Raw genomic sequence first — 132,968 nt, forward strand, 5'->3', positions numbered from 1 at the left:
AGACTTGGGATAATAAATGCCGTCCTCATCTAGAGAAAGAAATATAGAGACTGAATGCAGTTCAAAGCATATTATTTTTACGTTTTTTGTTTTTTTTCATAGTTTTTCCCTTTTGTTCTGATTTTTCTTTCACTACATGACTAATATGGAAATTTATTTAAAATGATTGAATATAAATAATGTACATCAGATTGCTTGTTGTCTTAGGGAGGGGGAAGGTAAGGAGAGAGAAGATTTGAAACTCAAAACCTTACAAAAATGATTGTTGAAAACTATTTTTACATGTAGTTGGAAAAATAAAATACTACTGAAATTAAAAAGCCTACAAAAATAAAGCTTTTCACAATTCTCCCCCCCCCCAATGAACAATTCCTAGAAACACATTCATAGGTATGTGAATAATTACAATGAAGAAAAAGCATTTCAAAATAGATGGGAGGTCCTCAGAACAAATAAATTATCTCTGAAAACATACAATTATAAGATAAAGGAACAGTGAACTGAATTGACAAATTAAATGACAAAATCAACAAAAGAACAAACTCGAAATCAATACAAGAGGAAATTGTGAAAACAAAAGTACTATAGAATTGACATACAAAATAAAAAAATATTTTAAAAGATGATCAAAATTGAAAAACTTAGCTAATCTGATCAGAAAGAAGAAAATAAAATTACCAGAATAAAAAAATTATCAAGGTAATATCCCAATAAAGAGATAAAGACTTTTCATAACCTAAAGTATGCACAATTAACTGCTAGCATAACTGAGAATTTAAAAGAAATGGAGGTTTACCTATCAAAATATAAAATAACAAAATGGATAGGATATAAAATCAAGATCTTACATAATCTAATGTCAAAAAATGAAATTGAATGAAGTTTAAAGGAATTATGAAAGAAAGAAGTATCTGATCAAAAAGAATTCGTGAGTGATTATTATCAAACTTTCACAGAACAATTAATTATATGATAGAAAATGTTCCATAAATATATGATGGCAAAGAATCTTATTGCAGTACAGGAAAAGAATAAATTAAAGAAGGAGAAATATAAACTATATTACTTTTGAATATTTGTTCCAAATTAATTTAAAATCATAGCAAACAATGTAGCAATGCATATAATAAATTATTCAATATGACCAAGTCATATTTTTCTTCAGTATATAATGATGATTTCAACATTAGAAAAAAATTTTTTAGCATAATTCAGCATTCATTTAAAAAAAAAACTGTCACCAAGCCTCATTATTATATGACAAAAGTACAAAAAACTTGTGAAAAAATATTACACATTCCAGTTGAAAATTCTGCAAAGAGTAGGAAGAGAAAGACCATTTTAATCAGATAGAATATATATTTCCAACCAAAAAGTAGCATCAAATTCAATGATGAAACAGAAGAATTCTTAATAAACTCACAAATAAAGCAAGGATAGTTCCCCCTTTCTCACAGTAATTTGAGGCAATATTTCTAGAAATGCTAGCATTAGCAACTAAGAAAACAAAAAATGAAATAAAGACATGTTACAATAAAAGGACATTTTAATGTCCATATCTTAACATGGACAGATGCTTAAGAAAAACAAATGAGAAAGAAAATATAAAAATAAAATATTGATATTAGAGTTGAGGGACATCTGTAATCTGAAAGGAAATATTGGACATTATATTGTCCAATTGTTGGACAAGAAGTTATAAGAAAACGTTCTGTCATGTCCAACTCTTCATGATCTCATTTGGGGTTTTCTTGGCAGAGGTACTGCAGTGGTTTTCCATTTGTTTTTCCAACTCATTTTACAGATAAGGAAACAGCGGCAAACAGAACTAGAGTGACTTGCCCAGGTCACACAGCTAGTAGATGTCTAATGTGGATTTGAACTCAAGTCTTATTGACTCCAGGCCTCACACTCTGTCTACTGAATTACTTATCTGCCCCATTAGGGAATGTTTTTTAAAAAGCAGAAATAATAAACAATACAATAAAGATGAAAATACAACAAAAATAGTCATTGATATGGGAGAGGAAAGTAAAAGTCCTGACTCAATGAAGAATTAATAATGAAATCATGCATAATGAATGGGTTAAAAAATTTACTAGAGTAAATGGAAGTGAAAAAGAATAATAATAGTTTGTAGACAATCAAAACTTCTGGGATACAACTAAAATAGTTGTCAGAGGAAAAATCATATCGCTGAAAATATAAATTAATAAAATTAAAAAGAGAGAATTAATGAATTGAACAGGCAATGTTTAAACAAAGTCAAAAAGGGAAGAAATTCAAAATAAGCATGAGAAGAGATCTTGCACATTAGAAGAGAATAGATAAAATACAAAAAAAAAAAAAAAAAGAGGAGAGAATTCATAAACACTACTAAGATTTCTTGGACAAGATGGTGTCACTAAAAAAAAAAAAACTTCTAGGTAATCTGATTTTTAAAAAAGAAGGTAAGGAAATCAAATTGTAAAAATTAAAAATAACAAGATAAAAATTTTAGCAGATGAGATATTATATTATCATAGCTTAGTATACACAATCATATGTAGCACAACTGAGAATTTAAAGTAAATGGAGGCATATCTACTAAAATATAAACTATTTCTACTAAATAGCAAAATGAATGGAACATGAAATCAAGATTTTACCCAATCTAATGTCAGGAAATGAAATTTAAAGAAATACAACTTTTCTCCTGATGAATTTGTGGGTGAGCCCTTTCAAATTCATTTACTAACACTACAGAAATGATTAATAAATGAGACAGTCTTCATAAGTCTTTTTATGTGATAAAGATTACTAATAAAAGAAACCAGGGACAAATAAAGGACAACCATAGACCAAATGACTAATGCCTATTGAGTAAAAAAAATGTAAGAGCCCAGCAGAAAGTCTACAATAATGATTTCAAACTCTAATAAAAGAAAGAGTCCACCAAAAGATACACAGTGATCTCTGAAAGCCCCATGTTGACTTAGAAAACCATATTGTCTAGGATATATTGCATTTTTATTTATTTTGGTAAATATTTCCCATTTACTTTTTCATCTGTTCAGATTTCATGGTCTTGCAGGACACAACCATATTTGACATCTCTATTCTACAGTAATATATTCAAGACATTATTCACTATGCCAAAGTTGAATTTATATGAACAATACAAGGTTGATTTAACATTAAAAAAGCATTTAGCATAATTTATCTTTTAAAAAACCCTGTAAAACACATAATTATATGGCACTATCATAAAATGATATAGAACTAAGTAATGAATTATTAATGTTATCCTGAATAAGTGAGCTAAAGAGCAAATCATAGAAAAATAATTACATGAATGAGAACAATAATGGCAAGATAACAATCAAAAATTTATGTGATGTAGCTAAATCCATCCTTGGAGAGGAAAAAAACTCTATCTCTTCAAACATAATAAAGTAAAAAATAGGAATAATAAACTGAACTGCTTAGAAAATTTAAAAATTAATATGAAAAAGAAGGAATATTGTATATATGAAAAAATAGATAAAATGTAAAAGAAAAAGTTTGTGAAGTGACCAAATGACGAACAGAGCTGAGCTGGAGTGTATAATTGAAGTCCCTTAAAATTATTCCTAAAATACAAAATCAAATGGCTAACATGAAAAATGAGTGAGGCAAAATCACAACAGAGAAATAAAACATTATAACCAAGTATACATAATTACATGCCAGCACAACAGAGAATTTAAAATAAAAAGACGCTTTGCTACAAAAAAGTAGTATTAATATAAGAAGAAAACTAGATCTTAGATTGATGTCAGAAAGTGAAAATGAAAGAGCTTCCAAAAAAACTAAAAAAAAATCCTGGCACAAATGGATTTATGGGTAAATACCATCAAATTTTGAAAGACCAAGTAAACATATTACAAAATTGTTCTAAAGAGATGAGAAAGGTAGCAGTTTACAAAATCCTTTTATTACATTCTCCCCTCCACCCTGGAATTGGCAAGAGTAAAGCAAAAAAAAAAAAAAAATTACTGTATTTCTAAATAATATTGATATAAACATTTAAATGATATCATAGCAAAAACAGCATAATATATCCAATAAATTATTCATCATAACAAAATTGCATTTATATGTGGGAATATAAGAATGACTGAACATTCGGAAAAACATTTAACATATGTATATTAAAAGAGAATAATACCAGCTCCAAATTACATGATTATTTGATGAAAAAGCCTTTGAAAAAATAGTCATCTTTTGTGCTGAAAATACTATAAAACATAGGAAGAAAAAGGACTCTTAAAAAATTTTATAGAGGATGTGTATAAATACAAACATATATGATGAATATGTGTAAATATATAATATATATATGTATAGATATATTAAATTTATTTTGACATTTTAAAACAAAAGTTAGCATTATTTCAACTGGTAAAATCTTAGAAATATTCTGAATATATAGAGGTAAAAAGTAAAGGACATATTCCCCCTTTGCACCTGGAAATTCCCACTTTTTTTTTTACCTAATTTGGGAAATCCTATTATTAACAATAATACAAAAGAAAGAAATTATATACATACACACATACAAAGAGGAAATAAAATCATACTGTTCAGTGATAACATGGTCATTAACTTAGAATGCCAAATTCTAAATAGAGTAGAAAAAGTTAAATAATGAAGAGAAAAAGTGATGGAAAAACTTCTTAGAAAGGAAAACAGTAAAACAAAAAAAATGACTATGTGGGAGTTGGAGGGGCAGAGAGGAGGTATTCAGGATAAAACCTTTGAGGTAGACCAGAATCTGAGCTTTAGGAGCAAAACTATTTGCAAGTACAAAGTACTGACTTAATAGAGAAAACAGATAAAACTCAAAAAAAACTAAATAGAAGAAAATGAAAGTTTAAAGACCAGAAATTAAATATGAGTGGATGTAATAATGCAACAAATGAAAGGGAGAGTAAATGGAAAAAAATACATCCCAACTATACTGTATTTTTTTTTTAAATCTAAAATACTTATACAGAATGAAAATGAAAGGCTAGGTCAAAATTGCCTACAAAATAAGTTAGGAAGAAAAGAAAAAAGCAAATTATGCAACCATGTTATCATAAGAAAAAGTTTCATTACATCAAGAGATAGAAAAGCAGAAACTACTTTCCACTTAAAGGAATCAAAGTGAATGTACAAATATGAAAAACTAATCATTTATGGACAACAAAGCATTATGTCTGAATTCAAAAGGAAAATTTAACTGAATTACAAAAATGCAAATATAGCAACACAGTAATTGCAAAACACTTTAATATTCAGCTCTCAAATGAAATGGACAAATGTAAAAGAAAGATAAACAGAAAAGAAAAAATAGAATTGAACAAAAATCCCACTGATTTTAGAACTGAAAGGTTTCTGGAATCTTACAAATGGGAACATTAAATATTATATATGGTTTTTAGTACCAGATGATAGATTTATAAAAAAAGATCTTCCAGGGCATAATTATAAATGAATGTTACAAAGTAGAAATAATTACACATATTTTAATAAAATTTTTAAATAGTCATTAATATAGGAGTTATAAGTAAAAAATATAGGCCCAACATGAGGAGTAATAATGACATCCTGAAAAAAAATTGGTCTAAGAACAAATCAAGAGAAACAAACTGATATTTATAAGGAAAGTTTATTAATTAATGATGAAACATCATCCCAATTTTAGAAATGGAGCTAAAGCAGTCCTTAGAAAAAAGTTTTGTCTCCGAAATTATATATTAATAAAATAATAAGAGGAATAATGTACTGAACCAACAAATTAAATAACAAAAATAACAACAAAGAAAGAATCAAGGGGATGTTGTGAAAATCAGTAGGCAAATATCTAAAATATAAGACAAAAAGACTATAGGCATTCAAAATTAAAAGTTCTTTAACATGATAGTTAAGACTGTATAACTTTTAGCTAATCTGATCAGAAAGAGGGAAGGAAGTCAAATTACCAGGAACAAAAATAATTAAGGCAAAATCTCAACAAAAAAAGAAATAAAGAATTTTTATAACCTAGTGTACATACAAGAACTTGCTAGCACAACTGAGAACTTAAAAGTAATGAAAACTTGTCTCCCAAAATATAAAATGGCAAAATGAATAGAACATAAAATCAAAATTTTATGCAATATGTCAGAAAATGAAACTGAATGATCTTTAAAGAATTTGAGAAACTGTGGTATAGATAGATTTTATAAGTGAATGTTATCATTACATTTTAAAATAATAATGAATAATTTTACACAAATAATTTAAAAAATTGAGAAACCAAAGTCTACCAAAAATTCTTTTAAAATTATAACAGGATAAACGATATTATAAAGCAGCAGTCATAAAAACCATTTGGTACTGACTAAGAAATAGAGTAGTGGATCCGTGAAATAGATTAGATACACACAACACAATAATCAAGACCTATAGTAATCTAGTATTTGATAAATCCCCAAACTCTAGCTTCTGGAATAAGAACACAATATTTGACAAAATTGCTGGGAAAACTGGAAAATAATATGTCAGAAACTCGGCAGAAATCGACATCTCACATCCCATATCAAAATAACATCAATATGAGTACATGATTTGGGTATAAAGGATGATACCACAGACAAATTAGGAGAGCAAGAGGTAATTTACTTAGCAAATCTTGGAAAAGGGAGAAATTTCTGACCAAAGTAGAACTAGAGAACATTATAAAAGGCAAAATGGACAACTTTGAGTACATTAAATTAAAAAGATTCTGCACAAACAAAACCAACAGAAACAAAATTAAAAGGGAAGTACAAAGATGAAAAAAAAAATCTTTATATCCAGTGTTTCTGATAAAAGGCTCATTTCTAAAATATAAAGAGCTGTGTCAAATTTATAAGAATACAAGTCATTTTCCCCAATTTTCAGATGAAAAAATTAAAGCCATTTGTAGTCATGAAAAATGCTCTAAATCATTATTGATTAAAGAAATGCAAATTAAAACAACTCTGAGGTACTACTGGTTAAGATGACAAGAAAAGATAATGATAAATGTTGGAAGGGATGTAGTAAAACTGAAACACTAATATATGTTGGTGGAGTTGTGAAATGATCCAACCATTCTGAAGAGCAATTTGAAACTATGCCCAAAGAGTTACCAAACTATGCAAACCCTTTGATCCAGCAGTGTCTTTACTGGGCCTGTATCCCAAAGAGATCTTAGTTTTTGTTTCTGTTATTTTTTTTGATAACTTTTTATTGACAGTACATATACATGGGTAATTTTTTTTTACAACATTATCCCTTGTACTCACTTCTTTGATGACTTTTAATTTAATTTAAGATTTTAGCATCAATATTCATTAGGAAGATAGGGTCTATAATTTTCCCAAGGAGATCTTAAAGAAGGGAAAAAGACACACATGTGCAAAAAATATTTGTAGCAACTTTCTTGTGGTAACAAAGAATTGAAAAATGAATAGATGCCCATCAATTGGGGAATGATCTTGTAAGTTGTGGTATATTAAAGTATTGGAATATTATTGTTCTATACAAAATTATGAACAAGCTTATTTTAGAAAGGCCTGGAAATATTTATACCAATTGATGCTCAGTGAAATAAACAGAACCAGTAATACATTGTACACAATAACAGCAAGAATGTGCAATGATCAATCATGAAAGATTGATTCTTCTCAGTGCTTCAGTGATCCAAAGCAATCCCAATAAACTTTGGACAGAAAATGCCACTTGCATCCAGAAAAAGAACAATGGAGATTAAATGTAAATCAACACAAGCTAGGTTCACTTTTTTTTTTGTTTTTTTTTTTCCCTTTCCCATAGTTTTTCCCTTTTGTTCTGATTTTTCTTTCCCAACATGATTCATAAAGCAATATGTGTTAAAATAAATAGATTTAAACTTGAAAAAGTATATTAAAAGGGCTTTGAATGTCAAAAAATACAATAGGATTCCAGATTAAAAACAAATATATTTGGGAAGACTAAAGCAAAAGTATGGACTACTTTGATAATATATATTGAGTCAAAATAATTAAATAAGAACTTCACAAGACTGTAGTAATATATACAATAAGTTATTCTTCATTACTAAGATGATTTTATATGAGTGAAACAGGAATAAGTGAAGATTAAGAAAAACAAGAACATAATCATATTAGAAAATAAAAAAACAGTACCCTCAATTTAGTGATTGTGACAAGTTAAATAAAAAAGACTTTGACAAAGTATAACAATCATTTGTGCTGAAAATCCTGCAATATGTAGGAAAGAGGACAATTTTTAATTTGAAAAAAGTATATATTGGGGTAGCTAGATGGCGCAGTGGATAGAGCAACAGCCCTGAAGTCAGGAGGACCTGATTTCAAATGTGATCTCAGACATTTAACACTTCCTGGCTGTGTGATCCTGGGCAAGTCACTTAACCCCAATTGCCTCAGCAAAAAGAAAAACAAAAGAAAAAAAAGTATATATCTTTGAATAAAAGGTAGCATAATTTACAATGGTAAAACAATGGAAGGATTCCTAATAAATACAAGAACAAAGCAAAGATGCTCTCCTTTCTCATTATTATTTGGCATAATTGTTCTAGAAATGCTAGTGCTAGAAATATAGCAAAATTTAAAAACTAAAGGCATAAACATAGATAAAGAGGGGGAAAATTAAATCTTACTGTTTGCAAAATCCTTGTTTACTTAGAGCTCACAACTCAAATTAGACTAGAAATAAAGATAAATAATGAGGGACAGAGTCAAGAAAAATCTTTTGGAAAGAAGAGCAGTGAAAAAATGATAAAAAATGAGGGATTGGAGTAGAGGGAGACAGAAAAGATTTATATTTAATGGATTAGGAATAAAAATGGAAAGAAATAGAGGCTGAATACATAATAATAATAACTGTCATTTATATAGTGTTTACTATGTGCCAGGCATTGTGCTAAACATTTCATACATACTATGATTTGATTCTTGCAACATTCATTTGATCCTTGCGGCAACCATCTCCATTTGGCAGATGAAGATACCGAGACAAAAAAAATACAAATACATGTCTAAAGCCAGATTTACCCCAGTTCTTCTTGATTCCAGGCCCAGCATGTTATTTATTGTGCCACCTAGCTGTCCTACAGAAAGATAATGCCAATTCAAAGAATTTGAGATAGGGTGGATAGATGGAAGCAGTTAATCAGAAGAGGGCCTATGGGTTAAATAGTATTAAGATATTAACAAAACTATTCAAAGATATAAAATGCTGAGTTAATAAAAGGGAAGAATTTTTAAAAATGAAGCAAACACAAATATGAAAAGAAATTCAAACAGGTGTGGAATAACACATTAAAATGAAAGCACAAGAATGCATAAGAAACTCAAACCTAACAATCTGCTATGTACAAGAAACCCTTCTAAAATATTCATACAGAATGAAAATGAGAGGCTCGATCAAAACTTAATATACAACATATTATACAAATAAAGAACAAATTATAGCCATTGTATCAAAAATTATGACTACAATATCAAGAGAGAGAAACACAAAAGAGAGAATCTACTTTATATGCTTTATGGAAACATGTTCAATGAACCAGTATCAATAATCATATTTAAATTCAAAAAGTATTAGAAAAAGATAGCAATACAATAAGTTTGGGATGCTTTAGTACATATCTCTCAAAGATGTACAATGATGAATAAAAGATAACTGAGAAGGAAACTATAGAATGGAACAATACATTGATGCTAGAGTTTAAAAACTTCTGCTATCTTCTGAATAGGAACATTAAAGATTATATATTTTTGGTACTATAAAAATAGAAGACATTAGGGAATGCTTTAAAGTAAAAGTTATAAATAAACCCACCACAGGTGAAAATAATAACAAAAATAGTCATTAATATAGGAGAGGCAAGAAAAAAATGAACACTCAAATGAGAATTCGTCATGACATCATGTATAATGAGTGGGTTAAAAAACTTGCTAAAGAGAGAAAATTGATATGAAAAAAGGATGATAATAATGAGCAAATGACCCTAAATTTCTGAGATGCAGCAAAAGGAATCCCCAGAGAAAAATGCCTATCTCTGAAAATGTACATTAATAAGATTTAAAAGAGAGGATTACTATACTGAATCAGCAATTAAAAAAAAGAAAACCAAGAAGCAAACCTAATATAAACATGAGAGGAAATATTAAAAAGTAGAAGTGAAATAAAATATAAAACAAATGAAAGAATTACAAACACAATCAACAATTCTTTGGGGAAATGGGCATAATTTTCTCTAATCAGATTTTTTAAAAAGGAGATAGGGGAATCAAGTTGCTAAAATAGGAAATAACAAGATAAAATCATAGCAGGAAGATAAAAAGAAGTACCATAGCTTAGTATATACAATTTTATGCTAGCATAAAAGAGAATTGAAAGGAAATGGAAGCTTATCTATAAAAATATAAAATAGAAAAATTAAAAGGACATGAAACAAAGATTTTACACAGTTTTAACATTAGAAAATGAAATTAGATGACATTAAAGGAACAACCAAAGAAAGAAAAGTCTGCTCCTGGTGGATTTATGGATGGATCCCATGAGGCTTTAAAAGAATCATTTGCTATACTATGGAAATTATTTTTAAAATTGAGATAGAAGTGCTACCAAAATCTTTTTACGTGATAGTTTACTGATCAAAAATCAAACTAAAACAAGGAAGAATAAAGGAAAGGACTCTAGACTAGATAATAAATATTAAGTTAAAAAATTAAATAAGAGCCCAACAAAAACTCTAAAATACTGTTTTAAAACTTAAATCAAAACAAGGAGACTAAACCATAAATCAGGATTTCAGCAGACCACATGTTGACTTAGAAAATTACATTGTCTATGTTCTATTGTATTTATATTTATTTTAAAAAATTTCCCTATTACATTTTAATCTGGTTCAGGTAGTACCGTGCTGTAGGCCATAACCACGTATTTGATATTTCTGGTTTACCAATATATATTCAAGAAATTACAGAGTTGGATTTACATGAGCTATTCAAGGAAGATTTAACATTAGAAAAAAAATCTAGCATAATTAATCATATGAAAAAAACACTTGTAAAACTCATGATTATATGTGACAAGCTATATAAAAAAGATACAGGTCTAATTGATGAATTATTAATGTAATCTGGAATTAAAAGTGGGTTAAAGAACAATCATAGAAAATAACCATATGAAAGAGGAAAATAATGATGGAAAAAAACCTCAATTTCTGGGATGTAGTTAAAAGTCCTCAGAGAAAAGAAAAATAATGTCTGAAAAAATATATTTAAAAATTTAAAAAGGAATAATAAACTGAAACAGCCATTCAGTAACAAGAAAATTTACTAACTGAAATAAAAAAACAAAAGAAGGAATCTTGAATATCAGAGGAGAAGTAGGTAAAATATAATAAATAAAAAAGACAGAAAGGACAAAATTATAAAGGGACTTTGAAAAGATTTGCATAATTGAAACCTATTAACCTAATCTAATCTAAAAGACAAAGGACTGAAACAAGATGGTGAAAATGAATCATGAACAAGGCAAAATCACAAGAGACTTAGAGAGCACCTCTGGAACTGAGTATACATAATTACCTGGCAGCGCAACTGAGAATTCAAAAGAAATGGAGACTTGGTTACAAAAATATAATGTAGCAGCAATATTAAGACATAAAAATAAGATCTTAAACCTTCTAATATTAGAAAATGACATTGAATAAGATTTAAAAAAAACTTTTTAAAAAGTCTTGTATGGATGGATTTATGGCAAATACCATTGAAATTTTAAGAGATAACTAAACAGTAGAAAATTTAAAATGATGACTGAGCATTATGGAAAACATTTTAAATATTTATATGATTAATCATATTATTAATATATTCAACACATTTATAGTAAAAGAAACCCCCAAAAAACAAGATACTATTTCCAAATCACGATTATTTGACAAGAAACAGAAAAAGCCTTTGAAAAAGTTCAGTGCTCATTTGTGACAAAAACTTTACAAAACCTAGGAAGGATAATTTTTTTTTAATCCAATGAAGAACATCTATATGTATATTTATATTAAAATGTATATTATTTACATAAAGGATATATGAATATGTACACATATAAATCATATTTTTCCAGTCCATTTTGAATTTTGCATTCTAATTTCATTTTCATATTGTCCCTAAATAGGTATACTCTTACTTTTTCCTTGCATATGTTTAAGCCTTCTATTTCTTTCTCTTGTCTATTTGCAGCACTAGAATTTCTCAAACTATGTCAAAAAAAAATATGAAACTGGGAGGGGAAAGAAAGAATGCATCCTTGTTTATTATTATTATATATTACAAAATAGTATTATTATTACATATTAATATTAATACTATATTACAAAATATTATATATTACACAATTCTTATATTACAAAAACTTCTTGTGTTTTACTCATTGAAATAATGGTACCTTTTAATATATGTATATATACATCTGCATCCATATATTCTTTTCAGATATATGATTTATATAAAACAAATATATATAAACATATATAGCTATACATAAAACTGTGTATATACACACATAACACACTTGTATGTATACAACAGAGACAGCAACAAAATGATTGTAGAACATGTTAATGTTCATCTCTTGAAGATGGATAAATAAAAGAAAGACAAATTGAAAAAGACATATAGTATTGAAAGTATGTCATCTTACAAATAGGAGCATTAAAATTTTTATGTATTTTAGCCCCAGATCATATATTTATAAAAACAGAAAATAATTAAAGGAACAGAGAAGTTTTAAAGGACTTACAAAATAGAAAAAGCAAATACATATTTTGTACTTTGATAATATTTTTTAAAAGCCATGAATATAAAAGTTTCAGGTAAAAGATACAGGCCCAAGTGAAGACTCAATAATGACATCCTGAGAAATCAGTTGACTAAAGAACTAATCATAAAAATAAATGAATAGTTATGTGAAAAAAGTATAATAATGATGAAAAACATCCCCAAATTCCTGGAATGTAGTTAAAACAGTTATCAAAAGAAAAATCTTATCTCTGAAAAAACGTCTAGAGGAACAATGACTTAAACTGACAAATAAAAAACAAAAAAAAAAATTAACAATAAAACAAATCCAAATTAACAACAGAAGAGGAAAATTCAAATCATAAGCCAAAATTTTAAATCAAAGCTAAAATATAAAGCAAAAAGTGTAGCTTTGGCATGTAAAATAAAAATTCTTTTAAAAATGGTCAAAACTGAAAAACTTTGAGCTGTTTTGATCAGAAAGGAGGAAAGGAATCCAAGTCCCAAAATAAAAAGTGATCAAGGAAAAATTTAGTGTACAGACAATTGCCTAGTAGCACAACTGAGAATTCAAAAGAAATGGAAGCTTATCTACTAAAATATAAAACAACAAAATAAATAAGTTTATAAAATCTAGATCTCATTTGATCTAATGTTACCAAATGAAATTGAGTAAGATTTAAAAGAACTACAAATGAAAGGCTAAGGCCCTGGTGAAGATGAATTTGTAGATCAACACTATGAAATTGAAAATTAAAAATAATTTACCATATTATAGAAATTATTTTTAAAAGTGAGATAGAAGATATTCTACCAAAATTCTTTTATGTGATAAAGATTACTTATTAAAAAACAAATAAGGCAAATAAGAATTGTAAACTATTTGACTAATGCATATTAAGAAAAAATCTTTAAGTATTAAATTTAAATTTAAGTACTGAGTAAATTAAGTATAAGATTAAGTATTAAATATTAAGTAAACATTAAGTAAAAATTTTAAATAAAAGCCCTCCAAAAAGTCTTTGCCAGTGGTGACAAACAGGGCCACTGAATTGTATATAACTATTCTGGAAGACCACAGGTTGACTTAGAAAACCATAAAACCATATTATTGATCTTCTGCTGCATTTTAAAATTTTTGTTAAATATTTACCAATTGCATTTTAATTTGGTTAAACCTATAGCATTGTAGGCCACAACCATGTTTTTTACAATTCTGGTGTACAGCAATATGTTCTAGTATTTTTATTTAAATTGTTAAATATTTTCCAATTACATCTAAAAAAATAAACGTTAGTTTTTTAAAATTGAGTTCCACATTTTCTCCATCTCACTCCTCTTTCCTACCCATTGAGAAGGCAAGCAATAAGATATTGATTATACAAGCAAATAACTAAATTATATATTCAAGAAATTATTCACTATGACAAAGTTGAATCTATGTGAGTGATAAAAGGATGATTTAACATAAAAAACCATTTAGCATTAATCATCATAAAAAATCCCTCTACATCTAAAACATATGATTATGTGTGACAAGCTACATAAAAATGATGCAGGCCAAAATAATGAATTATTAATGTGATCCTGAATAACAAGTGGTTTAAAGAATAATCATAGAAAAATAATTATATGGAGAACAATAATGAGTAAATAACTTACAATTCCAGAGATGTAGATACAAGTCCTAAAAGAAAGAAAAAAAAATCTTATCTCTGAAAATATCTATTCGTAAAATAAAAAATAAATATTTATCTAAACAAGCATTTATTAACAAGAAAATTTACAAGAAATTTTTTGAAAATCTTATGTCAAAATATGTATCACTAAAAAGGGGGTAATGTTGATCTGAACAAGCATTTATTAATAAAAATATTAGAAGTAGAAATAGTTAAAATAGTAGAAAATAGTTAAAGTAGAAATAGTTAAAAAATAAAACAAAAAGATGATATAATTTTCAGACAAAGGCTATTTGGAAAGATGTGCATCATTGAAAACCTTTGCCTGATCTAATCTTAAAGGCAAATGAAGGAAAACAAATGATCAAATTGAAATGAACAAGGCAAAATCACACCATAGAGAGCATTGTTTTAATTAAGTATACATAATTCTATGCCAATGCAACTGCAAACTCAAAAGAAATGGAAATTTTGCTGTTGTATAGTCACGTATGACTTTTTATGACCTCATTTGGGATTTTATTGGCAGAGATACTAGAATGGTTTGCCATTTTCTTCTCTAGCTCATTTTCCAAAAGAGTAAACTGAGGCAAACTGAGGGGTTAAGAGACTTCCCTAGGCTCACAAAGTTAGTAAATGTTTGAGGCCAGATTTGAACTCATCTTCCTGAGTCTTGGTATGGCACTTTATCCACTGAGCTACCTAATTGCCCTAATGGAAGCTTAGCTACATAGTATATGTGTGTGTGTGTGTGTGTGTGTGTGTGTGTATGCATATGGATATGGATGTATACATATATATGTATATACATGTATGTATGTATACACACACATACACACACACACACACATATATATATATATATATATATATATATATATATATATATGAAAAATAGCAGCATTCATTGTATCTAAAAATAATATCTTAGACCATCTAATGTCAGAAAACAAAATGAACAAGCTTCAAAAGAACAGTGAAAAAGAATTCTGGTACAGATGGATTTATGGGAAAATAACATTAAACTCTGAAAGAATAAGTAATCATATTGCAAAAAATTATTCTAAAAAAAGGAGACTGTTTACAAAATCATTTCAGAAGATATAGTCCCTAAAACATAAATTAGAGAAGATGAAAAAAATAAAAGCTTCGGGGCAGAAATAGTGAACTGAGATAAGGAGCTGAGAAATGTATCCCTGTGTTGGCAATATTTCTGGTGGAAGATATTTGGTAGCTTTTGTTTTTGTCCAGTTTTTGTTGTTTTTCACATTATCTTCTTGGAATAGAAAAGTCTATGAAAAGATCTGACTTCAATGTAGTTCTAATAATCTAAGGTCCATAGAAAATTCTTTCCTCTTTGAGTGTGTATGAGAATTTATTATGCCCCCTTCCCAGTAAGAAACCATAATGGGGAGAGACAGTAGATGGGCATTGGGAAGAGGCTATATTTTCTTCCTAGGGTTTTAACAGAGCTTGTTGAGAGTTCATGTTTTGAACTATGATGAGTACAGGGTAAACCTCTGAAAAGGTATAACAACAAGGGAGGACTTTTCATTGGGGAATAGAGGGAAGGGAGATAGTGTGTGCAGCCAGAGCTGTTTACTTTTTTTCCTCTTTTTAAAATTATACTTTTTATTTTGAAAATATATACATGGATGATTGTTAACATCCACCCCTACAAAATCCTATGCTCTAATTTTTCCTCCCCTTCCCTGCCTTCCCCAGTCAGCAAGTGATCCAATATATGTTAAACATGTGCAATTCCCCTATATATATGTCCACAAATATCATGCTGCAAAGAAAAATCAGATCCAAAAGAAAAAAAAATGAGAAAGAAAACAAATGCAAGCAAAGAACAACAAGAAGAATGAAAATGCTATGTTGTGAACCACCCTCAGTTCCCACGGTCCTCTGTCTGGATGCAGATGGCTTTCTTCATCACAAGACCATTGGAACTGGTCTGAATCACCTTGTAGTTGATGAGACCCACGTCCATCAGAATTGATCATCATATAATTTTGCTGTTGCTGTGTATAAAGACCTCCTGGTTCTGCTCATTTCACTTGGTATCAGTTTATGTCTCTCCAGGTCTCTCTGAAATCATCCTGCTGAATATTTTTTATTAAACAATAATATTCCCTAACATAGCATACCGTAACTTATTCAGCCATTCCCCAGCTGATGGGCATCCACTCAGTTTCCAGTTTTTAGCCACTACAAAAAGGACTGCTACAAACATTTTTGCACCTGTGGGTTTCTTTCCCTCCTTTATGATCTCTTAGGGATATAAACCCAGTAGAAACACTATTGGATCAAAGGATACACACAGTTTGATAGCCCTTTGGTCATAGTTCTAAATTGTTCTCCAGAATGGTTGAATTAGTTCAAAACGCTACCAACAATGTCTTAGTGACCCAGTTTTCCCACATCTCCTCCATTATTTGTCATCTTTTCCTGTCATTTTAGTCAATCTGACAGGTGTATAGTGATTTCTCAGAGTTGTCTTAATTTGCATTTCTTTGATCAATAATGATTCAGAATGCCTTTTCATAGCAATAGAAATCATTTTAATTTTTCATCTGAAAATTGCCTGTTCATATCCTGTAACCATTTATCAATTGGAGAATGGCTTGAATTCTTATACATTTGAGTTAGTTCTCTATATATTTTAGAAATGAGGCTTTTATTAGAACCCTTAAATGTAAAAATGATTTCCCAGTTTATTGCTTTCCTTCTAAATTTGTCTGTATTTATATTGAAATTTGTATTGAAAAGTATTCATTTTGCATTCAGTAATGTACGCAAGTTCTTCTTTGGCCACAAATTCCTTCTCCACAGATCTGAGAGGTAGATTATCCTTTGTTCTTCTAATTTGCTTATAATATCGCTCTGTCTAAATCATGAACCCATTTTGATCTTATCTTGGTATAGGGTGTTAGCTGTGGGCCAATACCTAGTTTCTGTCATATTCATTTCCAATTTTCTTTGTCAAATAGTGAGTTCTTATCCCAAAAGCTGAGGTCTTTGGGTTTGACAGATGTTTACAAAAAGAGAAAGATAGAACATCAAAATAACCTTTAAAAAACACACAAAAGAAAATTTTAGGAGGGGACAGTAATTAGATTATTAGCTTGCCAGGCAATATGCTATATTACAATAGATTATATGTAAATGATAGACTATATTACTAAAGAATGTTGATAGAAAACTTTTAAATAATACCATAAAAGGTTACAGAAGTTTATCAAACAAATAATTGCCCACACCCAATTTGGATTTATATGAAGAATCCTAGGATGACGGAACATCAGGAAAACCACTTTACATTTGATTAAAAACAAAAAAAAATTAGATGCAAATGAACCAATTAATTAACAAGGCTCAAAAAAAGTATTTCATAAAACCCTATAAAACATAGCCAGAGAAGGGTCATTCTTTTGGAATTTTATAAAGGATATATAGATGTGTTTATTTAAAATGAGTTAGTTTTATTTGAAATGGTAAAATACTAGAAGTATTCCAAATACATACAGGCACACATTCTCCACGTTCTACACTTTTCTTTTTCCCACTTTTCTTTAACATTGTTCTAGAAATGTTAGTACTAGCATGATGATGAAAGAAATTAAAGATCTAAACATATGTAAGGCTTAGACAAAATTATACAAATTTGGTGTTAATAGGATCATTAATTTAGAATTCAAAATCAACATCAACTGGGAAAGAAAATAATGAATAGGAAAAGTGAAGGAAAACATCTTGGAGAGAGACTAGTGAAAGAAAATGATGAAAAATTGAGAATGAGGGGGAAAGATAGCAAAGGCAATGAACTATTTACTTCATAGATGGAAAGAGAATGGACAAAATGGAGGAAAACTAAGTAGAATAAAAATATAGGCAAATGCAGAGGACTTGAGATAGGGTGGAAAAATCAAAACATAATCAAAAGAGAGTCAATGGAATAGATTAATATCAGAATATTATGAGCAAAATTATATTCAAGTACAAAGTACTGGCATAATAGTAGAAATAGATAAACCTCAATCCCCAAAAAGTCAGTGGAGAAAAGCACAAGTTTAATGATAGAAAATGAAATACAAATGGATGAAATAATTCAGCAAAGTAAAAGAAATTAAATGAACAAGAACAAAAACCTAACCAAATGGTGAGTTAATTTTTTTAAATACCAAAAGATACATCCCAAATGCTCATACATAATGAAAATGAGAGGCTAGATCAAAAGGGGCTAGAAAATAGCAAACAAATATAAATAAAGCAAAAAAAAACCCCTAGAAGTTGCAACCATGGTATCAGACAAACAAAATTAAAGATTGATAATATCCAGAAAGGAAAACAGAGAAACTCCTTTACACTTACAGAAACCAAAGTCAATGAACAGATATCAATATTAAATATAAATGTACACAGTAGCATGTATAAATTCAAACGGGAAAAGTAAACAAAATTATAATAACATAGAGAACAACACAATAATTGAAGGACTTTTTAATTTTTATCTCTCAAAGATGGGCAAAACTAAAGGAAAAATTAACAGAAAGGAAAATATAAAACTCCAAAAAGCCATTGATATTATAGCTGAAAAGTTTCTGCCATCTAACAAATGGAAAAATTTAAGATTAGCTGTATTTATTCTATTGACAAAAAATAGAAAATATTCCAGGACAGAGAGAAATTATAAATGTTATGAAGCAGAGCAAATACATATACTGCCCTTGATAAGATGAAAAAAATGATTATGAATATAAGAGATAAAAGTCATAGGTATAGACCCAAATAGAGGATTAGTTATGACATCCTGAAAAATGATATCATAGAAACTAATAGCAGAAATCACAGAAACCAATTGCTAATTATGTAAAAATTAAAAAAAATTTAAAAATTTTAATTTTCTGGAATGCAATTAAACAGACCCTTAGAACAAAAAAAAACTATGTCTGAAAATATTCCTTAATAAAATAAAGGAACAATGAACTGACTTGACAAATAAAAAAATCAACAAAGAAACAAACCCTAAATAAACACGAGTAAATTATGAAAATCAGAATGGAAAAAACTAAAATACAAAACAAAAAGACTATAGAATTAACCTGTAAAATCAACTTATTTTAGAATTTGGGGAGACAAATAAAAGATCCACACTCAGTAAACAATAATGACATTATGCATAATGAGTGTGTTAAAAAAATTACCAAAGAGAAAAAAAAATTGATGTGAAAGAGGACTATAATGATGAACAAACAACCCCAAATTTCTGGGAAGCAGTTCTTATAAGAAAAATCATAATCACTTCTATAAAATGAAAAGGATAAATATATCATTAATGAAGATGAAATCAAAGCAATTAGGAGTTATTTTGCCCAATTATATGCTGATAAACTTAACAATTTAAGTGAAATGGAAGGATACTTATCAAAAATATAAGCTGTCAGATTAACAGAAGAAGAAATAGAATATTTAAATAAACCTGTTTTAGAAAACAAAATTGAATAGACCAGAAATGAGCTTCATTAGAAAAAAGCATCAGGACCAGATAGATTTACAAGTGATTTCCACCAAACACAATAGCAGCGTTAATTGAACATCAAAACAAGACCTCGGATTTATCTAATGTTATAAAATGAAACAATTTAAAAGGACTATAAAAATCTGGATACTGATGGATCTACAATCAGACTTTGAAAAAACGAGTAAATATTACAAAAATTATGTAAATGTGAGTAATGAAACAATCTACAAAAATCTTTTATAAGATAGTCTCTAGTAAAAACTAAGCAAGAATAAAGCAACAAGGAATGACAATATGCTATATTATTAAAGATTGTTGAAATAAGAAATTAAATAATATAGCAAAATGATTATAGGATTAAATTATTAAATTATTCATTATGTCCAGATTGGATCTATATGAGGAGTACAAGGATAATGGGACATTATGAACAATCATTTAACAGAACTAATTATATTAAAAATCAAAAAGAGCAGGTCTAAATCACAATCTGATGAGATACAGAAAAAAGCCTTTGAAGAAGTACAACACTCCCTTTGTACTGAAAATCTTACAAAACATAGGAGTAGGATACTCCTTTTTTTAATCTAATAAATGTCTGGCAAAATAAGTAGTAGTATTAATTTGGTATCAATATAGTTATTGATGTATTCATATTAAAATACAAAAACAACAGCTCCAAATCATGTGATTATTTGACAAAGATATAGGAAAAAACCTTTGCAAAAGTACAATGCTCATTTGTGCTGAAAACCCTCCAAAACATCTTTTTTTTTTTTTAATCTGCTGGAGTCTATACACACACATATACACAAACACATACATTTGTTTTCACATATATTTCTGAATAAATATGTATGTATATATATATATATATATGTATATATATATATATATATATATGTGAAAAGAAAAATGGCCATTATTTCAAATTGTAAAATACTAGAAGTATTTCTAATAAATACAGGAATAAAGGAAGGATATATTCTCCTCCTTTACCTGTACTTTGCCATTCTTCTTGGATATAGTTTGGGAAAATCACTAGAAGTAAGACTTACTAGCAGTAAGACAAAAGAAAGAAATTAAAGACCTAAACATACACAAAGACAAGATAAAATTATACCTGTTTAATTGACAATTTGGTCATCAACTTAGAATGTCAATTTCAACATGGACAATTAAAAGATAAAATAATGAAGGAAAATGAAGTAAATTCCTTCAAAAGAAAAGCTGAAGGAAATTAAGAAATTGAAGTTAAAGCGAAATGGAACGGAAAGTCAATCAATAAAACCTTTATTAAGTACACATGTAAAAATAGCATACCATCTAAATTCAAAAGGGAAAAATTAAATACAAGAAGCCATAAATAGCAATACATTCATTACAGAACAGTAATGGTCATTAAAAGATGGACAAATTTTAAAATATAAATATAGAACTGAAAGGTCATTAATTTTACATCATAAAAGATTTATTCCATCTTATGGAAACATTATAACATGGGAACAAATGGGAATTAAAGATTAGATTGGTTCACAAAAATGATAGTTTCACAAAAATAGAAGATATTCCAAGACACAGAGAAGTTATAAATGAATGTCACAAAGCAGAAAGCATAAATACATATGCTGCATTTGTTTAAAAAAAGAAAAGGTAATTAATATAGAAGATACAATCAAAAGATACAGGCCCAATTGAAGGATTAATCACATCATTCTGAAAAATAAATCGGTCAAAGAGCATATCTTAGAAACAATTGATAATTATGTGAAAAAGTATAATGATGATGAAAAAAATCCAAAATTTGGAAGGAAGCTAAAGCAGACCTCAGAAACAAAAAATCTTATCTTTGAAAACATAAATGAATAAAATGAAGGGACAAACAATGACCTGAGTAGACAAATTAAATTACAAGAAAATCAACAAAGTCAAAAGAAATACAAGAGGAAATGACTAAAATCAGAAGTCAAATAGATACAATATAAAGCAAAGACTTTAACTTTTATGTAGTAAAATTTAAAGTTGTTTAAAAATGGAAAAAATTTAAATATTTATAGGTAATCTGATTAGAAAGAGAACAGAAGGAAATAAAATAGCCAGAATTAAAAATGATTGAGGCAAAATCTCACAAAATAGAAATGGAGACTTTTTGTACCTCAGTGTACACACAAGCATATGTTAAGCACAACTGAGAATTTTAAAGAAATTCAGGCTTATCTTCCAAAATATGAAATAGCAAAAACTATTGGAAATAAAGTCAAAATCTTATAAAAGTTATTGTTAGAAAATTAAATTAAGTGAGTTTTCAGGACATTAAGAAAGAAACCTCTGTTCCCAGTGTAGTTATAGATGAATACTATTATGCTTTTAGGGAACAACCAATAATGATAGAAATTACTCTAAGAAATTGAGGAAGAAAAGACTATAAAAATCCTTTTCTGTGATAAAAGACCTGTTTTTTTTAAAGGAAGATACTAAAATAAAGAAGAATATAAATGATATTGCTAATGAATATTAGTTAATTTAATAAAATCTTTGCTAAATTTATTTAATAAATTATTCATTATGACCAAGATGGCTGTATAAAAGGGATACAAGAAAGAAAACAAAAATCCCAAATTTAAATGACAAGTTACATTAAAAAAGACTTTAACAACCCTATAAGGAACAGTTTTTAATTTGATAAAGGATATATATGTTCGCCCAAAAGGTAGTATTGTTTTCACTATTAAAACACTATGTTTTTCCTAATAAACACAGAAATAAAGCAAGGCTCTTTCTTTTCCCACTTTTAGTTGGCATAATAGTTCTAGAAATGTTAGTGCTAGAAACAGTTCAGAATAAAGAAATTAAAAGTACATATATAAGTAAAGAGGTGATAAAACTGTATCTGTATGTTGACAAAATAGCAATTTACTTAAAATTCAAAATAAAGTAGAAATAAAAATAACGAGGTCAGGAGTATCAAGTAAAAACTTTTGGAAAGGAGAACAGTATGGGGGAGCAGTGTTTGGAGCGAAAGTGTTTGAAAAATTACTAACTATTTACTTTAATACACTAGGAAAGAGAATGGAATCAAGGCAAGATGGTTAATAATAATAATAATAATAATAGATGGCATTTATATAGTATTTACTATATACCAGGCACTGTGTTAAATGTTTTATAAATGTTGTCTCATTGCATCCTTACAACCCTGTGAGTTAGGTTCTGTTATCATCTCCATTTTGCAGCTGAGGAAACTGAGGCAGAGATCATGTGAGTTGCCTAGGGTCACACAACTAAATATTTAAAGCCAGATTTAACCTCAGTTCTCCTTGACTCCAGACCAACTATCTGTTGCACCACCTAGCTATCCCATAGAAAGTTAATGCAAATTCAAAGGATTTGGAATAGGGCAAACAGATCAGAAAGAAGATCAGGAGAAAGACTGTGGGATTGATTAGTGTTATGGTGTTATTAAAAATACTTTTAAAAGCAGTAAAATACTGACAAGGGAAGAGAAGAATCAAAAAATAAATGAAAGATAGCACAAATATAATGGAAATTTAAGCATGAGTGAATTATAAGTAACATAATAAAATGAAAGAGATTGAGTGGATAAAAAAAAACAAATCCAACAATCTTCTGTATATAAGAAACCAGTCTTAAATGTTTATACAGAATGAAAATGAGAGAATGGATCAAAACTCACTGTATGTGATTTTTAAAAAAGGAATTACAGCCACAGATTCAAAGAAAGGCAAAAATTATGACTAAGATGGAAACACAGAAATGACTGTAGGCTTAAAGGAAACAGAGCCAATGAACCAACATCAATTCTTGCATCAAAATTCAAAAAGAAAATGTTAATGGGATTAGAAAAAGATAAGCAGCAATAGAATTAAGTTTAGGATGCCTTAATGTTCATCTCTCAAAGATACACAAATATAAAAGAAAGATAAATAAAAATAGGCAACCTAACAAAACATTGATGTTGTAGCTGAAAGACTTATGGAATCTTTTGAGTGGAAACATTAAATATTATATATGTTTATCAGTAAAAGGTGACATGCAGAAAATGTGCTAATCCACAGAAAAGTTATTAGAAATGTTATAAAGCGAAAATTGTAAACAGATCCATTATAGATGCAAATAACAACAAAAATAATTATTAATAAATGGGAGACAAGTAAAAGATCCAGACTCAATAAAGAATTTGTAATGACATCATGTATAGAGAGTGGATTTAAAAAACTTGCTAAAGAGATAAAATTGATATGAAAGAGGATGCTAATAAAGAATAAACAACCCCAAATTTCTGGGATGCAACTAAAGCAATCCTTAGAGGAAAAATCATATCTCTGAAAATGTATAGTAATAAAATTAAAGAAGAGATTAATAATGATCTGAAGAGAAAATTTTAAAAAGAAAAATCAATAAAGAAGCCAAAAATAAACATGAAAGGAAATCTTGAAAAGTAGGAGAAAAATAAATAAAATATCAATAAAGGTGATACCATTCAAAAATGAAACTAAAAGTTCTTGCAAAATGTACATAATTGAAAAATAATCTTTAATCTGATAAAAAAGGAAGTAGAGAAATCAATTTGCTAAAATAAAAATTAACAAGGTAAAATCATAGCTGAGTAGAAATAGAAAGAAGTGTCATAGCTTAGTATACACTATTATAATCAAGCACAACAGAGAATTTAAAAGAAGTAGAGGCTTATCTACTAAAATATAAAGGAGTCAAATTAATAGGACATGAATTCAAAAACTTTCAAGAACTAATGTCAGAAAATGAAATTGAATGAGCTTTAAAGTTACCACAAAAGCAAGAAAACCATGCTCCTGATGGATTTATGTGTGAATACCATGAAACTTTTAAAGAATAATTTGCCACGTTACAGAAATTATTTATTTAAATGAGTTAGAATGCAGTCTAATAAAATCCTTTTATATGATAATAATTACTGATAACCCTCCCCACAGGAGAATAAAGTGAAGAACTATGATAGACTAGATGATTAATGAACATTAAGTTAAAAAAGCTTAAGTAAGAGTCCAACACAAAGACTGTAACAGTGGTTTCAGACTCAAATAGAAAAATGGAGACTAAAAAAATATATACATACACATACATATTTATGGGTAAATACTATCAAACATTTAAAGAACAAGTAATCCTATTAGAAATATTATTCGATTCTAAAAATGAGAAAAATTGTCTAAAATGTTGTATACACACATACATATATGTATATATTTGTTTAGTCTCTTTCTACACACACACACACACACACACACACACACACACAGATTTTTAAAAATGGCCCTTCTCTTCCTGCATTTTATAGTATTTTCAGCACAATTGAGTGTTGCATGTTTTTTAGTATTTTTTGGTATCTCATCAAATAATCATGTGACTTGGAGCTGGTATTTTTGCTTTTTTAATATAGGTTAATATAGGTTGCTCAAACATTCTTGCATCCCTTGTATATATCCAATTTGAGCATAGTGAATAATTTACATGATATACTTTTCTAGCATTAAGAAGGTAAATTACAAATATATTAGTATTGAAAATTAATTAAAAATAATTAATATTCTAGTTAAATGACTACATCAATATGAAGAGGGGACCCTGAAACTCTGAAAATCCTTCAAGGGGAAAATCTTCTTCAATTCTGCCTCAATAAGAGACCCTGTCCCAAGTCCTTCTTCCCTTAAATGAATTGAAGTTTTAACTGCTTGAGGGGGGGAATGAAGCAGGTTGTGGTTCCTTTAAGAAACTAGATTTCCTATTGATCTGTGATTCCTTTCAGATTCCCAGCCCCTCCTGGCTGAGGCATTTCAGTCCAGGAAGCCAGGGCCTTTGATTCACAGATCCTGGTCAAAAACACCCCTTTAAATTTCAATAGGAGATCCAGGCTTGTCCCAGCCCCCAACTTGGGCTCTCCCAGCCCCCATGGGTTCTGATCTGCTCCCGTTGTCCCAGCCCCCGTTCTGATGATCTGCTCTGGTTTCCCAACCCCTACCAAGACAAGCAATATAAAGAGCTTCCATCAACTAAGGTCTTTGCAGATGGACCTTGGTGGCTTATTGAGCTACCCGGACTTTCTGCCCACTGAGAACTGCATTCTCAGTGCAAAACTCCCTTTTCCATGGATCTGCCTACTAGAATAATATTCTTTTCCAGTGCCATCTTCTCTTTATCCTCACCTATTTCCCTAATCAGACTTTATGCTTCCAATCCCCATAATAAACCTCTTTTATCAATCTAGGTTTTTGAGTCTGTAATTTCCTTTACAGAGAACCTCTGCACCACCAGAAGGGCATCCCCTAAACTCCCTACCCTTGCACCAAATCCCAAGCGGGTACAGGGGAGCCAAACCTCTCCATCTGGTTCCCTGAACCCCAAACCTGCCACTAGAACTTATTATTTAATTCCCTGACCACCAGAAACACTAATTTCATTCTGGTTCCCTAAATCTAAACCTCATTTGCTAAATTGTTCATTATGGCTATGACCTTTTTTATTGAGGGAAATGTAGATGATTTAACATTAGGAAAAAAGTTTGGTATAAATTCATCATATATTTTTAAAAATTATCAGCCTTCATGATTATATGGCAAAAATACAGAAAAAATATGATCCTCATTTGTGTTGAAACCCCTACCAAAAATAGGAAGAGAAATGCCATTTTTAGTATGATAAATCTTAAATATTTCCAACCAAAAGGTAGCATTATATCTAATGGCAAAATACTAGAAGGATTCTTAATAAATGAGGGAATTAAGCAAGGATAGTACCTCTCTCCCCTATTTCTCACCATTATTTCTCACAATAGTTTTAGAAATGCTAGTGCTAGCAAAACAAAAAAATCAGAGACATAAACTTAGAGGAGACAAAATTATACTTAAAATTCAAGATTCAAAAAACAAATTGAAGGAAAGCTAAATAAAAAGGAAGTCAAAGCAAAGGAAAATGTTTTTCAATAGAGAGCATGAAAGAAAATGACAAAAAAATGAAAAAGTAGTAGAATAAGGGGAAGAAGATGGGAAAGCTTCTGAACTCACTTTACCTGGACAAGGAAAATTAATGGAGAAAAATAAATGAAAAATTGATAGACAGTAAATAGATAGATGAAAATATAATTCAGAGAACTTGGCATAGGGCAGACAAATTGGAACAGTTGATCAGTTGTCCGCCAGTGAGATAGAATAGCAACAAAGTATTAAGAGCCAAATTATATGCTGGTACAAAGTACTATAGAGAAGCACATAGAAACCAATGCAAAAAATGAAGGGAAATACAAGACTCATGTTCAAAAATTTCAATGTGAATGGAAGAAATAATATTGCAAATGAGAGACAGAATGATGGATAAGAACCTAAACTGGACTATCTTCAGTATATCAAAAAACCCATCTAAAATATTCATACAGAATGAAAATGAGAGGATGGGTGAAAATTGGCTATACAAAATGTAGGAGTTGCAATCATAATATCAGACAAACAAAAATAAAAGAGTCATATTCAGAAAGAGAAACATAGAAACTACTTTCTTATTAAAGGAACCAAAGTCACTGAGAAATTAACAAGGCTGAATATATAAGTAAAAAATTGCATAACATGTAAATTCAAATGCAAACAATAACATTACATTTTACAACATAAAGTGACATTATAACACAATAATTGTTAGACACTTTAATGACCATCTTTAAAAGATGGACAAATCTAAACAAAAAATAAACAAGAAACAAACACAGACCTGAACTAACTACTTATTAGAGCTAAAAGGTTTCTGGTATCTTTCAGATAGTAATATTAAATATTATATATATGTTTTCAGTGCTAGGTGATATCTTTACAAAAAGAAAAGATAAGCTCAGTCATAAATATGTTATGAATGAGTGCTACAAAATAGAGTAAAAACATATATTACAATTGATAACATCAAAAATAGTCATTAATAAAGGAAACTGAAGCAAAAGACATAGGCCCCTGTTGGAATCTTTACAAAGTGTTAAGCCATTGGAGTTGATAGAGACAATAATTATCTAATTTGGCATGGTTCAATATGATTGATTTGATCTTAGAAAGAGATATTTTGGGCCAGAACTTGAAACAAGGTACTAAGTACAACTGATGGAAACAATGCTTGTGTTCACATCTTTAGAGAGCTCATAAGTATCTAAGTACTCAATGGAGTTCACACGTTTGGGAGATTTCAGGACGTAGTATGAGATATCCGAATTCACACCTCCCTTAGGGCCAGAGAGCACTCTGGGAGATAACCCAGAATCCCTCTCTCTCCAGAAGGAGGAGTTAACCTTTGGGAGATCATATATATACAGGAAGCTCTTAGAGCTTGAGAGAGAGTTACTTGAGAACATTGACTGGGGTCGGAGAGGAGCACTCTGGAAGGAAGCCCACAAGCCCTATCTTCAAGGCAAGAGATTCATTGCATTTTCCAACTTAGTGCTGGCTGGAGGCTGAAGAAAGCAGAGGCAGAAGCCAAGGACAAAGCTGCAAGATCTCTTGGAACCAAGCAGAGAGACAGGCTCTGAGCTAACCGGGCTATATTGAAGAAAACAATAAAAGATCTGAACTTCTATCACCTGGCTGTGTTTTGGAAAAAGAACACCAACAGGCCCCAAATGGAAGATAAATGATATCCTGAAAAAGGACATGTTCAAAGGACAGAGAAACAAATAATTACATGAAAGAGTAAAATTACAATGTGAACTCATTAAATCAAAAGCAATACTCAGAATAAGGAAAATTCATCTCTCTGCAAAAATACATTTCTTAAAGAGAGGAAGAAGGATCCATCCAATAAACATTTATTAAGCTCCTACTCAGTGCCAGACACTGTATTAAGTGCTGGGGATACAAAGAGGCAAAAGATAGTCTCTACCCTCAAGGAGCTTACAATCCAATAGGGTTAACATATACAAAATAAGAGGATAAATTATTAGCAATGTGATGGCACTGGAATTGAAAGTCTGGGAAAGACTTCCTGTAAAAACTACTAGTTTACTCGTGATTTAAAGAGTCAGAGAGATCAATAAGCAGAGCAAGAAGAAGAATATTTTACCAAGGCATAGAAGACAGCCAGAAAAAATGCCCAGATTTGAGAGGAGAAATGTTTTCTTCATGGAAGAGTCAGGAGTTCATGACTGAACAGCCACTGAATCAAAGACAACATGGTTGGGGGTGGGGGTAATGTGTAAGAAGACTGGAAAGGTAAGAGGGGGCTAGACTATATTGGGCTTCAAATGTCAAACAGGCTTTTGTATTTGATGCTGAAGGCAACTGGGAGCTATTAGAATTTATTGACTAGGAGTTAGGGACAGTGACATGATCTGACTGTGTTTTAGGAAAATCACTCGGGTGGTTAAATGGAAGACAGATTGGAATGGGGTAAGATTTAAGGCAGGCAAAGACACCAACAGACTGTTGCAATAGTTCAGGGATGAGGTGAACTGACAATTAAGCAAGAGAATCAAGAAAAAACAAGCTCAAAGCAAGCATAAAGGAGATTTTGAATTAGAAAGGAAGTAACTAAATTATAAAACTAAAAATTCTTTTAAAAGATAGAACAAAGTTGTGAAACTTAATTTGATCAAAAAGAGGAGGGAGGGAATTTGGAAATAAAAAATGAAGGTAAAAATAACAACAAATAAGAAATAGAATTTTCACAACCCAGTGCAATGGTATAGACCTCAAATAGAATCAAGATTTCTGTAGACTCTGTGGAATTAGAAAACCACAAATTAACATTATATGGTTTTGTATTCTTTATTTTTAAATGTTTTCCAACTATAATTTCAACTGATTCATTCTGCACTGAGAAATTTCTTTGAGCATTTTGAGAGTTCTATCACAAAAATTCTTAACCAACAGGCAACGGGTAGAGCCTAACAAAAGATAAAATAGATAATTTTGGTTACATAAAGTTGAAAGGGTTTTGAATAAACAAAATCAATATAACTTGGATAAGAAGAGAAACTAATGATTGAAGAAAATCTTTGCACTAATTGTCTCTGATATGTGTCTCATGTCCTATGTGTGTATAAAGCATTAATAGAAATATATAAGAATCAAGAGTCAGAATGAACAAATTTTCAAATGTGATTAATGATCAATTCCCCCCCCCCCAAATTGTAAACTATTACTAGCCATATAAAAGCTTACTTTGAATCACTAAAAATAAAAGAAATGCAAATAAATGCATCTTTGTAGTTTCACCTTGCGCCTAGCAAATTATTAACTCTAACCTTTTTTTTTTTATTACAGAAGAGGAAACCGAAGCCCAGGGAGGGTAAATGACTTCCCTAGAGTCATCCAGGTAGGAAGCATCAACATCAGAGTTTGATCCGAAGTCCTCTGACTTTATAGTAATCTTGTTTTTTTTTTTCTCATTTTCCCTGCAGTTTTGTTCTTATTTTTGGCTGTAATATGAATCTTTCATATTCAAAAAAAATTAAAGCATAACCAGCAAATCCAGTGAATTTAAGCAGTAATAATATGAAAAGGACTATTTAAAGGACTTCCAATTAAATCTGAACTAGTAAGATGGGGGTAGGGCAGAAATGCCTAAGAAAATACACCAGTTTCCCCAATTTCCTATGTCTTCCTCCCTTTTTTCCTCACAGAAAGGAATTATCAAATAACCATACCACATATAAATCCCAAGAGTGAATCAAAATTCCTATACATATACATAACAGACTAAAAAGCCCTCAAACATAACAGCAATAGTTTAATAATTTCCATCCTAAGTCTTAAACACAGTAATATAGTTAACATTTTAACAATACAACCATTTTCCCACTCTTCCATATCAGTCCAAATTACATCCAGAGCAGGGTCGATGGTTTTCTCCAAAACTGCTTCCTGCTGAAGATGGGCAGAGATGCTCAGTCCAGGGAGGGGGATGGGTGTGCTGTGGCATGCTGACAATCAAAGCTGATCTAGGTCCCAGAAGCAAGTCAATATATTTGTAATTTGACCAGATCTAGAAACAAAAACCCCCACAAATCTAACAAAGAAAAATTAGAACAGTCTGAGATAGAAAGACTAATCCACAACGACTGCTACAAGATGTGGCCTCTCATTAGTTAGAAACCTTAAAAAAAAACTTGAATGTACAGACACAATCTCTAGTAACAGACAAACGACCAGACTAAATACTTATTTCCTCCAGTATTTAGGGTATAATGATTACAGATAACCAGGAATAACATATAACCAGATTGGAAATAGCAAGGTATGTCATAATTAAATTGCATTAACAGTTTATATTGACCATTGCTCTGATCATAGAAATCAGAGGGGGAAAAATGCAAGTTCATAACCATAACATAAGCAGTTAAAACTTGGCAAAACAGAATAAAATAGCTTTAATTCATTTTTACTCCAATTAATTATCTCACTGTCAGAGGGTAGAGCTTTAAAACTCCCAAATAGCATTACCTATAAGCCCAAAGAATTTTACCTCCAATAACAAATCCCATTAACCAAAGTTTTGGATAAATCCTAAACAGATATTTACCATAACCTTATATTTATACGAATCAGTTTGCTCTTTTAAGCCAAGAACCAGGTGGCTACAACTTGATATAAAAAACCATCTGGAACAGTTTGGGGAGAGGGGAGAGGATTCCACATAGCTGCCCTTCCCCCACTCCACTTCCAAAGAGGCAGGGGGGAGGGAAGTTGAATTAAACTGCAGCCCAGGCTAACTAGATGCTCCATACCTGAAGTAGCAGCAGTGAGGGGTGAGTTTAAATCTTCACCTTTGAAGACAAAAGATCCCTACCCCACCCAACCTTTAAAGTAGCAGAAATCAGTGTGTGTGTGTGTGTGTGTGTGTGTGTGTGTGTGTGGGAGGGGGGAGGGAAACTGACATGTCCAGAACTGGATTTAGAGCATAACTCACAATGTTATAATATAGGTAACAAACTCTGAACCAAACTAAATACAGCTTTAAATTCCTAATAATTCCTCCTCCTCCTATCAAATAATTCCTCCTATCAAATTTCAAGTAATGAATTTCACTAAGCAACATAGTTTTTCTTTTTCTCCCTCTGGCCCCACATGGCCATTATTCCCAATCAATTTTTCCTAAGCTCCAACCTTGGCCAAGAGTTGAAGCCTTCAGAAAAGTCAGATCCTTTTTGCTACATACTTTACCTAATTAGAAGCACGTGAGTCCTTTCAGGCAAATTAACAGAACTTCTTTTAAAAAGCTATTGTTCTTTTAAGATCTTGTACTTAAAGATAACTAAATCTAGCTTGCATAGGCAACAGTAAAATTATTTCCCACAACTTTAAAACTGCCCAAAAGAATACTCAGAACAAATCTGGCATGCAAAGGCAATAGTAAAATTATTCCTCAAAATTTAGAATCATCCTAAAATTCCTAATCAAATGTTTTCTCCAGCTGGAGTTCAGAATTATACTAAGTACGGTCGCCACATTGAAATAACCAATTCCCAAATTTGATCATTGTTCTTAAACTTAACAGAGCTCTTAAATTAACAAAACAGATAAACAAATTACACAGAACACACATAGACTGCTCAATCAAAACATTTAACACAGACCAGGGGCTATCTGGAAAAAATGGCCCTGGGGGAAGTTGTCAGCTCCAGAGTCTTTCCTCCCATAATCCAAACAGAGCCTTTTTTTGTTTTAGCCAGATGGTGTCTTTAAAAAAAAGACAGCCAAATTTATACTCTGGAATGCCCAGAGTTGTGCCAACTGGCACACAGATGTGTCTTAGATACCCAGGTAGGGTCCCCTTGGTCCAGAAGACCCTACTCCCAGAATTTATGCCCATCAGCATTTTATAATTCTGGGAATCCAGATGCTAGCATACAGAACAGAACAGGTCTTAAGACTTAACCAGATGATACCCCAAAAGGTACCCAGACTTATTCTCCTGTGGCCGAAATGGGGGTGTCTACCATCAGGCTGTTGTGGCTGGAAACTGCTCTCTTTCCTGGAGGCTCTGGGAAAAAATCCAGGGGGAGCCCGGCCTCTTCAGGCCAAGAATTCAGATCCGCAGCCACCCTGAGGCCCAAGGCAGAGACTGGAAAGTCTCATCTCTAATTCTGCTCATTTTTTTAACATCTCGCTGGGGCCTCCAAAATGTAATGCCAGAGAAACTGAGCAAGATAGAGAGTAGAGAACAATTTAATAATTTATTTAATGGAGAGATTTACTGGGACCAAATGGATCCATGGTTTGGTCCCAGGGCTGAATGAGATTATTGTCAACAAGAATCCAGCAGTGAATATCAGATACAAGATTCTTTTATAGGGTAATAATAACAATGACATAATGGGGGAGGTACCTGGATGGGGATGACCTAATGGGGGGAAGCAACTAGGATGACATAATGGGAGGTACTGGAGAGGATCCTGATATTCTAATGACATGTAAAATGGATAAAGACCTTTATCCCATCAAACATTAAGAGGGAATGGTTATAGCCTGAAATCTAAGATATAAGATTTTTACCCTATCATACATTAAGAGGGAATGATTATAACTTGAGGCAGAGTAACTGAATAGGAGAATTAGGGAAACTGGGTCAGGACATTAAAAGGGAACTGTGGCACACCAAGTTTAAATCTGGTTTAGAAGCTAGCTATGTGACCTCAGGCAAGTCAGTCATTTAACCTTGTATGCCTCAGTTTCCTCATCAGGAAAATGAGTTGGAGGAGGAAATGGCAAGTCATTGCAATAGCTCTGCCAAGAAAACCCCAAAAGGGGTCATAAAAAGTTAGACAGGACTGAAATGACACAATAACAATGGTGTTCTTTTGAGGTTTTAACCCTCTGTAATTGGCTCTCTAGCTTTGTTCTTGTTGTTGTTTCGTACTAAAAGTACCTCAGCCTTGAATCTTTGCTGTTAGCCTCCCTCCCTCCCTTCCCCCCCCCCCACCAAACAGCAATTCTTTGTCTCTGTATTTACTCTTGCTTTTTCTACTAGGCCTAAATCCTGATAAGAGTCTTGTCCTGAAGTCCTGCCACTTGGACTTAATGCAACTATATTAAGCTGCAGACTATGAAATGATGGGGGAACCATGAAACTGTCCTTGAAACTGTCCTTTTTGACCTTTGGCTTGAGCCCTGAAACTCTCCTGACAAGGATCCACCCTTTGGGGCAGTTAAATGGTTTCATTAAGATTGGCCCAGGACCACTCCCTACTTAGCTCAAACTTATGTAGTCTCATTTAGCTGGAGATCTAGATTTCTATGGACCCTTATTGAGCTGAAAATTGACTCAGGACCACTCCCAGTAAGTGTCTCATTAAACTGGAAATCTAGGCCTGGGGGCAATGACAACACTGAAGTAATCTCATTCAATTGAAACTTCAGATCTCTTTTAAAAGGCAACTTGGGGCTCATTTCTTTGCAGAGGCCCCAAAACAGGACCATGCCTTGTCAAGGAATCCCTCTCTCTCCTTGGCATAGCTGCCTGCGAGGATCTCCTGCTTGTTGAGAAGATATTCTCTTCTCAGCATTAGCCCCTTTATATCTCTGTCAGGATTTCTCTGCTAGACCTTTACTTCTCTGTCAGGACCTTGTCACTAAGGAAGTTAGTCTTCTAGCAAAAGAGGACTTTTCAGTGCCAACAATAAACTTCTTTTTGCCAGGCTAGCTTTTTGAGTTCATGGATTCTTTCATGTTGGACCTGTGCTGACCAGAAGAGGTTCCCACAACTCTCTGCCCTGCCACAAACCTCATCAGGTCCTTTACTCAGGAAAAAAGTGAACCAAGTAAGATAGGCAGTGTATTAGAGTGGTTACAGTGGATAGACACATGCTAAAACCTAAGAACTGCTTGGGATGTTTATTAAAAGTATTGAAGGAATATAACTTCTTGGGGAGACAGTAGTAAGAAGGTGCCCCTGACCTTGAGGTGCTTCTGTTCTAACAACGTGTCAGGGATTCTAAAGTTTACTGGCTTTAGAGTCTGTACCTTAGGTTCTTCCCACCCCCGACCTCAGAGTACCATTGTTCTGGCAGTCTGTTATTAAGTGTGTGAGTGGGTTGGACCCCAGCACTTCAAAGGTCCTTCTTAGCTTTACATCTATGGACCTATCTTCCTAAGAGAGGGAATACACCTGAGGCCCAAGTTGTCCGTGATGGAGTGGGTAAGGTTGTCCTTCACTAATAGGCCAGAGGTCCAGTGTTCCCATGATGAAATTACGAGATCATTGTGAGTCTGCTAGATCTGATTGGTCCCCAGGTTCCCCTTTAAATAGTCACTAGCATTCTCATTGATTAAAGAGGGCAGTATCTCACATTTTTGGTAATTTTTGGAATGAACAAAAGTACCATATTGTCTAAAAGACTGCTTTGTGACTCACCTCTGCCTAGAACTTCCTTTTAGCCCTTAGCCCTCTAGTACAGATTTGTACTTGATTTCTCCCAACACAAAGAACTCAAATACACACCTATCCTATCTGTCTAGTCCTGATTTTTTGTCATAGACATGTTTACACTTCTTGGGCCAGCCATATTTCTGCTCTAGGAAGTCCTGTCTAGTCATGCTTCCCTCCACCCTATCCATCTGAAGTAGACATTTAAAACTGAACTAAGTTTTATTTCATGAGATTCAGGTAAAACTTGATGAAATCTGGTGTGAGATTTGGGTAAAATGTTTTGAAATCTTAGATCCTGATGCTATCATCCAAAATAGTTTCTCTACCATTTTTCTTAGGGACCTGCTAGGTGGCACTAGGTACCACAGCGTGCAGAGCCTGAGGTTGGAAAGACTCATTATGCTGAGTTCCAACTGACTTGGTAAGTGACCAAGAGCAAGTCACTTATTCTTGTTTATCTTACATTTCTCATCACTAAAATAAAATGGAAAAAGAAATGAAAATCCATCCCAGTATCTCTGCTAAGAAACCCACCTAAATGTGGTCACAATAAGTTGAACTTGATTGAAAAGACTGAATGACAACCACCTTTTTTCCCTTAGGTTTCAACCCTCATGTATACCAGCTCTGTAGCTTTGTTCTTATTGAGTCTTTTTTGTTCTTATTGAGTCTACTGTTTGTGCAAATCAGTCTTGAACCTTTGTTGTTACCTCTTCTAACATACCTACTCTATCTCTGTACTTATTGTAGCCTTTCTCATGGCAGTGGAAAAAACCTTTAAGTTCTTATAGGTATCATTCTTATTCTGAAGTCCTGCCATTGGGCTAAATGCTGCTACATTATACTTTGGACTGCCTGAGGCTCAATATTCCCCGGTTCTAACAGGGTTCCTACCCAAATATCACATTCCTTCCTTCCCATACCACTTCCTAATTCTCCTTAATCTCTTTCCTTGCTTTATTGCCAACCATGCTGGAATATTTTCAATACCCATTGACCCATCAATACATAATGTAGCTCCTTACTTACCTGTGGTTGCCTGTGTCTACCTTTGCCCTCAAATTCCTTGTGGTTTCTCCATTGTTCCAGGTGTCCTAGTGCCTGCACTGAGAAAGAAGAGGACCGAGTAAGACATCAGCTAAGCCAGCTATTACATAGGGTTACAGTGGTGAGCCACTTACTAAAACCTAAGAACTGTATGGGATGTTCATTAAGGATAGGATCCTTTTAAAGTCTCTTATCTCTCTGGTTCTTAGGTTCCCCATTAGTAAAATGAATGGGTTGGAGCAGAGAAACTGAAAAGTCCCTTTTAGTTTTAAATCTGTTAAGCTTACCTTCAAAACAGAGGGAAAATGTCTGAGGCACAAACTGCCTTAGTTGGGATGCAGAGTATTCAGTGCAGTGGGATGGGAAGGACAACATTCCAGGGTTCCCGTGGACTACCAGATCAGATGTCCATGGCTCCCATGATGGAATTCCTGGATCCGCTAGATCTGATTGATCCCCAGGACAGTACTAATGATTCCCCTTGAAGTAGCTGCTAGTGTTCTCAGTGATGGGGGGGGGGCACAGTTTCTCCATTTTGGTATTTTTGAAAACCAGAAAAGTACAAAAGAATGTTACCGTTCTTGACCTGAGATCCTGCCACTTGAGCTAACTGTTGCTACATTACACTATGGACTGCCCAAGGCTCAAAATTCACCTAGTATAGAGGGGTATCTAACCAGAATTCCCACCCCTTCCTTCCTATGATCCTCCCCAATTCTCCTTAATCTCTGTCTTTGACTTTGATTGCTATCCATTCTGGAACAGCCATTGATCCATCAATACATAATCCATAATATACCTCCTTATTTACCTATGGTTGCATAAGTATGCTTTTGCCCTGAAATTCCATATAATTTCCCTAATGTCTAAGGTGTCAGAGGGCCTGCATTCGGGGAAAGAAAAGGACCAAGTAAGATAATAGCTTAGCCAGTCTATTACATTGCACTACAGTAGATAGACACATGCTAAAACCTAAGAACTGCTTGGGATATTTATTAAAAGTATTGAAGGAATATAACTTCTTGGGGAGACAGTAGTAAGAAGGTCCCCCTGACCTTGAGGTGCTTCTGTTCTAACAACCTGTCAGGGATTCTAAAGTTTACTGGCTTTGGAATCTGTGATCCTGAGGTTCCTCCCACCCCTGACCTCAGAGTACTATTGTTCTGTTTGTCAATGATTGTAGAAGTTCTCTGGCCTAGGAATATAATGTTATTTCTTCCTTAGATTTTAGGGAAGATATATTAGTGATCCCAAGCCCTCTGACCTAAGAAAGCTATTGTTCTAACAATCTATGTGTCAATGATTTCAAAGTCTTCTGGCCTCAGAACAGTCCGACAAACATTACTGACTGTCAGATAGATGATCTCTTGGTCAGTGATAACTAAGTTCCTGAGACAATAGTGAACAGACAACCCCTCAAAATTACTTGTAAGCCATAAAATGCGCAAATAAATAATGTGAAGCACCAATCACCTTTGTCTTATAAATCTCTTTTCTTTTGGGTCCTTTGTTTATCCCTTTTGGAACTTAGCCTGCTGTTGTCAGCATAATAAATCTTTTACCCCTTAACTTAAAGACTGAGTTTATGAATTCTTTTGCCATACCTGTAACACCAACATGGGGACCCCCAAACATGGTTGGGGTGCTTTATCCCTCAACATTTGGTGGCCCATATGGGGAACCTCAAATTTTATATCCTCCTTGTTAAGGTGAGCTCCTTTTTGCCCCTATTCTATAACTGGAACAATCTCAAACGCCTAGCAAGGCTTGCGGGGTTATCAGGAGCTTCACACTCAGCAAACTTTCCTAGACTGGGGACACCCAGATTTGGGAAGTTCTTGCAATTCTTGGCAGAGTACCCTTAACCAAGGTACATATGTCACCTATCACCCTCTCTGGGATGCCTGAAGAGGACAGGTGCTATAGAGCCAGGAATTCTATGATTTGTGGCAAAGATGGGACAATCTGCCTCTGTCCTTATCCCTAAAGATTCTCTCTTAGGTTGTCTCTTAAAAAACATAGACAGATTTGGCCTGAAAGATCTCAAAACTAAGAAACTGATTTTCTTTTATGATACTTCCTCAATATATCTTGGGAAACCAGGAAATGGCCCATTAATGGATCAATTAACTATAACACTAATAGCTTGATTCGTTTTGCCGTAGACAAGGCAAGTGGACTGAAGTCCCCTATGTCTAAGACTTTATGGCCTTGTCCCAAGATCCTAAATTAAGACAGTACTGCAGGATGCTGCTGGTAAAATTTACTGTAGGGGAATTGAAAATAGATACTGACTTCCTTGATGGCCCTCTCTTTTCCATTCCTTCAGGGAAACAGGATTCCTCCTATGCCTCCTCATGCAGTCCTAACATACTGCCTCAGGAATCCCTTCCAGAACTCTCCCCTTATCAAAATGAGGACCTTATGTCCAGCAATGTTTCTTCATATCAGTCCCGCTCACTTTCTGAACCAGATTTGGAGACTTTCCAGCCCCCATTCCTCAGTCCCTCTCATACAAGGAGCAGAACCCCTTTTTAACCCCTCAGGATCCTGATTCAGCCACCCCTTCTAAATTCTGTCCATTGAGAGAAGTAGCAGACTCCTGGGGTGGAACACTCAGGGTGCAGGTGCCTTTTTCAATGGCCTTCCCCCTTGGCCAGTACTGTGAGAACCCCACTAAATATATTGAGGGGTTTAAAATCATTGCCCTTCAGTGGACAATCCTGTGTCCCTGGAGGAATGGAAAGGAGGGGGCCATCAAGGAAGTCAGTATCTATTTTCAATTCCCCTACAGAATCTGGGATCTAGCCCTAAATTTGGGGATTATATAGCTGCATTTTCTTCCTCTGGTAGATACCCCCAGGGCTACTGCTGTGTCCCTGTCTCAGACCCCAGATGGAATTATCATGAGGGAAGCAGTGATAGAGAGAGAAGGGATCAGCTTCTAACCTGCCTCACTGAAGATATGAATAGGGGAATTAAGAAGCAAGTTAATTATGACAGACTTAGGGAAGTTACTCAAAGAGATGAGAAAACCCTGTTCTCTTTCAGGGGCTTCTTGTAGAGGCTCTAAAGAAATACATTAATCTGGACCCCCCTTCTCTAGAGGGGACCACTGTCCTCAGCATGCATTTTATTAGGCAGTCTGCTCCAGACGTTAGGAGGAAATTGCAAAAGTTAGCCTTGGGCCCTCAGACTTCCCGGGTTCAGCTGTTGGAAACAACTTTTAGTCTTTAATAATAGATACCGAATAGCAGCAGAGGAGCAAGGCTGCAGGGCCAGAGCAAGAAACAAGGAACAGGCTCAGTTTTTAGCTGCTGCCATATCCGGGGATCATGGGGGTTCATGCTTCAGATGTCATGGCCAGGGCCACTGGCCTCACAACTGTACTTGGAGGAAACCCCCAGGCTCTTGACCCATGTGTAATCAAGAAGGGAATTGAAAGAGAGACTGCCCACAGAGGGGTGGAGCTGCCTCCTCCCAATGCCCTATCCTCCAGTCCCCTCAGTTCCAGGAGTGATGGTGCCTGGGCTTTGGACAGGCTACCCCTTACTCCATCATGATCGCTCAACCCAGGGTAGCTTTGAATGTGGCAGGTAAGTCCACTGAATTTTTTTTGATATGGGGACCTTGTTTTCTGTCCTGCTCCAGCACTCTGGTCTCACTTATCCCTCCCCTCTTAGGGTGATGGGGATTGAAGGAAAACTTAGGAACTGTCTTTCTTTAGACCTTCCCTCTGCCCCGCCAGTTGGGTGAACTGTTGTTCAAACACTCTTTTCTTCTCATCTCCTCCTGTCTTGCCCCCTTGTTGGGGGGGGTGACTTAATGGTGAAATTGGGGATCCAATTTTCCCTTCTCAGACCTCCAGGTGAACTTTTTGTGCCTTTTTCGAAGCCCTCTCATATTCTATTTGAAATCTGGGAGGTAGTAGATTCCTGTCTGGGACCAAGAAATCCCTGGGCAAGCCATTCAAGCCACCCCAACTTTAGTGCGTCTCTGGGATCCCAGTGTGTTCCCTCATAGACGCCAATACCCAATAAAGCCAGAAGTTAGAAAGGGCTTACAGCCCCTTATTGAGAAATTTCTTAAGCACAAGCTTTTAGTTCCTTCTGTATCTCCCTGTAATACACCCACCCTCCCTGTTAGGAAACTAAATGGGGAGTTTCCTATGGTATAAGACCTCAGAACAGTTAATGAGGCAGTTATTCCGATTCACCCCATTGTGTCTAATCCCTGTAATATCCTCCCTTGGATCCAAGGGGACAGAAAATGGTTTTCTACTCCAGATCTTTTGCTGCTTTCTTTTGTATACCACAGTTTTACCTCAGAGCTTCCAGGATAACCCCCACATATTTGGACAGTTACAGGTCAAAGATTTAAGAGATTTGAAGTTAGTTAACAGCAGTTTTATCCAACATGTAGATGATATCTTGATCCGCAGCCCAACCTAAGAGGCTTCTTTAGCAGCTGCCATAAAAATGCTTACCTTTCTGGCTTCTGGGTTTCTTTATCCGAAGCCCACATTACCCATCAGTCTGTTAAGTATTTGGGCAATGAATTAACCCCCCCTCCCATTCTCTCACAGAGGAAGGGAAGCAGACAATCTTCTCTCTCCCTGAACCTGTCTCTAAGAAACAGCTAGGCAAGTTCCTGGTATGGCTGGATTTTGTAGACTCTGGATACCTAACTTTGGCATTATTGCCAAGCCCCTGCATAATTCTGTTCAAGGCCTTGACACACTTCCCCTTGACTGGGGCCTTGATCAGGCCAAAGCTTTTAAGACCCTGAAAACTTAACTGACCTCTGCCCCTGCCCTAGTCCTAGCTAACTTAGACAAGCCTTTTACTCTCTATGCCGATGAAAGATGGGGCCGGGCCCAAAGGGTCTCGATTCAGGCTCTTGGACCAGATCCCAGGCCCTTTGCTTACCTCTCAAAGAAACTTGACTCAATGTCCTTGGGGTGCCCCTCCTGCCTCAGAGCAGTGGCTGCCACAGTCCTTCTAATTGAGGAAGCCTCCAAGCTCACCCTAGGCCAACCATTGGAGGCTCTAACCCCCCACTGAGTTCAGAGCATCTTAGAAGCCAAGGGTCATCAGTGACTTGCTAGTGCGAGGCTTACTAGATATTAGGCTCTCTTGCTAGACACCCCTTCTCTGGGTGTGCCATACTCTCAACCCTGGCACCCTGCTCACTGCCAGCACTCAGTATGGTGACATCATTCATACTTGTGAAGAACCTTTAGAATTTGCCTACTCCAATCAGCCTGATTTAAGAGATATTCCTCTCACAACCCAGATGGTGAATGGTTTACAGATGGGTCCAGTTTTCTTGAAAATGGGGAAAGGAAGGCAGGTTATTCTGTGGTGACCCTCAATAGCACCTTGGAGTCTAAGCCACTCCCTACTGGGACTTCTCCCCAGAAAGCTGAACTCAAAGCCCTTATTAGGGCTTTGGAATTGGGGAAAGGAATACTGACTCCAAATATGCTTTTCACATTTTGCATGCTCATGGGATTATGTGGAAAGAAAGGGGACTCTTGACAACAAAATTATTCTCCTATTAAGTATGAAAGGGAAAATTATACAATTATTGCAAGCTGTCCACAAACCTAGAGAGATTTCTGTTATGTTTTGTAAAGTCACCAGAAGGGAGATTCACTTCAGGCCAAGGGGAACAGGCTTGCAGATTCAGCTGCCCGTGCTGCTGTCTATTTGCCCCTGACACCTTTAACCCCCCCCCCACTCCCTGACTCTTATACCCCTTCATATAGCTCCCAGGAACAAGCCCTTGTGGGAAAGAGGGGATACACCCTTTCTCCTTGTGGCTGGTTTCAAACACCCTCAGGCCAGCTTCTCATCCCAGAGGCAAGCCAGTGGAAACTTCTTTTTGGCCTATACCAACCTACTCACTTGGGGAAAAAAAATGCTCTCCAATCCCTTGTAAAATGTATTTTTATAGTCACAAGCTGGGAGAAACAATTAGGTCTGCCAGGCTTACCCAATTTGTGCCCAAGTAAATTCTGAAGGATCTGTTAAACCTCCTACCCCGCCTCCTGAAGCCTGTTCAGAAGAGGGGTGCGTACCCAGGGGAAGCTTGGAAAATAGATTTTATATACATGCCCCCTTGTAGAGGTTTCAAGATGCTTTTGGTCTTTATTGACACTTTTACTAATTGGGTAGAAGTCTTCCCTGGCAAGACTGAGAAGGCTCAGGAGGTATCAAAATGTTTGCTAAAACAAATCCCATCTCAGTTTGGCCTGCTCAGCTCTTTGCAGAGTGACAGTGGCCCAGCCTTCACTTCTCCAATAACTTAAAAGGTAGCAGAGGCACTTAAGATGACTTAAGATGACCCTGCCTGGCAGCCTCAGGCTTCTGGGAGGGTAGAGAAAATGAATCACACCCTCAAGGGAGTCCTGACTAAACTGTGCTTAGAGACTCTGGAGAATTGGGTGAAGAATCTTCCATTAGGGCTTCTTAGAGTCCACATTGTGCCTCAGGAGAACATTAAACTGAGCCCCTTTGAACTTCTGTAGGGGAGGCCCTTCTTAACTTCTGACATTCTTGTAGGTCCAGAACAACATCTAGTCCCTCAGTTTGCCACATGGTTTGATGCGGTCCAGAAGGTCCTTTCTGAATATGCAAACAAATATCTCCCTAAACCCACAGATGCTCAGACCCCTGTAAATCCAGGGGACATGGTGTGCTTAAAATCTTGGAAGGCTCAAGGTGCTGACCCCCTGGGTTTAAAGTAGAAAGGACCTTTTAAGGTCATTCTAACTAATCCAACTTCAGTCAAACTCGAAGGTTTCCCCAATTGGACTCATGTTTCTAGAATTAAAAGTGTTATTCCTATTACCTCTCTCCCTCAGACCTTCTGAATATTTCTGTAAGCCCATAGAGAACCTGAAGGTACTCTTCCTCAGGACTCCTGGAAGTACTGGAAACATACTGGATAGAGAAGGGGGGAATTGCCTTTGCCCTTCTCTCCCTGATTCTAATTTTCTTTCTTTCTTGTTATTTTCCACTTTTTCCAGGTGTACCTTTAACAATGCTCCAAGGATGAGAGCTTTGCTCCTAGTATTTTCTCTCTAGCTCTCTCGGTGTCACTCTGTGGGCCCCCACCAGGGGTGCCCTCCTTAGGCTAAGGAACTCTATGGTTAGTGAGGACATTCAGGATTGTTGGGTGTGCCATCAGCATCCTCACTGCAATAACTGATGCATTTTTTGCAAAGTCCCCATCTCCAAATGTCACCATCTCCACCAGGATGCCAGTCCATTTGTACTAGCTACCCCTCAGGGGAATAACTGTAACCTGACTATCCCCTGTTTTCTTTTTTTTTTCTTCTCCAACCTCACTGTCACAATCAACCAACTGGCCAATGAACTGCATTCTCTCTTTGAGAGATCCAAGAATCTCTGGACTCTCTTGCTAATATGGTTTTAGATAACAGGTCGGCTTTGGATTATCTTCTTGCCTCCAGTGGTGGTGTCCAATTCCTCCTGCTGCATGTACATCAGTAACTCAGAGAAGGTTTGAGCTTTGTACCGAGAGCATCCTAGAGAAAGCTGGCTGGCTGGGAGACATTCAGGAAAGTCTCATCTCATCCCCCCAGCTTTCCTCTGGGTGGGGCTCCTGGCTATTGTCCCTACTAACCCCTATGCCAGCTCTACTTGTAATTATGATTTTGTTTGCTCATATTTGGCCCCTGCATATTTAACCTACCTGTGAGATTTGTTTCCTCCAGACTCCAAGTTAAGAACTTCTAACTAACCTGAATACCTTGGGCTAACTGATTCTGAAACGCAACATCTCCTAGATGCTGTTCCCACTATCTTCAAATTATGTGCCCCCCTCCTCAGTCTGGACCCCACTAAGCAGGGGCAGCTCTATGCCCCTTATCAGCATGAAGCAACTCCAGAAGATGAGATCTCTGTCCCTTTGTACCAAATGAATTTGGAAGTTCAAACTACTTGAGAGGGGAAAAGGAGGACTATAGCTTCTAGGGGAGATAGTAATAAGGAGGTTCCCCTAACCTTGGGATGCTTCTGTTCTAACAATCTAACAAAGGCAGAAGGCTTAGGAATCTGTGATCCTAACCTTGGAGTGCTATTGTTCTGGAAATCTATCAATGGTTGTAAAAGTCCTCTGGCCTAGGAATAGAATAATATTTCTTCCCTTAGATTTTAGGGAAGATATATTAGTGATCCCAAGCCCTCTGACCTAAGAAAGCTTGTGTTCTAAAAATCTGTCAATGGTTTCAAAGTCTTCTGGCCTTAGAACAGTCCTACAAACTTTGCTGACTGTCAGATAGATAATCTGTTGGTCAGTGATAACCAAGTTCCTGAGACAATAGTGAACAGACCACCCCTCGAAACTACTTGTAAGCCACAAAATGAGCAAATAAGTAATGTGAAGCTCTGATCAACTTTGTCCTATAAATATCTCTTTTTTCTTTTAGGTCCTTTGCTAATGCCTTTTGGAACTTAGCCTGCTGTTGTCAGTGTAATAAATCTTTTGCCCCTTAACTTGGAGCCTGAGTGTGTGAATTCTTTTGCCATACCTGAGATACTGACCTGGGGATCCCCAAATGTTTTTAGGGTGCTTTATCCCTCAACAGTATGAATCTTGCAAAGTCCTTTATCTCTCTTGTTCTGTTTTCCCATTTGTTAAGTGGATTGGAGCAGAGGACCTGAAAAGTACTCTTTAGCTTTAAATCTGTAAGCCTACATTCAAAACAAGAGGGAAAATGCCTGAGGCACAAACTTCCTTGGTTAGGATGAAGGGTATTGAGTGGAGTGGAATGGGAAGGACAACATTCAGATCAGAAGTACATTGCTCCCACGATGGAATTCCTGGATTCGCTAGATTTAATTGCTCCTCAGGATAAGTAGCCACTAGTTTTCTCGGTGTTGGTGGATGGCAGCAAATGATACCATCATTTTGGTATTTTTTGAAAACCCAAGAAGTACTAAGTAAACTTATTCTTGTCCCAAAGTCCTGCTACTTGGACTAAATGCTGCTACATTACACTATGGACCACCTGAGGCTCAACATTCACCTATTCTATGTGATTTCTGAATGGGATAAACTGAGTGAAGACCTCCCACGGGAATATGGCATTAAGATTTTGCAATAACAAGTTGAGTTATAGCTAAAAAGCTGAATCCATTGTCTTGGATGAACATATCCCTCGTTTCTTCCAAAAAATAATCAGCATTTAAGTACTTCTTTTAAAGGATATGATGGCTTTGGGAATTCAGGTAATAGACTTCTCTCATCCAAGAATATCTGCCTGTATAGCAGTTTTCTAGGGAAATTTGAATTGTTTATTACTAATATTGTTTTGTTTCTGGGAAAGACTTCCATGTTTACAGTATAAACTGGTACTCCCCCCTTCCCTTCCCCCCCCCCGTACTCAGTGGGAGAAAAGGTCAGTGGGGGTGGAAGGACTTCTGGGTTCAGGATCTATTTAATTTTGTGTTTTGTTGTTTGTGCTTTGCACTCCTTTATTGACATCTTGTCTGTTGGGAGTTGCCCTTTTTTCATTTGATTGTAATGAATTCCTTTTTTTTTTTGAGAGTCTTTGATTTTATTTGGGTAAGAATTGTTGTCCCACACAGTTTGGGAATTCTATATTTTTTATAAAGGGTCTCTCCTGTACAGAATCCTTGGGCAGGCACCCTCTGAAGAGTTCTCTGGTTCGGCTCAGAAACTCCTGCTTGTTAAGGGCAATTTATAACTTCTTTTTTTTTCTGAGGCAATTGTCCCTACTTTTCCTCTTAAAGCAAATTTCTATAATCAGGGCAAGCATACGGTAGAAGCTATGAGCACAGTTCAGGTATGTAAGATCTTGCAGTTTCCTATCTCAAAATGTCAACATTATTTCCTAAATATGTAAGCGAGCATTTGTCCTGGTCATCTATCTATTGCTAGATGCATATGTGTGTTTCTTTTAGCATTAGGGATTAGGGACTGAAAACAAGATGGTTGAGGAAATGTATCAAGAACTGATGAGATTAGGGTTCCTGGTCAGGGAACTAAATGATGAAGTTAGTGGCAGGTCCAGGATTCAGGGAACCAAATGAAGGGGTCTGACTCCCCTAAATCCCCTTTGGATTCAGTGCATGGTAGGGAGTTGTGGGAACCCCCTTCTGGTGGTGCAGAAGTCCTTTGTAAAGAAATTTACAAACCCCAAAAAACAGACTTGTGGAAAGAAGTTTATTATTATCATTTGGGAAGTCAGCCTTTACTATGCATGAATAGAAAGACTGAATTCCTTAGTGATAAGGTCCGGCAGATCTAAGTAGAGAAATCCCAGCAGAGAGGTATAAAGTCTTGTTAGGGAAATAGGTGAGACAGATAAGGAGACGGTAACGCTGAAAGTGGGCGGAGGTTGCTGGTGTGTTAGAGAGAGTGTTTCCTGGACATGGCATATTTGGTCCTCTGCAAAGACTGAGTTTAAAATTGCCTTTTTTATAATAGAAGCCTTGGCTACAAGCTGGGGCTTGCTCTTGATGGGGGCTGGTACAGCTTGAGCTAGAATCAGAAAAAATCTTGGAATTGAATGAGTCTTTCTCGACTAATCTTTAATTCAATAGGGTTGGAATTCTCCAGCTCAAGTAGCCCTACCTAGCTAAACCATTTTTATCTTGATTCCCTGAGATGGGTCTCACAGAGGCAGGGTTCAAGGAGAATTTCTCCTTCAAGGAGTTTCTCAAGTGCTCTACCTCATGGCTCTTTCCCAAAGTCTGAGAGAGAGAAAGAGAAAGAGAGTTTCAGGGCTCCTCTCATCAGAATGATGTGAGAGGTCTTCAAAAGTTTATGAAGAAGAGGGATTGAATGGGAGAAACTGAGTAAAAACCTCTCATGGGAATATGGTGTTAAGATTTTACAATAATAAGTTGAGCTGTATAGCTAAAAAGCTGCAGGTGTTCCATTGTCTTGGATGAACATACTCCTCTTGTTTCTCCCGCCAAATAATTAGCATTTAAGTACTTTTTTTAAAAAAAGGCTATGATGGCTTTGGGAATTCAGATAATAGAATTCTCTCATCCAAGAATATCTGGTTGTATAGCAGTTCTCTAGGGAAATTTGATTAAGAGTTTGTTACAAACACTCTTCTGTTTCTGGGAAAGACTTCCTTGTTTAGAGTATAAGCCTGGACTTGCACAGAGAAAAGTTTGTTGGTGGTCGGGAGGTTTAGGGCTTCTGCAGTTTAATCTTGTGTTTTGCAGTTTGTGCTTTGCATTTCTCTAAGGATGGCATGTCTGTTGGGAGTTACCCTTTATTCCGAAATCAAAACAAATCACTTTTTGGTTTTTGATTTTTTTTAATGTGAGAGAAATCTAGATAAAGGTCAGTCTCCCACACGGTTTCTACTCAGATATTCCACATCTTCCTTCCTATGCCACTCGCCAATCAGTGTAATCTTTCTGCACTCCTTCTTTGTTGTTTTCCATCCTGGAATAGTTTAATAAGGCATTAAGCCATCAAAACATAATTCACCTGCTTTCTTACAAATGGTTCTATAAGTACATGAGAGACTTAAAATCTGTGCTGTTGCCTTGATGTCCAAGAGGTGCAAGGCCCTGCACTTGGGAAAAAAGAGAATGGAGTTGAAATAGCAGCTTAGCTGGATTATTGTGTTGTATTACCATGGATAGACACATGCTAAACCGTAAGATGTGCCTGGGATGTTCATTAAAGTTTTGATTCTTTCTTCTCTTGTTCTCAGTTTCCCTATAAGTTAAATATGTGGGTTGGAGCAGAGGAAAGTACTCTTTAGATTTAAATCTTTAAGCCTATTTCTTTTGTCCTTTGGTACTGAAAGAAATGAATTTAAAAATAGAAACCAACCTGGATTTCTCCAGTCTGAACAAGGATTACATAGGGCTTTAATTGTTGAATAAACGAACCATTAATAGCAAATGAATATACCTGAGGCACCAATTGCCTGGATTCTGATGGATGACAGTAGATTGGATAGGGGTGAGAAGGACTACAGTATTCCAGGGTTAGCATGGACTCTCAATCTGGGAGTCCATTGCTCCCATGTGAAAATTAAGAGGTCATTCTGGGTCCCCTAGATCTCATTGGTCCCCAGGAAAGTGGTAAATCTTCCCTTCTAAGAAGCCAGTAGTATTCTCAGAAAGGATGAAGGCCAGTATCTCACATTTTGATTGTTTTCAACACAAAAAAAGTACCAAGAAAAGTTGTCATTTTATACTTTGGACTTCCTGAGGCTCAATATTCATCCATTCTAAGCAGGTTCCTGCCTAGATATCCCATCCTTTCCTTTATATGCCACCTTCCCCATTCTCCTTAATTTTTTTCCTTGATTACTATCCATCCTAGAATGGTTTAACTAGCCATTGACCTTTATATACATAATATCCCTCCTTATTTACCTACGGATGGATAAGAATACTGGTCCCACGAAGTTCCATGTTCATTTCCTGAAGTAGAAGACGTCACAGGATCTGCACTCGAGGAAAGAAGAGGACCAAGTAAGATAGCAGCTTAGCTAGAATACTACATTAGGGTACAGAGGATACACACACACACACACACACACACACGCACACACAAAGAAATGGCTGGGATGCTCATTCACCATATGACCCTTGCAAATTCCCTTACCTCTTTTGTTCTCAGTTTCCCCATTTGTAAAAAAAAAATTGGGCGGGAGAACAGGACCTCAAAGTTCCCCTTTACCTTTACGTCTGTAAGGGTAGCTTTCAAGGAGAGGGCATAAGTCTGAGTCTTGGTTGGGATGGCAGAGTACTGAGTGGAGAGGAATGGAAAGGACCACATTCCAGGGTTACCGTGGACTACCAGGCCAGAAGTCCATTGCTGTCATGACAAAATTAAGAGACAATATTATACTTTGGACTGCCTTAGGCTCAACATTCACCTAGTATATGTGTGTTCTTACTCAGAAATCCCACTCCTGCCTTCCTAAACCACACCATAATTCTACTTTATACTTATACTTTTTTTTTAGGCAGTTGGGATTAAGTGACTTGCCCAGGGTCACACAACTAGGAAGTGTTAAATGTCTGAGGGCAGATTTGAACTCAGGTCCTCCTGACTTCAGGGCTGGTGCTCTATCTACTGTACCAACTAGCTGCCCCTCTGTACTTATACTTGATTGCTAGCCATCCTGGAATAGTTTAATTACCTATTGACTCATTTCTACATAATATACCTTCTAAGTCATACCTGTTGTTGGGGAAGCATACACAGTTGTATTTCTGTGTTGCTTCCAAGATGAAAAAGATGTTGTCGGGTCTACATTCAGGAAAAGAAAAGTAGCAAGTAAGATAGCAGGTTAGCCAGTTTACATGGTATTACAGGGGATAGAGACATGCTAAAACCTAAGAAATGCCTGGGATGTTCATTAAAGGTATGATCCTTACATCTCTCGTTCTCAATTTCTCCATCTGCTAAATATATGGATTGGAGCAGAGGAACTGAAAAATATCCTTTAGATCTTAATCTGTAAGCCTACTTTCAAAAGGGAGGGCTTATACCTGAGGCACCAACTGCCTGCTTTGGGATGGAAGGGTATAGAGTGGATAGGGGTGGGAAGGATTACATTCCAGTGTTAACATGGACTACCAGTCCAGAAGTCCATTGTTCCAATGTCAAAATTAAAAGGTCATTCTGGGTTCCCTAGATCTGATTGGTCCTCAGGAAAGTGGGAAATCTTCCCTTCTAAGAAGCCAGTAGTATTCTCAGTGATGATGTGGAAGGCAGAAAGTTATCATTCTTGGTCTATAGTCCTGCTACTTGGGCTCAATGCTATTACATTATACTATGGACTGCCTGATGCTCAATATTTACCTATTCTAAGAGGGTTCCTATCCACATATCCCACCCCTTCCTTCTTATATCACTCCCCAATTCTCCTTAATCTATGTCCTCATCCTTGATTGCTATTCATCCTGGAATGGTTTAACTAGCCATTGACCATTGCATCTATAATATACTGCCTTACTTACTTATTGATGGATAAGTATACTTTCCCCATGAAATTCCATGTACATTCCCTGACGTCCCAGCCGTACAAGGATCTACTCGGGGAAAGAAGAGCACCAAGAAAGATAGAAGCTTAGCCAGAATACTATATTGGGGTACAGAGGATACATATTAAATGCTAAGAACTGGCTGGGATGCTCATTAACCGTGTGATCCTTGCAACGTCCCTTACCTCTCTTATTTCCACATTTATTAAATAAATCGGTAGGAGCAGAGGACCTGAAAAGGACTCTTTAGCTTCAGATCTGTAAACCCACCTTCAATATAGCTTATGTTTGAGTCACAAACTACCTGGATTGGGATTGGAAGGTGTAGAATAGTTTAGGGGAGAAGGACTACAATTCAGAGTTAACATGGACTACCAATCTAGTAGTTCATTGCTCCCGTGACAAAATTAAGAGGTCAGTTTAAGTCCTCTAGTCCTGATTGGTCACCAGGAAAGTGGTAAAACTCTCCTACTAACTAGGCAGTAGTATTCTTAGTGATAATGGAGGGCAGTAGCTCACATTTTGATATTTTTCAACACCAAAACTATACTAAGAAAATTATCATTGTTATCCTGAGCAATGAATTATCATTGTTAGCCACTGGAGCTAAATGCTGCTGCATTATACTTTGGACTGCCTGAGGCTCAATATTCACCTATTATAAAAGGATTCCTACACAGATATCCCATTTTTTGTTTTCTATGCCACTCCCCAATTCTCTTTGTGGTATGTCCTTGTCCTTGATTGCTATCTATCCTGGAATGGTTTAACAAGATCCTTCCATACATAATATACCTCCTTACTTACCTGTAGATGGATAGGTGTAGTTGTCCCATGACATTGTATGTACATCCTGTGATGTCCAAGGCATCCAAGAACCTACACTCAGGGAAAGAGGATTAAGTAACATAGCATCTTAGCCAGAATACTACATTGGGGTACAGATGGTAGATACATATTAAACACTAAGACCTGGCTAGGATGTTCATTAATGGTAGGATCCTTGCAAATTCCCTTCTTCTCTTGTTCCCCATTTGAAAAAAAGGGTGAGAGAAGAAGATCTCAAAGACCCCCTTTACCTTTATATCTGTAAGGGTGGCTTTAAAAATAGAGGGAATAGGTCTGAGGAACAAATTGTCTCGATTGGGATGGGAGAGTATTGAGTGGAGAGGAATGGGAAGGACAATATTCCAGGGTTACCATGGACTACCAAACCAGAAGTTCATTGCTCCCATGACAAAATTAAGAGATCAGCCTGGGTTTCCTAGATCTGATTGGTCCCCAAGAAAGTAGTAAATCCTCCCCTCTACTTAGAGGTCATTAGTATTCTCAGTGATGATGAAGGCCAGTATCTCCCATTTGTTACTTTTTCAAAATGCAAAAACTACTAAGCAAAGACATCTTCTCCTGAAGTCCTGCTACTTGGGGTAAATGCTGCTTCGTTATACTTTGGACTGCCTGAGCCTCAAGATACTAGTCCCAGATACTACCCAGATATCCCACCCCTTAATTCCTATGCCACTCCTCAATTCTTCTTAATCTATGCCCTTATCCTTGATTGCTGTCCATCCTGGAATGGATTAAAAAGCCATTGATCATCCAATAAATGATATACTTCCTTACTTACCCATAGATGAGTCAGTATACTTGTACCATGAAATTCCGTGTACATTTCCCGATGTCCCAGGTGTCAAAGGACCTGCACTCCGGGAAAGAGGAGGACCAAATAAGATAGCAGCTTGGCCAGAATATTATATTGGAGTACAGAGGATAAATAGATAGATATTAAACACTAGGAAAAGGCTGGGTTGCTCAATAATGGTATGATCCTTCCAATGACCCTTATTGTTTCTCCATTTGTTAAATATATGGGTGGGAGCAGAGGACCTGAAAAGTACCATTTATCTCAAATCTGTAAACCTGCCTTCAATAGAGTGGGCATATGCTTGAGTCACAAACTGCCTGGATTGGGATTGGAGGGTGTACAGTGGACTGGGTTGGGAAAGACTACGTTCCAGAGTTAATATGGACTACTAAAGCAGAAGTCCATTGTTGCCATGACAAAATTAAGAAGTCAACCTAGGTCTCCTAGTTCTGATTGGTCACCAGGAAAGTGGTAAAGCTTTCTAGCCAGTTGTATTCTTAGTGAAGGTGGGGGGCAATATCTCACATTTTGGTATTTTTTCAACACCAAAACAGTACTAAGGAAAATTACCATTGTTATCCTGAAGTCTTGCCACTTCAACTAAATGCTGCTTCATTATACTTTTGCTTGCCTAGCAGCTCAACATTGACCTATTCTAAGGGGCTTCCTGCCCAGATATCCCACCCCTTCCTTCCTATGTCACTCCCCAATTCTTCTTAATGTATGTGCTTGTTCTTGATTGCTGTCCATTCTGGAATGGTATAACTAGCCATTGAGCCTCCCATACATAATATCCCTCCCTACTTACTTATCGATGGGTTAGTATAATTGTCCCATGACATTCTGTGTGAATCCTGTGATGTCCAAGGGGTCCAATGACCTGTATTCAGGGAAAGAAGAGGACCAAGTAAGACATCAAGTTAGCCAGAACATTACATTGAGGTACAAATTATAGATACATATTAAACATTAAGAACTGGCTGAGGTGCTCATTAACAGTATGGTCCTTGCAAATTCCCTTACCTCTTTTGTTCTCAGTTTCCCCATTTTAAAAATAATTGGGTGGGAGAATAGGACCTCAAAGGACCCCTTTACCTTTAAATCTATAATCCTAGTTTTAAAATTGAGGGCATAAGATCGAGGGACAAACTGCCTTGGATGTTATGAAAGAGTGGAGAGGAATGGGAAGGACAACATTCCAGGGTTACTGTAGACTACCAGTCCAGAAGTCCATTGGTCCCATGATAAAATTTACAGGTCATCCCGGTTGCTCTAGATCTGACTGATACACAGAATAGTGTTAAGGGTTCCCTTCTATGTAGGCAGTAGTATTCTCAGTGATGATGTAGCTCAGTGTCTCACATTTTGGCATTTTTTTCAAACCCTCAAAAGTACTAAGGGAAGTCATCTTGTCCTGAAGTCCTGCTACTTGGAATCAATGCTGCTACCTTACACTAGGGACTGCCTGAGGCTCAACATTCCCCTACTATAAGTGGCTTCCTACCCAGAAATCCAACCTCTTACTTCTGATATCACATCATAATTTTCCTACATCTCTGTACTTATCCTTGATTGCTAGCTGGATTAGATTGGAAGAGCTTAATTACCTATTGACCCATCAATACATAATATTCCTTCTTGCTCACCGGTGGTTGGGTGAAGATATTTTTTCTTTGATTTTTTGTATTGCTCTCCAGAGGACCCAGGTGATGTTGGCCCTTCATTTAGGGAAAGAAAAGGATCAAGTAATATAGAATGTTAGCCAGACTATTATATTGTGTTACAGACCCATGATAAATCCTAATAATTGCCTTGGGTGTTTATTAAGGATAGGATGCTTTAAAACTCCCCTTTTTGTTCTCAGTTTCATCATTTGTTAAATATATGGGTTGAATCAGAGGACCTGAAAAGGACCCTTTAGATTAAAATCTGCCAATCTACCTTCAAAAGAAAGGACATATGCCTGAGGCACAAATTTCCTGGGATGGGAAGGGAGGTTTTTGAGTGAGTTGGAGTGTGAAGAACTACAATTCCAGAAGACCATTGCTTTAACACCAAAATTAATAGGTCATTCTGGGTCTTCTAAATCTGATTGGTCCCCAGATTAGTGGTAAAACTTATTTTCTAATTAGCCAGTAGTATTCTCAGTGATAAATTCTCAGTATCTCACATTTTGGTATATTTTTAACACAAAATAGTACTAAGGAAAGTTATCGTCCTGCCACTTGGGCTAAATGCTGTTACATTATACTTTGGACAGCCTGAGGCTCAGTATTCATCTATTCCAAGATGGTTCCTTCTCACATATCTCACCCCTTCCTTCCTATACCACTCCCCAGTTCTACTTTAATCTATGTCCTTGTCCTTGATTACCATTCTTCCTGAAATGCTTTAAGTAGCCATTGATCTTTCCATGCATAATGTACCTCCTTACTTACCTAAGGACTGGTGAGAATACTGGTTCTTTGAAATTCCATGTATATTCTGTGACCTTCCATGGGTCCAATGACCTGTACTCCCGGAAAGAAGAGATTCGTTAGCCAGAAAACTACACTGGTGTACAGAGGAGAGATACATATTAAACAATAAGATCTGGCTGGGATGTTCAAAAACAGTATGATCCTTGCAAATTCCCTTACTTCTCTTGTTCACTATTTCCTTATTTGTAAATAATAAAAATTGGGTGGGAGAACAGGACCTCAAAGATCCTCTTTCCCTTAAACTTGTAATCCTATCTTTAAAATGGAAAGCATGTGTCTGAGGCACAAAATGTTTAGGTTAGGATGGGAAAGTATTGAGTGGAGAGGAATGGGAAAGACAGTATTCTCAGGTTACCATGGACTACAAAGTGAGAAGTCCATTGCTCCCATGATGAAATTAAGAGGTCATCTTGGGTCCCCTATAGATGCCAAGTCCCCGGAAGAGTGGGAATGGCTCCCCTCTGAGTATTCAGTAGAATTCTCAGTGATGATGAAGGCATATGTCTCACATTTGGGGATTTTTTCAAAACCCTAATAATAATAAGAAATGTGATCTCCCGAAATCCTGCCACTTGGAATAAATGCTGCTTCCTTACACTATGGACTGCTTGAGGCTCAGCATTAACCTACTATATGTGGGTTCTTACCCAGAAATCCCACACCTTCCTTCCTACACCACACCACAATTCTCTTTCATTTTTGTATTTATCCTTGATTGCTAGCCATCCTGGAATAGTTTAAATATGTATTTACTCATTAACACATAATATTACTTCTTACCAACCTGTGTTTCCGTAGGGGTATCGTTTCTTTGATCTTCTCTGATGTTCCATTGTTTGTCCAGGTGGTGTTGGTCCTTCATTAGGAGAAAGAAAAGGATCAAGTAATAGAGCAGCTTCACCACACTAATACCTTGCGTTAAAGTGGACAGACCCATGCCAAATCCTTAGACGTTCGTTCCTTGGATGTTAATTAAGGGAATGAACCTTGCAAAGTCCCTTAACTCTCTTCTTCTCAGTTTCACCATTTGGTAAATAAATGGGTTGGAGCAGAGGACCTGAAAAGAACCCTTTAGCTTCAGATATATTCTACTTTCAATAGAGTCGCATATACCTGAGTCACGAAGTGCCTGGATTGAGATTGGAGGTTGAAGAGTGAATTCGGGTAGGAAGGACTACATTCCAGAGTTAACGTGGACTACCAATGCAGAAGTCCATTGCTCCCTTGACAGAAGAGTTCAGTCTAGGTCCCCTAGTTCTGATTGGTGGCCAGGAAAGAAACAAAACTTCCTCTGAAACTAGCCAGTAGTATTCTCAGTGAGGGTGGAGGACAGTATCTCAGATTTTCATATATTTTCAGCAGCAAAACAGTACTAAGGAAAGTTATCATTATTTTCCTGAAATCCTGTCATGTGAGCTAAATGCTCTTACATTATAGTTTGAACTGCCTGAGGCTCAATATCCATCTATTCTAAAAGCCTTCATACCCAGGTATCCAACCCCTTTCTTCCTATGTCACTCCCCAATTCTTTTTAATGTATGTGCTTATTCTTGATTGCTGTCCATCCTGGAATGGTATAACTAGCCATTGAGCCTTCTATACATAATATCCCTCTTTCCTTACCTATTGATGGATAAGAATAGTTGTTCCATGACATTCCGTGTGCATCTTGTGATGTCCAAGAGGTCCAAGGGCCTGCATTCAGGGAATCAAGAGGATCAAGTAAGACAGCAGGTTAGCCAAAACATTACATCGGGGTATAAATTATAGAAACATATTAAACATTAAGAACTGGTAATGGTATGGTCCTTGCAAGTTCCATTACCTTTTTTGTTCTCAGTTTCCCCATTTTAAAAATAATTGGGTGGGAGAATAGGACCTCAAAGCACCTCTTTACCTTTAAATTTATAATCCTAGCTTTAAAATAGAGGGTATGAGATTGAGGCACAAACTGCCTTGGATGTTATGGAAGAGTATTGAGTGGAGAGGAATGGGAAGGACAACATTCCAGGGTTATTGTAGACTACCAGTCCAGAAGTCCATTGGTCCCATGATAAAATTTACACATCATCCTGGTTGCCCTAGATCTGACTGATACTCAGAATAATGCTAATAGTTCCCTTCTATGTAGGCAGTAGTATTCTCAGTGATGATGTAGCTCAGTGTCTCACATTTTGGTACTTGTTCAAAACCCCAAAAGTATGAAGAAAAGGCATCCTCTCCTGAAGTTCTGCCACTTGGATTAAATGCTGCTATATTATACCACAAACTGCCTGAGGCTCAACATTCACCTACTATATGTGGGTTCCTACCCAGAAATCCCATCCCTTTCTTCCTATGCCACACCACAGTTCTCCTTCATATCTGTACTTATCCTTGATTGCTAGCCATCTTGGAATAGTTTAATTATGTATTGAGCCACTAATACAACAAATGCCTTCTCACTTACCTCTGAATGAGTAAGCATAGTTTTCGGCTGAATTTACGTTTTGTGTCGCTGATTTCCAATGTGAAGTTGTACCTGCATTTGGGGAAAGAAAAGAAGCAAGTTGGAAAGTAGCTTAGGCAGTTTCTTATATTGTGTTACAGCGGATAGACGTGTGCTAACTCTAAGAACTGCCAGGGCCCTTCATTAAGCAAATTATACTTGAAAACTCCCTTATGTCTCTTGTTCTCAGTTTCCCCATATGGGTTGGAGCAGAGCACCTGAAAAGTACACATTAGCTTAAAATTTGTAAACCTATCTTGATTAGAGTGAGCATGTACTTGAGTCACAAACTGCCTGGTTTGGGATTAGAGGGTAAAGAGGGGATTAGGGTTGGGAAGGGCTACATTCCAGGGTTTCCATGAACTACCATTCCAGAAGTCCATTGCTCCCAGGACAAAATTAAAAGGTCATCTTGGGTCCTGTAGATTTGATTAGTCCCTAGATTAGTGGTAAAGCTTCCCTTCTAATTAGCTAGCATTATTGTCAGGAATGATGGAAGGCAGTATCTCAGATTTTGATATTATTTCAACAGCATACCAGAACTCAGGCAAGTTATCATTGTTATCCATAAGTCCTGCCACTTGGGCTAAATCTTGCTACATTATACTTTGTACTGCATGAGGCTCAGTGTTCGTCTATTCTAACAGGGTGCCTTCCCAGATATCCTCTTTCACTTCCCAATTCTGTGTACTCTGTTTCCTTGTACTTGATTGCTATCCATCCTGGAATGGTGTAACTAACCATTGACCCTTCTATACATAATATACCTCATTACTTACTTATTGATGGATAAGGATACTGGTTCCAGGAAATTTTATGTACATCCCGTGAGGTCCACGGCATCCAAGGATCTGTACTCGGGAAAAGAGGACCAAGTAAGATAGGAGCTTAGCCAGAATACTACACTGAGGTATAATATATACATATTAAATACTAAGAACTGGCTGGGATGCTCATTAATGGTATGAGCCTTGAAAATTCCCTTAACTCTCTTGTTCTCAGTTTCCCCATTTGTAAAAAATTGGGTAAGAGAACAGGACCTCAAAGGTCCCCGTTACCTTTAGTTGTAAAGGAAAGTTAGTTGTAAAGGAGAGGGCATAGGTCTGGGGAACAAACTGCCTTTGTTGGGTTGGCAGTGTATTGGGTGTAGAGGAATGGGAAGAACAACATTCTCAGGTTGTCCTTGACTATCTTTCCAGAAGTCCATTGCTTCCAAGACAAAATTAAAAGGTCATTCTGGGTCCTCTAGATCTGATTGGTCCACAGATTAGTGGTAAAGCGTCCCTTCTAATTGGCCAGTATTATTCTCAGTTATGATGGAAGGCAGTATCTCAGATTTTGGTAATTTTTTTCAACAACACATCAGTAGTAGGAAAAGTTAACATTGTTATCCTGAAATCCTGCCACTTGGGCTAAATGCTGCTACATTATATTTTGGACTGCCTGAGGCTCAATATTCACCTATTCTAAGAGGGTTTCTTCCCATATATTCCCCTTCTTCCTTCATATGCCACACCTTAATTCTCCTTCATCTCTGTCCTTATCCTTGATTGCTAATCATCCTGGAATAATTTAAATACTTATTGACCCATCAATACATAATATTCCATGTTACCTACCTGTGCTTGAGTAAGGATATTTTTTCTTTGACTTTCTGTATTCTCCTGAGGGTCCAGGTGATGTTTCACCTTCATTCAGGGAAAGAAAAGGACCAAATGATATAGCAAGTTAGTCAGATTATTACATTGCATTACGGTAAGCTTCTCCATGCTAAATCCTAAGAAGTGCCTTGGATCTTCATCTAGGGTATCCTTGCAAATTCCCTTACAACTCTTGTTCTCAGTTTCACCATTTATTGAATATATGAGTTTGAGCCGAGCTTCTGAAAAGTACTTGCTTCAAAAAACTACCTTCAATAGAATGGGAATATGCTTGAGTCACACCTGCCTGAGTGTAGTATGGATTGGAGTGGGAAGGACTACATTCCAGAGTTAACATGGACTACCCTTCCAGAAGTCCATTGCCCCCATGACAAAATTAAGATGTCATTCTAGGTCCCCTAGTCCTGATTCTTCACCAGGAAAGTGGCAAAACGTCCCCTTTAAGTAGCTAGTTGTATTCTCAGTGATGATGGAGGGCACGATCTAATATTTTGCTATTTTTTCGACACCAAAATAGTAATAAGGAAAGTTATCATTTTTATCCTGAAGTCCGGTTACTGGAGCTAAATGCTGCTACATTATACTTTGAACTGCCTGATACTCAATATTCACTGATTCTAAGAGGTTTGATACCCAGATGTCTCATCTTTTGCTTCCTATGCTACTCCCCAATTTTCTTTAAGGTATGGCCTTGTCCTTGATTGCTATTCTTCCTGGAATGGTTTAACTAGTCTTTGAACCTCCAGTACATAATATCCCTCCTTACTTGATGGGTAAGTATAGTTGTCCCATGACATTCCATGTACATTTGTTGATGTGCCAGGTGTCCAAGGATCTGCACTCGGGAAAGAAGAGAACTGAATGAGAGAGCACCTTAGCCAAAATACTACATTGGGGTACAGATTATAGATACAGATTGAACACTAAGAGTTGGCTGCAATGCTCAATAAGTGTATGATCCTTGAAAATTGCCTTACCTCTCTTTTTCTCAGTTTTCCCATTTGTAAAAAAAATGGGTTGGAGAATAGGACTTCAAAGGTCCCTTTTACTTTTAAAACTATAAGACTAGCTTTAAAATAGAGGGCATAGGTCTGAGGAACAAATTGCCTTGGTTGGGATGGGAGAGTATTGAATATAGAGGAAAGGGAAGGACAACACTCCAGGGTTACCATGGACTACCAGGACAGGAGTTCATTGCTCCCATGACAAAATTTAGAGGTTATCCTGGGTCCCCTAGATCTAATTGGTACCTAGAAAAGTGGTAATTGTTCCCCACTACATAGTCAGTTGTATTCTCGGTAATGGTGGAGGTCAGTATCTCACATTTTGCTATTTTTTTTCAAATGTATTAAGTCATCTTCTCCTGAAGTCATATCACATTATACTATGTACTGCCTGATGTTCATCATTCACCTACAATATATGGGTAGCTACCAGAATTCCCACTCCTTCCTTCCTATGCCATAACACAATTCTCCTTAATCTCTGTCCGTATCCTTGATTACTACCCATCTTGGAATTACTGAATTAGCTGTTGACCCACTAAAACATCATATACTTTCTCACTTACCTACGTGTGAGTAAGAGTAATTTTTCTTTGAATTTACATTTTGTTTCCCTGATCTCCAGTGTGACATTGCACCTACATTCAGGGAAAGAAAAGGACCAAGTAAGATAATAGCTCAGGCAGTCTGTTACATTGTGTTACAGTGGATAGACACATATTAACCCAAGAACTGCTTGGGGTGTTCATTAAGGGTATGATGCTTTAAAACTCCCTTACCCTTCTTGTTCTCAGTTTCCCCATTTGTTAAATATATAGGTTGGAGCAAAGGACCTGAAAAGGACGCTTTAGCTTGAAATTAGTAAACCTACTTCCAAACTCGAGCCTATATGCCTGAGGCACAAAGTGCCTGGGTTGGGATGGAGGGTTTTAAGTGGATTGGGGTGCAAAGGACGACATTCCAGGGTTACTATGCATACTACCATTCCAGAAGTGCATTGCTCCCATGAAAGAATTAAAAGGTCATCCTGAGTCCCCTAGGTCTGATTGGTCCCCAGATTAGTGGTAAAGCTTCCCTTCTAATTAGTCAGTAGTATTTCTCAGTGATGATGGAAGGTAGTATCTCAGATTTCGGTATTTTTTTTCAAACACCACACCAGTACTAAGGAAAATTACCATTGTTATCCTGAAGTCCTGCCACTTGGACTAAATACTGCTAGCTTATATTTTGGACTGCCTCAGGCTCAATATTCATTTATTCTAAGAGGGTTCCTTCCCAGATATCTCATACCTCCTTTCCTATACAACTCCCCAATTTTCCTTAATCTATTTTCTTGTACTTTATTGCTATCTATCCTGGAATTGTGTAACTAGCCATTGATCCTTCCATACATAATAGCCCTCCTTACTTACCCACAGATGGATAAGGATACTGGTCCCAGGAATTTCTATGAACATTCTTTGATTTCCAAGGCATCAAAGGACCTACACTCAGGAAAGATGAGAACCAATAAGATAGCAGCTTAATCAGAACACTACATTGGGATATACAGGATACATATTAAACACTAAGACCTGGCTGGGATGCTCAGTAACAGTATGATCCTTGAAAATTCCCTTACCTCTCTTTTTTCTCAGTTTCCCCATTTGTAATAAAAATGGCTGGGAGAACAGGACTTCAAATTTCCCTTTTTTTGGCTTTAAATCTGTAAGCCTAGCTTTCATGGAGAGGGCACAGGTCTGAGGCACACACTGCCTTGATTACGACAAGAGAATATTGAGTGGAGACAAATGGGAAGGACAACTTTCCAGGGTTATCATGGACTACCAGGCCAGAAGTCCATTGCTTCCATGACAAAACTAAAAGGTCATTCTGCTTCCCCTATATCTGACTAGGCTCCAGAATAGTGGTAATGGTTTCCCTCTATGTATTCAATAATATCCTTAGTAATGATAGAGGACAGTGTCTCACATTTTGGTATTTTTTTTTTCAAAACCCAAATAGTACCAAGGAAAATATCTTGTCCTAAAGTCATGCTACTTGGAATAAATGCTGCTGTCTTACACTATGGACTGCCTGAGACTCAACATTCACTTACTATATGTGAATTCCTACCTAGAAATCCCACCCCTTCTTTCCTATATCACACCACAATTCTCCTTCATTTCTGTACTTATCCTTGATTGCTAGCCATCCTGGAAGTGTTTAAATACCTATTGACTCATCAATACATAATATTCCTTTTAACCTACCTGTTGTTGGGTAAGTGGATTTTTTCTTTGATTTTTTGTAAAATTCTCCTGAGGACCCAGGTGATGTTTGTCCTGCATTTGGAAATGAAAAGGACCAAGTAATATAGTAGCTTAGCCAGACTATTACACAGTGTTACAGTGGATAGAACCATTCTAAACCCTAGGAAATGACTTGAATTTTAATTAAGGCTAGGATACTTGCAAAGTCCCATACACCTCTTGTTCTCAGTTTCACAATTTGTTGAATATATGGGTTTGAGCAGAAGTCCTGAAAAGTACCTGGTAGCTTCAAATCTGTAAACCTACATTCAATAGAGTGGGCTTATTCCTGGGTCACAAACTCCCTGGATTGTGATTGGAGATTGTAGAGTGGATTTGGGTGGGAAGGACTATATTCCAGAGTTAACATGGACTACCCTTCCAGAAGTCCATTGCCCCATGACAAAATTAAGAAGTCTAGGTCCCCTACGCCTAATTCTTCTCCAGGAAAGTGATAAAACTGCCCTCTGAATAGCTAGCAGTATTCTCAGGGAAGGTGGAGGGCAATATCTCAGAGTTTGGTATTTTTTTTTAACATCAAAAGTGTACTAATAAAATCATCTTTGTGATTTTGAAATCCTGCCACTTGGACTACATGCTGCTACATTATACTTTGGACTGCCTGAGGCTCAATATTCAGATATTTTAATAGGGTTCCTACCCAGATATCCCACCTTTTGTTTCCCATGACACTCCCCAATTCTCTTTGTGGTCTGTCCTTGTCCTTGATTGCTATCCATCTTGGAATCATTTAACTAACCATTGAACCTCCACTACATAATATACCTCCCTACTTACCTATTGATGGGTAATTATGGTTGCCCCATGAAATTGCATGTATGTCCCTTGATGTTGTAGGTACGTCCCTTGATGTTGTAGGCTTCCAAGGATCTGCACTCAGGGAAAGAAATGGACCAAGTAAGATAGTAGCTTAGCCAGAATACTGCATTGGGGTACAGATTATTACATATTACATACTAAGAACTGGCTAGGATACTCAATCAGTGTATGAGCCTTGAAAATTGATTTACTTCTCTTTTTATCAGTTTTCCCATTTGTAAAAAATAGGTGGGAGAACAGGACCTCTAAGTTCCCCTTTACTTTTTAATCTATAGGGATAGCTTTAAAATAGAGGGCCTAGGTCTAGGGACAAACTGCCCTGGGTGGGATGGGAGAGTACTAAGTGGAGAGGAATGATAAGGACAACATTCCCATATTCCATGGACCACCAGGCCAGAAGTCCATTGCTCCCATGACAAAATTGGGAGGTCATGCTGGGTCCCCTATATCTGACCTGTCCCCAGAATAGTGGTAATTGCTCCCCTCTGAGTATCCAGTAGTATTTTCAGTAATGATGGAGGTCAATATCTCACATTTTGGTATTTTTTCAAAATGCAAAAGTCCTAAGGATAGTCACCTTTTCCTGAAGTGTTGCCACTTGAACTAAATGCTGCTATTACGCTATGGACTGCCTGAAATTCAGCATTCACTTAATCAATGTGGGTGCCTACCCAGAAGTCCCACCAATTCCTTCCTATGCCACACCATAATTCTCCTTAATCTCTGTCCTTATCCTTGATGGCTAGCCATCTTGGAATAGTTTAATTAGCTATTAAATAAAAAAAATCCTATACCTTCTCACTTACCTATGCACGAGTAAGCACAATTTCCTCCTGAATTCAGGTTTTGTATCCCTAAACTTAGGTTTTGTAGCCCTGAATTTACATTTTGTAACCCTGAATTTAGGTTTTGTATCCCCGAATTTAGGTTTTGAATGCCTGCATTCCAGTGTGACGACGTACCTGTAATCAGGGAAAGTAAAGGACCAAGTAAGATAGTAGCTCAAGCAGTCTGTTATATTGTGTTATAGTGGATAGACATATGTTAACCCTAAGAACTACCTGGGATGTTCATTAAGGGTATAACGCTTGAAAATTCCCTTAATTTTTTGTTCTCAGTTTTCCCATTTGGTAAATATATGGGTTGGGACAGAGGATATGAATGGGACCTTGTATATTAAAATTTGTAAAACTACCTGTAAAAGAGAGGCTATATGCTGGAGGCACAGTGTCTGGTTTTGGATGGGATGATATTGAGTGAATTGGGGTGTGAAGGACTAAATTCCGAAGTTTCCATGGACTACAATTTCAGAAGTCCATTGCTCCCATGACAAAATTAAAAGATCATCCTGTGTCCTCTAGATTTGATTGATCCCAAGATTAGTGCTAAAGCTTCCCTTCTAATTAGCCCATAGTATTCTTAGTGATGATGGAGGGCAGTATCTCAGATTTGGGAATTTTTTCAACACCACACCAGTACTAAGGAAAGTCTTCATTGTTATCCTGAAGTCCTGCCATTTGGGCCAAATACTTTGGATGGCCTGAGGCTCACTATTCACCTATTCTAAGAGGGTTACCACCCAGATATCCCACCCCTACCTTCCTATGTCACTCCCTAATTCTCTTTACTCTATGACCTTGTCCTTGATTGCTCTCCATCCTGGAATGGTTTCACTTGCAATTGATCCTTCTGTACATAATATCCCTCCTCACTTACCTATGGATGGGTAACCATAATTGTCCCATGATATTTCATGCATATTCCTTGATTTCCAAGGCATCAAAGGACCTGCACTCAGGAAAAAGAGGACCAATAAGATAGCAGCTTAGCCAGAATACTACATTGGGGTACAGAGGGATCGATACATATTAAATACTAAGAACTGGCTGGGATGCTCATTAATCGTATGATCCTTGCAACATCTCTTACCTCTCTTTTTTCAGTTTCCCCATTTGTAAACAAAATTGGATGGGAAAACATGACCACAAAGTTTCCCTTTACCTTTAAACTTCTAAGCCTAGCTTTAAAAGAGAAGGTTGAGCAGACCACAGGTCTGAGGCACAAGCTGCCTTGGCTGGGATGGGAGAGTATTGAGTGAAGAGGGAAGGGCCACATTCTAGGGTTACCAGGGACTACCAGGCCAGAAGTCCATTGCTCCCATGACAAAATTAAATGGTCATCCTGTGTCCCTGTATCTGACTAGTCCCCAGAATAGTGGCAATGGTTCCCTTCTAAGTATCCATTATTATTATCAGTCATGATGGAGGGCAGTGTCTCACATTTTGCTGTTTTTTCAAAACCCAAATAGTATGAAAGGTCTTCTCCTGAAGACCTGCCATTTGGAATAAATGCTGCTTTCTTACATTATGGACTGCCTGAGGATCCACATTCACCTACTATATGTGGGTCCCAAGCCAGAAAACCCACCCCCTCCTTCCTATATCACACTACAATTCTCCTTTACCTCTCTACTTATCCTTGATTGATAACTATTCGGGAATAGTTTAAATACCTGCTGACCCATAAATACATAATATTCCTTTTAACCTACTTGTTGTTGGGTAAGTGTATTTTTTCTTCGATTTTCCACGTACATCTCTTGATGTCCAAGATGTGCAAGGACCTGCACTCGGGGAAAGATGAGGATCAATTAAGATAGATGCTTAACTAGAATACTACATTGGGGTACATATTATAGACATAGATTAAACATTAAGAACTGGCTGGGATGTTCAATAATGGCACGATCCTTGAAAATTCTCTTATTTCTCTTGTTCTCAGTTTTCCCATTCTAAAAAAAATGGCTTGAAGAACAGGACCTCAAATGTCCCCTTTACCTTTTACCTTTAAATTTATAAGACGAGGTCTCTAGAAAAGCAGTAGTGATAAGCCTATTACCATTACCAGTATAGTATGGCTATTCTATGTAGCCAGTAGTATTCTCAGTGATGATGAAGGGCAGTATCTCACATTTTGGTATTTTTTCAAAGCCCAAAAAGTATTAAGGAAAGTAATTTTCTTCTGAAGTCGTGCCACTTGGGATTAAATACTAGTACATTACAATATGGACTGACTGAAGCTCAACCTTCACCTAGTATATGTGGGTACCTACCAGAATTCCCACTCCTTCCTTCCTATGCCACACCACAATTCTCCTTAATCTCTGTCCTTATCCTTGATTGCTAGACATCTTGGAATTACTGAATTAGCTATTGACCCACCAACACATCACCTTCTCCCTTACCAATGGGTGAATAAGCATCGTTTCCTCCTGAATTTACATTTTGTATCCCTGGAGTCCAATGTGATGTTGTTCCTGCAGTTGGGCAAAGAAAAGGACCAAGTAAGATAGTAGTTGAGGCAGTCTTTTACATTGGATTACAGTTCTTAGACACATACTAAACACATACATTAGGAGTATGATGCTTGAAAACTCCCTATTTCTCTTGGTCTCAATTTCCCCATTTGTTAAAAAAAATGGGTTGCAGCAGAAGAACTGAAAAGTACCCTTTAGATTTAAATCTGTAAACATACCTTCAAAGGAGAGAACTTATGTCTGAGGCACAAAGTGCCTGGGTTGGGATGAAGGGCTATATTCCAGGGTTACCATGGACTACCATTCAAGAAATCTATTGCTCCCATGATATAATTAAAAGGTAATCCTGGTTTCTCTAGATCTGACTGGTCCCTAGATAAGTGCCAGAGCTTCCCTTGTAATTAGCACATAGTGTTCTCAGTGATGATGAAGGGCAGTATCTCAGATTTTGGTATTTTTTCAACACCACACCAGTACTAATGAAAGTTACCATTCTTATCCTGAGGTCTGCCACTTGGGCTAAATGCTGCTACATTATACTTTGGACAGCCTGGTATTCAATATTCACCTCTTCTAAGAAGGTTCCTTCCCAGGCATCCCTCCTTCCTTTCTATACCACTCCCCAGTTCTCCTTAATCTATGTCCTTGTGCTTGATTGCTATTCATACTGGAATGATGTAACTAGCTACTGACCCTTCCATACATAATATCCTCTTTACTTACCCATAGATGAGTAGGAATACTGGTCCCATGAAATTCCATGTACATTTTTTGACTTCCAAGGAGTCAAAGGACCTGCACCTGGGGAAAGAAGAGGAACAATGAGATAGCAGCTTAGCCAGAATACCCCAATGTAGGGGCATGGAGGAGAGATACACATTAAACACTAAGATCAGCTGGGATACTCAACAATGGTATGATCCTTACAAATTCCCTTACCTCTCTTGTTCACTATTTCCTTATTTGTAAATAATAAAAAATTGGGTTGGAAAACAGGACCTCAAAGGTTCCCTTTATCTTTAAACTTGAAAGCCTAGCTTTAAAATAGAGAGCATGTGTCTGAGGTACAAATTGCCTTGGTTGTGATGGGAAAATATTGAGTGCAGAGGAATAGGAAGGAAAACATTCTCAGGTTACCAGGGACTACCAGGCCAGAAGTCCATTGCTCCCATGACAAAATTAAGAGGTCATCTTGGGTCCCTTATATCTGCCTAGTCCCTAGAATAGTGGTAATAGTTCCCCTCTAAGTATCTAGTAGTATTCTCAGTAATGATGGAGGGGAATGTCTCACATTTTGGTATTTTTTCAAAACCCAAATTGTACTAAGGAAAGCCATTTTCTCCTGAAGTCCTACCACTTGAAATAAATACTGCTACCTTAAATTCCTGGGGATCAACATTTACCTACTGTATGTAGGTTTCTACTCAGAAATCTCACCCCTTCCTTCCTATACTACGCCTCAATTGTCCTTCATATCTCTACTTGTTCTTGACTGCTAGCCATCTTTAAATAGTTGAATTAGCTATTGATGCACCAATACATAGTATTCCTTTTAACCTACCTGTACTTTGGTAAGGATATTTTTTCTTCGATTTTTTGAAGTATTCTCCTGAGGACCCAGGTGATGTTGGCCCTTCAGCCAAGGAAAGAAAAAGACAATGATGTAGCAGTCTAGCCAGATTATTATGTCGCATTACAGTGCACAGACCCATAATTACCCCTAAGTTGTGACTTGGATGTTCATTAAGGGTATAATCCTTGCAAATTCCCTTACCCCTCTTGTTCTCAGTTTCACCATTTGGTAAATATATGGGTTGGAGCAGATGCCCTGAAAACTAGCCTTTAGCTTCAAATCTGTAAACCTACCTTCAATAGAGTGGGCTTGTGCTTGAGTCACAAGCAGCTTTGATTGGGATGGGAGGATGCAGAATCGATAGGGGTGGGAAGGACTACAGTCCAGAATTAACATGTACTACCAATCCAGAAGTCCGTTGCTCCCATGACTAAATTAGAAGGTCAGCCTAGGTTCCCATGTTCGGATTGGTTGCCAGGAAAGTAGTACAGCTTCTCTTCTAATTAGCCAGTAGTATTCTCAATGAGAGTGGAGGACAATATCTCACATTTTGGTATATTTTCAACAACAAAACAGTAATAAGGAAAATTATCATTGTTATCCTGAAGTCCTGTCACTTGAGCTAAATGCTACTCCATTATACTTTGGACTACTTGAGGCTCAATATCCATGTATTCTAAGAGGGTTCATACCCAGATGTCCCACCCCTTCCTTCCTATACCATTCCCCAATTTTCTTTATGTTATATCCTTGTCCTTGTTTACGATCCATCCTGGAATTGTTTAGTCATTGAATCTCCTATAAATAATATACCTCCTTTCTTACCTGTAGATGGATAAGATGGGTAATTATAGTTGTTCCATGAAATTTCTCGTACATCCTGTGATGTTCCAGGCGTACAAGGATCTGTACTCAGGAAAAAAAGCACCAAATTAAGATAGTAGTTTACCTAGAATAGTACATTGGGGTATAGATTGTACATACAGATTAATCACTAAAATTGGCTGGGATGTTCAATAATGTTATGATTGTTGAAAATTTCTTTACTTTTCTTGTTTTCAGTTTTTGTATTAAAAAAAAAAAAAACTGGTACGAGAACAGGACCTCAAAGGTCCCTTTTACCTTTAAGTCTGTAAGGGTAGCTTTCAAGGAAAGGGCATAGGTCTGAGCTACAAACTGCCTTGTTTGGGATGAGAGAATATTTAGTGCCAAGGAAATGGAAGAACACCCGGGACTACCAGGCCAGAAGTCCATTGCTCCCATGACCAAATTAAGAGGCCATCCTGGATCCCCTAGATCTGACTAGTTTCTAGAAAAGTGATAATGATTTCCCTCTATGTAGCCAGTAGTATTCTCAGATCTGATTCTCACTGATTCACTGATCATTGATGGTGATCAGTATCTCACATTTTGGTATTTTTTCAAAATTCAAAAAGTATAAAGGAAAATCATATCCTGAAGTCCTGCCTTATAGAGAACTACCATGAATCTAGAAACTTCGATAAGTGGGATGTTCCCCTTCTTCTAAGTTTAATCAAGGGCACAGTTAAGTTTTACATTATTAGAAAACATAATTTCCTGGCACAATTACTGGGGCATTGTGAATTTTGCATAAGATTGAGTCCTTAGAAACTAACAACATGCTTCAGAGAGTTAGATTATAGAAAAGAGAAACCAGGGTTGGTTACAGAACAATGCCTTTCATAATAACATATGGTTTTAAGATATATAAGCAACATGATTTCTCTTAATAAATGGGCCTGTTGAATCATCAGCAACCCCATCTGTAGAGGGCAGAAGTATACTTGAAACAAGGTGTTAACTCAGTGTGATTGATGAGATGATGGTTCTCTAGTTCCCATATATACTCAGTACTTAGTGTGGTGATGTCATGGTTCTCTAGTTCCCATATATACTTAGTGCTTAGCATGGTGATGTCATGGTTCTCTAGTTCCCATAGATACTCAGTACTTACCGTGGTGATGTCATGGTTCTCTAGTTCCCATATATACTTAGTATTTAGTGTGGTGATGTCAAGGTTCTCTAGTTCCTATATATATACTCAGTACTTAGTGTGGTGATGTCATGGTTCTCTAGTTCACACATGCTCAGTAGGCTGTAATGATGTAATTACAATAAGGTATACAAAGGCTGAGAAGGACTGGAAGAGAGACAGTCTATTTTTGACCAGCCTCGAGGTGGCCCTCCTGCCTCCTGCACTAAGATCAAGACTGGGCCAGAATAAAGACTCTAGACTCTATTCTTGACCATTCTCATGGTGTCTATCCTGCTGAGACCAAGGCCCTTCCCGAGGACCTCCAGAAGGCTAGCCTGGCCGTTACACCATCTCCTTATTTCCAACTGCTGATAACCCATTTGTGTTACGCTGCTCACAACAAATGGTGTCCAATGTGAGTCCCTGATCCTATCAGGCACTGATTGCATCAAGCAGCCCACAAGGGAAGCAGAGACCTGATGGGGAACTGGTAAGGAAGACAGTCTTCTAGCAGTTGGTACCCCCTGGGTAGCTGGAGGTCAAAGAGCCTAAATCAAGGTAAGGGGAAGGCTCCAGCAGAGCTGCTCACCAGTGTGGCTCATCTTTCATTTTTCAGAGCAAATGGAGATGTAAAACAATGAGAGGGCAAATAACGAAAGGATTGAAGAATGAAGGGAAATATCTTAAACTTTGACAGTTAATCATGTTAAAAAGGTGTGTAAGGGCTAAGAAAAATAAGTTAAGAGCATCTTTACAGGATGTTCATAACAATGTACCCTGGTTTCCCAGTGGCCCCCAATGTACTATCAGTAAAAGGGAAGGGGTCTGAGAAACCTTTATACAAAGTATGCAAAGAGAAAGGCCCTCAGGCAGTCTCTTCTGATACCCTCTCTTTGTATAACATTAGAAAAATTTGCTTATCAAAACCAGGAGAAGTAGAGGGTAAGAATAGAACTTTGAAAGTCATTCTTGATAAACAAAAAGATGGGAGAGAAGTCCAGGAAGAACAGACTTGCTAAAGCATTATATAACATTAATTATCTCACACTGAATAAAGTTCCACATTGAATAAGCTCCACAGTCAGCTGGGAAGCTGACTTATCTTTTTCTTCACTACATCATTTTTCCTCAAACAAAGAGGAACAGAAAAGGTTAGAAACAGAAAGAGTGCTGCCCACCCTCCTGTCACAGTATGTGCTGTGGAAGGATGTCAATGGCACATGGAGGGGCCTTGCTAAGGTAATAATTTGGGGTCAGTTTTCTTTGTATTTCCACAGTTGAAGGAGATAGATGGATGCTGGAAAGATGAAGCCACCCTGTCCAAACTGATCCAGAGCATTAACATAAAAGAAAAAAAAAAGAAAAGAAAAAACAAAAAACAAAAAAGGAAAAAAGAGGGGGCTGACCACACTGCAAAGGGAATCAAGCTGCATGGCTCCTGCAACTGGCTGTAGGGGTAGCACAACTGAAATTGGGAGAAGGAAAAACCCAAACCTTCTGGGGTATTCTACAAAGCCTAACTTGGGTGAGAGTAGTTGGATGGGGAGAATGCATTTCTGAAATTCTATTGTATGGTAATGGATCTCAATATTTAAGGAATTTGGTATTAATAAACATGGAGGAGAGTCAAGTAATTCAATAATTAAGTTTAATTTTACGGACTTCCTAAAGATCCTCCCCTATGTGTCACTACCAATGCTAGCTTGACAGCTGTAGTCTGAGACAACCTATTCATTTTTATTATAAATATGACCCTTTTCACAGGCTTTTGGCTAGTAGAAATGTTGCAATCCTCCAATTGCATAAAAAAGGCTTTAAGTCTGTAGTGTCACAAAGCATACAACATTTCCTCGGTCTAACAACCATTGTTCTGAGTATATCTGGACAGAACTGTGAAGCAACAACTCCCAATTGGGGAATCCATATATCACCCTGTTCAGATTGGGCTTATGGGACTCTGAAGAAGCTGATCCTTCTTTTCTGGACTGCAGAACAGAGCAGAGACTTTGTCACATAATTTGGCATCAGACTTATGTGTCCTGACATAATGACCCTCATAATCACCATATGCATGGAGGTTACCCCAAACTGAATTAGTGGGGAAACAAAAGGGAATGATCAGGTTTGGCACATTACCATTCGCTCCTATAGAGGGATGTTAGCAGAATAGAAATAAGAATGTATCATATAATGCTACCATAAGGCATGTTTGGGGAATGATGATGCTTTCATGTGAGAAGAAATTGGCTAAGTGATAATAACAATGGTGGATGGAGTTTATAACGTTACTTGCAGGAAATGCAAGGTTTCTGATAAGAAGTAAGTTTAATACCAGTATTGTGTTTGTTATTATGAAGCCTTCATTTAATATGTTACCTATATGGAATGATAATTGGTATCACACTCGAGCAGACTATTCCTTGGAGAACAGTGAACATTTACTCAACTAAAGTAGAAAGAAAAGATGTATTTCATGTTGTTTTTAGTATAAATACATTAGTTTCTATTTTCACTTCCAATGCCTTGATTGCTATGTCTGTAACCACTGTTCAGACTCAAGTGGTTCAAGCTAATTATTTGCATGAACTTACTCTGAAGATCTCGAAAGGGTTTGCTATATAGAATAAAATTAATAAGGAGATTTATGAAGCTATAAATCAATTAATGGAGGATGTCCTTGAAATAGGACAAGAAGTGGAAATATTGAGGATTAGACAAAGATTGGTGTGTGATTACAGATTCACTAGTTTCTGTATGATTAATAAGGAATACAATGAGTCAAGAGTGGGAATGGAATAAAGTTAGAAATCACCTTAATGGATTATGAGGAAATTCAAATGTTATATTGGATACTGAAGATCTTCAAAAGATTGCTGTTATGTTAGATAAAGAATCACATGAAATCTAGAACCTGACCAGACTGCCCAAACAATTGCTTATTGGATTGATAGAGTACAAGGAACATTCAGTGCCATTGGGCATGAAGTTATACTCATAGCATTTGTTGCAATTTTATTTATATGTATTTGTATCTATGGACCTACTCTGGTAGGCCATTTTCTGACCATAATTAAAAGGAGTTTGGAGAAGGTCTGCAGGCAGGATCTCAGAATTCAAGACTTGAGAGCATTTTAATAAACAAAAAAGGGGGGAGATGAAGAGAACTCCCAGGAAGCTAGAAATTTCAGTAACTGGATGTTCCCTTCCACTGAAGATTAATCAAAGATGCATTTAAGCTTGAAATCATTTGAAAAACATAAGATCCTGGCACAAGTACTGGAGTATTGTGAATTTTACATATGATTGAGTCCCTAGAAACTAAAACAGCATACTTCAGAGAGTTAGATCATAGAAAACAGAAACCAGGGTTGGTTATATAACAATGCTTTCATAATAACATATGGTTTTAAGATAAATAAGCAACATGATTTCTATTAAGAAACAACTCTGTTAAATTATCAGCAACCCCATCTTCTCATTTTCAACCACCACTAGCCCATTTGTGTTGTGCTGGTCATAACAGTGCCTCTTAGACTAAATGCTGCTACATTAGACTATGGACTATCTGAGGTTCAACATTCACCTACTGTATGTGGGTGACTACCCAGAATTCCCACTCCTTCCTTCCTATGCCACACCCCAATTCTCCTTAATCTCTGCCCTTATCCTTGAATGCTAACCCTCTTGGAATAGTTTGATTTTCTATTGACCCACCAATACATCATACACCTTCTCCCTTACCTCTGCACGAGTAATTATACTTTTCTGCAGAATTTACGTTTTGTGTTCCTGTTTTCCAATATGACGTAGAAGCTTTTTTTTTGGGGGGGGGGGAAAGGACAGTCTATTACATTGTGTAACAGTGGATAGACACATGTTAATCCTAAGAACTGCCTGGGATTTAGTGCTGGAAAATACTTTTCTTGTTCTCAATTTCCCCATTTGTTAACTATATGGGTTGCAGCAGGAGGACATGAAAAGGACCCTTTAGCTTAAAATTTGTAAAGCTACCTCCAGAAGAGAGTCTATATGTCTAAGGCACAAAGTGCCTGGGTTGGGATGGAGGATGTTGACTGGATTGAGGTGTGAAGTATTAAATTCCACATTTTCCATGGACTACCATTCCATAAGTCCATTGATCCCACGATAAAATTAAAAGGTCATCCTGGGTCCTCTAGACCTGATTGGTCCTCAGATTAGTGGTAAAGCTTCCCTTCTAATTATCCAGTAGTATTCTCAGTGATGATGGAGGGTAGTATCTCAGATTTTGGTATTTTTTAATACCACAGCAGTACTAAAGAAAGTTACCACTTTTATCCTGAAGTGCTGCCATTTAGGCAAAATGTTGGTACATTATACTTTGGACAGCCTAAGGCTCAATATTCACCTTTTCTATGAGGGCTCGTTCCCAGACGTCCAATCCCTTCTTTTCTATACTACTCCCCAATTCTCTTTAATCTATTCCCTTTTTTCTTGGTTGCTATTCATCCTGGAATGGTGTGACTAGCCATAGACCCATCCATATATAATATATCTCCTTCCTTACCGATGGATGGGTAACGATACTGGTCCCATGAAATTGCATGAACGTTCTTTGACTTCCAAGGCATTAAAGGACCTGCACTCAGGAAAGACGACCAAGTAAGATAGAAGCTTAACCAGAATACTCCATTGGGATACAGAGGATAAATTAAATACTAAGACTTGAATGAGATGCTCAGTAAGAGTATGATCCTTGCAATTTCCCTGACCTCTCATGTTCTCAGGTTCTCCATTTGTAAAAAAAAAAAAAAAAAAAAAAAAAAAGAAAGAAAAAGTTGGGAGGGAAAACAGAACCTCGAAGGTCCCCTTTACCTTTAAATCTGTAAGCCTAGATTTAAAAGAGAGGGCAAATGTATGAGGCACAAACTGTCTTGGTTGGGATTGGAGAATACAGAGTGGAGAGGAATGGGAAGGAAAATAATCCAGGGTTACCATGGACTACCAAGCCAGAATTTCATTGCTCCCATGACAAACTAAACAGGTCATCATTGGTCCCTGATATTCGCCTAGTTGTCAGAATGCTGGTAATGGTTCCCCTCTAAGTATCCAGTAGTGTTCTCAGTGATGATGGAGGGCGGTGTCTCAAATTTTGGTATTTTTTCAAAACCCACATAATATTAAGAAAAGTCATCTTCTCTTGAAGTCCTGCCACTTGAAATAAATGCTTCTACTTTACATTATGGACTGCCTGAGGATCAACATTCACCTAGTACATGTGAGTTCCAACCCAGAAATCCTACCCCTTCCTTCCTATACCACATCACAGTTCTCCTTCATCTCTATACTTATCTTTGAATGCTAGCCATCTTCAAATCGTTTAATTAGCTATTGACTCAACTGTACACAATATTCCTTCTAACCTACCTGTAGTTTGGCAAGTATATTTTTTCTTGGATTTTCTGAAATAATCTGTTGAGGGCCCAGGTGATGTTGACCCTTCATTTGGGGAAGGAAAAAGACCAAGTGATATAGCTGCTTAGCCAGATTATTATATTGTGTTACAATGGACAGACCCCATACAAAACTCTAAGAAGAACCTTGGATGTTCATTGAGGGTATAATTCTTGCAAATTCCCTTACCCCCCTTGTTGTCAGTTTCACCATTTGCTAAACATATGGGTTGAAGCAGAGGACCTGAAAAGAACCCTTTAGCGTCAAATCTGTAAACCTACCTTCAAGAGAGTGAGCTTATGCTAGAGTCACAAACTGTCTGGATTGTCATAGGAATGTGTAGAGTGGATTGGAGTAGGAGTTAACATAGACTATCAATCCAGAAGTGCATTGCTCCCATGACAATATGAAGAGGTCAATGTAGGTCCCTTAGTTCTAATAAGTCATCAGAAAAGAGGTAAAACTTCCCTTCTAATCAGCCAATAATATTCTCAGTGAGGGTGGAGGGCAATATCTCACGTTTTGGTATATTTTTAACACCAAAATAGTATTAAGGAAAGTTATCATTGTTATCTTGAAGTCCTGTCACTTGAGATAAATGTTGCTGCTCCATTATACTTTGGACTGCCTGAGGCTCAATATCTTAGAATATCCTATTCTAAGAGGGTTCATACCCATATATCCCACCCCTTCTTTCCTATTCCACTCCCCAGTTTTTTTTGTGGGATGTCCTTGTCCTTGATTACTATCCATCCTGGAATGGTTAAACTAGCATTGACCTTTCCATACATAGTATCCTCCTTACTTACCTATGGATGGATAAGAATACTGATCCCATGACATTCCATGAACATTCGTTGACTTCGAAGATGTCCAAGGACCTGCACCTGGAGGTGTGCAGAAGAGGACCAAGTAAGATAGCAGTTTAGCCAGAAAAGTACATTGGGGTACAGATTATAGATACAATTTAATCACTAAGAACTGGATGAGATGCTCAATAAGGGTATGATCCTAGAAAATTCCCTCACCTCTCTTGTTCTTAGATTTCCCATTTGTTAAAAAAAAATGGGTAGGAAATGGGTAGGACCTCAAAAGTCTTCTTCACCTTTTAATCTGTAAGGCTAGCTTTAAAATGGAAGACTCAGGTCTGAGGTACAAATTGCCTTGATTGGGATGGGAGAGTATTGAGTGGAGAGTGATGGGAAGGACAATATTCCAGGGTTACCATGGACTTCCAAGGCTAGACGTCCATTGCTCCTATGAAAAAATTAAGAGGTCATCTTGGGTCCCCTAGACCTGACTGGTCCCTAGAAAAGTGATAATGGTTCCCCTCTATGTAGCCAATAGCATTCTCAGTGATGATGGAAGGGGGTATCTCACATTTTGGTATTTTTTTCAAAACCCAAAATGTACTAAGGAAAGTCATCTTCTCTTGAAGTTATACCATGTGTACTATATATTGCTACACTACACTATGGACTGTCTGAGGTTCAAGATTTGCCTATTTTGCCTATTTTGTGGGTACCCAACCCAGAATTCTTGTCCCTTCCTTCCTATGCCCCATCACAATTCTTATTAATCTCTGTCCTTATCCTTGATTGTTAGCTATCTAGGAATAGCTTAATTTGCTACTGACCCACTAAAACATCATACACCTTCTCACTTACCTATGCATGAGCAAGCATAATTTCCCTCTGACTTTACGTTTTGTGTCGCTGATTTACAGTGTGAGGTTGAACCTGCATTTGAGAAAGGAAAGGACCAAGTAAGATAGTAGCTTAGATAGTCTATTACACTGAGTTACAGTAGATAGATGCATGTTAACTCTAAGAACTTCCTGAGATATTCATTAAGGATATGATGCTTGAAATCTTTCTTACCCTTCTTGTTCTCAGTTTCCCCATTTGTTAACTCTATGGGTTGGAGCAGAGGACCTGAAAAGGATCCTTTAGCTTAACATTTGTAAACCTAACTCTAAAAGAGAGTCTATATGCCTAAGGCAAAAAGTGCCTGGATTGGGATGAGGGTGTTGAGTGGATAGGGGTTTGAAGGACTACAATCCAGGGTTACCATGGACTATCAGGCCAGAAGTTCATTGCTCCCATGACAAAATTAAGAGGTCAACCTAGGTTCCATAGTTCAGACTAGTCACCAGGAAAGTGGTAAAATTTCCCTTCTAATAAACCAGTATCATTCTCAGTGATGATGGAGGGTAGTAGCTCACATTTTGGCATGATTTCAACACAAAAAAAGGACAAAGTTATCATTGTTATCCTGAAGTCCTGCCACTTGAGCTAAATGCTGCTACATTATACTTTGGATTGTCTGAGGCTCAATATCCACCAGAGGGTGCCCCCCAGATATCTCACCCCTTCCTTCCTATATCAGTCCCCAATTCTCCTTAATCTGTGTCCTTGTCCTTGATTTCTATCCATCCTGGAATGGTTTCACTTGCAATTGATCCTTCTGTACATAATATCCCTCCTCACTTACCTATGGATGGGTAACAAAACTTGTCCCATGCACTTCCATTTACATTGTTTGATTTCCAAGGTATCAGAGCTCCTGTAACTCAGGGAAAGAAGAGAACCAATAAGACAGCAGTTTGGCTAGAAAACTACATTGGGGGTATGCTCTTTACCCAATATAGAGCATAGATATATATTAAACACTAAGATCTGGCTGGATAGCTCATCAATGGTATGAGCCTTGCAAATTCCCTTTCTTCGCTTGTTCTCAGTTTCCCCATTTGTAAAAAAAATGGGTAAAGGAACAGGACCTCAAGGTTCTTCTTTACCTTTTAATCTGTAAGCCTAGCTTTAAAAGAGAGGGCATGGGTTTGAGGCACAAACTGCCTTGGTTGGGATTGGAGAATATTGAATGGAGAGGAATAGGAAGGAAAACGTTCCAGGGTTGCCATGGCTTACCAGGCCAGGTGTCCATTGCACCCATGACAAAACCAAAAAAATCGTCCTGTGACCCCTATATCTGCCTAGTCCCCAGAATAGTGCTAATGGTTCCTCTCTAATTATCCAGTGGTATTCTACTATACACATTTTGGTATTCTTGTCCCATCTTGGAATAGTTTAATTAGCTATCGATCCACCAATACATAACATTCCTTCTAATCTACCTGTAGTCTGGCAAGCATATTTTTTCTGTGACTTTCTGTATTGTTCTCCTGAGGGTCCAGGTGATGTTGGCATTTCAGTCGGGGAAAGAAAAAGACCAAGTGATGTAGCAGTTTAGCCAGACTATTATATTGCATTACATTGCACGGATCCATGATAAACCCTAAGAAGTGCCTTGGATGTTCATTAAAGGTATGATTCTTGCAAATTCCGTTACCGCTCTTGTTCTCAGTTTCACCATTTGTTAAATATATGGGTTGGGACAGATGTCCTGAAAAATACCTGTTAGCTTCAAATCAGTAAACCTGCCTTGAATAGAATGGGCATATGCTTGAGTCACAAACTGTCTGGATTGGGACTGGAGGGTGAAGAGTAGTTTGGGGTGGGAAGGACTACATTCCAGAATTAACATGGACTACCAATCCAAAAGTCCATTGCTCCCTTGACTGAAGAGGCCAATCTAGGTCCCCTAGTTTTGATTGGTGGCCAGGAAAGAGGTCAAACTTCCCCTGTATCTAGCCAGTAGTATTCTCAGTGAGGGTAGAGGGCAGTATCTCAGATTTTCGTGTATTTTCAACACCAAAACAGTACTAAGGAAAATTATGACTGTTACCCTAAAATCTGTCACATGAGCTCAATATCCACCTATTTTAAAAATCTTCATATCCAGGTATCCTACCCCTTCCTTCCTATGCCACTCCCCAATTCTCCTTAATTTATATTCTTAATTGCTGTCCATCCTGGAATGGTTTTACTAGTCACTGAACCTTCTGTACATAATATCCCTCCTTATTTACCTATCGATGAGTGAGAATAGTTGTCCCATGACATTTCGTGTTCATCATTTGACGATGTCCAAGCTGTTGTAGGATCTGCACCTGGGGAAAGAAGAGGACCAAGTAAGAAAGCAGGTTAGCCAGGATACTACATTGGGGTACAGATTATAGATACAGATGGCTGGCTGTACTAAGAAAAGTTACCATTGTTATCCTGAAGTCCTACCACTTGAACTAAATGCTCTTCATTATACTTTTGATTGCCTAATGGCTCAGCAGTGACTTATTCTAAGAAGGTTCCTGCCCAGATATCCCAGCCCTTCCTTCCTATGTCACTCCCCAATTCTTCTTAATGTATGTGCTTGTTCTTGATTGCCGTCCATCCTGGAATGGTATAACTAGCCATTGAGCCTCCCATACATAATGTCCCCCTTTACTTACTTATCGATGAGTAAGGATAGTTGTCCCATAACATTTCTTGTTCATCATTTGACGACGTCCAAGGGGTCTTGGGACTTGCACCTGGGGAAAGAAGAGCACCAAGTAAGACATCAAGTTAGCCAGAATACTACATTGGGGTACAGATTATAGATAACAGATTAATCACATAGAACTGGCTGGGATGTTCAATAATGGCATGATCCTTGAAAATTCCTCACCTCTCTTGTTCTCAGAATTTCCATTTTAAAAAATGGGTAGGAGAACATGACCTCAAAGGTCCCTTTTACCTTTAAATCTGTAAAGCTAGCTTTGAAATAGAGAGCATAGGTCTGAGGCACAAATGGAAGAGTATTGCGTGCTGATGAAAGGGAAGGACAACATTCCAGGGTTACCATGGACTAGTAGGCCAGAAATTTATGGCTCCCATGAAAACATTAAGAGCTCATCCTGGGTCCTCTAGACCTGACTGGTCTCTAGAAAAGTGATAATGGTCCCCCTCTAAGTAGCTGGTCCCCCTCTAAGTAGCCAGTAATATTCTCAGTGAAGGTGGGGGGCAATATCTCACATTTTGGTATTTTTCAACACCAAAACAGTACTGTTACCATTTTTATTCTGAAGTCCTGCCACTTGAACTAAATGCTGCTTCATTATACTTTTGATTGCCTAATGGCTCAACATTGACCGATTCTAAGAGGCTTCCTGCCCAGATATCCCACCCCTTCCTTCCTATGTCACTCCCCAATTCTTCTTAATGTATCTGCTTGTTCTTGATTGCTGTCCATTCTGGAATGATATACCTAGCCATTGAACCTCCCATACATAATGTCCCTCTTTACTTACTTATCGATGAGTAAGGATAGTTGTCCCATAACATTTCTTGTTCATCATTTGACGATGTCCAAGGGCTCTTGGGACTTGCACCTGGGGAAAGAAGAGCACCAAGTAAGACATCAAGTTAGCCAGAATACTACATTGGGGTACAGATTATAGATACAGATCAATCACATAGAACTGGCTGGGATGCTCAATAATGGCATGATCCTTGAAAATTCCCTCACCTCTCTTGTCCTTAGAATTCCCATTTAAAAAAAATGGGTAGGAGAACAGGACCTCAAAGGTCCCTTTTAATCTGTAAAGCTAGCTTTAAAATAGAGAGCATAGGTCTGAGGCACAAATTGCCTCAGTTATAATGGGAGAGTATTGCGTGCAGATGAAAGGGAAGGACAACATTCCAGGGTTACCATGGACTAGTAGGCCAGAAATTTATGGCTCCCATGAAAACATTAAGAGCTCATCCTGGGTCCTCTAGATCTGACTGGTCTCTAGAAAAGTGATAATGGTCCCCCTCTAAGTAGCTGGTCCCCCTCTAAGTAGCCAGTAATATTCTCAGTGAAGGTGAGGGGCAATATCTCACATTTTGGTATTTTTCAACACCAAAACAGTACTGTTACCATTTTTATTCTGAAGTCCTGCCACTTGAACTAAATGCTGCTTCATTATACTTTTGATTGCCTAATGGCTCAACATTGACCGATTCTAAGAGGCTTCCTGCCCAGATATCCCACCCCTTCCTTCCTATGTCACTCCCCAATTCTTCTTAATGTATCTGCTTGTTCTTGATTGCTGTCCATTCTGGAATGATATACCTAGCCATTGAACCTCCCATACATAATGTCCCTCTTTACTTACTTATCGATGAGTAAGGATAGTTGTCCCATAACATTTCTTGTTCATCATTTGACGATGTCCAAGGGCTCTTGGGACTTGCACCTGGGGAAAGAAGAGCACCAAGTAAGACATCAAGTTAGCCAGAATACTACATTGGGGTACAGATTATAGATACAGATCAATCACATAGAACTGGCTGGGATGCTCAATAATGGCATGATCCTTGAAAATTCCCTCACCTCTCTTGTCCTTAGAATTCCCATTTAAAAAAATGGGTAGGAGAACACGACCTCAAAGGTTCCTTTTACCTTTAAATCTGTAAAGCTAGCTTTGAAATAGAGAGCATAGGTCTGAGGCACAAATTGCCTCAGTTATAATGGGAGAGTATTGCGTGCAGATGAAAGGGAAGGACAACATTCTAGGGTTACCATGGACTAGTAGGCCAGAAATTTATGGCTCCCATGAAAACGTTAAGAGCTCATCCTGGGTCCCCTAGACCTGACTGATCTCTAGAAAAGCAATAATGGTCCCCCTCTAAGTAGCCAGTAATATTCTCAGTGAAGGGGCAATATCTCACATTTTGGTATTTTTTCAAAACCCAAGAAAGTACTAAGGAAAGTCATCTTTTCCTGAAATCATGCCATTTGGACTAAATGGCACTACATTACACTATGGACTGCCTGAGGTTCAATGTACACATAGTATATGTGGGTAGACCTACCCAGAATTCCCATCCCTTCCTTCCTATGCCCCACCACAATTCTCCTTAATCTCTGTCCTTAGCCTTGATTGCTACCTATCTAGGAATAGTTTAATTTTCTATTGTCCCAGCAATACATCATACACTTTCTCCCTTACCTCTGCAGGAGTTAGCAGAGTTTTCCTCTGAATTTAAGTTTTGTGTCGTTGATGTCCAATGAGATGTTGCACCTGCATTCAAGAAAGGAAGGGACCAAGTAAGATAGTAGCTTAGGTAGTCTATTATATTGAGTTACAGCAGGTAGACACATGTTAACTCCAAGAACTTCCTGGGATGTTCATTAAGGATATGATGCTTGAAACCTCCCTTACCCTTCTTGTTCTCAGTTTCCCCATTTGTTAAATATATGAGTTGGAGCAAAAGAACTGAAAAGAACCCTTTAGCTTAAAATTTGTAAGTTTTATCTCCAAATGAGAAGTTATATGCCTGAGGCACATACTGCCTAGATTGAGATTAGGGTGCTGAGTGTATTGGGATGTGAAGGCCTACGTTCCAGGTTTTCCATGGACTAGCATTAAAGAAGTCCATTGCTTCCATGATAAAATAAAAGGTCATCCTGGGCCCTCTACTTCTGATTGGTTCCCAGATTAGTGATAAAGCTTCTCTTCTAAGTAGCCAGTACTATTCTCAGTGTCATATTTTGGTATGTTTTCAACACAAAAAAAGGACTAAGGAAAGTTATCATTGCAATCCTGATGTCCTGCCACTTGAGCTAAGTGTTGTTACATTATACTTTGGATTTCCTGACACTCAATATTCATCTGTTCTACAAGTGTGCCTTCCCAAATATCCCATTCCTTCCTTCCTATGTCACTCCCTAAATCTCCTTAATCTTCTCCTTGTCCTTGATTGCTCTCCATCCTGGAATGGTATAACTAGCCATTGACCCTTCCATACATAATATCCCTCCTTACTTACTTATGGAGGGGTAAATATACTTGTTCCATGAAACTGCTTGCACATTGCTTGACTTCCAGGGCATCAGAGCACCTGCACTCAGGAAAGAAGAGGAAATAAATAAGATAGAAGATTAGCCAGAATACTATATTGGGGTGCCAAAAATAGATACATATTAAACACTTAAGACTTGGTTGGGATGATCAATAATGGTATGATCCTAGCAAATTCCCTTTGCTCTCTTGTTCTCAGTTTCCCCATTTGTAAAAAAAATTGGGTGGGAGAACAGGGCCTCAAAGTTCTTCTTTACCTTTAAATCTTTAAGCCTAGCTTTAAAAGAAAGGGTATAAGGCTGAGGCACAAACTGCCTTGGTTGGGATGGGAGAGTACTGAGTGGAGAGGAATGGGAAGAAAAACATTCCCAAGTTACCAGGGACTACCAGGCCAGGAGTCTATTGCAACCATGATAAAATTAAAAGACCATTCTCTGTCCCCTATGTCTGACTAGTCCCCACAGTAGTGGTAATGGTTCCCCTCTAAGTATCCAGTACTATTCTCAGTGATGACGGAGAACAGTTTCTCCCATTTTCCTAATTTTTCAAAACCCAAATTATACTAAAGAAAGTCATCTTCTCCTATTTGGAATAAATGCTACTACTTTACACTATGGACTGCTTGAGGTTCAACAATTACCTACTATATGTTGGTTACTAGTCAGAAATCCCACTCCTTCCTTCCCATACAGCACCACAATTCTCCTTAAACCCTGTACTTATCCTTGATTGGTAGCCATCCTGGGATAGTTTAAATACCTATTGAGCTATTAATACATAATATTCTTTCTGACCTACCTGTGTTTGCGTAAGCATAATTTTTCTTTGTTTTTCCATGATGTTCGTATGAGGATCCAGGTGTTGTTGGCCCTTTATTAGGGGAAAGAAAAGTGATACAGCAACTTAACCAGACTATTACATAGTGTTATGGTGGACACACCCATGCTAAAACCTAAGTTGTGCTTTGGATGTTCATTAAGGCTGTGATCCTTGCAAATTCCCTTACCCCTCTTGTTCTCAGTTTCACCATCTGGTAAATATATGGGTTGGAACAGATGCCCTTTAAAGCAGCCTTTAACTTCAAATCTGTAAGCCTATCTTCCATAGAGTAGGCTTGTGCTTCAGTCACAAGCAGTTTGGATTGGGATGGGAGGATACAGAATGGATAGGGGTGGGAAGGACTACAGTCCAGAATTAACATGCACTACCAATCCAGAAGTCCATTGCTCCCGTGACTAAATTAAGAGGTCGACCTAGGTCCCCAAGTACGGATTGGTTGCCAGGAAAGCAGTGAAACTTCCCTTCTAACTAGCCAGTTGTATTCTCAGTGAGGGTGAAGGACAGTTTCTCACATTTTGGTATAATTTCAACACCAAAACAGTAATAAGGAAAGTTATCATTGTTATCCTGAAGTCCTGCCACTTGAGCTGAATGCTGTTCCATTATACTATGGACTGCCTGAGGCTTAATATCCATCTATTCTAAAAGGGGTCATACCCAGATATCCCACCCCTTCCTTCCTATTCCACTCCCCAGTTCTCTTTAATGTAAATCTTTATCCTTGATTGCTATCTGTTGTGCAAACTATCAGTGGTTTTACTAGCCATTGATATTTCCCCATATGATATACCTCATTACATACCTATGGAAGGGTAATTATACTTGTCCCATGAAATTGATTGCAAGTTCTTTGACTTCCAAGGCATCAGAGGATCTGCACCTGGAAAAAGAGCAATAAATAAGATAGGCGCTTAACCAGAATATTACATTGGGGTACCAAGAATAGATACATATTAAACATGTAAGACCTGGCTGGGATGTTCAATTAACAGTATGATCCTTAGAAATTCCCTTATCTCTTTCATTCTCAGTTTCCCCATTTGTGAAAAAAAATGGGTGGGAGAACAGGACTCCAAAGATGCTCTTTATCTTTAAATTTGTAGGCCTAGCTTTAAAAGAGAGGGCATAGGTCTGAGGCACAAACTGCCTTAATTGGGATGGGCTGGAGAGGAATGGGAAGGACAACCTTCTAGGGGTTCCATGGACTACCATGCTAGAAGTCCATTGCTCTCATGATAAAATTTAGAAGTCATCCTTGGTCCTCTAGATCTGATTGGTCCCCAAATTAGTGGTAAAACTTCTCTTCTAATTAGCCAGTAATATTCTCTGTGATTATGGGGAACTATTTCAGATTTTGGTATTTTTTCAACATCACACCAGTATTAAGGAAAGTTATCATTGTTACCTGGAAGTCCTGCCACTTGGACTAAATGTTATATTATACTTTGGACAGACTGAGGCTCAATATTCATCTATTCTAAGAAGGTGCCTTCCCAGATATCCTACTCCTTTCCTATACCACTCCCCAATTCTCTTTAATCTATGTCCTTGTCCCTGATTATATCCATCCTGGGATGTTTTAACTAGCCATTGACCTTTTCATGCATAATAGCCTCCTTACTTACTTATGGAGGGGTAAATATATTTGTCCCATGAAATTCCATGTAAATTTCTTGACTTCCAAGGTGTCAACGGACCTGCATTCAGGGAAAGAAGAGGACCAATGAGATAGCAGTTTGGCCAGAATATCACATTGGGGTACAGAGGATTGATATATATTAAACACTAACACCTGATGAAGATGCTCAACAATGTTAGAATCCTTGCAAATTGCCTTATCTATTTTGTTCTTAGTTTTTTCACTTGTAAAAAAAATTGAGTGGGAGAACAGAACCTCAAAGATGCTCTTTACCTTTAAATCTGTAAGCCTAGGTTTAAAATAGAAGGCTTAAGTCTGAAGCACAAACTGCCTTGGCTGGGATTGGAGAGTATTGAGTGGAGAGGAATGGGAAGGACAACCTTCCAGGGTATCCATGGACAACCTGACCAGAAGGCCATTTCTCCCATACTAAAATTAAAAGGTCATCCTTGGTCTTCTAGATCTCTTTTGTCCCCAGATTAGTGGTAAAGCTTCCCTTCTAATTAGCCAGGAGTATTCTCAGTGATTAAAGAGGGTAGTATCTCAGATTTTGTTATTTTTTTCAATAATATACCAATACTGAAGAAAGTTATCATTGTTCTCCTGAAGTTTTGTCCCTTGGGCTAAATGCTGTATTATACTCTGTACTGCTTGACACTCAATATTCACCCATTCTAAGAGGTTGACTGCCCAGATACCCCAACCCTTTCTTCATATACCAATTCCCGTATGTCCTTGTCCTTGATCGCTCTCCACTCTAGAATGGTTTAACAAGTCATGGACCCTTCCATACATAATATTCCTCATTACTTACTTATAGATGGATCAATATCCTTGTCCCATGAAATTTCTTGGATGTTGCTTGACTTCCAATGTGTCAAAGGACCTGCATTCAGGGAAAGAACACCACCAAGTAAGATAGCAGCTTAGCTGGAATACTACATTGGGGTATAGAGGATAGATACATATTAATCAATTAGACCTGGTGGGGATGCTCAATAATGGTATGATCCTTGCCAATTCTGTTGCCTTTTTTGTTCTCAGTTTCCCCATTTGTAAAAAACTGGATGGGAGAACAGGACCTCAAAGGTCTCCTTTACCTTTAAGTCTGTAAGGCTAGCGTTAAAACAAAGGCTGTAAATTGGAATTGTTTAGTGGAGAGGAATGAGAAGAATATCATTTCAGGGTTACCATGGACAGCCAGAAGTCCATTGATCCCATGAAAAAATTAAGAGGTCATTCTGGGTTCCCTAGATCTGACTGGTCCCTAGAAAGGTGGTAATAGTTCCTCTCTAAGTATCAAGTAGTATTCTCAGTGATGATAGAGGGCAGTGTTTCACATTTTGGTAATTTTTCAAAACTTGAATAGTACTAAGGAAAGCCATCTTCTCCTAAAGTCTTGACAACTGGAATACATGCTACTACTTTATATTATGGAATCCCTGCAGCTCAACCTTCACCTAGCATATATGAGTTATCATCCAGAATTCCCAACTCTTTCTTCCTGCATCATACCACAATTCTCCTCATCTCTGTACTTATTTATTTTTATTTTTTGCTGAGGCTATTGGGGTTAAGTGATTTGCCCAGGGTCACAGAGCCAAGAATGTTAGGTATCTGAAGACAGATTTGAATTCAGGTCTTCCTGACTTCAGGACTGGTGCTCTATTGACCACACCACCTAGCTGCCCCTCTGTACTTATTCTTATCTATTGACCCATCAATACATAACATTTAGTTCTTACCCGCTGTGGCTGGGTAAGCAGATTTTTTCTTCGATTTTTTGTGTTGCTCTCGCAATGGCCCAGGTGATGTCCCTTCATTTGGAGAAAGAAAAGGACCAAGTGATAGAGCAGCTTCGCCAGACTATTATATTGTGTTACAGTTGACAGAACTGTGCTAAACTCTAAGATAAGAAGTGCCTTGGATGTCCAATTAAGCTATGATACTTGCAAAGTTCCTTACACTTCTTGTTCTCACTTTCACTAGAGTTAAATATATGGGTTGGAGCAGAGGACCTGAAAAGTAACCTTTAGCTTCAAATCTGTAAACCAACATTCAATAAAGTGGACATATACTAAGTCACAAACTGCCTGGATTAGAATGCGAAGGTGTCGATTGGAGTATGGTGGGAAGGACTAAATTCTAAAGTTAACATGGACTACCAATCCAGAAATCATTTCCTCCCATGACAAAATTAAGAGGTCAACCTCGATTCCCATTTCTCATTGGTCTCCAGGAAAGTGGTAAAACTTGCGCTCAAATAGCCAGTAGTATTCTCAGTGAGGAGGGAAGGCAGTATCTCACATTTTGGCATTTTTTTTCTACACAAAACAACACTAAGTAACATTACTATTGTTATCCTGAAGTCTTGCCACTTGAGCTAAATGCTGCTACATTATACTTTGTACTGCTCCATTGTTCCCATGACAAAATTAAAAGGTCATCCTGGGTCCTCTATATTTGCCTGGTCCTCAGAATAGTGGTAATTTTCCCCCTCTAAGTTACCAGTAGTATCCTCAGGGATGATGAAGGGCAGTGTCCCACATTTTGGTACTTTTTCCAAAATTCAAATTGTGTTAAGCAAAGTCATCTTCTCCTGATGTCCTGCCACTTGGACTAAATGCTGCAACATTATACTATGGTCTGCCTGAGGCTCAACATACACTTAGCATATAGGGGTACCTATCCAGAATTCCCACCCCTTCATTCCTATTGCACCCCACAATTCTTGTTCATCTCTATACTTATCCTTGATTGCTAGACATTCAGGTAACTTTAATTACTTATTGATCAATCAATACATAATATTCCTTCTTATGTACCTGCGGTTAGGAAAGGATACTTTTTCTTGGTTTTTTTGTATTGTTGTCCTGAGGGCCCTGGTGATGTTGACCCTTCAAATGGAGAAAGAAAAGAAGCTTGTAATACAGTAGCTTAGCCAGATTATTACATTGCTTTACAGTGGACAGAACCATGTGAAACCCTAAGAAGCCTTGAAGGTTCATTAAAGGTAGGATCCCTGCCAAGTCCATTATGCCTCTTCTTCTCCCTTTCACCATTTGGTAACTATATGGGTTGCAGCAGAGGACCTTAAAAGAACCTTTAGCTTCAAATCTGTAAACCTCCCTTCAATAGACTGGGCATATACCTGAGTCACAAGGTGTCTGGATTGAGATTGGAGGTTGAGTGGATTCGATTTTGAAGGACTACATTCAAGGATTACCATGGACTACCATACCAAAAGTCCATTGCTCCCATGACAAAATTAAGAGATCATCTTTGGTCACACAAACATGACATCCCCAGAGTGGTGGTAATAGTGGAACTATTCCAACTCTAAGTAGCTAGTAGTGTTCTCAATGATGAGGGAAGGCAGTGTCTCACATTTTGGTATTTTTTCAACACCACACCAGTACTCAGGAAAGTTACCGTTGTTATCCTAAGGTCTGCCACTTGGGCTAAATGCTGCTACATTATACTTTGGACAATGTGAGGCCCAATATTCACCTATTCGAAGAAGGTGTCTTCCCAGATATTCCACCCCTTCCTTCCTATTCCACTCCCCAGTGCTCCTTGATCTATGTCCTTGTCCTTGATTGCTGTCCATCCTGGAATGTTTTAACTAGCCGTTGACCCTTCCATACAGAATATATTTCCTTACTTACCTATAAATGGGTAGGTACACTTATCCCATGACATTTTGTGTACATCAGTTGATGTCCAAGGTGTCCAAGAACCTACAGTTAGGGAATCAAGAGGACCAAGTAAGATAACAGCTTATCCACAATACTACACTGGGGTACAGATTATAGATGCATATTAACCATTAAAAACTGGCTAGGATGCTCAATAATGGTATGATTCTTGAAAATTCCCTTATCTCTCTTGTTCTTATTTTTCTCATTTATAAAACAAAATGGGTGGGAGAACAGGACCTCAAATGTCCCCATTACCTTTGAATATGTAAGCCTAGATTTAAATAGAGGGCATAGGTCTGAGCTACAAACTGCCTTGGTTGGGATGGGAGAATATTTAGTACAGAGGAAATGGAAGGACAACATTACAGGGTTACCCTGAACTACCAGGCCAGAAGTCCATTGCTCCCATGACAAAACTAGGAGGTCATGATGGGTCCTCTAAATCTGACTGGTCCCTAGAAAAGAGGTAATGGTTCCCATTATCTCTAGGTAGCCATTAATATTTTCTTTGATGATGGAGGACCTTTTCTCACTTTTTGGTATTTTTTAAAAAAATAAAATGTATTAAAGTCATCTTCTCCTGAAGTCATGCCACTTGGACTAAATACTGGTACATTACACTATGGTCTGACTGAGGTTCAATATTTACCTTCTGTATGTGGGTACCTAGCCAGAATTCCCACCCTTCCTTCCTATGCCACAGCATAAGTCTGCTTAATCTGTCCTCATACTTGATTGCTAGCCATCCTGGAATAGTTTAGTTACCTATTGATCCACCAATAATATATCATAAACCTCCCTTACCTATGTGTGAGTAAGCATAACTTTTCTTTGAATTTGTATTTTGTATTCCTGATTTCCAAAGTGATATTATGCCTGAATTTGGGGGGTAAAAAAGGACCAATAAGATAGTAGCTCAGTTAACAATCTATTACATTATGTTAGTGGATAGGCATATGTTAGCCCTAAGAACAACCTGGGATGTTCATTAGCGATATGATGCTTGAAAACTCCCTTATTCCTCTTGTTCTCAGTTTCCCCATTTGTTAAATATATGGGTTGGAGCAGAGGACCTGAAAAGTATTCTTTAACTTAAAATTAGTAAACCTACCTGCAAAGGAGAGCCTATATGCCTGCGGCACAAAGTTCCTGGGTTGGGATGGGAGGGTTTTGAGTATATTAAAGTAGTCAGGAATACGTTTCAGGGTTACTATGAACCACCATTCAAGAAGTCCATTATGCCCAAGACAAAATTAAAAAGTCATTCTGGGTCCTCTACATCTCATTGGTCCCCAAATTAGTGGTAAATCTTCCCTTCTAATTAGTCCCTAGTATTCTCAGCACTATTCTCAGTGATGATGTAAGGAGTATCTCACATTTTGGTAATTTTTCAACATCAAAAAAGTATTATGGAAAACTATCATTATCCTGAAGTCCTTCGAACTTGGATTAAATGTTGCAATATAATACTTTAGACTGCCTGAGCCTCATCATTCACCAGTTCTAAGAGAGTACCTATGCAGAATTCCCACCCCCTCCTTCCTATACGATCCCGCAATTCTCCTTCATCTCTGTACTTATCCTTGATTGCTAGTCATCTTGGTGTAGTTTAATTACATATTGATCCATCAATACATAACATTCATCTCATGTACCTGTGTTTGGGTAACCGCATTTCCTCTTGGATATTCTGTTTTGTTCTCCTGAAGGATCACGTGAAGTCGGGCCTTTATTTGGGGAAAGAAAAGAACCAAGTCATATAGTAACTTAGCCAGACAATTCCATTGAGTTACATAGAACAGAAAAATGTAAATCCCTAAGAAGTGCCTTGCATGTTCATTAAGAGCATGATCCTTGCAAAGTCCCTTATGCCTCTTCTTTTCCCTTACACCATTTATTAAATATATGGGTTGGAGAAGAGGATCTGAAAAGAACCCTTTAGTTTCAAATCTGTAAGCCTCCCTTCAATAGACTGGGCATATACCCGAGTCACAAAGTGCCTGGATTGGGATTGGAGGTTGAAGAGTGGGAAGGATGACATTCAAGGGTTATCATGGACCACCCATCCAGAAGCCCATTGCTCCCATGACAAAATTAAAAGAACTTCCTTGGTCCCCTAGATCTGACTGATCCCCAGAATGTTGGTAATGTTTCCACCCTAAGTAGGCAGTAGTATTTTCAGTGATCATGGAGGGCTGAACTTCATATTTTGATATTTTTTTCAACCCCAAAATAGCACTAAAGGAATGTTATTATTGTTATCCTGAATTCCTGTGACTTTGGCTAAATGCTGCTACGTTATGCTTTGGATTGCCTGAGGTTCAATATTCACCAATTCTAAGAGGGTTCCTATCCAGATATCCTACCCCTTCCTTCCTATGCCAATATCCAATTCTCCTTAATTTATGTCCTTGTCCTTGATTGTTATACATCCTGGAATCATTTAACTAGCCATTGACCCTTCTACATATAATATACCTCCTTACTTACTTGTGAATGGGTAGCGACACTTGTCCCAGGCAATTCCATGTACATGTCGTGACTTCCAATGTGTGGAAGAACCTGCAGTCAGGGAAAGAACAGGACCAAGTAAGATAGCAGCTTAGCCAGAATAGTACATTGGGGTACAGAGGAGACTTATATATTAAACATTAAGAATTAGCTGGAATGCTCAATAACAGGAGGATGATTTAAATCATTTAAAAAAAAAAGTTCCTTTATCTCCCTTGTTCTTCGTTTTCCCATTTGTGAAAACAAAACAAATAACTGGGTCAGAGAAAAGGAGCTGAAAGGCCCCCTTTACCTTTATATCAGTAAGCCTAGCTTTCAAGGAGAGGGCATAGGTCTGTGACACAAAATGCTTTGGTTAGGATGGCAGAGTAATAAGTGGAGAGGAATGGGAAAGGATTACCCTTTCTTTACCTATTCCAGGGTTATCGTGGAGTACTAGGCCAGAAATTCGTGGCTCACATGACAAAATTAAGAAGTAATCCTGGGCCCCCTAGATCTGATTGGTCCCTACAAAGGTGGTAATGGTTTCTCTCTATGTAGCCAGTAGGATTCTCAGTGAAGATAGAGGATGGTATCTCAGATTTTGGTATTTTTTTTCAAAACCCAAAAAGTACTAAGGAAAGTCATCTTCTCCTGAAGTCATGCCACTTAGACTAAATGCCACTACACTGCACTATGGACTGACTGAGGTTCAACATACATAGTATATGTGGGTACCTACCCAGAATTCCCACCCCTTCCTTCCTATGCTACACCACAATTTTCCTTAATCTATGTCTGTATCCTCGATTGCTAGCCCTCTTGGAATAGTTTAATTTGCTATTGATCCACCAATATATCATACACCCTTACCTCTGCACGAGTAAGCATACTTTTTCCCTGGGTGAATGTTTTGTATCCCTGATTTCCAGTATGAAGTCGTACCTGCATTTGAGAAAAGAAAAGGACCACCTGAGACAGCAGCTCAGGCAGTCTGTTACATTGCATTACAGTTCATAGACATATGTTAACTCTAACAACTGTCTGGGAAGTTCATTAAAGTATGATTTTTGAAAACTCCCTTCCTATTCTTGTTCTCAGTTTCCCTGTTCATTAAATAAAATAGATTGGTGCAGAGGACATGAAATGTACCCTTTAGATTTAAATCAGCAAACATGACTTCAAAAGAGAGGGCATGACTGAGACACAAAGTGCTCGGGTTGGGATGGGTGAGTGTTGAATGGATTAAGGTGGCAAGGACTATATTTCAGTGTTATCATGGACTACTTTGCCAGAAGTCCTTTGCACCCACAACAAAATTACGAGACCACCCTGTGTCCTCTAGATCTGAGTGTTCCACAGTTAGTGGTAAAGCTTCCCTTCTGTGTAGCAAGTCGTATTCTCAGTGATGATGGAGCGCACTATCTCACGTTTTGGTATGTTTTCAACACCAAAAAAGTATCATGGAAAGCTATCATAATGATCTTGAAGTCCTGCCACTTGAGCTAAATGCTTTTACATCATACTTTGGACTTCCTGAAACACAATCAATATCCACCTGTTCTAAGGGAGTTACTATCCAGATATTCCACTCCCTTCTTCCAATGCCAGTCCCAGTCCCAATGCCAGTGTCAAATATGTCCTTGTACTTGATTGCTATCCATCCTGGAATTGTTTAACTAGACACTGACCCTTCCATACATAATATATCTCCATCCTTACCTACGGATGGGTGACGATACTTATTCCATGCACTTCCACGTAAGTTTCTTGACTTCCAGTGTGTAAAACGACCTGCAATAAAGAAAGAGGAGGACAAAGTAAGATAGCAGCTTACCAGAATACTTCATTGGGATACAGAGGATAGGTACAAATTAAATAATAAGAGCTGGCTGGGATGCTCAGTAATAGTACGATCCTTGAAAATTCCCTTATCTCTTTTGTTCTCAGTTTTTCCATTAGTAAAAAAATATTCTTGGGAGAACAAGACCTAAAAAATCCCTTTTGCCTTTTAATCTGTAAGCCTCATTTTAAAGCCATAGGTCTAAGGCACAGACTGCCTTGGTTGGGATGGGAGAGTACTGAGTGGAGAGGAATGAGAAGGACAACATTCCAGGGTTACTGTGGAATACCAGGCCAGAAGTCCATTGCTCCCATGATAAAATTAAGAGGTCATCCTGAGTCCCCTAGATCTGACTGGTCTCTGGAAGAGTGGTAATGGTACCCCTCTATGTAGCCAATAGTATTCTCAGTGATGTTTGAGGGCACTATCTCACTTTGGGGTATATTTTCAACACCAAAAAATATTATGGAAAGTTATCATAGTGATCTTGAAGTCCTGCCACTTGAGCTAAATGCTTTTACATAATACTTTGTACTGCCTAAGGCTCAATATTTAACAATTCTAGTGGGGGGGTTATTACCCAGATATCCCACCTTTTCCTTCCTATGCCACTCCCCACTTCTCTTTAATCTATGTCCTTGTCCTTGATTGCTATCCATCCTGGAATTGTTTAACTAGACATTTACCCTTTTATACGTAATATACCTCCTTACTTACCTATGGATGGGTAACGATACTTATTCCATGAAATCCCATGCAAATTCCTTGACTTCCATTGTGTCAGAGGACCTGCATTCAAGGAATGACGAGGACCAAATAAAAGTAAAAAGCTTAGCCAGAATACTTCATTGGGCTACAGAGGATAGATATTAAGTGCTAAGACCTGGCTGGGATGCTCAATAATGGTCTGAATCTTGAAAATTCCCTTACCTCTCTTTTTCTCAGTTCCCCCATTTGTAAACAAAATTGGGTGGGAGAACAGGACTTCAAAAGTCCCCTTTACCTTTAAATCTTTAACCCTTGCTTTAAAGGAAAAGGCAGTACCCGGGCCCAAGAGCAGCTCCCCTCCTTAATACTCCCCGGGCCAGAAAGGGCATAGAACTGAAGGACAAATTGCTTTGGTAGAATAGGAAAGTATAGGCTGGAGAGGAATGGGAAGGAGAACATGCTAGCGTTACCATGGACAACCAGGCTAGAAGTCCATTGTTCTCAGGACAAAATTAAAAGGTCATCCTGGGTCCCATAGATCTGACTGGTCCTTAGAATAGTAATAATGGTTCCCCTCTAAGTAACTGTAGTATCCTCAGTCTCACATTTTGGTATTATTCCAAAATCCAAATAGTACTATGGAAAATCATCTTCTGAAGTCGTGCCACTTAGACTAAATGCTCCTACATTACACACTGGACTGCCTGAGGGTCGGCGTTCTTCAAGTATATATGGGTACCTAACCAGAATTCCTACTTCTTTTTTATAGCACACCACAGTTCTCCTTCATCTCTGTACTTATCCTTGATTGTTAGCCATCCAGGTATAGTTTAATTACCTACTGATCCATCATATTCCTTCTTACATACCTGTGGTTGGGTAAGCATATGGTTTTTTTGATTGTTCTCCAGGTGGCTGATGTGATGCTGGCCCTTCATTTAGGGAAAGAAAAGGACCAAGTAAATATGGGAGGTTACCGAGACTATTACATTGTGTTACAGTGGACAGAAGCATGCTAAACCCTAACAAGTTCCTTGGATGTTCATTAAGGGCATGGACTTTGCAAAGTCACTTAGGCCTCTTCTTCTCGCTTGCACCATTTGCTAAGTATATGGGTTGGAGAAGTGGACCTGAAAAGGACCCTGTAGCCTTGAATCTGCAAAGCTACCTTCAGTAGACTGAGAATATAACTAAGTCACAAAGTGCTTGGATTGTGATTGGAGGTTGAAGAGTGGATTCATATAGGAAGCACTATTTTCAGGCGTTGCCATGGACTACCCATCCAGAAGTCCATTGCTCTCATGAAAAAAGAGAACTTCCTTGATCCCCTAGATCTGACTGATCCATAGAATGGTGGTAGTGGTACCACTCAAAGTAGCCAGTAGTATTCTCAATGATGATGGAGGCAGTATCTCATATTTTGGTAATTTTTCAAACCAAAAACTGTACTAAGGAAAGCTTTCATTGTTATCCCTAAGTCCTGTAACTTGGGTTAAATACTGCAACATTATAATTTGGACTATATGAGGTTAAATATTCCCTTATTCAAAGAGGGTTCCTGCCCAGATATCCCATCCCTTCCTTCTTATGTCACTCCCCAATTCTCCTTAATTTATGTCTTTGTTCTTGATTGCTATACATCCTAGAATCATTTAACTAGCCATTGATCCTTCCACATATAATAGCCCTCTTTACTTACCTATGAATGGGTAACGGTACTTGTCCCAAGACATTCCCATGACATGCCGTGACTTCCAAGGAGTTAAAGGACCTAGATTCGGGGGAAGGAACCGGACCACATAAGATAACAGCTTGACCAGAATACCACATAGGGGTACAGATTATAAATACATATATAATACTTTAAAATTCCCTTATTTCCCTTGTTCTCAGTTTTCCCATTTGTAAAACAAATGGGTCGGAGAAAAGGACCTCAAAGGTCCCCTTTACCTTTAAATCTGTAAGGGTAGCTTTCAAGGAGAGGGCATAAGTGTGAGGCACAAACTGCCTTGGTAGGGATGGGAGAATATTGAGTGGAGAGGAATGAGGACAAAATTCCAGGGTTCCTGTGGACTACCAAGTCAGAAGTTGATTGCTCCCATGGTAAAATTAAGAGGTCATCCTGGGTCCAGTAGATCTGACTGATCCATAGAAAAGTGGTAATGGTATCCCTCTATGTGGCCAGGAGTTTTCTCAGTGAAGATGAAGGGTAGTATCACACATTTTGGTATTTTTTCAAAACCCAAAAGTCCTGAGGATAGTCATCTTCTGAACTCCTGCCACTTGGATTATATGCTGCTACATTGTACTATGGATTGCTTGAGGTTCAACATTCTCCTACTATATGTGGGCACCTACCCAGAATTCCCACCCCTTCCTTCCTATACTACACCACACTTCTCCTTCATCTATGTCTGTATCCTCGATTGCTAACCCTCTTGGAATAGTTTAATTTGCTCTTGACCTACCAATATATCATACATCTTCTCCCTTACCTTTGCGTGAGTAAGCATATTTCTTCCCAAAATGGATGTTTCGTATTCCCGGTTTCCAGTGTGATGTTGTAGCTGCATTCGGGGGAAAGAAAACGTCCAAGATAATAGCTCAGGCAGTTTGTTACATTGCATGACACTTCATAAACACATGCTGAACCCTAACTCCTGTCTGAGATCTTCATTAAGGGTATGATGCTTGAAAACTCACTTTGATCTCTTGTTCTCAGTATACCCATTTATTAAACAAAATAGGTTGGAGCAGAGCACCTGAAAAGTACCCTTTATATGTAAATCTGTAAATATGCCTTCAAACAAGAGGGCATATGTCTGAGGCACAAAGTTCCTGGGTTGGGATGGGAGGGTATTGAGTGGGTTAAGATAGTAAGGATGACATTTCAGGGTTAACAGGAACTACCTTTCCAGAAGTTAATTGCACCCCCCCCCAAAATTAAAAGATCACCCTGGGTGCTCTAGATCTGAATGTTCCCTAGATTAGTGGTAAAGCTTTCCTTCTATGTAGGCAGCAGTATTCTCAGTGATGATGGAGGGCACTATCTCATGTTTTGGTATGTTTTCAACACCAAAACCCCCCACTAAATAAAGTTATTATTATGATCCTGAAGTCTGGTCAATTTGGCAAAATGCTTCAAATTATAATTTGGAATGCCCAATGATCAATATTCACATATTCTAAGGGGGTTACTACCCAGCTATCCTATCCTCCCCTTCCTATGCCATTCCCCACTTCTCCTTAATCTATATCCTTATCCTTGATTCCTACACATCCTGGAATGGTTTACCAGACAGTGACCCTTCCATACATAATATCCCTCCTCCCTTACATTTGGATGGGTCACGATACTTCTCCCAGGCAATTTCATGTACATTCCTTGACTCCCAATGTGTCGAAGGATCTGCAGCTGGGGAAAGAAGAGAAACCATTAAGATAGCAGCTTAGCCAAAATAATACATTGGGGTACAAAGGATAGTTACATATTAAATAATAAGACCTGATTGGGATGCTGAATGATGGTATGGTTCTTGCAAATTCTGTTACCTCTTTTGTTCTCAAATTTTCCATTTGTAAAAAAAATGGGTGGGAGAACAGGGCCTCAAAAGTCTCCTTTATATTTGTAAAGGTAGCTTCAAAATAGGGAACATAGATCTGAAGCACAAACTGCCTTGATTGGGATGGCAGAGTATTGAGTGGAGAGGAATGGGAAGGACAAAATGCCAGTGTTACCATGGTCAATCAGGCTAGAAGTCTATTGCTCCCATGACAAAATTAAATATTTGACTAGTCCTCAGAATAGTGGTAATTGTTGCCCTCTTAGTAGCCAGTAGTATCTTCAGGAATGATGGAGGCCAGTGTCTCATGTTATTTTTTCAAAATCCAAATAGCACTAAGGAAAATTATCTTCTCCTGATGTCCTGCCACTTGGACTAAATGCTGGTACATTACACAATGGACTGTCTGAGGCTCAACATTTACCTAGTTGGGAATTCTGGGAACCTACCAAGAATTTCCACCCCTTCTTTCCTGTACCCTACCACAATTTTCCTTCATCTCTGTACATATCCTTGATGGTTAGCCATCCTGGAATAGTTTAAATATATACTGATCCATTAATACATAATATTCCTTCTTAAGTACCTGTGTTTGGGTCAGCATATGTCATTTGTGACTGTCTGTTTTGTTGTTCTGATGGATCATGTGATGTTGTAGCTGCATTTGGGGAATGAAAAGGAGCAAGTAAGATAGTAGCTTAGACAGTCTATTCAATAGCATTACAGATCACAGACACATGATATGCCCTAAGGACTTCAGGGATGTTCATTAAAGGCATGATGCTTGAATGCTTCCTTCGTTCTCTTGTTCTCAGTTTCCCTGTTTGTTAAACAAAATGGGTTGGAGCAGAGGACCTGAAAATTACCCTTTAGATTTAAATCTGTAAACATGCCTTCAAACAAGAGGGCATTTGTCTGAGGCACAAAGTGCCTAGGATAGGATGGAGGGTATCAAGGGAATTAAGATGGCAAAGACTACATTTCAGGGTTACCAACGGACTATGTTTCCAGAAGTCCAATGCACCCATCACAAAATTTAACGATCAGTCTGGGTCCTCTAGATCTGAGTGTTTCCCCGATTAGCAGAAAAGCTTCCCTTCTACATAGGCAGCAGTATTCTCAGTGATGATGGAGAGCAGTATCTCATAGTTTGGTATGTTTTCAACATCAAAAAAGTACTATGGAAAGTTATCATTGTGATCATCAAGACCGGCCACTTTGCCAAAATGCTTCTACATTATACTTTGGACTGCATGAGGCTCATGAGGCTCAGTATTCACCTATTTTAAGAGTGTTTAACTCAGAAACCCCACTCCTTCCTTCCTATGCCACGCCCCACTTCTTAATCTATGTCCTTGTATTTGATTACTATCCTTCCTGGAATGGTTTTACTAGACAATGACCTTTCCATACATAATATCTCTGCTCACTTACCTATGGGTGGGTCACGATACTTGTCCCAAACAGTTCCAAGTACATTACTTGACTCCCAGTGTGTAGAAGGATCTGCAATTTGGGAAAGAAAAGGACCAATTAAGATAGCAGCTTAGCCAGAATACTACATTGGGGCACAGAGGATAGATACATATTAAATAATAAGGTGGTTGGAAAGCTCAGTAACACTATGATCCTTGCAAATTCTGTTACCTATTTTAATCTCAGATTTTCCATTTGTAAAAAAAAAAAAATAGATGGGAAAATAGGACCACAAAAGTCCCTTTTACTTTTTAATGTGTAAGGGTATCTTTAAAATAGGGGATATAGATCTGAGACACAAACTTCCTTGGTTGGGATGGTAGAGTATTGAGAGGAGAGGAATGAAAAAGAAAACATTCCAGGGTTACCATGGACAACAAGGCCAGAAGTCCATTGCTCCCATGACAAAATTAAATATCTGACTAGTCCTCAGAATAGTGGTAATTGTTCCCCTCTTAGTAGCCTCAAAGATGATTGAGGGCAGTGTCTCACATTTTGGTATTTTTTCAAAATTCAAAAAGGACTAAGGAAAATTATCTCCTCCTGATGTCCTGCTACTTGGGCTAAATGCTGCTACATTATACAATGCATTTCCTGAGGCTCAACATTTACCTAGTATACATGCAAACCTACCCAGAATTCCCACCCCTTCTTTCCTGTACTCTACCAGTTCTCCTTCATCTCGGTGCTTATCCTTGATGGCTAGCCCTCCTGGAATAGTTTAAATATGTATTGACCCATTAATACATAATATTCCTTCTTACATACCTGTGTTTGGGTAAGTATATGTTGCTTGTGATTGTCTGTTTTGTTCTTCGGATGGGTCACGAGATGTCGTACCTGAATTGGGGGAAAGGAAATGACCAAGTAAGATAGCAGCTTAGGCAGTCTATTACATTGCATTATAATTCATAGACACATGTTAAAACCTAAGCACTGCCTGGAATGTTCATTAAGGATATGATGTTTGAATACTTTCTGTTCTCTTGTTCTCAGTTTCCCCGTTTGTTAAACAAAATGGGTCAGAGCAGAGGACCTGAAAATCCCCTTTAGATTTAAATCTATAAACATGCCTTCAAAGAAGAAAGCATATGTCTGAGACACAAAGTGCCTGGGTTGGGTGGGAGGGTATTGTGTGGATTAAGGTGGTAAGGTCTATATTTCAAGGTTACCATGGACTACCTTTTCAGAAGTCCATTGTGCCCACAACAAAATTAAAATTTCATCCTGGGTCCTCTAGATCTGCGTGTTCTACAGATTAGTGGGAACGCTCCTCTTGTTCGTAGCCAGTAGTATTCTTAATGATGATGGAAGGCACTATCTCACATTTTGGTATATTTTTAATGCAGAAAAAAATCTTTAGAAAATTATCATTGTGATCCTGAAGTCCTGCCACTTGGGCAAAATGCTTTTCCATTATACTTTGGACTGACCAAGGAACAATTTTCATCTATTCTATGAGTGTCACTCCCTAGATATCCCACCCCCTCCTTCATAAGCAACTTCATGCTTTTCCTTAACCTCTGTCCATATCCTTGATTGCTATCCATCCTGGAATAATTTAACTAGCCACTAACCCTTCCATACATTACTTACCTATTGATGGGTAAGTATAGTTATCCCATGAAGTTCCATGTATATCCTTTGATGTCCCAGGTGTCCAAGGGTCTGCATTCAGGGAAAGAATAGGACCACATTAGATACCAGCTTAGCCAGAATATTACATTGGGGTACAGAAGATGGATATATATTAAACACTAAGACCTGATTAGGATGCTCGACAATGTTATGATCCTTGCAAACTGTCTTATCTCTCTTGTTCTCAGTTTTCCCATTTGTAAAAAAAAATGGGTTGGAGAACAGAACCTCAAGGGTCCCCTTTATTTTTAAATTTGTAAGCCTAGCTTTCAAGGAGAAGACCTAGATCTGAGGTACAAACTGCCTTGGTTGGGATGGAAGAGTATTGAGCAGAGAAGAATGAGAAAGATGACATTCCGGGGTTACTGTGGACTACCAGGTCCAAAGTTCATTGTTCCCATGGCAAAATTGAAAGGTCATCCTGGGTCCCCTAGATCATCCCTATAAAAGTGGCAATGGTATCTTTCTATGAAACCATGAATTTTCTCAGTGAAGCTGGAGGGCACTATCTCATATTTTGGTATTTTTTCAAAACCCCAAAGTCTTGAGGATAGTCATCTTCTCTTGAACTCCTGCCACTTGGATTATATGCTGCTATATTGTACTATGGATTGCTTGAGGTTCAACAATCTCCTACTATATGTGGGCATCTATCCAGAATTCCCACCCCTTCCTTCTTAGGTTACACCATAATTCTCCTTAATATATATCTATATCCTTTATTGCTAACCCTCTTGGAATAGGTTAATTTGCTATTGACCAACAAATACATCATACACCTTCTCCCTTACGTCTGCGAGTGTACTTCTTCCCTGAATTTGCGTTTTGTTTTCCTGATTTCCAATAGGATGTTGTTCCTGCATCCAGGGGAAAGAAAATGACCAAGTAAGACAGTAGCTCAGGCAGTCTGTTACATTGCATTACACTTCATAAATACATGCTGATTCCTAAATATTGCCTGGGATCTTCATTAAAGGGTATGACGCTTAAAAGCACCCTTCCTTTTCTCTTGTTCTCAATTTCCCCATTTGTTAAACAAAGTGAATTGGAGTAGAGGACATGAAAAGTACCCTTTAGATAAAGTACTGGGTTGGGATGAGAAGGTATTGAGTGGATTAAGGTGGTGAAGCCTATGTTTCAGAATTACAACAGACCACCTTTCCAGAAGTCCATTGCACCCACCACAAAATTAAAAGATCATCCTGGGTCCTCTAGATCTGAATGTTCCCCACATTAGTGGTAAAGCTTCCCTTCTACATAGGCAGCAGTATTTTCAGTATGATGGAGGGCAGTATCTCATAATTGGGTATGTTTTCAACACCAAAAAAGTACTATGGGAAGTTATCATTGTGATCCTCAAGACCAGCCACTTGGGCAAAATGCTCCTACATTATACTTTGGACTGAATGAGAGTCAATATTCACCTATTCTAAGAAGGTTCCCACCCAGAAATCCTGTCCCTTCCTTCCTATGCTACTCCCCACTTCTCTTTAATCTGTGTCCTTGTCCTTGATTGCTCTCCATCCTGGAATGGTTTAACTAGACATTGACCCTCCCATACACAATATCCCTCCTTACTTACCTTTGTATGGATAACGACACTTGTCCCAAGAAACTCCATGTATGTTCCTTGACTTCCAATGTGTCAGAGGACCTGCATATCGGGAAAAAGAGGACCAATAAGATAGCATCTTACCAGAATACTACATTGGGGCACAGAGGATAGGTACATATTAAATACTAAGACCTGGTTGAGATGCTCAAAAATGGTATGATTTTTGCAAATTCCTTTACCATTCTTGTTCTCACTTTTTCCATTTGTTAAAAAAAAATTGAGGGGGAGAATAGGACCTCAAAAGTCCTGTTCTTTACCTTTAAATCTGTAAGCCTGGATTTAAGGCAAAGGGCATTGGTTTGAGGCACAAACTGCCTTGGTTAGGATGGCAGAATATAAACTTGGGAGGAATGGGAAGGAAAACATTCCAGCATTGCCATGGTCAACCAGGCTAGAAGTCCATTGCTCCCATGACAAAATTAAATATCTATCTATGCTCAGAATAGTATATTCTGAGAACAATTTTGGTAATTGTTCTCCTCTAAGTAGGCACTAGTATCCTCAGGGATGATGGAGGCCAGTGTCTCACATTTAGATTTTTTTTTCAAAATCCAAATATTACTAAGGATAATTATCTTCTCCTGAAATCCTATCCACCTAAATGCTCCTACATTACACAATGGACTGCTTGAGGCTCAACATTAACCTGCTATACATGGGAACCTATCCAGAATTCCCACCCCTTCCTTATTGTACCCTACCACAATTCTCCTTCACCTCTGGACTTATCCTTGATGGCTAGTCATACTGGAATAGCTTAAATATATATTGACCCATTAATACATAATATTCCTTCTTACTTACCTGGGGTTGGGTAAGTATATGTCGTTTTTGGTTGTCTGTACAGCTCTCCTGCTGGCTCACGGTATGTTGTACCTGCATTTGGGAAAAGAAAAGGACCAAGTAAGATAGTAGCTTAGCAATCTATTACATTGAGTTATAGTTCATAGACACATGCTAAACCCTAAGAACTGCCTGGAATGTTCATTAAGGGTATGATGTTTGGAAACTCCCTTCCTTCTCTTGTTCACAGTTTACCCATTTGTTAAACAAAATGAGTTGGAGAAGAGGACCTGAAAAGTACCCTTTAGATGTAAATCTGTAAACATGCCTTCAAATGAGAGGGCATATGTCTGAGGCACAAAGTGCCTGGGTTGGGATGGGAGAGTGTTGAGTGGATTAAGGTAGTAAGGACTACATTTCAGGGTTACCATGGAGTACCTTTCCAGAAATCCCTTGCACTCATGATAAAATTAAAAGATCATCCTAGGCCTTCTATATTTGAGTGCCTCACAGATTAATGGGAAATCTTCCCTTCCATGTAGCCAGTAGTATTCTCATTGATGATGGGGGGCGCTATTTCACTATCTCACATTTTGGTATGTTTTCAATACCAGCTTCCCTCCTCCCCCCTTCCCCCCCACTAAATTAGGTTATGATTGTGATCCTGAAAGACTCCAATTAGACAAAATACTTCTACATTATACTTTGGACTGCCCAAGGGTCAATATTCACGTATTCTAAGGTGGTTATTACCCAGATATCCCACACTCTCCTTCCTATGCCACTCCCCATTTTCCTTAATTTATTTCCTTGTCCTTGATTGCTATCCATCATGGAATGGTTTTCCTAGCCATTGACCCTCCCATACACAATATCCCTCCTTACTTACTTTTGTATGGATAACGATCCTTGTCCCAAGAAATTCCATGTATATTCCTTGGCTTCCAATGTGTCAGAGGACCTTCAATAGAGGAAAGAAGAGGACCGAGTAAAATAACAATTTAGCCAGACTACTTCATCGGGGTACAGAGGACAGATACCTGTTAAACACTAAGACCTGGTTGGGATGCTCAATAACAGTATGTTTCTTGCAAATTCTGTTACCTCTTCTTACATTTTCCATTTGGAAAAAAAAATTGAGTGGGAGAACAGGATCTCAAGTCCCATTTACTTGTAAATCAGTAAGCCTAGCTTTAAAGTAGGAAGCATAGGTCTGAGGCACAAACTGCCTTGGTTGGGATGGCAGAGTAATGAGTGGAGAAGAATGGGAAGGACAACATACCAGGATTACTATGGACAACCAGGCTAGAAGTCCATTGCTCCCATGACAAAATTAAATATCTGACTAGTCCTCAGAATAGTGGTAATTGTTCCCCTCTAAGTTACCAGTAGTATCCTCTGAGATGATGGAGGGCAGTGTCTCACATTTTGGTATTTTTTCAAAACTGAAATAGTACTAAGGAAAATTATCTCCTCCTGAAGGCCTGCCACTTAGACAAAATGCTTCTACGTTATACAGTGGATTGTCTGAGGCTCAACATTCACCCAGTATATATGGGAACCTACTCCAAATTCCCATCCCTTCCTTCCGTACCCTACTCCAATTTTTCATCTCAGCACTTTTCCTTGATGGCTAGCCATCCTGGAATAGTTTAAATATGTAGTGATCCATTAATGCATAATATTCCTTCTTACTTACCTGGGGTTGGGCAAACATATGTTGATTTTGACTGTTTGTTTTGTTCTGATGGCTCACGGTAGGTTGTACCTGCATTTGAGAAAAGAAAGAGACCAAGAAAGGTAGTAACTTAGGCAGTCTATTCCATAGCGTTACAGATCATAGACACATGATAAGCCCTAAGAACTACCTAGGATGTTCATTAAGGGTATAATGCTTGAAACGCTCTTCCTTCTCTTGTTCACAGTTTACCCATTTATTAAACAAAATGTTTTGGAGTAGAGCACCTGAAAAGTACCCTTTAGATATAAATCTGTAAACATGCCTTCAAATGAGAGGGCATATGTCTGAGGCACAAAATGCCTGGGTTGGGATGGGAGAGTGTTAAGTGGATTAAGTACATAGTAAGGACTACATTTCAGGGTTACCATGGACTACCTTTCCAGAAGTCCCTTGCACCCATGATAAAATTAAAAGATCATCCTAAGTCTTCTATATCTGAGTGTCCCACAGTTTAGTGGGAAAGCTTCCCTTCTACATAGGCAGCAGTATTTTTAGTGATGATGGAGGGCACTATCTCACATTTTGGTATGTTTTCAACACCAAAAAACACTAAAGAAAGTTATGATTGTGGATCCTGAAGTCCGACCAATTTGGCAAAATGCTTCTACGTTATACTTTGGAATGTCCAAGGCTCAATATTCACATATTCTAAGGGGGTTACTACCCAGATATCCCACCTCCTCCTTCTAATGCCAGCTCCCACTTCTCCTTAAACTATGTCTATGTCCTTGATTGCTATCTATCCTGGAATGTTTTGCTAGCCATGACCCTTCCATATATACTATCCCTCCTTCCTTACTTACCTTTGTGTGGATAACGATACTTGTCCAAAGAAATTCCATGTATATTCCTTGACTTCCAATGTGTCAAAGGACCTGCACTCAGAGAAAGTAGAGGACCAAGTAAGATAGCAGCTTATCCAGAATACTACATTGGGGTACAGAGGATAGATACATATTAAATACTAAGACCTGGTTGGGATGCTCAATAACACTATGATTCTTTTAAATTCTGTTACTTCTTTTGTTCTCAGTTTTTCCATTTGGAAAAAATTGTGTGGGAGAACAGGACCTCAAAAACCCCTCTATCTTTAAATATGTAAGTTTAGGTTTAGGGCATAGGTCTGAGGCACAAACTGTCTTGGTTGGGATGGTGGAGTAATGAGTGGAGAAGAATGGAAAGGACAACATACCAGGGTTACCATGGACAACGAAGTTAGAAATCTCATGACAAAATTAAGATGTCTGACTAGTCTTCACAAAAGTGCTTAGTTCCCTTCTTAGTAGCCTAGCCAGTAGTATTCTCAGGGATGATGGAGGGCAGTGTCTCACATTTTGGTATTTTTTCAAAATCCAAATAGTACTAAGGAAAATTATCTCCTTCTGATATCCTGCCACTTGGACTAAATGCTGCTACATTACATGATGAACTGCCTGAGGCTCAACATTCATCTTGTATACATAGGGACCTACCCAGAAATCCCATCCTTTCCTTCCTGTACCCTACCAGAGTTTTCCTTCATCTGGGTTCATATCCTTGATGGCTAGCCATCCTGGAATAGTTTAAATATATATATATATATATATATATATATACATATATATATCCATTAATATATAATATTCCTTCTTACTTACCTGGAGCTGGGTAAGTATAACAACATGGATTAGGTCGTCTGTGTTTTTCTTCTGATGAGTCAGGATATGTTCCTGCATTTGGGAAAAGTAAATGATCAAGTAAGATAGCAGCTTAGGCAGTCTATTACATAGCATTATAATTCATAGACATATGCTAAAACCTACGAACTGCCTGGGATGTTCATTAAGGGTACGATGCTTGAAAACTCCCTTCATTCTTTTGTCCTCAGTTTACCCATTTGTTAAACAAAATTAGTTGGAACAGAAGACTTAAAAAGTACCCTTTAGATTTAAATCTGTAAACATGACTATTTTAAAAGAGAGGGCATATGTCTGAGGTACAAAGTACTTGGGTAGGGATAAAGAGTGTTGAGTGGATTAAGGTGATAAGGACTACATTTCAGGGTTACCATGGACTACCTTTCCAAAAGTTAATTGTACTCATGACAAAATTAAAGGATCATCTTGAGTCTTCTGGATCTCAATGTTCTGTGGATAAGTGGGAAAGTTTCCCTTCTAGGTAGTCAGTAGTATTCTCAGTGATTATGAAGGGCACTATCTCACATTTTGGTATCTTTTCAACACCAAAAAACCCCCCACTAAATAAAATTATCATCGTGGTTCTGAAATCCTGCCAATTTGGCAAAATACTTCTACGTTATACTTTGGAATGCCCAAGGATCAATGTTCACGTATTCTAAGGGAGTTACTACCTAGCTATCCTATCCTCCCCTTCCTATGCCATTCCTCACTTCTTCTTAATCTGTGTCCTTATCCTTGATTGCTATCCATGCTGGAATGGTTTTACTAGCCATTGATCCTTCCATTCATAATATCTCTCCTTACTTACCTTTGGATGGGTCACGGTACTTGTTCCATGCATTCCCTTTTAAGTCCCTTGACTCCCATTGTGTCAAAGGACCTGCCCTCAGGGAAAGTGGAGGGATAAGTAAGATAGCAGTTAGCCAGAATACTTCACTGGGGTACAGAGAATAGATACATATTAAAAACTAAGATCTGATTGTGATGCTCAATAACAGTATGATTCTTACAAATTCTGTTATCTTTTTTGTTCTCAGTTTTTCCATTTGGAAAAAACGGTGTGGGAGAACAAGACCTCAAAAGCCCCTTTACATTTAAATATATAAGCTTAGGTTTAAAGGAGAGGGCATAGATCTGAGGTAGAAACTGCCTTGGTTGGGATGGGAGATTAATGAGTGGGAAGGAATGGGAAAGACAACATACCAGGGTTACTGTGCACAAGAAGGCCAGAAGTCCATTGCTCCCATGACAAAATTAAATATCTGACTAGTCCTCAGAATAGTGGTAATTGTTTCCCTCTGAGTAGCCAGTAGTATCTTCAGGGATGATGGAGGGAAGTGTCTCACATTTTGGTATTTTTTCAAAATCCAAATAGCACTAAAAAAATTAATCTCCTCCTGATGTCCTGCCACTTGAACTAAATGCTGCTTTTACACAATGGACTGCCTGAGGCTCAACGTTCACCTAATATACATGGGAACCTACCCAGAATTCTCACCCCTTCTTTCCTGTAACCTACAACAATTCTCTTTCATCTCGGTACTTATCCTTGATGGTTAGCCATCCTGGAATAGCTTAAATATAAATTGACCCATTAATACATAACATTCCTTCTCATGTACCTGTGGTTGGGTCAGCATATGTTGTTTGTGACTGTCTGTTTTGTTGTTCTGATGGATCATGTGATGTTGTAGCTGCATTTGGGGAATGAAAAGGACCAAGTAAGATAGTAGCTTAGGCAGTCTATTCCATAGCATTATAGATCGATCGTAGACACATGATAAGCCCTGAGAACTGCCTGCGATGGTCATTAAAGGCATGATGCTTGAAAACTCCCTAACTTCTCTTGTCCTCAGTTTCCCCATTTGTTGAAAAAATTGGGTAGGAGCAGAAGGCCTGAAAAGTACTTTTTAGATATTTAAATTTAATCTAAACATACCTTCAAAAGAGAAGGCATATGGATGAGGCACAAAGTGCCTGGTTTGAGGTGGGAGGATGTTGAGTGAATTATAGTGGGAAGGACTACTTTCCAGGGATACTATGGATACCCTTTGTACATGTCTTTTGTGTCCACAACAAAATTAAAATCCTGGTTCATTTAGATCTCAGTGTTCCCTAGATTAATGTTAAATCTTCTCTTCTAATTAGCCAGTAGTATTCTCAGTAATGATGGAGGGCAGTATCTCTTATTTTGGTATATTTTCAACACCCCACCAATACTAAGGAAAGTTATCGTTGTTATGATGAAGTCCTCCCACTTGGGCTAAATGCGGCCCCATTATACTTTGGACTGCCTGAGGCTCACTATTCACGTATTTTAAGAGGGTTACTACCCAGATATCCCACCTCCTCCTTCTAACACCAGCTCCCACTTCTCATTAAATTAGGACTATGTCCTTGACTGCTCTGCCTCCTGGAATGTTTTAGTAGCCATTGAAGCTTCCATACATAATATCCCTCTTTACTTACCTATGCATGGATCAGGATACTGGTTCCATGCAATTCCAGGTACATTCCTTGACTTCCAATATGGCAAAGAACCTGTATTCAAGGAAAGAAGAGGATCAAAAAAATAGTTGCTTAGCCAGAATACTTCATTGGGGTACAGAGAATAGATATATATTAAATGCAAAGACCTGGTTGGGATGCTCAATAATGGTATGACCCTTGCAAGTTCTGTTACCTTTTTTGTTCTCAGTTTTTCCATGTGTAAAAAAAAATTGCATGGGAAAACAGGAACTCAAAAGTCCCCTTTACCTTTAAATCTGTAAGCCTATCTTTAAAGGAGAGTGCATGGGTCTGAGGCACAAACTGCTTTGGTTGGGATGGGAAAGTAGTGAGTGCTGAGGAAAGGGAAGGACCACATTCCAGGATTACTGGACTCCCAGGTCAGAAGTCCATGGTTCCCATGAGAAAATTTAGAAGTCATCCTGGGTGCCCTACATCTGACTAGTCCCTAGTATAGTAGTAATTGTTCCCCTCCAAATCTCCAATAGTATTCTCATAATGGAGGACAGTGTCTCATATTTTGATATTTTTTTCAAAACCCAAATAGTACCAAGGAAAGTCATCTTCTCCTGAAGTCATGCCATTTGGACTAAATGCTGTTACATTACATTATGGACTGCCTGAGGCTCAACATTTACCTACCATATATGGTTATCTAACCAGAATTCCCACTTCTTCCTATAGCACACCACAATTCTCCTGCATATCTTGTCCTTATCCTTGATTGCTAGCCATCTTGAAACAGTTTAATTAGCTACTGACTACCTACCTGTAGTATGGTAAGCGTATTTTTTCTTAGATCTTCTGTAATGTTCTCCTGGGGACTTAGGTGATTTTCGCCCTTCATTTGGGGAAAGAAAAGGACCAAGTGATACAGCAGGTTAGCTAGACTGTTATATTGCATGTCAGTGCACATACCTATGCTAACCCCTAAGAAGTGCCTTGGATGTTCATTAAGGGTATGATCCTTGCACATTCCCTTACCCCTCTTGTTCTCAGTTTCACCATTTGTTAAATATATGGGTTGGGGCACAGGACGTGAAAAGGACCCTTTAGCTTCAAATCTGTAAACCAATAGACTGAGTATATACCTGAGTCATAAAGTGCCTGGATTGAGATTGGACTTGAAGGTTGGATTGAGGTGTTAAGGATTACATTCAAAGGTTACCATGGACTACCGATCCAGAATTGCATTGCTCCCATGACAAAGTTAAGAGAACTTCCTTGCATCCCTAGATATGACTGATCCAAAGACTGGTGATTCCACCCTAAGTAGCCAGTAGTACTCTCAGTGAGGATAAAGGGCAGTATCTCATATTTTGGTATTTTTTCAACCCCAAAACAGTACTAAGGAAAGTTATCGTTATTATATTGAACTCCTGTCACTTGGACTACATGCTGCTACATTATACTTTGGACTGCCTGAGATTCAATATTCACCTATTCTAAGAGGATTCAATCCCAGATATCCCAGCCCTTTCTTCCTATGCCACTCACCAATTTTCCTTAATTTACATATTTATCCTTGATTACAATCCATCTCAGAATGATTTAATTAAACATTGACCTTTCCATATGTAATATCCCTCCTTACTTACCTACGGATGGGTCACGATACTTGTTCCAAGCTATTTCATATGCCTGTTGTAACTTCCATTGTGTCAAAGGATCTGCACTCGGGGAAAGTAAAGGACCAAGTAAGCTAGAAGCTTAGCCGCAATAGTACATTGGGGTACAGAAGTTGGATATGTATTAAACACTAAGAACTGGCTGGGATGTTCAACAATGGTATGATCCTTTAAAATTCCCTTTTTCTCAGTTTTCCATTTTAAAAAATAGGTGATAATACAGGAACTCAAAGGTCCCCTTTCCCTTAAACTTGTAAGCCTACCTGTAAAATAGAAGGCATAGGTCTGAGGCACAAACTGCTTTGGCTGGGATGGGAGAGTACTGAGTGGAGGAGAATGGGAAGTACAGCATTCCAGGGTTACCCTGGACTACCAAGGAGGAGTTCATTGCTCCCATGACAAAATTAAGAGTTCATCCTCGTTCCCCTAAACCTGACTGGTCTCTAGAAAAGTGGAAATGGTCCCCCTCTAAGTAGCCAGTTGTATTCTCAGTGATGATGGAGGGCACTATCTTACATTTTGGTATTTTTTCAAAACCCCAAAAGTACTAAGGAAAGTCATCTCCTGATGTTGTGCCACTACGACTAAATGCTGTTACATTACACTATAGACTGCCTAAGTTTCAACACTCAACTACTATTTGTGGCTACCTACCAGAATTCCCACCCCTTCCTATGCCCCACTACAATTCTCCTTAATCTCTGTACTTATTCTTGATTGCTAGCCATCTTGTAATATTTTAATTTGATGTTCATCCACCAGTACATCATACCCCTTCTCCCTTACCTCTGCACGAATTAGCATCCTTTTCCACTGAATTTATGTTTTGTATTCCTGATTTCCACTGCGGTATTGTACCTGCATTTGGGGAAAGAAAAGGACCATGTAAGATAGCAGCTTAGGCAGTCTATTACATTGCATTACATTTCATAGACACATGCTAAAGCCTAAGAACGGCCGGGTATGTTTATTATGGTACAATGCTTAAAAACTCCCTTCTCTTGTCCTCAGTTTCCCCATTTGTTAAAACAATCATTACACTTTTGACTGCCTGAGGCTCGATATTCTCCTATTCTAAGTGTGTTACTACCCAGATATCACTACCCAGATATTCTCCTTAATTTATGTTCTATTCCTTGATTGCTCTCCATCCTGGAATGGTTTAACCAGCCATTTACCCTTCCATACATAATATCCCTCCTTACTTACCAATGGGTGGGGAACGATACTTGTCCCATGCAATTCCATGTACATTCCTTGATTTCCAGTGTGTTAAAGGACCTGCATTCAGGGAAAGAAGAGAACCAGTAAAATCGCAGCTTAGCCAAAATACTTCATTGGGGTACAGAGAATAGATACGTATTAAATAATAAGAGCTGGCTGGGATGCTCAATAATGGTATGATCCTTGCAAATTCTATTAATTCTTTTGTTTTCAGTTTTTCCATTTGCCTAAAAATTTGGTGGAAGAACACGACCTCCAAAGTCCCCTTTCCTTTTAAATCAGTAAGCCTAGCTTTAAAGGAGAGAGAGTGCATGGGTCTGAGGCACAAACTGCTTTGGTTGGGATGGCAGAGAATTGAGTGGAGAGGAATGGAAAGGACAACATTCCAGTGTTACCATGGACGATTAGTCCAGAATTCCATTGCTCCCATGACAGAATTTAGAGGTCATCTTGGGTCCCCTATATCTGACCAGTCCCCAAAATAATAGTAATTGTTCCCCTCTAAGTCTCCAATAGTATTCTCATGATAATGGAGGACAGGGTCTCACATTTTGGCATCTTTTCAAAATCCAAATAGTACTAAGGAAAAGTCATCTTCTCCTGAAAGCCTGCCCTTTGCAATAAATGTTCCTACATTACACTATGGACTATTTGAGACTCAACATTCACCTACTACATATAGGTATCTAATCAGAATTCCTACTCCTTCCTATAGCACACCACAATTTTCCTTCATCCCTGTACTTATCCTTGATTGCTAGTCATTTTGAAATAGTTTAATTAGCTATTGATCCACCAACACATAATATTCCTTCTTACCTGTGGTTTGGTAAGCATATTTTTTCTTGGATTTTCTATGACGTTCTCCTGAGGGTCCAGGTGACAATGGCCCTTCATTTGGGGAAAGAAATGGACCAAGTGATATAGCAGCTTAGCCAGACTATTGTATTGCATTACAGTGCACAGACCCATGCTAAACCCTAAGAAGTGACTTTAGGTTCATTAAGGATAAGATCCTTGCAGATTCCCTTAACCCTTTTGTTCTTAGTTTCACCATTTGTTAACTATATGGGTTGTCGCAGAGGACCTGAAAAGAACCCTTTAGCTTCAAATCTGTAAAACTCCCTTCAATAGACTGGGTGTATACCTGAGTCACAAAGTCCCTAGTTTAGGATTGGAGGTTGGAGAGTGGATTTTTGTCTGAAGGACTACATTCAAGGGTTACCATGGACTAACAATCCAGAAGTCCATTGTTCCCATGACAAAATTAAGAGAACTTCCTTGGATCCCCCGATCGGACTGATCTCCAGAGTGGTGGTAATGTGGTAATGGTTCCATTCTAAGTAGCCAGTACTATTCTCAGTGATGATGGGGGGCAGTATGTCACATTCTGGTATTTTTTCAACATCAAAAGAATACAAAGGAATGTTATCATTTTTATCCAAAAGTCCTGACAATTGGGCTACATGCTGCTACATTATACTTTGGACTGCTTGAGGCTTAACATTCACCTATTCTAAGAGGGTTACTACCCAAATATCCCATCCCTTCCTTTCTATGCCACTGCCCAATTCTCTTTAATTTATTTCCTTCTTTTTGATTGCTATCCATCCTGGAATATTTTAACTAGCCATTGATCTATACATAATATCCCTCCTTACTTACCTTGGAATGGGTAACGATACTTGTCCTTTGAAATTTTGTGTTCATGCCGTGACTTCCATTGCATCCAAGGACCTGCACTCGCAGAAAGAAGAGGATCAAGTAAGATAGGAGCTTAGCCAGAATAGTGCATTGGGGTACAGATTATACATACATATTAAATTTAGAACTGGCTGGGATGCTCAAAAATAGTATGATTCTTGAAAATTCCCTTATCTCTCTTGTTTTCAGTTTTCCCATTTGTAAAAAAAAAATGGGAGAATAGAACCTCAATGGTCCCCTTTACTTTTAAATTTGCAAGCTTAGCTTTCAAAGAGAGGGCATAGGTCTGAGAAACAAACTGTCTTGGTTTGGATGGGAGAGTATTGAAGAAGAGGAAAGGGAAGAACAACATTCCAAAGTTATTATCGACTACCAGGTCAGGAGTTCATTGTTCCCATGACAAAATTAAGATATCATCCTGGGTCCCCTAGATGTGACTGGTACCTAGAAAAGTTGTAATGGTACCCTTCTAACTAGCCAGTAGTATTGTCAATAATGAAGGAGAGTAGTATCCCACATTTTGGTATTTTTTCAAAACCCAACAAGTATTAAGCAAAGACAATTTCTCCTGAAATCTTGCTGGTTGGACTAAATGCTGGTTCATACAGTATAGACTGACTGAGGCTCAACATTCATCTACTATATGTGGGTACCAACCCACAATTCCCATGCTTTCCTTCCTATGCTACTCCCCATTTCTCCTTAAACTCTGTCCTTATCTCTGATGGCAAGCCATCTTTGAATAGTTAAATTAACTATTGATCCATCAATACATTATATTCCTTCTTATATACCTGTGATTGGGCAAGCGTATTTTTCCTTTGATTTTTTTGACATGCTGCCTAAGACTCAAATTTCATCTATTCTAAGAGGATTCCTACCCATAAAATCCACCCCTTCCTTCCTATACCACTCCCCACTTCTTAATTTATGTCCTTCTCCTTGATTGCTATCCATCCCGGAATGGTTTAACTAGACATTGAACCTTCCATATGTAATATCCCTCCTTACTTACGATGGAATGGGTAAGTATTCTTGTTCCAAGAAATTTTATGTTCATGCCATGACTTCCATGGTGTCCGAGGACCTGAACTCGCAGAAAAAAGAGGATCAAGTAAGACAGCAGCTTAGCCAGAACACTATATTGGAGTACAGATTATAGATACAGATTAAACACTAAGAACTGGCTAGAATGCTCAATAATGGTATGATCCTTGAAAATTCCCTTACCTCTTTTATTCTCAGTTTTTCTATTAGTAAAAAAAATTGCATGGGGGAACAGGATCTCAAAAGTCCCCTTTACCTTGAAATCTGTAAGTCTAGCTTTAAAATAGAGGGCATGTATCTAAGGCACAAACTACTTTGGTTGGGATGGCAGAGTATTGAGTGGAGAGGAATGAAAAGGACAACATTCCAAGGTTACCATGAGCAATAAGGTCAAGAGCCCATTGCTCCCATGACAAAATTTAGAGGTCATCTTGGGTCCCCTATATTTGACTAGTCCTCACGGTAGTGGTAATTGTTCTCCTCTCAGTTTCCAGTAGTATTCTCAGTGATAATGGAGGGCTGTGTCTTACGTTTTGTATTTTTTTCAAAATCCAAATAGTACTTAGGAAAGGCATCTTTTCCTGAAGTTCGGCCACTTGGACTAAATGCTGCTAGATTATACTATTGACTAACTGAGGCTCAACATTCACCTAGTATCCATGGGTACCTAACCAGAATTCCCACTTTTTCCTATAGCATACCACCATTTTCCTTCGTCTCTATATTTATCCTTGATTACTAGCTATAGTTTAGTTACCTATTGACCCATCAATACATAATATTTCTTCTTATGTACCTGTTTTCTTTGATTTTAGGTTTTTCTTTACTGATGGCTCATGTGATGTTGGCCCTTCATTTGGGGAAAGAAAAGGACCAAGTAAGATAGCAGCTTAGGCATTCTATTACATTGTGTTACAGTTCGTAGACACTAAATGCTAAATCCTAAGAACTGCCTGGGATATTTATTAACAGTATGATGCTTGAAAACTCCCTTTATTTTCTTGTTCTCAGTTTCACCATTTGTTAAATAGATGGGTTGTAGCAGAGGACCTGAAAAGAACCCTTTAGCTTCAAATCTGCAAACCTCCCTTCAATAGTCTTCAATAGACTGGGCATATACCCGAGTCACAAAGTCCCTAACTTGGTATTGGACTTTGAAGAGTGGATTTGGGTCTGAAGGACTACATTCAAGGCTTACCATGGACTAACAATCCAGAACTCTATTGTTCCCATGACAAAATTAAGAGAACTTCCTCAGTCCCCTAGATCTGACTGATCCCCAAAATAGTGATAATGGTTCCATTCCAAGTATCCAGTAGTATTCTCATTGATGATGGAGAGCAGTGTCCCACATTTTCATATTTTTCAAAAACCCTAAAAGCACTACAGAAAGGCATTTTCTTTTGACATTCTGCCTCTTGGATTAAATGCTGCTACATGATACTATGGACTGGCCTAGATTCAACATTCCCCTGTTTTATGTGGATACCCACCCAGAATTCCCACCAATTCCTTCCTATGCCACACCATAATTCTCCTTAATCTCTCTTGATTGCTAACCCTCTTGGAATAACTGAGTTAGCTATTGACCCACTGATACATCATATAATTTGTCCCTTACCTATTGCTGAATATGAATCCTTTTCCCCCGAATTTACATTTTGTATCCCTGATTTCCAATGTGATGTTGTTGTTCCTGCAGTAGGGGACAGAAAAGAACCAAGTAAGATAGTAGCTCAGGCATTACAGTTCATAGACACATGCTAAATAAATGTTACAAACTACCTGGGATGTTCATTAAGGGTATGATGCTCGCAAACTCCCTTATTTCTCTTGTTCCCTGTGTTGCAGCAGGGGACCTGAAAAGTACTTTTTAGCTTTAAATCTATAAATTTGTCTTCAAAAGAATGGGCATAATTCTGAGGCACAAACTGCCTTGATTTGGTATGGAAGAGTATTGAGTGAATGAAATGGAAAATTACGTTCCAAGCTGGATTACCAGGGTAGAAGACCATTGCACCCATGACAAAAATTAAGAGATCATTTTGGGTCCCCTAGATGTGATTGGTCCCCACATTAGTGGCAAAGTTTCCCTTCTAACTAGTCAATACTATTCTCAGTGATGATGTAGGACAGTAGCTCACATTTTGGTATTTTTCAACACCAAAACAGTACTAAGGAAAGTTATTGTTATCTGTAAGTCCTGCCACTGAAGCTAAATGCTGCTGCATTATGTTTTGTACTGCCTGAGGCTCAATATTCATCTATTCTAAGAAGGTTCCTACCCAGATATCCCATCCCTTCTATCTAGGACCTTGTCCTTGATTGCTGTCCACCTGGAATGGTTTAACTAGCCATGGACCCTTCCATATATGATATACCTCTTTACTTACCTATGGATGGGTAAGTGTATTTCTGCCATGATATTCCATGTGCATCCTCTGTCATTGGTGTTGGAGGATCTGCGTTTGTAGAAAGAAGAGGACCAAGTAAGAAAACAGATTATCCAGAATACTACATTGGCGTACAGATTATGGCTCCCTATTAAACACTAAGATCTGGCTGGGATGCTCATTAATGGTATCATCCTTGCAAATTCCCTTACCTCTCCTATTCTCCATTTTCCAATTTATTAAAAAAAAAATGGGTAAAGAGCCCCTTTACCTTTTATATCAGTAAGCCTAGCTTTCAAGGAGAAGGGCATAGGTCTGAGGCACAAACTGCCTTGGTTGGGATGGGAGAATATTGAGTGCAGAGGAATAGAAGGGACAACATTCCAGGGTTACCATGGACAACCAGGCCAGAAGGCCGTTGCTCCCATGACAAAATTAGGAGGTCATCCTGGGTCCCCTAGACCTGACTGGTCCTAGAAAAGTTGTAATGATTTCCCTCTATGTAGCCAATAGTATTCTCAGTGATGATGGAAAGGGGTATCTCACATTTTGGTATTTTTTCAAAACCCCCAAAATAGTAAGAAATGTCATCTTCTCCTAAAGTTGTGCCACTTTGGCCGAATACTGGTACATTACAATATGGACTGGTTGAAGCTCAACATTCATCTTTATATGTGGGTACCTACCCAGAATTCTCACTCCTTCCTTCCTATGCCACACCACAATTCTCCTTAATCTCTGTCCTTATCCTTGATTGCTACCTATCTTGGAATTACTGAATTAGCTATTGACCCACCAATAATACATCCCATACTTTCTTCCTTACCAGTGGGTGAATAAGCGTCCTTTTCCCCTGTAGTTACATTTTGTATCCCTGAATTCCAATGTGTTGATGTTCCTGCAATCAGGGAAAGAAAAGGAACAAATAAGATAATAGCTTAGGCAGTATTACATTGTGTTACAGTTCACAGACACATGCTAAAACCTAAGAATTGCCTGTAATGTTAATTAAGGGAATAATCCTTGAAAATTCCCTTATACCTCTTGTTCTCAATTTCCCCACTTGGAAAAGAAAATGGGTTGAAGCAGAGGACCTGAAAAGAACCCTTTAACTTCAAATCTGTAAATCTATCTCCAAAAGAATGGCCATAGTTCTGAGGCACAAACTGCCTCGGTTGGTCTAGAAGAGTACTGAGTGGAGTGGAATGGGAAGAACTACATTCCAGAGTTACCATGGATTACCAGGCCAGAAGTCCATTGCCCCTATGACAAAATTAAGAGGTTATCCTAGGTCCCATAAATGTGAATGTTCCCCAGATTCATGATAAAGCTTCCCTTCTAAGTAGCCAGTAGTATTCTCAGTGATGATGAAGGGCAGTATCTCAGATTTTGGTATTTTTCAACACAACACCAGTACTAAGAAAAGTTACCATTGTTATCCTGAAATCCTGCTACTAGGGATAAGTGCTGCTACATTATGCTTTTAAATGTGTAAGGGTAGCTTTCAAAGAAAGGGCATAAGTTTGAGGCACAAACTGCTTTGGTTGGGATGGGAGAATATTGAGTGCTGAGGAAAGGAAAGGACAGCATTTCAGGGTTACCTGGGACTCCCAGGTTAGAAGTCTATTGCTCCCATGACAAAATTAAGAGGTCATCATGTGTGCTCCAGAGCTGACTAGTAGCCAGAATAATGGCAAATATTCCCCAGTTTCCAGTAGTATTCTCACTGCTGATGGAGGGAAGTGTTTTGGATTTTTTTTTAGTATCAAAAAATACTCAGTAAGATATCAACTTAGCCAGTCAGTTTCATTGGGTTACAGTAGATAGACTCATAGTAAACCTTAAGAACTAGGTGGGATGCCCATTAAGCATATGATTCTTGCTAAGTCGCTTACCTCTCTGGTTCCCAGGCTCCCTATTAGTTTAAAAAATGGCTTGGAACATAGGACCTGAAAAGTTCATTTTAGCTTTAAATCAGTAAGATAAATTTTAAAAGAGAGGGCATATGCCTGGTGCAAAGGGCCTTGGTAGAGATTGGATAGTTTAAGAGTGGATTGGGGTGGGAAGGAATACATTACAGTTTTACCTTGGACCACAAGACCAAAAGTTCATTGGTCCCATGAAGGAACTATGAGGTCATCGTAGGTCTGCTAGATCAGATCCCCAGGATAGTAGTAATGGTTCCCCTCTATATAGCCAGTAGTATTCTCAGTGATAATGGGGGGGGGGGAGGGAGGAGCTGTATCTCACCTTTTGTTATTGTTGTTTTTTGAAAATCCAAAAAACACTAAGGAAATTAATTATTCTTATTCTGAAGTCCTGCCAATTGGGCTAAATTCTGATATATTACCTGAGGTTCCACAATCACCTATATCAGGTGGGTTCCTACACAGCAATCTCACCCATTCTTTCCTGAGCCCAATTCTTCTTATTCTCTGTTTTTCCCTTGATTTCTGTCCTAACTGGAATTGTTTAATTAGAATTGTCTAATTAATTAGATTAATTAATTAAATTGTATTCTCACTACATTATATATCTTCTTTCTTACCTACGGTTTGGTAACTATGATCTTCTGCAATTCCAGGTACTTTTCCTAATTTCCATGGTGTTCTATGGCCTGCATTCAGGGAAAGAAGAGGACTCAGTAAGATATCAGCTTAGCCAGTCAATTTCGTTGGGTTATAGTGGGTAGACTCATACTAAACCCTAAGAACTAGCTGGGATGCTTATTAAGGTAAGGTAAGTCCCAAGAACCATTACATAGAATTCCCAATCCCTCTATTTTTGGCGGCCTGCATTTTTGATTTCTTTCACAGGCTAATTGTACACTATTTCAGAGCCCGATTCTTTTTGTGCAGCAAAATAACTGTTAGGACATGTATACTTCTTTTGTATTTAATTTATACTTTAACATATTTAACATGTATTGGTCAACCTGCCATCTGAGGGAAGGGTGGGGGGAAGGAGGGGAAAAAATGGAACAAAAACTTTGGCAATTGTCAATGCTATAAAATTACCCATGCATATAACTTGTAAATAAAAAGCTATAATAATTTTTAAAAAAGATAAGTCCCTTACCTCTCTGGTTCCTAGACTCCCCATTAGTAAAATGAATGGGTTGGAAATGGAGGACCTGAAATGTCCCTTTTAGCTTTAAATCAGTAAGGTAAATTTTAAAAGAGAGGGCATATGCCTGGTGCAAAGTGCCTTGGTGGGAATTGGATGGTTTAGAGTGGATTGGGTTAGAAAGGCTTACATTACAGCTTTACCGTGGACTACAAGACCACAAGTCCATTGGTCCCTTGAAGGAAATATGAGGTCATCCTAGGTTTGCTAGATCAGGTCCCCAGTATAATGGTAATGGTTCCCCTCTAAGTAGCCAAAAGTATTCTCAGCGATGATGGCAGGCTGTATCTCACATTTTTTTCAGCACCAAAAAGTACAAAGGAAATTTTTCATTCTTGTCCTGGAGTCCTGCCATTTGGGCTAAATTCTGATATATTACACTGTAGACTACCGGAGGTCCCATAATCACCTAGGCCAGATGGGTTCCTACCCAACAATCATACCCGCTCCTTCCTGTGCCACTCCCCAGTTCTCCTTACTCTCTGTTTTTCCCTTGATTTGTGTCCTAACTTGAATTGTTTAATTAGATATTGAATTCTCACTACATTATTTATCTTCTTTCTTACCTATGGTTCGGTAACTATGATCTTCTGTCTTGCCAGTTACTTTTCCTAATTTCCAAGGTGTTCTATGGCCTGCATTCAGGGAAAGAAGAAGATTCAGTAAGATATCAGTTTAGCCAGTCAATTTCATTGGGTTATAGTGGGTAGACTCATAGTAAACTCTAAGAATTAGCTGGGATCCCCATTAAGCATATGATTCTTGCAAAGTCCCTTACAACTCTGGTTCCCAGGCTCCCCATTAGTAAAATGAAAGGGTTGGAATAGAGGACCTGAAAAGTCCCTTTTAACTTTAAATCAGTAAGGTAAAGTTTAAAAGAGAGGGCAGATGCCTGGTGCAAAGGGCCTTGGTGGAGATTGGATGGTTTATAATGGATTGAGGTGAGAAGGAAGACATTACAGTTTTACCGTGGACCACAAGACCAGAAGTTCATTGGTCCCATGAAGGAACTATGAGGTCATCCTAGGTCTACTATATCAGATCCCCAGGATAGTAGTAATGGGTCCCCTCTGTGTAGCCAGATGTATTCTCAGTGATGATGGCAGGCTGTATCTCACTTTTTATTTTTTATTGAAAACCTCAAAAAATTCTCAGGAAATTTATAACTTTTTCCCTGAAATCTTGCTACTTTGACTAAATGCTGCTACATTATACTACTGCCAGAGGCTCAACATTCACCTTTTCTAATGTGGGTTCTTACGCAGAAATCCCAGACCTTCCTTTCGATACCACTCCCCCAATTCTCCTTAATTAGTGTCCTTGTCCTTGATTGTTAGACATTTTGGAATTATTTAATTATCCATTCATCAATAATTAATAATAAATATATATAATATATATAAAATCAGAATGTATATGATATATAATATAATATTGTAATATACAATTATATAATATTATAATATATGTGATATATAATTATATAATATATTATAATATATAATTATATAATACACATTATTATAATATACAATTATATAACACACATGATAAATAATTATATAATATATATGATTTATAATTACATCATATGTATGATATATGACATAATTATATAATATATAATTTAATAATATATAATATATATTAAATAATTATATAATAGATGATACATAATACATTATAATATATAATCATATAATATATGATATATAATTATATAATATATAATATTGTAATAGTTAATTATAAAATATATAATTTTATAAGATAAAATATAATATATAATATAAAATCATTAATATATAATATATGACATATGATATTACAATATATAATTACATAATATAATTATAGAATATATTACAATATATGATGTATATGAAAATATGATATATACTATTATAATTATAAGATATATGATATAATATTATGACATGTATATTATAATATATAATTATATATATATATATATCATTATATAATATATAATACATAGGATGTAAATTATATAATGTAATATAATATATAACATTATAATATAAAGGTACATAGTATTATTAGTATATATGCTATATGACTTATAATATGATATATTATGTATAATATATATTATATCTTTTAATATGATTATATATGATTATATAATCTATACTATTATAATATATAATATATGATAAAATATGATATATATTACATATATTATAGTAATATATAATTATATAATATAACATATTATATAGAATGTTATAATATATATGATATATAATTATATAATATACTATTATATTAAATTATGTATAACATTATAATATATATGATATATAACTGTATAATATTATATTATAAAATTTATAATATAAATATAAATATAATATAATATAAATAAAATTAATAAATATATAAAATATATTACATTATATATAATATAATATATGATATATAAATATATAATATGATAAAATATATTGTATATTATAATATATAACATATAATTATATAATATATGATATATAATTATAAAATAAAATATAATATAATATGTGATATATAATATATAATCTTATAATATATGTTATATAATATACATGATATATAATAACATCATATATATTATAATATATGATTTATAATATAATATAAATAAATTATAATTATATATTATGTGATATATGATATATTATACATACATTATAATATGTAATTATATAATATATATGTCATATAAATATATATGATATATATTTATATTATATATTGTAACATATTATCTATAACATTACCATATATATGATATATAATTATATGATAAAATATTATAATCTATAACATGATAATATATAATTATATAATATATGACATATAATTATTCAGGCACAAATGATATAAATTACATAATTATATGTCATATACAGTCATAAATCATATATATTATATAATTATATGTCATATAATTTATATAACATATATGATATAATTATATCATATATGATATATAATTATATTAGATATTGTAAAATATAAACTATAATTATATATAATTATGTAATATATGATATAAAATTATAAAGTATATATATTCTATAATGATATGTAATAATATATATTATGTATAATATATAATTTTAAAATATATAACCATATACTATGATATAAATATACATGAAATATAATTCCATAATACATAATATATGGTATATAAAATATTAAATATAATTTATAACATAATACATAATCATATAATATATATTATAATATATGAAATATATGATATATAAGTATGTAATATAATTATATAAGATATGATATACAATTATATAATACTATATTATAATATTAAATTATATAATATATGATACACAATTATATAATATATACTACATATGATATATATAGTATATATAATATATATTTAATATATATAATAATATAAAATTATAAAATATTAAATGATATATAATTATAACATAAAATAATAGAATATATATTATACTATATCATTATAAAATATACGTTATATATCAGTATATCATATATATGATATATAATTAAATAATATCATATAATATATTATATATAATATATGATCTCATAATATTATATAAATAAATCATATAAAACATAACTATTTATTATGCAATACATATGATATATAATACATATATTTATAATAATATATAAGTATATAATATATATGATGTATAATTATATATGATATATAATTATATTATATAATTTTATAATATATAATCTATAACATGATAATATATACAATAAGGAATGTTATATTATATTATATTTATTGTATTATATTTATTATATTATATTATATTATATATAACGTTATAATATGTATAATATATAATTGTATAATATAATATCACTATATATTATCTATAATACAATATTATACTATACTAGATATATAGTTATATAATATATTATATCATATAAAACATTTTAATACTTAATTAAACAATTTAATATTATAATATATTATCAATTATTATAATATATGATATATAATTATATAATATATATGAAATATATAGTTATATATACTATATAATAATATATTACATATATGATATATAATATATCATATCATATCATATAAATAATATATAATCTTATAATATCTAACATATAATATATAAAATACATAATAATATGTATATTATATGTAATCTATACTATTATAGAAATAAATTATAATCATATGTTATGTAATATATATGATATATAATACTTATAATGATATATAGTTATATTATATATATGACATTTAATTATATATATATATTTGCATTATATAATATTATAATATATTATCGATAACATCATATATGATATATAATTATATTATATTATATGTAATATATTATTTAGGATATATAGTTATATAATATTTATTATATTATATATAACTTTATAACATATGATATATAATTTTGTATAATAAAATTATACATAACATTATAATATATATGATATATAATTATATATAATAAAATTATATTATATATGACATTATAATATATGATAAATAATATCATATATATCATTAAATACATATATATAATAATTATATATCAATATATATATTAATTATATATATAATTATAACAATATAATATAATATATAATTTAATGTAATGTAATATATGATATATGATATATGAAATGTAATATATGATATATAATATATCATAATATATAATCTATAATATATAAAATAAGGGTTATATATTATATTATATATATCCTATTAATATATATATATATATTATAATGATAAAAGATATTACATATGAGACATATAATTATATATATATATTTATATCATATTATAACATATTATCTATAACATTAAAATATATATTAAATATAATTATATAATATAATAATATATAGCATTATAATATATAATTATATAATACACAAGATATATAATTATATAACATATAGGATATAATTATATAATATATATGATACATTATTATATTAAACATCACATAATATATACTATAATAATATATGATTATACGTTATATGACATATAATTATATAGTATATATACTCTACAATATGATATATAATTATGTGATATAATTTATAATATATATAATTATATAATATATAACCATATAGTATGATATAATATATAATAATATGTTATATTATATTATAATACATTATATTATATTATATCATATCATATCATATTATATATGATAATATTTACATCATATATATAATATTATATATCATATTATATATGATATAAATTTAATATAATTTAAATATAATGATATATAATTATATAATGTATAATATATAATATATGACTTCTTATACAATATATAATATTATAATATATACTATATATGATATATAATCATATAATTATATCATGTGATATATAATTGTATGACATATATATAATAACATTACATGATATTATAATATTTAATTATATAATATGACATAAATTTATATTATATATACGCTATGTGATGTATAATTTTATAATTTAATATATTATAATATATAATTATGACATATTAAATCATTTAAAATTATAACATATAATAATATAATATATATTAAAATATATGAGTATAAAATATATAGTATATAATATGTAATCTTATAATATGATATAAATAACATATAATGATATATTATGTAATATATAATATATAATATGTATATTTATAATAATATATAATTATATTATATATATGACATACGTACATATGATATATAATTATATTATATGATACATACAATATATAAAATATATAATATGATATATAATATAATAATATAATTATAATAATATATACTACATAATATGTAATATAATTATATAATAATATATTTTTATTATATATAAAAATAATAATAATACTAATAATATAATATAATAATAATAATAATATATTATATATGATATAATATATAATAATATATTTGATAATATATGTAAATTCTTTAAGAAATAATAAATATCAATATAATTTATTATAGTATCATATATACTCATGCAGTATATAATACAATATAGAAAATATATATTATTATCTAATATATAATGTTATAATTATATAATATATGATAGATAATTAGATATTATATTATAAAATTTATTCATGTAATATGTGATATACAATTATAAAATATAAACTATATATGATATATGATTATATAATTTAATAGATAATATGTACTCATAAAATATTAAATGATATATTGTATATATATATAATTATAAAATATATAGTATACATTATATAATAAAATATATATATATGAGATATATTTTAATAGTATATATATTAAATATATATATATTATATTCATATATTATATTATATATTACATTACATATTATATATTATATAATTATATATTATATTATATTTTATATATATATATGTGTGTGTGTGTGTGTGTGTGTGTGTGTATACGTGTATATATACGTGTACATATACGTATATATGTATATATACATATATATATACACAACATATATATATATATATATATATATATATATTTTTGTGTGTGTGTGTGTGTGTGTGTGTGTGTATATATGTGACGTACATAATGTGTGTGTGTGTGTGTGTATATACAAAATAATATATTATTATATATATATATATATATAAAATATATAAATACACACATATACATACAATATATATAAATATATATTATATATATTATATATTATATACACATACAACATATTATATAAATTATATATATATTATACAATATACACATATAACATTCACATAATATAATTCATATATTTATATATATATATATATATATAATAAATATATAATATATTAATATTATTAATATATAATTATATATTTTTAATATTATGTATTATATATATAATATAATATAATATTATATTATTTTTATTTATATATTATATATATGTTATGTAAATATATAATATTATTATATATGATCATATGATCATAAGATAAAATTATATAATATATAATATATAACATAATATATGTTATAATATGTAATTATATGATATATGGTATATCATAATGTATGATTATACCATTAAAAATATATGATGCATAATAATACAATATATAATTATATAATATATAATAATATATATTTATACTTATAAATATATAATTATATAATATATAATATATATAATATATATTCATATAATTAAATAAAATTATATAATATATAATAGTATAGCATATAATTATATATATATGATATATAATTATATAATATGATAATTCAATATATTACATATAATATATGAGATATATAATATATGAGACATATAATTTTATAATGTATTATATATATGACATATAATTATATAATATCAATATATATGATATATAACTACATTACATAATATTACAATATATTGTATATAGTATTATAATATATATGATATAATGATATGATGATATAATATAATATATAAGACATATAATTATATACTATATTGTATCATATATAATTAAATAGCACATAACATATATAAATTATATATATAGTATAAAATGTGATATATGATAATATAATACAATGTCACATATTATATACAATATATAATAATATAATATATAATATATATTATAACATATATGATATAAAATTGTATAATATAATATTTTACTATATTATATATTATAAAATTATATAATATATGATATACAATTATATAATTTGTAACATATAACGTAATATTATAATATTCATTATATAATATATATGACAAGCAATTATATAATATATGATTTATAATTATGTTATATAAAATATTTTAATAATGATGTAATATATAGTCATATAATATCGGACATATAATATATATGATATATAATTATATAGTATATATATTATAATATAGATTATAGAATAATTATATAATATATAATGTTATAATATATATTTATACAATATTTTCATATATTATTATAATATATAATATATAATATAATATATGTATTATAAAATATAATAATATTATATAATATATAATATAATGATATATAATTTTAAAATATAATATATCATATATAATTATATACTATATTATATTTAATTATATAGTATATATAGTATATGAAATATGTGATATAAAATTATATAATATCATATTATATATAATATTATAACCTATAATATATGATATATATATATATAGTATATATACTACAAAATTATATAATATATGAAATATAAATATAAAATATTTAAAAAATTATATATAATATATGATAAATATGATATATAAAATTACATAAAATATAGTATGATACATAAATATAATATGATATACAATATATAATTATATGATATATCATATAATTATGTATTATATAATATATTTCATAATATATAATTCCATAATATATACTTATATAATATTATAATATGTAATATGTGAGATATATAATTATATAATACATTTTATTATATATAATTGTATAATGTATATACCATATCATATATGATATATATTTTTATATAATATAATATTATAATATGCAATATATAATCATATAGTATATGATATATAATTTTATCATATATAATATTATAATATATTCCATGTAATATAATAATTCATAGTTATATAATATATATGATATATAACTGTATAATATAATATTAAAATTATATTATATAAAATTATATACTATAATATGTATGATACTTATTTATATAATATATGACACATATGCATATAATGTATAATATATATTATATATAATTATATCATATGCATTATATAATATATAATATATACAGTACCAAATCGTATATTATAATATACAGTGCATTATATGATATATAATTATGTAGTATATATACTATATAATTATATAATATATATGACATATAATTATATAATATAATATTATTATATAATACATATAATTAATATGATATAAAAGTACATAAAATATATTATAATATATAATTATATAATATGATATATAATATATTATTATATAATATAATTATAATTATAATTAATTATATAATATATAATTTATAAATAATATTAATATACATGATATATAATTATATATAACTGTATAGTATATGTATTATATCATATATGTGATATATAATTACGTAATATAATATTATAATATATCATATATAATATTAAAACATATAATATATAATCTTATTGTACATGATATATAATTATATAGTATATAATATAATATAACAGTTTATATTTATATAATACATAATATAATAAATATAAATATATTTTATTAATATATTAACTTACGTAAATTATATAAAATATATTATAAATATTATATATAACTCTATAATATATGAATATAATATATGGTATATATGATATATATAATATAATATATGTGACATATAATTATATAATGTACAATTCATATGATATATAATTATCATATATTTTATATAATTATATTATATAAATTATCATATATGATATATAAATTAATTAATTATATATATATATAATTACATAATATATATTATATGAATATATTATAATATATTATATATAATAAATAAGAAATGATATATATATATATATAAAATTACGTAATATATAATATTATATTATATATGATATATAACACATAATTATATTATATATAACATATTTTAATATGAATATATATGAGATATAATATGATATATAATATATATGATATTATATAATGTAATGTAATGTAATATATATTTATAATATATTATATATCATATATCATATATTATATGTTAAATATTATATATATAAAATATATAATTATATATATTAATAAATATATATTAATTAATTATATATATATATATTATAATAATATAATATTATATAATATATATTATATTAAATATAATAATAATAATAATAATATAATTAATATAAATATATATATATATATAATTTAATAATTATTATTTATACATAATATAATTATAATTATTATATACATTATATTATATAATATAATAATATTATATAAATTATAATATATATTATTATAAATATATTATATAAATATATAATATATAATTATATATTATATTATATATACTTATACATAATATGATATATATAATATAATATATATTTATATACTATTATATATTAATAAGTATACATTATAAATATACAATTAATAATTAATAATATTAGTATATATTATAATATAATATAATATTATTATATTATTATACATTTTATATCTTATTATATTATATTATATATAATATGTAATTATATTATAAGTATTATAATTATATATTATATATATTATATATTATAATTATATTGTATATAGAATTTATTATTTATTACATTATATTAAAATTATAACTATTATATTAATATATATTATTATAATTATTATATTATATACTATTATATTATATATAATTATAATTAATATATCATATATTATATAATTATAATCAAATACCCTACATTTTTGACAATTATATATTATATGATTTATATAATATTTAATATATATTTATATTATATATATTAATTATATAATATAATAATTATTATTTAAATATATATAAATACATTATATATAATTATATATAATATATTAATATATTATATATATATATTTGATACATAATTATGTAATACAATATATTATAATATGTAATTGTATGTTATATATTATATTTTCATATTGGAAATGATATATAATATATAATTTTATATTACATGTAATATAATAATTTATAGTTATATAATATACATGATTTGTAAGTGTATAATATGATATTAAAATATATTATATATAATACATAATTGTCGAATATGTATGGTATATAATTATATAATATATAATATATGATATAGTTGTATAATTTATAATATATTTGAAATATAATCATGTAATATATAATTATATAATATTATTATATAATTATATTATATATGTATAATTATATGGTATATGTACTATACAATTATATTATATATGTGAATTTTAATTATATATTGTAATAGTATAATATATTACATATAGTAAATATGAAATATATATAATCATATAATATATGATATATGAATATATCATATAAATTATAATACATAATTTTATTTTATATAGTATAATATATAATTATATAATATTATAATATGTAATATGCATGATATATAATTGTATAATATATAAATATTTCATATAATATAATAATATATAATCATATAATATATGGTATAATTATATATATATAATTGTGATATATAATATATAATCATATGATATATAATCTTATAATATATATGATATATAATTGTATAATATTAAAATGTAATAGTATATATATTGATATGTATTATTAATATATATTATATAATATTAATATTATATTATTATTAATTATAATATAATTATAGTATATAATTCAATATTATTTTATATTATTATATGAATATTAATTAATTATATATAATATATAATAATAATCAATATAATATTATGATATAATTATATAATATTAATATTATTATATTACATAATTATAATTTATAATTATTATAAATTATAATATATAATATAATTTAATTTTATATATTATAATAATATAATTAATAAATAATTTATAAATAATAAATAATTTCTTACTATGATTAAATACTTTTCCTATTTTGATGTCTTTTCCATATTTCTAACCTATTAACTAACTCATAAATGCAGCTTTTCAATTATTACATTAATTCATAAAATATAAACTTAAATGGTGAAATGGTAATATTATGTTGATTTTCAAATTTTTCTTCTTCAGGTTCTCCTATTAAAATGATTGATTTGGAACAAAGGATTTTAGGTTTAAATTATAATAAATTTAAAAGGGGTATATTCTTAGGAAACTGTTTAGAATTATCAATTTGATTACCCCTTTAAATTTAACTATTGATTACAAACCTAGAGTCCATTGGTTAATAATTATAGGTACTTAAGTTCATTTTGATTATAATCATAATAATGTTTCCCTTTAAATAGCAAAAAATCCATGATGGACCCTTACATTTTGGTACTTAACCCAAATTACTAAGGAATTGGTACATTTTTCCTAACTTATACTTAGTAAAATTTTCAGGTAATTCACATGAATGTGAAAAATCATATACTATTTATAGAAATATTTCTTATATCCCTATTCTTTAACTCTATCTTTATTTTTTATAATTTAATAATTAACTACATATATTTTTATTATGGTACAATATTTTTGTATTTTAGGGTTTTTTTTTATTTTCATAAATTTGAAAAAGAAAAAAAATAATACTTAATTAATGTATTAATAATAAATATTATTTAAAAATTTGATTTATTAAATATGAATTAATAATTTAAATTTTCCCTTTTTGTTCTAGTTATTTTAAAATAAATATTGAAAGGGATAAATTTTTAAATTTTGGGTATTATTTAAAATATAAAAAATTTTTAAATTAAATACATGTAAAATTTAAATGGGTAAAAATATTTTTAATGGAATTTAAATTATTTAAAGGGTTAATTTATAAGTAAAAGAATTTATTTCCAATTTTATATGTTTAAAATAAATATGTAAAAAATTATCATTTTTTTAAATTTTAAT

The 132,968-nt window shown here is 35.2% G+C and overlaps 1 protein-coding gene across 6 annotated transcripts; it reads right to left on the bottom strand.

The window, feature by feature from the left end:
• Positions 1 to 47,059: 47,059 nt before the first annotated feature.
• Positions 47,060 to 121,614, bottom strand: LOC100927461. 6 transcript variants are annotated; one of them, XM_031944495.1, is made up of 81 exons: positions 120,884 to 121,610; positions 119,740 to 119,808; positions 118,018 to 118,089; positions 117,192 to 117,260; positions 116,420 to 116,494; positions 115,595 to 115,648; positions 114,767 to 114,838; positions 113,713 to 113,784; positions 112,867 to 112,938; positions 112,033 to 112,104; positions 111,610 to 111,681; positions 110,794 to 110,865; positions 109,965 to 110,036; positions 109,157 to 109,228; positions 108,310 to 108,381; positions 107,496 to 107,567; positions 106,646 to 106,717; positions 105,812 to 105,883; positions 104,967 to 105,035; positions 104,157 to 104,228; positions 103,289 to 103,360; positions 102,452 to 102,523; positions 101,661 to 101,726; positions 100,828 to 100,899; positions 100,000 to 100,071; positions 99,190 to 99,261; positions 98,342 to 98,413; positions 97,530 to 97,607; positions 96,688 to 96,759; positions 95,892 to 95,963; positions 95,062 to 95,124; positions 94,202 to 94,273; positions 93,364 to 93,435; positions 92,515 to 92,586; positions 91,642 to 91,713; positions 90,807 to 90,878; positions 89,119 to 89,190; positions 88,276 to 88,347; positions 87,196 to 87,267; positions 86,265 to 86,336; positions 85,437 to 85,508; positions 84,614 to 84,691; positions 83,770 to 83,841; positions 82,940 to 83,011; positions 82,120 to 82,191; positions 81,283 to 81,363; positions 80,434 to 80,514; positions 79,594 to 79,674; positions 79,174 to 79,254; positions 77,739 to 77,810; positions 76,913 to 76,984; positions 76,055 to 76,132; positions 75,219 to 75,290; positions 74,359 to 74,430; positions 68,642 to 68,722; positions 67,805 to 67,876; positions 66,967 to 67,044; positions 66,172 to 66,243; positions 65,479 to 65,550; positions 64,644 to 64,715; positions 63,734 to 63,889; positions 62,886 to 62,978; positions 62,049 to 62,120; positions 61,209 to 61,280; positions 60,363 to 60,434; positions 59,559 to 59,627; positions 58,751 to 58,819; positions 57,911 to 57,982; positions 57,093 to 57,164; positions 56,267 to 56,338; positions 55,428 to 55,499; positions 54,602 to 54,673; positions 53,810 to 53,881; positions 52,972 to 53,043; positions 52,146 to 52,217; positions 51,326 to 51,397; positions 50,495 to 50,566; positions 49,713 to 49,781; positions 49,206 to 49,343; positions 48,903 to 48,970; positions 47,060 to 47,951 (listed from the first exon to the last, which is right to left on the bottom strand). In XM_031944495.1, the coding sequence occupies exons 4-79, from the start codon at positions 117,244 to 117,246 to the stop codon at positions 49,312 to 49,314; spliced, it is 5,547 nt and encodes a 1,848-aa protein (XP_031800355.1). In that variant the 5' UTR covers positions 117,247 to 117,260; positions 118,018 to 118,089; positions 119,740 to 119,808; positions 120,884 to 121,610; the 3' UTR covers positions 47,060 to 47,951; positions 48,903 to 48,970; positions 49,206 to 49,311. The 6 variants fall into 6 exon arrangements, with proteins under 6 accessions (XP_031800355.1, XP_031800353.1, XP_031800356.1 ...); XM_031944493.1 differs by having other exon boundaries at positions 48,899 to 48,970; XM_031944496.1 differs by lacking the exon at positions 74,359 to 74,430 and having other exon boundaries at positions 48,899 to 48,970.
• Between the last annotated feature and the right edge of the window lie 11,354 nt (positions 121,615 to 132,968).

This window comes from Sarcophilus harrisii, chromosome X (assembly GCF_902635505.1).
Source record: "Sarcophilus harrisii chromosome X, mSarHar1.11, whole genome shotgun sequence".
In the NCBI taxonomy this organism is placed as follows: Eukaryota; Metazoa; Chordata; class Mammalia; order Dasyuromorphia; family Dasyuridae; genus Sarcophilus; species Sarcophilus harrisii.

Excerpts from the sequence above, each read along its gene's own strand:
- LOC100927461 (XM_031944495.1), bottom strand. The coding sequence starts at position 117,246 with ATGACAGAGGATGCACATGGAATATCATGGCAGAAATACACTTACCCA. Across the intron at positions 112,939-113,712 it reads GTATCGTTACCCATTCCAAG|GGCCATTGTCACCTGGACCC; the intron begins GTAAGTAAGGAG and ends CCCCAAATGAAG. Across the intron at positions 63,890-64,643 it reads TTATGGTTACCCATCCATAG|GTACGTCGTCACACTGGAAT; the intron begins GTAAGTGAGGAG and ends CCCTGATTACAG.